The sequence below is a fragment of the Pezoporus occidentalis genome, unplaced genomic scaffold (genome assembly GCF_034315485.1).
Source record: "Pezoporus occidentalis ecotype Australia unplaced genomic scaffold, CSIRO_AGI_Poc_V1 ctg226, whole genome shotgun sequence".
NCBI classification, from domain to species: domain Eukaryota; kingdom Metazoa; phylum Chordata; class Aves; order Psittaciformes; family Psittacidae; genus Pezoporus; species Pezoporus occidentalis.
The window spans coordinates 1,746,334-1,869,083 of record NW_026914138.1 but is presented as its reverse complement, the minus strand read 5'-3'; the positions used below and the strand labels follow the sequence as shown (position 1 = coordinate 1,869,083).

The window sequence follows — 122,750 nt, the reverse complement described above, 5'->3', positions numbered from 1 at the left end:
GTCCTGCAGCAGCGAAGTCTTCCACATCAACCACAATTGGGAAGCAAGTTGGATGTAATCCTCGTTCCTAATCCTGCCCCTTGTGCAAATGAAGCTGATCTCTGGCCTTCAGCATTCCTGGGAGTCCTGGACGTTGTGAAACGGTGGATGATGGGATCCCGTTCCGAGGTTCGGAAGTCAGCTAATCGGGGACGTGTTTATTTACACGATTGATGGGAATCATCGCTTTGTGAGCAAAAAGTGAAGGGAAGCAAAGGCTTTGGGGCTTTCATCGTTTGCTGAGCGCAGCTGCTTCTTCTCAGCCTCCTGATGTAGGGAAGAGCTCCCAGACATGCCAAGGAGGAATGAACTCCAGTGCAGACACGCTGCCCTGGGCCATGCTCCACCTCTGCCGGGTCAGAGCGGCTCCCATCGCCACAGCCCTGCTCTGATTCCCTGCCGCATCCCTGTGGGAGCATCGCTGAGTGGAGATGCACAATGAGCAAGCTCTGCACCAGCCCTGCCCAGGCCTGGGGTGGGTGTCTGGGAGGTCCTGGTACCCCCTTGGGGCACCCCAACGCGGACACACCGAGCCCAGCCCCATGGATCCTGCCCTGCAGGTCTGGAGTGGTTCCATTGCAGGGCAGAATTCCCACAGAGAGGGGCTCCTCTGCACAGTAATGGGGAAATGCTGATGTCTGATGCCCACCCTCCAGGGAATCCCTCTTCAAAGCCCTCAGCACTGACTCCATAGGGAAATCACCCTCCTAAACATCACACAGGGTGGCTTTTAAGTGGAAATGAATGTTTTTTCACCATTAGATGGAGCAGATATAATCAAGCAGGGACCACAGCCGTTGTTAGCTTGTACCTGACAGGCAGGGATTACTCCATTGTGCTCTGCTGTGGTCTTCATTTCCTCTTGCTAAGAAGCTGATAACCTTTGCTTCCCCCATCCCAAATGTGTTTTCAGAGGAGCTGCTCACTCTATGGAGCTTGGGGACAAATAAATCCTAGGAGTGGCTGCTAGGCTAAAGAGGGAATATGCAGAAGGGTGACAGACTGTGCCTATGGCTGCCAGGGGTGTGGAAGAGGCACAACACCTCTTTCTGTTTGCCCTTAACCTTTGTCTTTATGCTCTTGAAGTGGAAACTGCACCGATTCCTATGGGAGGTCACTGGATGCATCCAGCAAGGGTGGATCTCGCCTATGGTCCTATGCTGAGCACGGCTTGGGAGAGCTGGGGCCCAGCTTGGGAGTGTCTGAGGCTTCCATGAGCCCCATGGTGTCAGCATTTGCAATTCCCTTCGCTGCTTCATTCACGTCACACCAGAGCCTGGTGCAAGGCATTGTCCTTCCTCCGCAATGGAACTGTTGATGGCCAAAAGGAATTCAATGCCAGTGGAGCCACATGGAAACATTAACCCTTAAACCTCGGCTTGGGGGGGGCACCGAGCAGTCAGAATGCCCTGGTTGGGGTGGCAGGGAGAGGTTACAGCTTCCCCTTTGGATGTCTATGCATGAGGACTGCGTGGCTCCGGGACACAGCTTCCAGATACGCTGCCCCACCAGTGTCCAGCACAGATTCCATGGTTGATGCAGGGTGATGGGATACCCCTGCCACAAGCAAGGAAGAAGAACCCAGGCTTGCCTTGTCTAGCAAAGCAGTTCTGGGTTGGGATTCCCACTCTTGGAAGTTGATTTCAGCCTTCCCCAGGGACAAGGGATGGATTGAGCATGGCTAAGAGCAGCGTGGCTGGTTTGGTTCCTTAGGCTGCAGGTCTCTCCTTCCATTTACAGAGGGAGAAGGTTTCTGATGGAAACAGGCAAAACTGGGTATACATGCTGGAGGCAGGAGCTGGATGAACTCATGGAAGGGTGATGAGCTGCCAAACAGCTTCCTGGTGGCCAGCAAGCATCCTCCATCACCCCGTGTCTCCCTGTTTTCCAGGCTGAGAGGCTGTAAGCAGTGGGGTGGTGCAGGAGCCCTTGTGTGGGCTCTCTGATCTGCAAGGGTTCAACATCCTCACATCCATCCGGTGCTGAGGTTGAGGATGTTGAACCATGCTACGGTTCAACGAGGAAGGGATAAACATAGGAATGATGTGTTCAGTTTATGCATTTAATAAGCGGTCTCCATGTCATTCTCTGGGCAAAAGAAGCAATTTTGCGACAATATATATTAAATATACATATATGTATGGTATAGATGTACATTTATACATATCTATTGTATTTATCATATATAGAATATATTATAAACAGTGTTGCCCCTGTCGCCAAAAACACGCTCCAAGGACACATCTGCACAGATGTGACACCGACACTGCTGGTATGCTTATGAAAGAGAGCTACAGGGGGAAAGAGGAACCAGGGGAAGTGAACCTGCCTATTGGGCTGCTGCTGACCTTGCCTCATCCTCCTGCCTGCCACCCTCTCCCACAGGAGCAGCCTGAACTAATTAACCCTCTCACACTCCATAATGAAGGCCAATAAACACCTAATGGCTTTGCTTGAACAACCAACCAGGCACAGGCCAGAGGAAGCCCCTGGTCCGGTGGTGCAGTGCTGGGGTGCACAGGGCTGGGGGGTCCCTGCTTCTCCCCTCTGCACCCTTGAGCCAGACCCCCTTGCTGCAGAGTGGGGTGCAGTGCTCAGTGCTGCAGCCCTGCGCTTGCTGCTCTTGCCTTGCCTGGCCATGGGTCACCTCCCTGCAGCCCAGCTCTGATGGGAACACACTCCAGAATCCTCTGCTTGAAACAGGGCACCAGATGGACTGCGTTTCCCTAACCTCTAGCTGGTTCCAATGTGCAAACAGTTAAGATCATGATGTTAACATTTTCTCGGATGCTTTTATGTGCATACGAAATACTCTCAAAGAATGTGCTTTTGAATGCAAGGTTTATCCAATTGCAGCTTTCCTGGAGTTTATAAAACCATACAAATATGTTTTCAGGGTGTCTGAGATGCTGCTGGCCTCCGTGTAGTAAACTCTGAAGCCCTTGCAATGGAATGTAACTGCTACTGCATCGGAGATGTCTCTGGAATTCTTATGATGAGGGAAATGCACTGATTCTTCAGTCCTGTGTCTGCTCACCTCTGAAAGCAGTTAATACGTGGCCCATGTCTGCACTAAAACCTCCTTTTGCTTTCTGCCAGGGGCTAAAGGCTTGGCTTCTGCAGACGTGAATGGATCTGAATCAAAGGCTAAAATCCAACTCAATAGCTCTTTAGTGGACTGAGTTGCTTCGCTTATCTCCCAGCAAGCATAAGACCAGAGCTCTCTTATCCCTCATGGCAACTTCAGCCTCTTGTAGATGGTGAGCATTTACTTCTTCCCTGGCTTAACTGAAAACCTGGATCAAGAAAAAGGAGGTAAATGGAATTCAGGGGTATTCCTTTAAAGACATCTACTGTTGTACTTTTGGAATAGAAAAGATGGGAATCTCCTAGGTCTGCTGTGTGAACATGAAGGCGAAGCATGGAAATGTTCACGCGTAACCTGTTTCCAGGAGATCCATGCGTTGCATTGCAGCATTTTATGATTCCATACATAAATAGTTCAGAATTAGAGGCTTATTCAAAGGTGGTGAATTCGAATAACATGGTTAAAATTACATGACAAGAGTACATGAAACCATAAAGGAAGGGAGTAAATTCCAAGGCCAAGTTGGACAGAGGCTTGGTGTGAGGTGTCCCTGCCCGTAGCAGGGGGTTGGAACCGGACCTTAAGGTCCTTTCCAACCCAAACCACTCTGTGACTCTGTGTTTCCATGCTCCCAGCAGCTTCCCCACCAATCACCTCGAGTGATTGGATTCCTCCTGCGCTGCTGGTGGGAATCCATTCCATCCTTTCCCCTATGCAAGGAGCCACTGAGCTTTGGGATGCGGTTTGTGCCCAAAGCCGCAAGAAGCCTGTTTGAGCAGTGGGATAAGCCCCTGGCTCCCACTGCTGAGCTCAGCTGCCAGGAAAGTTCCTCGGGAAGCAGCACAATCTTTGTTTGGCCATTAAAGCAGAGAAAGAGCCAGGGAATCTTAGGAAATGCTTGAAACGATTAGGTGATCTTAACTCTAAGGAGCTAAACAGATGCAAAGCAATTCTCCCCCCCGTCCCCCCCGCCCAGCCCCTCGTGTTGCTGTAGAATGTAATCTCATTTCTAAACACACAATTACAGCAAATAAAAAGCAAAGAAAAGAATAATTAATTTCTGCTTCCTCATGCAAATCCTCGCACCAATCATTTAGGGATCAGGGGCGCTTCAGCTTCTTGTGCAAATTCCAAACTGAAGGCCTGGCACAGGGGAAAAAAAAAAAAGAGGGAAAGAGCAAGTGAATGGATTTACTTTTCTAAGAACCAGAATTAACAAAGGTTCCATTTTGCATGGTTCTGCGCCTGGCCAGACAGCCCTTGCTGACAGGCTCTCAAAAAACATGTGTTGGGCTGTTGAAAAGGCCCCAGTGTTGACTGACAGACAATTGAAGTGACAAATTGTTCCATTGTACTTGGCAGGGAGAGCGCTGTATTAGATAATTAGGGCGAGGAGGGAAGCGGCAGGTCACAGGTCAGAAGACACGTCTGACCCTGCTTTCTGAAAGCCCTGAATGGAGCCCGCACCCGGGAACGCAGCGTGATGCTTCTCCTTCCTTTGCGATGATTAAGAGCTAACGAAGATGGAGCAGGGACCCATGGGATCCAGTGGTACCCAAAGCATCACTCAGCCATGCAGCGCACAGCGCTGGGCAGCCTTTGGCGTGGGTGAAGCGGTGAGGATCCCGTGGGAAGACACAAGCAAACAGTGGAAACGGGCTGAGGAACGTGCTCAGACCCACTCGCACCACACAACCCGGGAGCATCTCGGCAGGTCCGTGGTTTGAATTGGTAGCAAAACACACAACATCCAGTGCGGAATTCCATCCCAGGGCATGGACGCCTTCCTCATGGAGCCCGTGCGGCTCAGTCCGTGGGCATCAGCACGACCAAACTGCTGGGGTGTTTTTTTGCTGGCTGCAAATAGTACAGCTAATAATTATTGAAGCCTCTCTCCCACCATAGAAATGAAATATGGCATGGAATCACAGCACAGCTAGTCCATTGAGAGCGCTGCTCGGCTGAGTAATACCAATAATTCAAAACAGATGAGCCAAAGGCTCGAGCACTATAGACCCAGTATCCCGATGTGCCCTGACCCCAGGAACTCGCTGAAAGTTACCTTGAGACTCGCCAGAGCTCTTTGTAACTTCTGTGAGGGTTATTTATTGCAAAGTCATAAATATTTGCTATGGATTTTCTCCATCAATCGCCAGAATGAATGAGGTTAGAAGAAATTTATGTCCTCGGATTTTGGGCATGTGTTTCTCAGGCCGGGGAGGAAAAAGTGGGATCTCCATTGTGCAGAGGACAGGCTTTGGGCCCTGTTGCTAATGAATTCCCTTCCTCAAATGGTTTAACATGCACAGTACAGTTGAGCAGGGGGGAGCGAGGGATGAAATCTCTCTTAAAGTCCTCCATAAACTCATTTATGGGGGAAGGAAAAGACTTTTTCCCAGTTCTCCTGCCTGGATGACCTTCGAGCCCATTGAAAACCTGACACTGGGGAGCGGTGGTGCCCAGGAAAGAATCTACCTCAGTTCTCTGTGCTGACCTTTCATGGTCCCACATCACCCCATATCCGTGAGCATGGACTGGGATGGGGAATGGGCATTTTGCCTGCACCCTCATTTTAATCCCTGTGAGAGCAGGATCCTGCACCTCCTTTCCAACTGCTGTGAAGTGGTTGCATGGGACACGCTGGCAGCCTGTGTGTCTCTATGGTGATTCACACAGTCCCATGTCCGTCTGTCCAGCCACCCAACAGCTCCTGAAAAGGTTTGCATGAATGAGCTGATCTAGCTTTGTTTCTGCTCCCATGGCTTGCCCTTTACCCTCTGGCCTTTGCCCAGCTCCGTGGCCAGGGGAGCGAGCGTTTGGCCACAGATCACTGCACATCTGGCCAGATGCTCCCATAGACACAATGAGCTGGGGCAGGGGCAGCACCAGACACAGCCCCTTTCTCCTGCTGCCAAAAGACTTCAGTGTGGATCCATCACTGGCAAAATGGATACTGCTTCCCCCATATCCATCCTGCTTCTCTTCCATTGTGCCTGTGTGATGCAGCAAACAGAGGTCCGGCCAGCGCTGGCTGCCCCTGCACAGTGAGCCCTTGGGTAGACCTGGCAGCTCTCAGCTGGGGCAAGAGGATGCTGCGGGGCTCTGCAGGGCCCTGTGTGTGCTGCTAGGCTGAAGAAGTGTAGCCCCTTGGCTTGGCTTCATCTAGGAGCTTTCTCTTGCCTGCTGATGAGGCTCCTTCCTGGGTCTTGGTCTGTTGCAGTGCATCCAGTCACAGGATGCTTTCACATCCCTCCTACCCCTGAGCGATGCCTGGCACAGACCAGGTTAAGGAGCTGAGTGTCCTGCAAGCAGCCGACAGGCTGGAGAAGGTATTCCCAATTGCCTCCTCTTCTTCCACATGTATCCCTAGGAAGAAACAGCCTCCTCTTTCACTTCTTGCCCGTTGCAATGGGGGAGTCTGTCCCGTGCAGCTGATTGCAGTTTCCCTGCTCGCAGGTCATGGATGAGCTGGGAATGCCGGAGCCCGGTGTGGATTTCGTGGTGTAGCTGCATGTCTGTTAGCATCCAGATCACAGTGACAACACATGCAAATCCAGTGTGTGCTCAATGAGTCTGTGCTGGGTAATGTGGTAGTGGGAATGGTTGACAGAGGGAGCATGACACCAGGAGCTATTTGCTCAATCAATGATTTACCAGATGTGTACACTGTACTAAAGGCTTGTAAACATCCTTTAATGGCCAGCTGTAAATCCAGGCAGGAGCAGTGCCAGCTTCATCTCCATTGGACGTGCTTTAGGAACAGCAGCGAGAGGGCTCTGAATCACTGCGTTATGGGCTCTGTCAGCTCTGCAATTGTGTATGTAAATCAATGAACTGAAGTCCTTAAGCCAGAATTATGTGGATGTCAGGAAAGGTTTTATGATCAGCAGCTTTTCCTTCCCTGGCTTCCCTGCAGTTTCTTGTCTGCCACATCTCCAGAACATGGGCTTTCCATCCCAGTGCCCCAAGTGCATGCCTGTGTTTTCACTGACCAAGTTGGAAGTCTCTTTTGTTAACCGCTGAAGCAAAGCGTCATTAGCGAGAAGTGTGGAGCGTGCACAAAGAGGAACTTGCCAAATTGCTAATAAGCAGAAACTCCATCCATCTTAATGAGGCAGGGTTAAGAAAATAGCAACCTAGAAGACACACAATGGAGCCTTTCCAGGCTGTTTATTTATTCCTGTTAGGAAGAGGTTCAGACACTCCATCGCTGGTGCTGCTCGGAGACTCTCGCGTGGTTTCCGAACCGAAGGCTGCTTCTGCTCTTGCGAGTCGTTCATCGTGAACAAGTTAAGTAAAGAAGGGGATGGATGGTTCAAAGGAATGGTTGCAGGGAAGGTGAATATCTGGCCTCCAGACAGATGAAACGACACGCTGGTTCCAGGCCAAGCTTGTGCTGGGCAGCAGATGAAGCGCAGTGCTCGTGGTGGGAATGGGAACCGGTGCTGTGGGCTGGGGAGGGGATGCTGCGTGGTGCTTGTTATATAAAATCAGAGAATCCCAGCCTGGTTTGGGTTGAAGGGACCTTAGAGCTCATCCAGTTCCAGCCGCTTGCCATGGGCAGGGACACCTTCCACTAGAGCAGCTTGCTCCAAGCCCCATCCTTGAACCCTGCCAGGGATGGGGCATTCACCACTTCTTTGGGGAACCTGTGCCAGCACCTCAGCATCCTCACAGGGAAGAACTCCTTCCTTATATCCAACCTGGCCTTCCCCTCACTGAAGCAGGCACAGGTCCCTGTCTGCTCCATCACCATGGGCCTCATCTCGCTGTGATTTACGGCTCCCTGGGGACCGGCACCACTTCCCAGGTTTCCGTGGCAGCACGGAAGGGGTTTGCACCATTCCTAGGTGCCTCCACACCTGTGATCCCAGCCACATACTTCTTTTGTTGGCTAAGGAACGACTTGCAGCCCTATTTCACACGAGCAGCTCAGCTGCTGGCTATTTTACAGCGCTCGCTGTATGTTATTCAAACTTTATATACATTGCAGACCCTCTCAGCAGCCTGCACCTGGTCTGGGGCAAAGCTGAGCCTCAGAGAGAAGAATGTGCTGTAATGCAGCAAGTTATTACAGGATAAATATTTATAAGCCCCTGTAAATATTTGCCATCAGTTCCCTCCTGGGACGAGGGGGCAGACGGTCAGAGTTTCAGCAGTGCTGAAGGCATTAGCTGTCGTAGTTCTTTATGTGCTATCTCAGCTAGTAAAGCTTTTGTTGATTGTGCTGTTCTAGCATTTAATGGTGCTAATTTCACACTAGCAGGAGACAGCGGCTGCAATTGCTGCCTGCCTCGATCCTGGCCCTGCTTGATGGCAGCATCCTTTGCTTTGGGATCTAAAGCAAATACCCCCTTGGGAGCCCAGGAGCTGTCCTGCTGCAGGAGGAGGTGTGACAGCCCCATGGCGCTGGGGTGATAGAGGATGTCCCATGTGGGGAACGTGGCGGGTGGCTGCATCCCTTCCCTGGAGCAACGTGGGTACCACGAGCCCCGGCTGGTCTCATCTCCACCATCACTGCCGCCTCTGTTGGGGCTGGGATGGTGGGAAACCATAGCAGAAATGCCAGGGCAGGCAAGGCCATGACTCCTCCATGCCCTCAACCGCAGCAGTAAAACAATGGGCCCTGGGCCCTAGCGCTTGTGGATTGTTGCACGGGACTATTTGGGGGCTCCACTTTGCTGCTCATGCACGAAAGGCAGTCATTTGGCAAAAATCAGCTCAGTTAGCAGGCATTGTTCCTAAAGAGCCCGGAGCTGAATGGGCTCAGGGCTAATATATTCTATTATCCCACGCCTGCCTCTTTCCCGGGGTGGCACGGAAGGAAACGTGCATTCCAGGGCTGTGCGGGCAGGGCAGAGCAGGGAGGCCAGGAAGGGGTGGAAGGGCACGTCCACCCCAAGTGTCCCTTCGATGCCGAGTGCTCACTGATGGGGGATGTGGATATGGATGTGGATGCGATGTGAATGTAGTTAGATATGGATGTGGGTGTGGATGGATGTGGATGTGGATGTAGATATGGATATGGATGTGTATGAGAATGGATGTGGATGGACGTGGATGTGGATGTGATGTGGATATGCATAGATGTGGATGTGGATGTGATGTGAATGTGGATAGATATGGATGTGGGTGTGGATGGATGTGGACGTGGACATGGATGTGGATGTAGATATGGATATGGATGTGTATGAGAATGGATGTGGATGTGATGTGGATATGGATAGATGTGGATGTGGATGGACGTGGATGTGGATGTGATGTGGATATGCACAGATGTGGATGTGGATGTGATGTGGATGGATGTGGACATGGATGTGGATGTGGATGAGAATGGATGTGGATGGATGTGATGTGGATATGGATAGATGTGGATGTGGATGGATGTGGATGAGAATGGATGTGGATGTGATGTGGATATGGATAGATGTGGATGTGGATGGATGTGGATGAGAATGGATGTGGATGTGATGTGGATATGGATAGATGTGGATGTGGATGGATGTGGATGAGAATGGATGTGGATGTGATGTGGATATGGATAGATGTGGATGTGGATGGATGTGGATGAGAATGGATGTGGATGTGATGTGGATATGGATAGATGTGGATGTGGATGGATGTGGATGAGAATGGATGGGGATGTGATGTGGATATGGATAGATGTGGACGTGGATGTGGATGGATGTGGATGTGAATGGATGTGGATGTGATGTGGATGTGAATGGATGTGGATGTGATGTGGATGTGAATGGATGTGGATGTGATGTGGATGTGAATGGATGTGGATGTGATGTGGATGTGGATGGATGTGGATGAGAATGAATGTGGGTATGGATGTGGACATGGATGAGAACGGGTGTGGATGTGGATGGATGTGGAGAAGAGGGATCTTTGGTAGGGACAGAGTGCGTGGTCCAGCAGGTTGTGGGTGAACAATGGAGCCAGGAAGCAGTGCAGTTAATGGGACTGTTCAAAGGGGAGGGGAGCACTGGGGAGAGACAAAATGGGCACATTGCAAAGCCTCTCATTATTCCATAAGAACACGTTCACCCCTGTGGGAGCAGCAGCAATAAATGGCTGTAAAGCAAAGCGAAACGATGACATTAGAGACTATGCAGAGATTTCACAACCAGTGGCGACGTAACTGTGAATGGGAACGGCTGCACAGGCTTCCCTCTGAAAAGTTAATGCCCAGTTTGGAAGGGGTTTGTTGGAAGAGCAGCCCTTTCTGGGCAGCTGCTATTTAAGAGGCCTTGTACTGTGTATTAAGCAATTTAGTGGTCTAGACCAGAGCTGTTGGCTTTTTTCTGCCTTTTTTTCCCTTCTGCTTTTTTGGGTTTTTTTTGTGCTTTTTGGTTTTTTTTTTTGAAGAAAACCCATTTTCTGGGCAGTTGTATTCCAGTGGACAATTCCTTCCGGGATTCCCACCAAGGCTGCTGCTGGGGATGTGGTATCGGATACAGAAGAGAGAGGGGAGCCAGCAAAAGGCTCTTCCTGGGTTGAGTTCAAGAACTGTCCAGGCTCTGAGCGTGGATGGGTTTTGCAGCCAAACGCTGTCCTGTAGCCTTCCCACTTGGATCAGGAGCATTGGCCTGTGGCCTGGTGAGGGTACAGCCAGCCCAGGGTCAGTGCGGGGTGCTCCAGCATCACCCATCAGTGCAGTGCCCATGAGAAGGATGGTTTCCATGCTCCGTGTGGACTCAGCTGAGTCCCCATCCTACCTATGATGTCTCTATCACTGTCATGTTTCTATGGCACTACTCAGGCTGTAGTATGCTGCTGTCACACAGAGGATGCTGCTGTCACACAGAGGATACAGCTGTCACACAGAGGATGCTGCTGGGAGAACCAGAATCCTGACTGGTTTTATCACAGTGTTACTGCTGCCTTTGGAGAGCTCCCCAACTTCCCAATCAGTTTCCCAAGTCCCCATCCTATCTATGATGTTTCCATCACTATCATGTTTCTGTGCCTGCAGGGACGCTGCTGTGTTTTCTACATTCTCATGAGATGTCTCAGTGTTTCTAAACTGATTTGGGTAAAAGCATCTTCTAGGCTCTCAGAATTTCCCAAGGGACGAGAAGTCCATTCTGCAGCAGTTTCTTGGTGCTTTGCTCCCGTTTCTTGAGCCCAAGCAGCAGGAGAGGGTCTGCTCCATCCAGCTGCCTCTTAAGCTGCTGGCACCTATGTCGTAGGCTCCTCTGGTTTACTGCTGAATTCTCCACTTCATTAGCAGTGCTAACTGGCCTCTCTCTTCTGCTAGCCCACAGGTGAAAGTGGCTCTTTCATGCTTCCAGGCAGCAGAGCCTCTTCCATTTACCTCTCAACGAGGTGTAGTTCCTGTCTTAAACAACACGAGCTGTTGAAGCAAAAGGCAGCAAGAGTAACGGGAGCGTTGTATGAGTTCAGAGGAGGGAGCTCAGGGGAGCTCCAGGGACACGTGGGCAACCCGATGGCCAGATCTTGGGCACATGGGGACTGAGATGGCTCCTTCTGCCCCAGCTTGTGAGGAGGGCCACAGCGTGCCCAGCTCTTGGCTTTGGAGGGCAGCAAGGCACTGCAGGCCCTCGGGAGAGCAGCAGCCCATGCCTGCCCACTGCAGTGGGATGCGTGGCTGCACCTGTGGCCTGAGAAGCTGGCAGGAGCAGTCCCCCCATTGAGCTCTGGACCTGGGGCTGACAATGCTGCTCATCCACTCTACACATGCCCTTTTCTTGTACAAAGTGGTGAGGGACTGGCACTGCTGCTGCTGGGGAGCAGAGGATTCTTCTGTGGGACTAAAGGTGCTGCTGAGAAGCAGAGGATGCTGCTGGGGAGCAGAGGATGCTGCTGGGGAGCAGAGGATGCTGCTGGGGGACTAGAGGATGCTGCTGGGGGACTAGAGGTGCTGCTGAGAAGAGCAGAGGATGCTGCTGGGGAGCAGAGGATGCTGCTGGGGGACTAGAGGTGCTGCTGGGGAGCAGAGGATGCTGCTGTCACACAAAGGATGCTGCTGGGGAGCAGAGATTTCTGCTGGGAGACTAGAGGTGCTGCTGGGGGACTAGAGGTGCTGCTGGGGAGCAGAGGATGCTGCTGTCACACAAAGGATGCTGCTGGGGAGCAGAGATTTCTGCTGGGGGACTAGAGGTGCTGCTGAGGAGCAGAGGATGCTGCTGTCGCACAAAGGATGCTGCTGGGGATCAGAGATTTCTGCTGTAGGACTAGAGGTACTGCTGGGGAGCAGAGGATGCTGCTGTCGCACAAAGGATGCTGCTGGGGTGCAGAGATTTCTGCTGGGGGACTAGAGGTGCTGCTGAGGAGCAGAGGATGCCGCTGTGCGCACAGCGGCTGCTTTCACACAGCTCCCGCTGCCCCCGCAGGACCGGAGCCCTCTTTCCCAGGTGCGATTCCTCTTTAAGAAACAGACCAACTTCCCTCCTGGTTTGTCGTTGTTTTTTTTTTTTTTTCCCCAAATTCCACAGGTTTTGCTGGAATTCGTCCACAGGGAAATCCCTGCACGGCCCAGGCCAGCTCCTCGCGCACATCTGCAGCCTCGGAAAGCCCTGCAGCCCCGCCGCTCGCACACGGCACCTGCCGGTGAACCGGGACCCGCTGGAGGGGGGGGACGGGGGACGGGGAACGGGACCCGGGGCACGGAGCTCCCTGCCCGGGGGCGCTCGGCGCCGTCGGGGCCGGGAGGGGTGGGGCGGGGCCTTAGCGGTGCCGGCCGCTGATTGGCTCCTGAGGCCATTGATTGACACCCGCGGGAGAGCGCGCGGCGGGCGGCGCCGCTCTGATTGGCTGCCGGGGGCTCACAAACCCGCGGCGCGGCGCGGCGGGGCCAGACCGGGGCCGGGACCGGGACCGGGGCGGGAGCGGTGGCAGCGGAGGGGTTGGGGGGGCTCCGAACGGGTACGGGGAGGGAGGGAGGGAGGGGGGGGGGGTCCCGGGCAGGGCGCAGCGGAGGGGCCCCGGCAGCGGGCGGCGCCGTCGGGGTTTACCGTGGCGGCGATGGGCAGCGTGCGGGGCGCCGCGCTGCGGGCGCTGGTGTCGGTGGCCGCCGGGCTGGTGGCGTGCGGCGGGGGGAGCGAGTACGACTATGTCAGCTACCAGTCCGACCTGGGCCCCTACCCCGGCGGGCGGTTCTATGCCAAGCCCCACCAGTGCGTGGCCATCCCCGCGGACCTGCGGCTGTGCCACAGCGTGGGCTACGATAAGATGGTGCTGCCCAACCTGCTGGACCACGAGACCATGGCCGAGGTGAAGCATCAGGCGAGCAGCTGGGTGCCGCTGCTCAATAAGAACTGCCACATGGGCACCCAGGTCTTCCTCTGCTCCCTTTTTGCCCCCGTCTGCCTGGACCGGCCGGTGTACCCGTGCCGCTGGCTCTGCGAGGCCGTGCGTGACTCCTGCGAGCCCGTCATGCAGTTCTTTGGCTTCTTCTGGCCCGAGATGCTCAAGTGTGACCAGTTCCCCCAGGATGACGTCTGCATTGCCATGACAGCCCCCAATGCCACCGAGGTCTCCAGGCCCAAAGGTAAGGTGTGAGCGGGGCTGCAGCCCTGCTCCTGGTGCTTGTCTCTGGGTGGATGGGGCAAGTGCTGGTCCAGGAGGGGCTGTGCGGGACTAAAAGGGTCTTGGGGCAGGAGGAGACTCACTTGAACTCTGGTCCTGCAGCCCATGAGGAAGGAGGGCAGGATCCCTCTATCCCAGAGCCAGGCCCTGCGGCAGATGGTGCAGGGGCACGGGGGGTTTGTGGCTGCTCTGGTCCCCATGATGGACCAGGGCTCTGACCCTCCATCCTCAGGTGCTGCTCTGCCCTGGCAGTGGTTTCTCTCCCGAGCTGGACTCCTGCTGTTGTTGGCAGCACAAGGATGTGCGATGTGTCTCCCTTGCCCCAAAAACACTGCCTGACCAGGGTCAGTAGTGACAGTAACACCGGCACAGTGTTGAGCGATCCCTGCTTCCTGAGCAGCCCTGGGGCGAGAGAAGAAGGGGCTGGGGAAAGGGGACGTGGTTCTTGTTTGCTGCCATGTGCGTGGCAGGGCTGTTGAGTGCCAGCCTGCCTTGTTTGTGCGAGTTGCAATGAGTGCAGCTTGCTGCTCAAAACTCACAGTAACTGATTATCCCGGTGCCGCTCCGGCATTCCGCATCGGAGCGCTCAGGGAGGGATGTTTGCAGAGAGCGATGCTTCCCCGTGTCCGGAGCCCCATTGGAAGGGATGGGCATTCCTGGTTTCACTTGCAGGGGATGGAGGGGGGGACCCACTCATGGGGCTGAGCACCTCCTGTGGCTTCTGTGCTGTGTTTGGAGCTCATCTGGAGGGGAGGTGGCCCTTTGCAGTGACCACTTGTGTGCAGTTACCATCCCAGACAAAGGCTTCACGTTGGGCTGGGCTGGGAGCGCTCCCGCAGCCTGCAGGGGTTATCCTGCTCATCCCAGCGGGACTCATCCTTCAGAGTCATGGAACAGAAGGGGAGCAACCTGTTGTGTCTCGACAGGGGCATGTGGAGGCAAGGGGGTGAGATGCGTGTGCCCGTGCTGGGGCTGAGGTTTGGCTGCTCCCTTTGGATCCATCCTCTCCCCCCGGCGGCACCCACGCTGGCCTCCTTGCCATGGCTTGTGCTCGCTAACGCCATGGCTGGAGGAAGCTCTTTGTTTTCCAGGAAGGCTCTAAATTCATCTGTCCCGTGTGAACCTAGACCCTTGGTCAAGACCACAGCCGTGTCCTGTGCTGCGGGTGCAAAGGTCACTTCTATTCCCTAGGGCTTGCAGCCAAGCTGCTCCTTGGGCAGCCAGATCTGAGCTTGCTGAAGAGCTGCCCCCCTTCCAAGGTCCAAAACAGTGTCTGAGCTGTTTGCTGGTCGTTCATGTCTGCATTAATCACCCAAGACCTGGGAACAGGCTTCTAAATAAGCAGCATCTGCAAAGCTTTTCCTTGTGTGGTTTAACTTACTGATCACCTGTCTTGATGGCACCATTGAGGTGGGACGCTCAGGTGGGACCCCTTTGGTCTTGAGCACTGGGCTGTGTTTCCTGTTGATTCCAAGAGGGTCAGAACCCAGCAGTGTCCCCCCTTTTCTCTGGGCACTCGTAAGAACGAGCCCTTTCACTGTGTTTTCCCCCCCCATTAACACCTCGAAATTGGAATTTGTTCCTGCCTCTCAAAGAGCTGACCTGCAGAATTCCTTTCTCCTTAAGCACGAGGCGGTAAAGCCTGCAGGCCCGCAGGATGCATCAGGGGAGTTGCAGATTAATATAGTATTACACATTCCTTCCCCTGCCCCTGGAGTAAGCTGGCTCTAAAGCCAGGCAGTAGAAAACGGTCAGCAGGGAAGAAGCAGGCGAAGGCTGTGCTAGGAGTAGAGGTGTCACTGGCAGGAGGTGGCTGTGCTCCTGACCTTGGTGTGATGGGGTGTCCCATAGGAGGGAAGCGTTTCCCTTCCCCTTGGTGTGGGGCAGTGTCCCCGTGAGCCCTGCAGGCGCATCCCTGCCATGGCGAGCGCTGGGTACCATGGCAGCCCCCGGCCCAGCAGGGATGCAGCAGTGGGATGCGTGCGTGGCGGAGGCTGCTGCTGGGACATCCACAGGGAAGAGGTTTGTCCATGGGGAGCAGAGCTTTGGCAGGACGTGGCTGGCAGCCGTGTTTGTGGGAAGGGGAGGGATGCGCTGCCCTATGGGTGGCTGCTGGCCCTGCTGCAGCACGGTGGGATCCCGTGGTGCCAGAGCCCTCCTGAGGCTGCTGGAGCAAAGCCCGTGTTCCACCAGGGAACAATGACTCCGAGTTTCCAATTTATTCCCATTTCATTCCTTTGGTTGCCTGGAAAGCTCTTAGGGCGGGCGCAGCGCGTTGTCTGTCTGGCCCGTGTGGGCTCAGCCCCTGTCCTAATGCGCCCTTTGGCTGCTGAGGCACATGGAAGTGCTTTGCACAATGGGATGTGTGGGGATGAGCTGATGCTGGCAGGTACCTGTCTGTTCCTAAGGGTGGTCCCCAGCACGGTCCCTAACTCCTGGCACTGCAGCAGGCACTGTAGCATCCCCTCTCATCCAATGTGCAGCCTGGGAGGGAGGGGGAAGCATCCTGATGCTGATGTTAAAAATAGAGCGTTGGGGACGTCATCACATCCCCGAAGTCTGGCTCCTGCCTCTGTCTCTCTGGGTTGGGACGCGTGAACGTGACATTAGGGTCGTGGAAAAGGCATTTCCCCCGGAGACAGGCGGCTCTTAGGGATGGAGGCACCAGCTTTTGGGGCCTGCAGACACTGGGGCTATTGGAGGGCCGGTTGCTCTGCATGTGTGATTAATAAAGACGTGGTGCATGACCCCAGGAATTAGCATTTGGCACAGGACCCGTTGGGAGGGAGGCAAGAGGGGAAGAACAAGCCACAGAAAACAAATGTCTCGCCTGAAACCCCGGGGGGCAGCTGTGGCTGGGGAGGCTCTGCTCTGTAGGTGGCATGGGTCGTGGCTCGGCACCCTCCCTCTGGGAGAGCTCTCCGGTGTCTGGTCCAGCAGCGCTGTGGGTTCTGCTGGATGGGGTGAGCGCTCCGTCTGCACGCAGGGACCTGCAGATGTTTCAGCCCCAAGAATAACTCCCTTGTGTGGGAATGAGCCCTCGTCCTGCTGGACCAGGAGCAGCATCTCCCTGGCTCAGCCAACTCAGCCTCACAGATCCGTGCCTCTGGGTGGTCTCTGCTCCACTTGGAGATGGGAGCTTGGAAACGGATCTCAGTGTCTGGGTGATGTGATCCCAATGAAACCTCCTGGGCTGGAAACCATCATCCCAAGGGGATGATGTGGAGGCTCTGCTCCTCTGGAGCCATGGGGCTGTAGGGTGTAGCCGGGCTCAAAACACAAACAGGAAGATGTCTGCTCACGGGGTTGTGCTGGAGGCGCTTCTAAAGCAGGGCGTGAGAGCTGTGGGTCCATCACCAACCAGTGCTGCTCTATGGGCTTGCCATGTGGCAGTCCCCAGCACTAAGGGGGAGCCAATCCTGACCTCCCTGCCCGGCTCTGGGGCAGCCCCTCAGCACGAGGGCACCATCCTGCTGCCGGGCAGGGCTTGGGCACTGTGTGCCTGCTTGGCACAGTGCAAGGAGGGAGCGTGAGCGGGCTGTGGGCCATGCCCCATGGCGAGCGGCTGCCCTCAGCCGAGTGCCTGGCCCTCAACACCCCTCTCCTTGCCAGCCCTGCCCTCGCTCTTGGCACTGCCTGTGCCTGGCCATGGCGATGCTGGAAAGGGGCTGGCAGGAGGCTCTCCTGACCCTCAGCAGGGTGCTGCTCTATGGGGCTGGCACCCCACGGCAGGCTGGAGGGCAGCGGTATCGCAGCACGGTGCAGCCGGTCCCTTGAGCCAGCTCCTCACCACCTCTGCTCTCCTCTTGCCAGGAACGACCGTGTGTCCCCCTTGTGACAACGAGATGAAGTCGGAGGCCATCGTGGAGCATCTGTGTGCCAGCGAGTTCGGTAAGGAGGGATGCTGGGGGCACCGGAGGGATGCTGCGGCTGGGTGCTGGACCGCTGTGTCCCTGCTTGTTGGGACCAGCGATGTGGCCATGCCTGCAGGCAGCACTGTCCTTCCCCGAGGCCAGCGTGCCTCTAGATGTCAGTGTCGGCGCGCATCAGTGGCGGATGGGACAGGGCTGGACACGTCCAGGATGTGTCCGGCTCCTGCAGCCCAGTGCACCCAGGGATGGGGACAGTGGGGCCCGGTGCTTGTGCTCCTCCATCACCCACCTGCAGTGCTGAGCATCCCACCCTGTCCCAGTGTGGGGTCATGCGCTGATGCAGGGATGCTGTGGGGCGCCTGCTGCAAGCAGGGAACTGAGTGGTGTGGGTCTGGGGATGGGGCAGAAGCAGCAGTGCCTGTTCTTTGGTGGGCTCAGTGGGGTTTGTAACGTAACCCTGCTGCTATATGCTTGCAGGAGTGATGGGTAGCATGGGCTCTCATTCTGCTTGCTTGGAGGGGTAAAGCAGCTTCCTCCAGGCTGTTACGGCTCGGTTTCTCTTTATCCAATGTCAAACCTAGGTGTAAAACACCCTAAGCCACGCTTAAAGAACGCAGAGCTACTCGAAAGCTGTGTCTTAAGCGTGTTGTGAGAGTGAGTCAGACAGTTGTAGGTAAACAGAACTGCAGATAAAAGCAAAAGCATCGCAGGGACAATGGTTGGCTTTCTGAGATCAAACCCAGAATGAGCTGGTTTTGACATCCTTTCTGGGCTATGTAGCTTTCCCGGAAGGTTGTTAAAGGCATATTGAACAAGGTGTGCATTCCTTGGGGATTAGCACTTGGATATGCCCTGCGCCGGAGCGCGCTGTGCAGACCCAAACGTGCTCTGCGGGCCGGCGCGTTCCCCTCGCTGCTGGAAATGAAGTCTGCTCTCCTGCGGGTTTGGAATGCCGGGAGCCCCGAGTTCAGCCGGGGCTTTTCCTAACAGAGCAAAGCATCGACGGGAACACCCATGTAAGAGCTCCCAGGAATGTGCTGGGTGATGGATGCGTGAGCTCGGTGGCTGGGAATGGGGTTTGCTTTTCACCCCACCGTGGGGCTGAGCAGGAGATGGGGGGAACAGGAGCTGCCCCATTGCATCCCTGGGGAGAGACTGGAGGCAGCTCCGTGCTCCTGGATGGGGTCCCCAGCAGACCTGGGGTCCTCCGCTGCTGATGGGTCACTGCCGTACCTGGTGCCTCCCCACACAAGGAGCAAGCTGAGGTGGTGCCCCACTGTTGGGCAAGTGCAATACGAGTTCAACCCCATGCTTGGCATCAGCCTCTGCTGCTAAATACCCTCCTCGAGCTTCGGGCCAGTTACACAACAGGGAACAGGGGCCAAACCAGAGGAATTCATGGCCTCGGAGATGCTGAATTGCCCACAGAGCGTGTTGGTTATGGGGAAACATTGTGGTGACAGCATCCAGAGGATGGAAACGTTTCTTGGCAAGCAGTGGGCAGATATAGGGTTACCGGGTACCAGGAGCAGCAAATAGAGGGGAGAGCGCTTGCTCTGCCTTCACGATGGAAGACTTGGTTGTGGCTTGGATATGCTGTTGTCACCCGGCTCCTCCCTGCCACCAGACCTGCTCGCGTGGGTTTTCACTGATGGAGGTTTCATTGCATTCCTCCTTCTGTCACTGTGGTTTTCCTCCCATCCAGGAGGGTCCTGGGTGTGGGTAGAGCTGCCTCCAGATGTGCGCAGCTGGAGCAAGTGAGGAGATGTGCTGCAGGTCCCCTGTGAGGGAAGGCAGTGCAGGATGCTCCTGGGGATGCCCCAGCATTGACTTCAGGATGCAAAGCCCAGTGCGTGGCCCTCGGATCTTTGTTTAGTCGCTGTCATGGGGTGATTTCTCACTGAGAGCTGTTTATCTGGCACTAGAATAAACTGAGATTTCTCCTGCTCATCCTCCACCAAGGCAAACGCTGGCAGTTGACAGGTTACAGACCCTCACCAGAGCCAGACGTGTACAGTAAATGTTTAAACTAACGTGTGCTGCGCTGGTCCCTGCAGCGGTGTTATTGTGGGGTTGCACTTCTATCCCAGTTACAGATGGGACACGAGGAGCACTTTGTCCACCATGGGTCTACCAGGGTGAGAGGTGGCTGTGTAACAGCCCTGGGAGGGATGCTGGTCTGGAGGACAGCGAAGGAAGAAAGCATCCAGCTGTGAGCATAGGGAGACTGGGAGGAAAAGGGAGCAGGACAGAGCCTTGGATGAGCTGCTGGGGCAGCATCCTCACAGTAAAGAGCTTATCTCCAACCTGAACTCCCCCTGTTTCAGTCTGAACCCATCACCCCTTGTCCTATCTCTCCAGTCCCTGATGAAGAGCCCATCCCCAGCATCCTTGTAGCCCCCTTCAGACACTGGAAGGACCAGTTTGGGGGCACTGGGCTAACTGGAGCTGACCTTTTGGTGCAGCCCGGGGGGGATGCAGGCTGAAGATGCGATCGCCCTCCCATGCCCCGCATCCCCCAGCCTCCGTGTGCTGCAGCCAGGGCTTGTTCCTCCCTCCTTGTGCTGGGCTGGCCCTGGCTTCATTCCTCTCTCTGTTTCTCTTAGTGATGTTATTTATTGTTTCTGCCCTTTCTCTGGGGTCCGGGGGGGATCCTGCTCGAGGGCTCTCGCTGCACGGGGGACTGCAGTGCAATCAATACACGCTGTTTGTTTTTCCCCCTGACTGACAGCTCCTTGCCTGCAGCCTTCTCCCCTTACAGCCCTAATGTGTCTTCTGGCAGGTTTCCTCCTTCTGAGTGATTTCTAAAGGAAGGAGCAGCGAGGCTGAAGGAGCAGCAGAGCTTTCCCTTCTCTCGTCTTCCCTCCCCTGCCCCTGAGGTGCTGGAATGGGGCCCCTGCCTATGCAGGCAGGAGAGCAGCAGCAGGGATGATCCCAGGCTGCAGCGTGATAATGAAGAGGGGCTGGTGCCTGCAATGGCAATGAGTGGGGTGCCTCGGTACAGGGCATCCCTTGGGGGTGTGGAGTGCTGGGGTTGGGGTCGGCAGCACTCACCCAGTGTGCCCGGTTTGCCTGGGATTCCTCTTTCCCCACGCTGGGAAGCGGGAGCCGGAGGGAGGTTGATAGGAATTGTTCCAAGTGAGGAAACACGAGTTGTGCTTTGTCAGGCTGGACCCCAACCAAAGCTCTGCGGGGCCTTTGGTGCTGCTGTTGCCAAGAGTAATTTGAGTCCGAGCGAGCAAACACTTTCATACACACAGACTTGTATTAGCAGGGATAAAAAGGGACATTTTTATACCTCCAGTGCTCCCTGTTCTCTCTGCATTAGGGATAACAGAGCTCTGGTACCATCTCATAGGAGCTGTTTGTCACTGGGGCCCCGTTCCTGGCTTGGTCTAAGGGGGGGTGCATCCCTGCCAGCGGGAGCTGTGGCTGGTGATGGGGCAGCCACCCCTGGAATCAGAATCAACCAGATTGATAACAACCTTTAAGGTCATCACCTTCTCTTGTCCATCTGAACCCCTCAGGTCCCTCAGCCGTTCCCCATCACACTTGTGCTCCAGGCCCTGCACCAGCTCCATTGCCCCTCTCTGGCCCCGCTCCAGCACCTCAATGTCTTGCAGCTGGTATCCATGGCTGAGGATTGAATCTGTGCGAGCAAACGCATCCTGACCTCTCGGAGGCAATCCCTGCTCTTCTGCTCAGCACTGACCAGACCCGGTGTAGCCCAGGGCTGGGGCTCGCCAGGAGGAAGCTGTTTGCTTTGGCAGCTCCCTTGCATCCTGGAGCCAGGTCTGGATCCATCCTGCCTGAGCCTTCCCCACTGCTGGCTGCGGTGTTCCCAGGGCCGGGGGGATGCCAGGCGAGGCGCATGATGCTCCCCACGCCAAGCCCTTTGTGCCTTAGGGAGCCAAGGGGCTGCCTCCCGCTGCCGTGGTGGATGAGCTCCTGAGCTGGGTGTGCAGGGAATGAACGTGCCCTCGGGCTGATGGGCAGGAGGATGCCAGAGCTGCGGGTCCAGCCCTGCTGCACTGACTGTTGTGCCCATAAAGCTTGGGGAATGTGGCCTGAATAGCGGGGCCGGGAGCCAGGTCACTGGCAATGGGTGAGAGCTGAGCAGTGGTTATCATGCCCTTGTTCTGGCTTGTGTGACTGCTTAGTCCCCAGCAAAACCTGGTATTCCTTGAGCCAGGCTGACTTTTACCTGGGTGGTTGTGCAAACTCCCTCTGTTATCATAGCATCACAGAATGGTTTGGGTTGGGAAGGACATTATGGGCATCCCTGGCTTGTGCACAGGGAACAGCTCCTGCAGCATAGGGCCCTCTTTGTCCCCCATAGGCTGTGGTACTTGGAGCTGAGCGGTTTCTCCTTTGCCAGATTGTTTTCTTCCTTTAGTAGCAAGGATCTAAACTTGCAGTGATCAGAGCAGAGCAATTTGCAAACGAGCCAGTTTGGAAGGGTCCCTTATGAATGGTATTAAACCATTCCTCCTGCTCTGGCAACCGCTGTGCTTGGAGTCAGAAAGGAGAAAGAAATGGAGGTTCACATTGCAGGATGCTGCTGCTGCTGCTGCTGCCCAATGAATGTCACGGAGCTTAGAGCTGCCTGAAAACGACTTGCTTCATTTTCCAGCTCTGTTGCAAACTGATCTGGTTCAGTGTCTTTAGCTCCTTAAAGCTGGAGTCCTTTCCGCTCCTTAAACACCCTCAATTTGGGAAACAGATGCAGTGAAAGCTTCGCTCAGGTTTCCAGCCCTGGACTGTTTTCTTGTGCAGGAGCAGCACAACACGAGAGGGCTCTTGGCAAGCACAAGCAGGTGCTTTTGGCACACGGGCAGGTAAATCCCATTGCTCCATGGCCGAGGGCAGGAGGGTGATCCTGCTGCCTTAGGGCTGTCACTGTGCTGTCATTCCTGTCTGGAACGGTGAGCAGAGCTGCTGCCCAGAGAGCAATGTGCGTTCATTGCTCCCAGTTCCAGCAGAACAAGACTTCAAGGAACGATGCTGCAGGGACCAATCTCCCTGCCAGAGCCACAGGATGCCGCCCATTGTCTGCTGCACAGGCTCTGAGAGGCAGATGAGAGGGGACAGCAGACAATTCATCACCTCTCCGAGCGCTATTCATCCGCAGCTATGAAGTGAACTCCCGGATGATGGAAATATGTTAGTAATTTTTTGGCCACATGTGCTTCTCCCCAAACCCGAGGCAGAGCCAAATGGCGCAGAAGCGATGCTCTAATGCACAACACATTTTCATCGTTTCTCCCATGTACCCTGAATTCCTCTTCATGGTCATGGCTGAAGGAACAGCGGGATTTGAGTGGAATTAACTGGGGGAAAACGCTGAAACCCAAAGAGGAAAGTATTTTTCCATGGAGGATGTAGGTGGAAGGGGCAGGCACGTGGCTGCCTCCGCACTGCTCTTTGCTGGGGCTTCTCTGCTCCGGTGTGGAGATGTTTGCTGCTTGGAAACCTGTTCCACAGCCACCCAAGGGCTGGGAGTGACTGCACACAGATGCTTGAGAGGCCAGGTTGACCTTTTAAATGGCCCTTTCAAGAGTCTCCATGCGTAAAGAACAGGGAAATCACCTTGTTTACTCAGCTTTTTGCTAGCAAAGAGCATGTCCCTGCTTGAGCAAGTCTCCCTCTCAAATAAAAAGCCCTTGGCGTGCTCTGGGGAAGGGAAAGGGGAAGGGCCATCGGTGTTTTACCTGGCCATGGGGATGGCTCCATTTGTGGCCAGCAGGTCAAACCATCACTGGGAGAGGGAAGCAGGGGGATGCAGAGGCTTTGTGCCAGTCAACTGCTCAGGAGTCATTGGTTTTCCCCTTCTCTCTGGCTTCTTTTCCAGCTCTGAAGATGACCATAAAGGAAGTGAAGAAGGAGAACGGGGACAAGATGATCGTCCCGCGCAAGAGGAAGGCGCTGAAGCTGGGCCCCATCCGGAAGAAGAACCTGAAGAAGCTGGTGCTGTACCTGAAGAACGGGGCTGACTGTCCCTGCCATCAACTGGACAACCTCGGCCACTACTTCCTCATCATGGGCCGCCAGGTGAAGACCCAGTACCTGCTGACGGCCATCTACAAGTGGGACAAGAAGAACAAGGAGTTCAAGAAGTTCATGAAGAAGATGAAGTCTCCCGATTGCCCGACGTTTCCGTCTGTCTTCAAGTGATGGGCAATGGGGGAGCCGCTGCCTGGACCTGGCCGAGCCCTCCTGCTCCCTCCTTATGCTCCTTGGAGCTTCCCTTGCTGACCCCAGGCTCCCACCTCCGTGAGCGTGACGTGCACCAGGCGCGGTTCACGCCTGCAGCATCCAGCATCCCGCTGCTGTGCGGATGCGTCCGTTCGTTTAAGCAGCAGCTACCAGGTAAAGAGGGCAAGCAGAGCGGGGCCAGGTTATGTCAGGAGGTGACACGCTTGCAGAAAGGACCCTCGTGACTGTCTTTGTGGCTGCAGGACCGCCCTAAAGTAACTCCTGTTCGAACCGGAGCCTCCCGATTATCCTCACGATTAAAGTTAATAGTGGACAACCTGTTACGACCTCTGATAAAACCTCCTCGTAGCTAATTGTCCTCACTGTAAAAAAGCCCCATTGTAGTCTAAACCTGCTTAGTTTAAGCCTTAACCCTGGGGTCCTTGTGATGCCTTGATAGAGCTGGACTGGGGAGCCCCCCCCTCCGACGAGCATCTCTTGTGATGTGCCTGTGCTGGCCTCCGCACCCGGCCGAGCCTGGCACCGTGCTGATGGAGCTCAGCATCCCCACATCACCTTCCATGGCACGTGTGGCCAAGGAGAGCTCGTGTCACTCCCCGACTTCACCACTGATGCTTTCCTAGTTTCTTCAGGCTGCTGGCAAAACACCAGGTTGCAGAAGGAGCAGGGCTTGTCCCTATGGAGCGCCATGGGAAACGCATCATCTCCATCTTTACCTCTTTGCAGTTGCTGTGGGAGCTCTCAGTTTCCAGGTTTTTTATCTGTTTGATGTCTGACAGCTCGGCTTTGTGTCGTTCTGGGTTTGGGTTTTTTTCCCCCCCCCTAATCAAAATGTCATGTTAGCATGAGGTCAAAGAGTTTATGAAAGACAAGGAATATTGGATCCAAATGATTACATTTATCGACCAAGCTGAAATTCATTATTCTGTTAATTGGACCAGTTCTCTTTTCCATAGACCCCTCTTGCTCCACATTAATTTTACTGTCCTCCTTCCATTCACTGTTCTCATCAATCACAATTGCTCTTTAAGGGAACGAATCTCTTGCCATCTGAGATAGTCCTATTGTATTGCAGTTAAGTGAAATAACAAACCCTCATTTTGGAGGTTTCAACCCGCCCCACTCAAAGCTGGTGAATCAATTGTTCCTTAGCTGGGGCGTGCTGTTTGTTCCCCACGTGGGGATAGTCCCCATGTGGGAATAAACAGAGCCGTGGAGTCAATGATAGAAGGATTCCATGAAGGAGCCAAGTGTATTGCGGAGCTGTGTTTCACAGCGAGCAGAGATGGATTTAGGACGTGAGCTCTGTCGAAGGTCCCCTTAGGCCACCACTTGTAGTAGCGTTGTTTGATGCAAATTAATCATTGTAGATAACTTGCTTTATCAGTGAATTAAAGAAAGAAACCGTGGGCTTCCACATCACAGATTGATGAGGTGCAGTCATCACAGCTGAAGAGGAACTGGGTGTGAATGAGGGATGCTTAACCCTTCCCTTGTGCTGGGGCTGCTGGTGGGTGTCCTCTTGGCCACCTCTGGCAACCTGCTGTTGATTCACTGCGTTGAAAACACACACTTCAGCAGGAAGCAGCCAACCAAAGACCAAAGCACGTCCCATGCACGTGGAGCCCCTTCCAGCCTATGCCGAGCCTTGGATGCAGCAGTGGGTGAAGTGATGGTGCCGTGGCCTCTGGCACAGAGCATGGAAGGATTGGGTGGGAGTTTCTTAATGCCACTGGTGCTTTCCTCTGCACAAGCAGGTCAGAAGCAATCAGTTCCTTCAAATGCCCCTCTCGCCGTGTGTGTTTGCCTTTGAGAAACCAATTGGAGCTGCTGGGGAGGTTGGGATGTGGTATTCCAGACACAGGGATACCTGGAAAGTGATTTTACCGTTCTCTTGACAAATTGCTCCATAACTTGGCAACTGCATTGGGTCAACCAGGCATTGCTCCCCTTCCCTCCAGGCTCTTTTGGTACATAGAGGCTTATGGTATCAATAGGAGCACTAAAAGGAGAGTGTTTCATGTACCATTGTGGTGTAAGCCCTTCTGGTGCCTTTACAGTCTTTTGATGTACCTTTAAATAGTTCATTTAGAGAAGTGTGGCAGATGAGCAGGCAAAACCTGGTGGTTATTGAGTTCACAGGAGTCCATAAACCCCGTGGTGATGGACAGTGCTGTGGGTACCCTCCTGGTGCGCAGACAACGGGTGATGCTGCCAAAGCCCCTGAGCCAGAAACAGCATCCTGTGTATACCTGTGTGTCCATGCAGCTGAGACCTTCTGGACATGGGGAAGGGAAGATGCTTTCTGTTGTCTGAGCCTCCAGCTCCCCCGTGGTCCATCCTTGCTGTGGGAGCCAGGGCCAGGAGGTGTTTGCCATGCAGCATCGTGCCTCTGAAGAGGTCTGGGGGATGCGAGAGCCATGCAGGCATCTTGTGCAGGGCTGGGATCAAGGGGAGCCCCATGGCTCAGAGCTGTGTTACCATGGGGTAACACCGTGTTCTGCCACTGCTGTGGTGCAGGGTGCTTTGCTTTGGTTGCATCCCACAGGGAGGCAGGCGCTTGGGTGAGGTGATGGGGAGGGACTGACAGCGCAGGGGTGCTGGGGAGACCAATGTATGGGACATCAGCAGAGGCAGCAGGGGAACAGGCTCGTGTGGCCGTGGGCAGCATCCCTGCTCCCATAACATGGCCAGTCCCTACACATGCCCATTGGGAATAAAAGGGGTGAGGGGCTGGATGTGCTTGGCAGAGCTCTGCTCAGATTTAAGGGCTTTGCTTGCCTCATCTCTGTCAGAGATGTGAGACCAGCTCAAGGTGCATACAAACTATCTCTTGAAGGGCAAATACTCGAAATAGGATCGTGATGGAGCATGTGGAAGCTGGTAAGGAGCAGACATGAAGTGCCTCAGTGCAGGCACAAGCGTGTGAGCAGAGCAAGAAGATCTTGGTGTCCTGGGAACCTCTTGCACGAGCGCAACGCCTGCTGCATCAGAGCACTGCTTGCCTTTCTCACAGTGTATTTAGATGAAGAAATCTGTACTTGATTGCTCTACTTTGTTTTAAACTTGTGGTTGATATAAACACATTATGGCTTCTGTTTTCTCTCTCCTGTGATTGGAACAAGAAACCCCTCAATAAAATGCCTTTTTTTTCTTTGAGACTTGTTTTTATTGTTCTCTTCTCAGCATCGATTGCGTTACTCATCCCATGTGGTGCTGACATCCAGGGCCCCAGTGCATCGCCTCCTTGTGAGCATCTTCCCCCTGCTGCCTAGCAAGGGATGATGTAAAGGTTTAAGTATTAGTTCCACAATGTTGGAGATAGAAAGGTCTACTGACAAATTACTACTGCTTGATTACACCAGTTTATCTACATAGTTGTTCCCCACTCTCCCTGTTGTACACCAAGCAGCTGAAGCTCGTTTTCGCTTACACTGATGCAAAGATGGGAAAGCAGCAAAGACCCTGCAGCAGGCAGTACTGTCTGCAGGGATTGCCTTCCTCCCATCTCCGGGGTGCAAGGAGAGGAGCTGCCTGGATCACTGCCCTCTTTGGCCTGGCTTCAGCCCCCAGGTTATCTTCATCCAAGTCATTTACCCACCCACGTAGATGTGCCAAGTGATGAGTGGATGGCCAAGGGGTGGGAATGGCCCCAGGTGAGGTTTGATAACCAGCGGGCTCTTCCTGCAGTGCTTTTGGCCACAGACCCTGGCTGCAGCAGCATCCTCACTGCAGGTAAGGTCAGAGCTGCTGCTCCCAGCTCAGAGTTGGTGTCTGGGGTAGCTTGATGTTGGGGCGAAGGCTGGCTCTTTGCATTGTGCTTAGCTGCTGGGTGTTGTGTAGTTACTAACCAAAGCATCAGGCAGGGCTGAAGAGATGCAGGGAGCTCCTCCATGTATGTACTGGACTCTTCCAAGCTCGGTTCCTTTATGGGCTTTTAGTAGCACCTGTCTAGAGCAGGGAACTGGCAACTGATGTGTTTTGAGGCCATGTAAAAAGCAAGACTTGCAGTCAGCTGCTGCAGGTGGGTGCTTCTGCTGTCCTTGTGTTTGTTGGGTTACTCTCTGATGAGACGAGTCCATTGAAGCCTGCAATGTGGGCACTGTGACCTGTGGGGAATGCTCGTGCAGGGCTTTCTAGAAGCCCAAAAGCATCCGAGGCTGCTTGAATCAGCCCCGTGCTTAGAAGAAATGACTGATGTTTGTGCGCTTTGTGGCTGTGCTTTACATCCAAAACCAGTTCAAATACTGATGGTTACAACGAGTTCTAGTTTAGGTTGCCAGCACTTGCAGAAGTGCTCAGTCTCAGCTGAGAAGCTTTGTTCTTGCTGGGAGATGACCTCCAGTCTTGCCTCACTGGGGACAGTTGGATGTTCAGAGGGACAGGAAAGTGTCACCAGTGGGATGTGAAGCTCGGATTGAACAGAGCTGGATGTGCCCCCTGCTTTGTGAGGGTCTGCTCTATGGGGGCTGAACTTGACGTGTTTATTGTGCCCCCCCTCCCGTGTGTGTGAATGCTCACAGGGACGTTGTGGCTGCACAAAGCACCGTGTGTGCTCGGGTCCTGCTCAACTGCTGGGTGCACAGAAATGCCTGGAGTTAGGGGGGAGCTTCAGCCCTTTGCTCCTCTGCAGCTGAAGCCTCAATGCACTTTGGTTTAGGCTCCCATACTGGCAATGGGATGCTCGGGTGGTGGGACTCCTGGGTGAGGGTTGCAGCAGCTATTCTGGAGCAATAGGTTGCTGTCAGCCTGGGCTTGTCTGGGGCATGAATTGTGTATGGAATAAAGCATCATCCTTTTGCGACTCCATTTACCCTCCCACTAACGTTCATCTTGTTGGCTCCAGCATCCCTGCTGTTGAGTACTGCCTGTTAATAGGGTTCCTGGCCTCTAGGTTGTAGTTGGGTTATAAACAAGCGTAGTTTTCTTTCATGCTATGCTAAAGTCATCTCCCATCCCTCAATTAATGTCTACGTTGCTCTGCTTTGAGCCTTGCTGGGAAGAGAGTCGAGCAATGAGGGAGGGTTTCTTCTCCTGGGGTAGAGCAGGTACCAGCTTGGTGATGGGGAGCTCTATTCATCCTGGGCAGGGCAAGGGGGTGATGCATGTCTGGAAGGGAAAAGGCCTCCTGCATTTACCTGCTCCTCTGTCGGCCACACAAAGCAGAGACTGGGAGAGATGTACAGAGCATCAACAGGAGACAATGTCCTGAGGTGATGAACAGAGCAGGAGGTGGGAGAGAACAGGGTTCCTTTCCTTTCAGTCCATTGTGGAAAGGAGATCCAGCAAGAAGAGGTGGATGCAGTGAGGCTGGGGGGGGCACAAGGATGTGGGAAATGGCTCCCTGCTCCCTCTGCTCCTGACAGGTCATGGATGAGGGGCCCCTATCCCAACCCCAGCCACAACTGGGGCTGGAAACAGCAGGACCTGGGAGCTGGAACTGGCTTCTCATCTGCTCACCAGGCAGACATGCACCGTTCTGTGCGAGTTCCCTGTTTAATCGGCTCTTCGGCATGCAGGTAACCCAATCCTGCAGCAATAACAGGGAAAATACCCCAAACCAAAGCTCCTTCCTTTGGCTGGCAGATGGAGCTGCACTGATGCTGCCCTGCACGGGGTACAGTGGGGCAGGAGGGGCTGGGGTGGACAACAAGCTCCACGGCTCAAGGGGCTGCTATGTGAACAGAGCAGAGGAGGCCTCTTATGTTCTCCAGAGCCCCCCCCAACACCAGTAGCATCGCCTGTTTCAGTGCCTGCTCCTGCGTTCTCACTGCAGCAAGCTGGGTGACCCTTAGAAAGGACACGTGCACACGTGTAATTAAAGCCAACCTCCAGCCCAAGGCTAGAGCTCTGTTTGGAAACCCTTGTTCCCTGACGCAGAGGCTCTTTCTTCCCTTGCCAGCCAAGCAATACCCAGCCAAACCCTGTGCATGCCACAGTGGAGAAAGGCCTCCATTAGATCAATGCTAGAGGGGGGGGAAAGGTCTTCCAGCGTCTTTACAAGTGGTTTAAGACCTCTGTTTTGCAAAGGAAAACATTGATTTATCACTATTTCTTCCCCAGCTGATTCCATCCAAGCCTCTGAGCGTGCTACCCCTTGGCTAAGCTGCTCCCCTCTGACAGTCCATAGGTATCCAAGCTTGAATGTCCAATGGGATGAGCTGCGTGGTTCCTATGCCCTTGTGAGGCTTCTGGTCCATACCGCAGGCAGAGGACGATGTGTGGGATCCAGGGGCTCTGTAGCATCCCTAAGCCACATCCCGGAGAGCTGCGATGGAGCAACCTGTCAGGGTGGCCGGCGGCTCCGTGGGAGCTTCCCAGCCTCTGGAAAATGAGGGCTTTGTTTCAAGAGCTTCCCATCGGAGGCTGGAATCTCCTCTGGACCGGCAGCCTGCCACAAGAATGCTGCCTGCGTGGCGGGAGCGGGGTCTGCTGCCATGGGATGTGCCAGAGACCACAGCACTGGGCTTGGCCCGGCCCCGTCTCCTCTCCGGTGATGGATGTGGCTCTGCTCGCAGCCTGCCAGCATCCCTGGAGCGAGCGGTCCGGTCCCGCTTCCTGCAGCCTGGAAAGTCACTGCTGGCGGTAGCGTTTCCCCTTTGGAGGGGGTTGCTAAGCCACTGCTCTACAGAGGAGGAGCAGGAGGGAAGCCAGGATGCGGCTGGAAGGAGCCGTACCTGGGAGCAGGATAACGTTCCCTGCAATGTGGGTGAGCAGCGAAGCGGCCACGTTGGGATCCGCGTCCTGAGTGATGTGCCCTGGCGCGGTGCGGAGCTTTCCTCTGAGCTCTGGTGTACACATCCAAGCTGATAGGGTTTCATGTGGCACTTGCCAAAGCAGATATTGATAGGGCACCTTTGCCATAACACAGGGTGTTCCACACGGGTCATAGCAAAGAGGTGATAAACTGAGAGGTGGATGTGTTGCTCACAAGAGGGTGCTCCCCGCTCCGAATCCATCACCAGGAGCCCTCAATGTGAAGGCTCCTCAGTGCATTTACTGAGGCTGTTCTGCTTTCCCTTTGGCTGTGTTACGCTGTTGGCAGCCTCAGTTCAGTGCCTCCCTCTGACTTTCTCCAACCTCTTGAGTTATTCATGTGGCCGAGGTTATTTTACGTGGATAAATTAATTGTAGCCCCGGAGAGATGGGGCTGTTACTTGAAAAGGAATGAATGGAGCAGGGCGTTTCTCTTTGGCAGGCTCAGAGGCACCAGCCTCTTGTGTATGATACACAGAACCACAGCAAACCCCCCGAACAATGAGCTACAGCCCCCTTAGGTGAACGTGATACCTCAAAATATGGGTGATCACACCCAGCCCTGGTTATTGTACAGCGAGAGAAAAGAACTGATTTGGAGAAGGCTGAGTTTGTCTGTGGAAGCTCCAAGGTAATTTAATGTGTGGTCACATGTGGATATATGTGATATATGTGGATATATGTGATATATGTGGATATATGATATAGCCTCATGGGGCTGTGTTAGCCGTGCTGTCCTTGCCATAGACACCAGGCTGGGATGCGAGCATCCTGTTGCTGTTGGGTTTGAAGTTGTGCGTTAAATGGTCTTAATGAAACATTAGCATCAGGCTAAACGTTTCTAGAAGTCCCTCCCTTTGAACTGATGCTGTGGGAAAGCTGAGGCATAATGATGGGTGATGCTGCTTTAGTTATTAAATGCTGTGCTGCCCAGCTGAATTAGCGGAGCCCCAAAGAGCCTGCTCCAGAGGGGTTAAAGCTTCTTCCCCATTTCATCCTCTTTCACTCCTAAATGCTTATTGAGTAATCCTGGGAGACCCTTTTAAGCTTCCTGGGCTTAATGTTTGCTAAACACCCTGTCACTTCCCCTTCTATTGATGACTCCTGGGCTGCTGCACCACAGCCGGGAGGACGGGACAGCCTCCAGCCGCTCACCTGCATTCCCGGCCTTGGGAGAGAGGGATCATCCACTGGGACAGAACCAAGAGGGAGGCTTGGAGGAGCCAGACCGCCCCAGGATGAGCGGGGCTGGTGACTGAGGACCAAAGGGTGCACATTGGGGCCGTGCATCCCTCATCCGTGCAGGGTGCTCAGGGACCCCGCGAGCATCCTGCCTGCGTTGCACATGCGAACGCAGGCATCCTAAAGGCGATGGGGAGCTGATGCGAGGGCTCATCGGCTGGATCATCCCTCCTGCTTGGTGCATTACCTCCGTCTCCGGGCTCTCCTGGGGCTCCGGCAGTATTAGTTTCAGCAAATTCATTTTCCTTCACAAAAGCTTTTGGTTACTTTGGGATTCGGGGCTGTTTAGGCTCATTGTTTCCCTGAGCTGCCTTGTTTTGCTGTAATGCTTAGACGCCTGGGCTGCAGGAACTTAATCTCCCTTCTCCTCCAGCAGCCCTGCTCTGCTCAAATCTGTTCTCTGCTCTAGTGCAAATTGTTGATGGGAGATAGCAGCGGGTCTTTCTGCTTCTATTTAACGTGTCAGCAGAGAAAGACATCTGCTTGCAATTACAGGCACGGCCCCGCTGAAGGATTGGCGTGGTAGATGTTGTAAGATAATGGGAAATCTTTATCAATTCATAATTCCTGGTGTCGTGCAAAGGAACAGATTTCATTTAAAACGCGTGTGGGGTTTGTTTTTTCCGTTTTACAAGGTTATGGGACAAAGCAGGAGATGGATATCAAGGGAAAAATGCCCGGTGCCCTGCAAAGAGCCCCGGGTTTCCCATACAAAAGGCTCCTTCCAGCCTTTCCATGGTGCGCGGGGAGCTGGGTGGGAGCCTCCTGCCTGGGGCACGGGAAGGGGCAGCTCCCTGCCTTGGTCCCCTGTCTCCCCTCAAGGCTGCTCCTGGCAGGGTGTGCTGTCAGCACAGCTATTCTTGGCCTTCGGCAGCCCTCCGGGAGGCTGCTGTAATCTCCGCCGAGGTTCAGAGCCTCGGAGCATGTTCAACATCATTGAGGAAGCAGGGAAATGGTCGTAATAATAATGGTAATAATGGTACGTGGCCAGAGATGAGCAGGGACCGCATCCCCGGGCTCTGAGCTCGCTGTGCTCACTCCCCAGCAGCACCAACTCCTGCTCCGTACCCCTCTGCTTGGACCCGGCTCCCCATCTCTGGGGAGAGGCGAAGGGCGCATCTGACTGCAGAGACCATGGGTCCGTAAGAGAGGCCATAAAGTGCTGGCAGCTCATCTGGCTGATGTGGAGATGCTCTCCCCGTTCCCAGGGGGATCCAAAGCAAAGGAGCTCCAAAGTTGGAGCCTGACTGCGGACACCTTCGAGTGCCCTGAGCACTCAAACCCAGGCAAGAGCCTGGCATGGCCAGGGTTAAACTGGCTGCAATCTGTGCGCTGCAGAACTCGGTTGTGCCCATCTCCTGCTGCCCTGGGCTTTGTGTCCTCTGCTCTCCTGGCTGCAGAGCTGCAGCTTGGCCCCTTGGCTGAATTTGCATTGTGTTCCCATCACTCTGAAGGGCATCAGATGCTGTGTCTGCAAGTGTGGGCTCCCCTTGATGGCAGCTCATCACAGTGCTGGGGACAAGAGATGCCCTAAGGAAGGTACCAGGGATGGGGCAGGTTGGGGTTTTGGGGAGCTGGGTCTGGTTGAGCCTAGTGAGGGCTTGCTCTGGGGATGTGAGGTGCATCCTGGGTTCATGGCACTGCAGTGCACGTGTGATGCACGCGTGTGCTGTCTCTCAGCCCAGGGAAAGCCAGGGAAGCAGCAAGAAATTCAGAGAGACGAGACCCAAAGAAAGGCATGGAAAAGCCTGGGATAACTTCTGAAATGTCAGGAATTCCTGGGTGCTGCAGAAATGGCCAAATCATCACTGAAGGAGGCAGAAAATGCATGGCAGCGGATGCAGGCAGGGTGCAGGGCTGTGTGTGTTGCTGGGTGTGTGCTGGGGACTCAGATGCGTTTGCTCCTCACAGCCTGGTTTCGTTTTAAGCTCCCAGATGCTGGCCATGTCGCCACCAGTTCTCTTCACTGAAGCAAATTCAAAGCATCTCTTTTGTCTTTGAGTTCTCAGACACGAGACGTGGGGAAGTTCATTCCTGCACCGCTTCCAGCCCCTTCTGACCCCATATCCTTAAGTGGCTGTGAACCAGGTTGAAGCCCGGCCTTGCAGACAGCTTGGCTTGTGAATGGGGGCCTGGCTGTATTTGGGGATGCTGAGAAGTTCCCCCTGCTGTCCCTGTCCTCTGGCAGCACTGGGAACGGGGTGGGATGCTCTGCGTGGTGGCACTGGTGCACTGCTCCAGTGGGAATTCACCGCGTTATAGAGAAGGGAAACGTGCCGAGAGCTCTGGGCTTTGCATCTCCCTGCAGTGCTGGGATGCTGCTGGGACCCGGTGTGCCCGGGTCTGGCTGCTGCAGAGGGCAGAATCCTCCTTAATCGCTGCAGATTCGGGGCATGAGAAGCAGCTTCCACATCAGAGCATGAGCTGTGATTTTTGCTTAACTGGAGACTTCCTGAGCGGTTTGATGCTGATACCCCCAGCACAGCCCTGGATGGCTTTAGCTTCCTGCTGCTAAGCTGAAAAGTCCCTGACAAGCAGAGCAGGTTTAATGGGAATGGGGCTGTGAGCACCCTCCTGTGTGTGCAGTTGGCAGGGATTCCTTTGGAGCACCAAGCAGCCAGGTTTGGGCAGTGTTTTGGGGTTTATCATTTAGAAGACAGCAATATCACCCATTGGGTGATATGGGTTTGGGTTGGAAGGGACCTTAATCCAGCTCCACTCGACCAGGTTGCCTTGGCAGCCTGGAAGCAGACACAGACCGTTCCCTGCGGATCCCAGCCTCATGGAGGGGTTGGTGGGCAGCTCCTGGCTGATGGAGCTGGTTTGCTTTGGGAAGGCAGCAAAAGGGGGGGCTGAGTGGTTTGGGGTGCATTGTTTGGGGTGCAGGGCACCCTGAATGGGACAGCAGCCTCTGTCTCTCCATAGGGATGAGCACTGGCAGCGATGCCTACCCTAACCCTAACCCTAATGGCGCACGGTCCCCTGCTGATCCAGAGCAGTTGATTATAGAGGGGTGAGCTTGATTCCTTCCCCCTTGCCCTCAGTTTGAGTAGCTGACAGTTGTTACCAGCGTGAGGTACTAACCCTTGATGCTGAATGCATGCGCTGGGGCTCGTTAATCACTTCCAAATGCCCCGTCTAAAGGCTCGTATTGTTCCAGCATTCAGGCACTGATTTTTTGGGATCTCTGAAATAGGACTCTGCTCTCGCCCATGTGCTGGGGGAGCCGTTCCTTTCCGCTGGGCTTTACAAATATACATGTGGTTTAATTCAACAAGAGGGCTGGAGGGGATGTTTTTCCACCCCCTTTTTGCTAACCCCCATCTCTTTCTCTTTAGAGCTGGCTCTGCCAAACCACCCGGCCCTGTGCCAGCAGCAGTCCCCTGGATGATCCCAAATGCATTTTGGGGTTGAAAAGTGGGTTTCTGGGAAAACCCAGCCCTGTGACAGACATCAGGGTCCCCCCCTCAAGGGGTTGTTCATGCTCTGGGGTGCGGGTATACCAAAGGGAGACCAAAAGGGCCTTCAGACAGGGGTAGGGTTTCCAGCACCTTGGGTGAGCCCATGCTGCTGCTGTGCTGATGGGCAGAGACAAAGCTGATGCCCGAAAGGCCCAACTCAATGGCTTTGTGCTGTGGAAGCAGATGGAGAGGCTGCAGAGAAGCGGCAGTGCCTTCCTATGGACACCCACAGCTCCGCAGGCACGGGAAATCCACTGATACAGCAAAGGAATGGGATATTATGGGTCAGAAATGAAATGTGGGGAGGAATCCTGCCAGCCCTTATGGGACTTGGTTGTGTTGGGGCTTAGTGGTCCCAAGGAAACATCTATTTGTGCAACTAAACCCGCTGTTAAGTGCCCTAGCTTTGGTAGGACACTTGATCCCATCTCGGCGCTCCATAGGGTCTGGTGGCTATGGGAATTGCTTTAATTCCAGCCAGCAGGCAGAGGCTCCAAGCAGAGAATACCCCTGGATGGACACCGGAGCTTCACCACCACATCATGATGGAGCTGTGTGTGCGCGGCACAGCCGGGGCTGAGCCAGGTCTCCTGTGCCTCCATCCACAGCCCAAACCACAACCCCTTCTCTCTTCTGCTGCTGCTGGAAACCCGCTTGTGTCTGAAGCTCTTGGAAGCTCTGGAGCGTGTCTGAGGTGGTTATGTCCTGTGGGTTTGCTGCTATTATAAATAGATGTTGTAAGTGAACATGAAAGAATTTGTGCTGACCAAGGGTTGTTCTTATTAGAGGCGATGAATGAGGAGGGGCTGATTCCTGCCAGGCTCTGTGCCTTACATCATGTTGTCCTCCCATGGCCCTGATGGCCCGCAGCATCCCGAGCTCCCTGCGGATGCTGGGATGCTCCCTGCAAACCGGCTGCAGCAGGACCCTCTCCCTGCCTACCCTGAATCATCTGTGTTGTCAGAGCCTTAAATCCCCCAGGACTCAGATGGGAGCAGAGGCTTTAGGATTCTGGGCTGTCTTGTACATAACAACTGCACTGCACTGATGTGTGATTCATTGGCCATCAGCATCCCTGACCTGTTCACCAACAAAGGTATTCTAACAAGAATAAAACAAGATATGGGGAGCTTGGTTGGAGCCTTGTTCAGCAGCAACAGTCGGGATTTTATCCATGGGATTTCAAGCCAGCTGAAGGGTTAACATGAAAATCTTCCACATCCATTCCTGCGGGATGACCTCTGCAGGGCCCTCCCGGAGATGCAGCTATCTTTGTCTCCTAGAGCATGGAGACATCCTTATCCTGAGCCTGACAGTGTGCTGCTGTCTCAGCAGCTGGTTTTCATCACCATCACTATGTGGTACCTGCTCTTGCAAACGTGGCATCACAAGCTGCTGAGAGATGGGAGGTTCATGGTGTCCCTAAACGGGCTGGACAGGAGCTACTGCATGGGGGTCCCTGCTCATGGACCTATGGATCAGCCTTTTCCATGCCAGAAGCTTCTCGAGCAATGGTCACTTAATAACAGCCTCGAAATAAAGCAAAAGCATCCCCAGGAGAGGAAGGGAAGGACCAAGGCGGTGAAGTTCATGTTGGGAAAGAAGCAAAGCCCCAAGTCACAGCCCGTGTGCTCGGAGCCTCTCAGTGATAGAATCCAGACCACACTGGTTTGAGAGCACGAAAACACAGTGACAGGTTAAAACAAATACTGCAAGAAGGCTCTTGGATTGCTGAAGCTTTCTTCCCACTGACAAAAGCATCTTTTCTGGAGCCTTAGGCTGGACCAAGCACCTCTTCCCCTGCGCTGCAGGGTCTGCACGGGCTGTTTCCAAGCTGCATATGATGCTCTGAGTTGCATCATCTGAGCTCTGTCCCAGGGCTGCTTCTCTGGTCTTCCTGACAAGCAGCTCCATGCTAAAGATGGGTCGGTGGTGTCCATCACCAGCCAAACTTGGCTTTGTAGCTGCAGAGAGCAGCAAGGGAAGTGACTTTCCCACCCGCATGCCCGGGGGCTGTAGCTGGAAAGGGCTCTGCTGTCCAAGTGAAAGCTGGATGCAAGCTGAGGGCGAACAGATGGTTTCAAGATTGAGCCCATCATAAGAACAAGAAGCCAAACTGCTGATGGATGGGGCAGCGTTCGGCTCGGGCACGGAGCCAGATGTAATGTCCTTCCCGAACTGCAGGGCTGCTGATGCCCAAGAACACAAATGCTTGTTCAGGTCCGGAGGAGCCTGGCTGTACCCACAGCATGCCCTGGCTGCACCGTGTGCTGTGGCCTTGTGTTCCATCTCTGCTGCAGCCCTGTTTCACTGCGTATTTACATTGCAGTCAGCGGGTACCTGCTGGTGCTGGCCCATCTAAGGGTGGGTTTAGCTGCTCGCATATGGCACTGTGACTGTCTGCAGGCAGTTACTCTGTGGCTGCTGTGCTGCTGCATCAAGGCCCTGGCTTAGCCTGTGGCCTTTAGGAACGGGGAAACTGGCTCTGCTCTGATGAGCACCAGACGTTGCACTTGGGATATGCCATGCAGCGATGAATCCTTCGCGCGTCGCTGCAGAAAGGCTACTGTGAAGGCACAGAGGCAGCAGAGTGATTCCAAGGAGAGGAGAGTGATGGTTTAATTCAATGCAGAGCCTGGCTGTTCTCCCACTGCCCACATGCCAAAGCAATTAGCGGGCACAAGGCTGTTTTCAGCACGTCCCTGACTGTGGCAGAGCATGCGAGAGACACACGGCGTTGATGGGGAGGGAGGTGCCTGGACCATCCCCTTTGCAAGGAGATGTGATGGGATGCAGCAGGTTGTCATGGAAGCCTTGGGCTGAATTGGAGCTGTAGGGAAGCAGAGGTGAGCTGAACCTGGGTAGCAGAGAACAGAGAGCCCCTGTCCCTGGTGCATCGCCCCATCTCTGCTCTGCAGCGTGGCTATGGAGGTGCAGGACTCCCTCCTTTCCCATGCATCAGCCAGCAGCAGGGGATGCTCCTTGCCCTCTGCCCAGAGCCATCCCTCCTCTTGAGCAAAGAGCCTGATGCCACGGGACAACACAACCCCCGTGAGGCTTTTCATGTATAACTCAGTTTGTGAGTCCAATGCAGAGCTTTGTTTTGGAGGCTGTGCATGGCCTGGGGAGGGAATGCCCCTCACTGGCGTGGCTGTGGCCTGGAGGGGATAAGAGCAGGACCGGCAGAGATGGAGCCGTTTGCAGCCCTTCTCCCAACCTCGTTTCCCATTTCCCCACTTTCCCACTGGGCACATTAACATTCTCCCTTTGTGGGGTGAATGTGGAGAAGCCACATTTGCACTTGTCTGTGCAGATACCATATGGGCAAGCAGTTGATGTCTCAGCCTCTTTCCAAGGCGCGCTACTACAAGCGCTTAACTTCGCCCTTGCCCAGATGCGTGTGTGTTTTATGTGCTGCGCATAAAAAGGCAGAAATTGCACGGGGTGGAATGTGTTGGAATTGGCACTTTGGAAAACGCACACTCTGCTGGAATGTGCTAACATCCAGCTCGCACAGAAGGGCAATTAACTCTATTTATGTTCATGAGGCTGAGTCTAAAACCGGCTTCAGAAAGCAGCTCACTCACATTAAAGGGCTTTATAATCATTATGCTAAAGTATTTCTTTTGAAAACATTTTCAGTTTCTTCAACAGTTGGGATATTTATAAAATATGGCATCAATTACTACATATTTCTTTATTCACACTGATTATACAACCTATAATTATACTTAAGCCTCTTATTTGTATATCATGGCAGCATTAAGAGAAGCTCTGTGATTTGTCTGCGTGTTGCTCTTTCCAGATAGCAGAGGCCTGCAGTCTCTCCCCTGCTTTAGAGGAGGGACTGGGTTCTGTTGCCCAAACAGCAGCACTTCAGGTGCTCCCAGCATGAGCAGGCTGAGGCTGGCAACAGCTCGTGACAGGTACCATGGAGCTGTTTGGGCTCCAGGTGCTGTGTTTGCAGCCAGCTCCTCATTTACTCACAGGAGAACATTTCCCTGGAGCCCTTTTCCTCACTGGGCAACACTGAGTGTTGGAATAACTGGGATAACTCAGGTCTCTTATGGATGAAGGCAGCGGCTCCCATTGCCCTCAGTGCTGCAGGCTGGGATCTGCTCCCTTAAACCCACACAGGGATGCGAGGGACCAGGGATGCTAAAAGCGTCCTGGATGCTGAAGTGTTGCTGGTGATCGCTTTGGACCTCCTCGTTGTAAGGGGCTGTTGTAAAGGCCCTGCTGGAAGTGGGGAATCTGCCTGTGCCCTTTGGAAAGCTGCGTTACCCTGGGTTGAAGTCACTCGGCTCTGGTTGGCTTCTACTGGGGCTTCACTCAGGGTTGGAGTCTTGCTGCTCGTACATGATTCCCTCCTTGAAAACCTCTTATTACAGGAGAGACAGATCCCCATGGCTCCTCCTGAGCCGGAGCAGTGATTTCACAGTGCATCTCTGGTGTCGCAGTGACCCGCAGGGCCCTGGGGATGCGGTGGTTGAACTCAAAGGAACTCTCTGCAGTGGGAAACATGGGAAAATGCTGTTTCCCTGCACTCTGCGCTCTGGTGTTTCCTGGCAAGCATTCCCCACGTCTCCTTGCAGGCTTTTCTTTGTGTTCCTTCCCTTTTGGGCAGCATAAGGGGGCATGGAGCTGGTCTCTGTCCTCTGAATGCACAACAGAGTGAGCTGTAGTGACTGAGCTCGTGGTTTCCTTTGGCCAAGGGAACTGGGAGGAGAAAATGAACACTTTGAAAAGGGGAAGCAATTGGGTTTGGAGCATCTTTTGTGACAAAAGGAATGCTCTGGGCAGATCTCAGATCGATTCCGTGCAAAGCATAGGAGGCAGGTTGCTCTATTAGCATCAAAGGATGAGGCAAAGGGATGTCTGCTTGTCCTGCTCAGTCCTCACCAGCTTTTCCTGCATGGCACCATAGGGGTTAAGAGAGCAGAGCACTGATATTTCAGTGCATAAGGACGCTCCCTTGCAGTGGATGAGGCATGCACACAGCTTTCCTTGTTACGCTCCACAGCTGTGCAACAATAGACAATGGGGAGCCAGAAAAGAGCACAGGGAAAAGCTCCTGGGAGTTACTGGTGTGGCTGGGAGAGCGAAGCCCTCCTGTAACGGAGCGTGTTGTTCTCCTGGATATAAATCTGAACTGAAAGCCGAACGCCAGGCTTCCGAGGGCTTCCCAAAGCTGGACTGTGCATCATCAGTAACCGAACCAAATGTGTCCTGCACGGAATCCTGTTCATCACCTGTGTGCTGAGGTGTGGGAATCCCCACCCATAAAGCTTGGGATGACAAACTGACCTCCAGGTGATAAGATCAGGGTCAAGCAGCAGGGATGGAGAAGGAGGAGGAGGAACTGTGCTTTCCTCGGTAGAAGCAGTGGCTGGGGCTGTTCTTGGTGCTCTAAGCACATCCAGTGCGAAGCGGATGCAGCGATGCTGAGTGGGTTGGGACAGGATTATCTCACGTCTGAAAGCACAGGGCAGCATCACCCCTGGACCTTCGGTGGCAACTGTGCCCTTTATCCTGGATGCAAACAGGAGCTTGTGTCCAGCTCCGTTTGTGGAAGCCCCGTTCCTGTTCCCAGTTGGCAGCACAGGGACCATTCCCAGGTGGCAGTCTGGAATTCACACTGCCTTGGCAAGCCATAAGCTATTGTTTCTCTCCTCAGAGAAGGGCTCTGTGAGTCCCAGCACAGCACGGGCCGTGGCCTCTCTTGTTCTGTTCATGGCTCTGAAGTTCCGCATTGTTTCTGCTGACCTCTGTGCTCAAAACGCTTTCCCACCCTTGCGAAACCGGGGCTTGCCTTAGCAGATGTGCAAGGTCGAGAAGGTCCTGCAATGGGAGAACTGAAACCTGGCCTCTTGCTTTGCTTCACTGAGTCTCATAGCGGATATGCTCTTCCCTGTCTGCTCCTTCAGGCAGGATAACTTAGCTCCAGCCAGGCACCGAGGTCCTGCTCCTTGATAAGCATCTCTTAATACCTGAACTGTTTCCTCAGAGCAAAAGGAACTTAATGACAGGATACTTGTGTTGCTTCTGTGCAAATATCAGATTGCACTCCAGAAACCAGAGTCTCTGCAATTGCAAGGCGGAATTAAACGGGAGACAGACAGCAGCACGTAAAACATGAACGAGGCTCATTGTTTGCTGCAGACAGTGAAATGTCTTTGGTTCGGCCTCAGAAAATCACTGCTGCGTCTTCCCGAGCTGTGCAGAACTTGATCTGCTCCCGCTTTCCGCTTTGGGATGGAGTCCAGGATTAATTCCCTGCGGATCACCTTACTTTGTGGATAAGAGGAGCTCCTCCTGCAGTGTCTGGGCTGGGAGAAAACAGGCGGGAATGGTGCTGGGACACCGGGATGGGTTGGGACTGAGCAGGACCCTGGAACTCAGGATGCTCCCCCAGGCCTGGCAGGGGCTGGCTTCGCTATGATGGTGACGGGGCACCGGGATGGGTTGAACGGAGAAGCTGGGGCTGCCCCATCCCTGGCAGTGCTCAAGGCCAGCGCCGGGTGATGGGGAGGAGGTGATGGGGGGGGGGGGGGGGGTGGGCACCGGCCGCGGTGCTCAAAAACGGGTTTTTCTCCCCAAAAACGCCCTCGCGCGCCGCGGGGTGGCGCGTTCGGCTCGGAAACGCGCCTCGCGCAGGGGGCGTGTCCTGCCCCGCCTCCCCCCGTGTTCCTTCCCCCCCCCCCCCCCCCTTATTTTGGGGACCCAGCGCCAAGCGCAGCCCCGCATTGGGGGGGGGGGGATGTTCTCTCCTCCTCTCCTGCGGCGTTTCGGTTCTTATGGTTATTTCTGTGCTCTCTTTTCCTGTGGTTACCGGTAACTGCAGCCCCCGGGACCCCCTGGGCCGGCTCCTTGCGCATCCTCTGCCCCGGCTCGCCCCGATGCGAAGCGGTTCGTGCCGTGTCCGGATGCCGCGGAGGAGCCGGCTTCCGAGCCCTGCGCATCTCCTGTGCCGCAGTGCCAGGGGCAGCCGTCAGGAGCTGCCATTCCAGGTCCAATTAGGATGGTGCCTCTTGATGGCAGACCCAATCTGGACGCGCAAGCTGCTGCTTTATTCATTTCGCTAATTGCCTGCGGCTGCTGAAGCTTCTCAGACTTAAAAAACCACCCCGAAAATTCAGGAATTGCAGCGGTCTCAATGCTGGAGGGAACGGAGGGGAGAAGAGTTTTGATTTGTAATTTGTGGTCTAATAAAGTAGTTAGGAATGAGTAAAAAATAACGGGAGCCCTGCTGGTTTTATTGAGCGTGGAACAGAAAACCTGAGGGCCCGTGGGGAAAGGGGGATGCTGCAGCCAGGGCACGCAGTGCCCACAGCCTGGCATAGGATTGTGGAATGGTTTGGGTAGGAAGGGACCTTAAAGCTCATCCAGTTCCAATCCCTGCCACGGGCAGGGACACCTTCCACTAGAGCAGCTTGCTCCAAGCCCCTGTGTCCAACCTGGCCTTGAACACTGCCAGGGATGGGGCAGCCACAGCTGCTCCATTCAACCCATCCCAACGTCCCAGCACCCTCACAGGGAAGAGCTTCTGCCTAAGAGCTCATCTCAGTCTCCCCTCTGGCAGGTTAAAGCCATTCCCCTGGGCCTGTCCCTACATCCCTTGTCCATATCTCATCTCCAGCTTTCCTGTAGCCCCTTTAGGCACTGGAAGATGCTCTAAGGTCTCCCTGGAGCCTTCTCCAGGTCATGGCTTGGGTGTTTGCTGGGAGCCACGGGAAGGAGCTGCAGTCCGTGTGCTGCTTCATGGCTCAGCCTCCCCTAGAAGTATGAGCACGACTGGTGTCATGCTTGAGTCTGTGGCTTCTTTTCCCCACCAGTACAAAACCAGGCTGCGATGGGAGCCCTGTGCTTGCCTCTTCCTATGGCATGAGAGCAAATCACAGTTACGGCCAAGGCGACCGCAGTGCCATGGTACCACCCCACTGCAGCAGGGCTCTTTGGCACCATCTCCAGCACCTCCCCAAAGCCAGTCAGGATCAGACCATCAACCCTGTAAAGCCTGACACGTAGCTGGGGTAACGTGCCAGAGCATCCGTGCTCTTCCAGCATCCCCCAGGGCAGGCACCAGCACAGGCAGAAAACAGCTTGCCGTGTGGGTACAGCACGTTGAATTCAGACCCTGTGAAGAAGGGAGAGCAGCCCCAGCGACGTGTTGTGATTTGGATCCTTATTTTAGCTCCGTGTGTTGTTCCTCCTCGCCCCGTGTCTGCATCTCCTTAGTGGAGAACAGGCTCTCATAACCAAAACCATTAATTTATGGGGCCTGCAGCAGGGCTTAACGATAATTTAAATGAGGAACCGGAGTTGTGGCACGGTGGCACTGGAGGCAACGCTTTAATTAAAAAGGCAGTGATTTCCCTGTGACCTTTCATTGTAAAGGGGTTTAAGTGGCCTGCGGAGCTCCTTCCTCCCCATCAGCAGCTCCCCTCCCGTGGGTCCGGGCTCCTGCTCGCAGATGGCACCGTTACAGGGTCTGCATCTTGTTTTCCTCCAAGTTAAAGTGTCTTTGAAGCACGATTTTGCATCTAAGGCAGGATGCAATGAAAAGGCTTTAAAGAGCTGCTGACGCCTCATGGAAAACTGAACACATTCTGTTGAGAAACAATTCAGCTGGGCTGGCTTCTCTGCTGTTCCCTTTGCTCGGGTTTGATAGCAAGGGGCACTATAAATATACAGAGTTCTACATAGAAATGAGAAACCTTGGCAACCGAGGGGAAGGTTGGTGGTTTTCTCGTGTTCAAGGACTACGGGCAAGTGGGTGATTGGAGTTCATGGGCTGGCATTTCATCCTCACACCTATGGGCTGATGCTGCGGCCGTGAGGTGGGAGCTGGGAGGAGAGGGAGCCAGGTACCAGGGTGTTCTTTCCTCCTCGAGGTGTTTGTGAACCTCCAGAAATAGGGGTGGTTTCTGGGGCACTGACAGGGCTCGTGGTGGTGGAACAGGAGCAAAGCGATGCCTTGGAGCGGGAGGACTGGGGCTGCCATATGGTGATGGGCTCAGCCTCTGTCTATACACTGAGTCCTGCTCTTGGAAGTGGGCAGTGGGGGGAAGCCAGGCTTTGGCACCGGGACACTGTGCTCTCCCCCCCAAAACCTGCATCTTCTTCATGGTATCATAAAATGGGGACACTTGGACCACAGAAGAAGGGCTGGAACTGCTATCGGGTGTTGCAGGATGCGCTTTCCTATTAGGAGTGGGGTTTAAAGAGCCCTTCCACAGAAATCCTTGTGTGCACCATGAGCGAGTCGTGGGGAAGAGGAATGTTCGGACAAAGGGAACTGGGTTTGCAGCTTGGGTCTGCGTGAGGGCGCAGGGATGGGTCTCGCTGTGCCTGCTTAGTGCAAAATGCTCCTTTGCACTAGGCCAGAGCAAACAGCTACCTCGTAAAGAAGGCAAATGAGTTTAAAAGCAAGGCTTAGTGGGGATGCTGGCATGAAACAGGTCTTCTGCGTGCTCAGGAGTGGCGCTTTGAGGCGCTACGAATCACGGATCACATTTGCATGGAAATGCAGCTCTGTGATAGGATTCCTTATAGTAGCCGGCAGCAGCGAATGCGTTGCAGATGTGTCCTATTTAATATCAAGCAACACCTTTTCTTTCCTTGCCTTGCTGCACTCGTGACTTGCTATTCCTTGGGATTAATCAATGGGTGCGTTCTGCTGGAGCCACCCAGCGATGCGCGGGGTGAGCGGGCTCAGACATCTGCACACTATCATTCCTCCCTCACCAAGTGCTGGTGGTATAATTAGAGAAGTCATTAATCCTTGCTCAGCAGTGCTAGGGGCTATTTATAGTAAGGCAGGCAAACAGCACCCTGCATAGTGGGCTAGGCTGGGTGTGGAAATGACTCCTGGTGCCATTGGGTTGCATGGCTCAAATCAGAGCCATTTGCTTCCAGGGGGGAGATTCCCTTTCTGGCCATACACAAACCAAAGCAGAGCAAAGGGTCTGCTCTGACCAAGGTATCACCCACTGGGCTTGCCACGGGGGGGTCATTTGGACACCCCCCATAAGCTGTCACCATCCCATGTTCTGGGATCCCTGCCTGTGTCTGCAGGATGCTCTGCTATTGGGGACCAATGCAGAGCACAGGGATGGAGCAGGAATGAATCGTCTCAGCTCTCCTTTTCCTCAGTGTCCCTGGGGAAAGGCATTGAAACCAATCAAAGTGGCCCTTCTCATAAACCAGCAGTGAAAACCAGTACCTGCAGCCTGCTGTTAATGCTTCTGCCTTGGGACCAGGCTGGCTGTTTGCTGATGTGTGCTCACTCGTGGCTGTGGGGCTGTGGAGCCCTGATCACTGGTATAAATGGTGCCACACAGCAGCATCTTTAGCAACTGAGACACAGATGACAAAGTAAATGCTTGAGCCTGCCTGGGGAGGATAATGGGGTGAGTGTGTGGCTGCTTGTAAAGCACACACCAAGAGGGATAACCTGGTGGTAGAAGGTGATTCCCGTACCCAGGTTCTGCACAGGAGGCTCTGTGAGCAGTGCTCCTTGCTGCAGCGTGCTCCCTTCCAAACCGGGTTACCCCATCACCAGCTTTGAAGAGCAGCCCATATAGGGTAACAAGCTGCAGGGTAAATGGAAGCTATTTAAGCAATTAGCATCCAAGTTTAATGAGGATGACCAGCACAGGTCTGGAGAGGGGAAAAGGGAAAGGTTCCTGTGTGTGTCTGCAGCTGCTCTGCATCTCTCATCACCATGGGCTGTCCTGGCAGCCCATAAGAGCCCCTGGCCTGATTCCCCTCATCCCCATCTGCTGCTCGTGCCGCAGCAGGGAGCACACCTCTATGCCTGTGCTCAGGCTGGTACCTTGTGCCCAGCTTCCATCCGCTGTCTGCTCACGCCTGGTCTCTGCCATCAGGGGATTCAGGATGCTTTGGCAGGTAAGGGTTTGTTGCTCACCTCTCTTGCCACCCAGGGGCTCAGCTGTGTGTGTTCCGCTCCGTGTGTTGTCCCTGCCTAACTCCAGATACATTGCTCTCTGTGTCTCTAAGCCAGAGGGAAAACTGGGGCATTAGCAATGCTCAGTGAGCTGCAGGCCGAGCAAGGCTGTTGTGTGCAAGCTTCCAAGATGCAGCTCAGCCTGGGCTAAGGTCCATGTTTTCCCTGTGCTGGAGCCAACCTCCCTGCCAGGCTTTCCACTTGAGGGGGTCCATCCCAGCGCTTTGCCCTTGGTGCCACGGCTCCCTGTGCAAGGGCAGCTTTGGTGCTGGGGGGGGGGTAAGAGGGGATGGGAGGAACTCCAGACTTTGGGAAGCAGCCGATGAAGGATGGGCTGGAGGTGAAACAGCGCGTGAGGAGCCTGCAGACCTGGCGTGGAGATGGGGATGGCTGGGAAGCGCAGTGATGCAGGAATGGGTGCTGGGGTCAGCCGGGGTGGCATCGCTCCTGTTGTCGACTTAAACACTTCACTGGCTTCAGCCTAGTGAGGCACAAAGCTCGTCTGTGTGCTGGCAGCCGGCATCAGGGGAGCCACAGGGGAAATACGGCTCGGTCTGGGCTTCACTGCATCCTCCAGGCTTTGCCGGGAGGATTTGTATGGAATTCTTTCAGCCTCTGAGATTAATGGACCCAAACCTCCCCCTGCTTGGGGACGGGACTGAATTCCCTTGCCAAGAATCCCGGTGGGCTCCCCTTCAGTCTGGGATGCGCAGTGGGAAAAGACCTGTTGAAACGTGGGGACCACTGCCTTGTAACTGCAGGGAGTCCCCAGTGCTGGCTTTGGCTGGCAAAAACAGCTCCCGAGCTCTGCGCTGTGCCTATGGATGATAAAAGGTGACCTCGGAAATTGCATTTCCAAACGTTTCCCCCCCCCTCTGTGCAGGCTGGCGTTGTTCCCAGTGTTTCGGGCCGGGACTGCTTGGGGCTCTTTGTTTAAGCTCCCTGGGCACTGCAATTCTTATGCACGGAGGTGACGATGCTCTGCCGGAGTCTGGGATCCTGGAAGGCGGCTGCAGATCGGCCTTTTGTTATCCCCAGGATTCAAAACTGCGGTTGAGGATGAGCTGGGGAAGTCAAAGCCGCCTCTCCAGGGACATCCCAAGTGTTAACAGTGGGATGGAGGCAGGGTCAGCCACTGGTTCAGGCTGTTTCAAGCAGCGAGAGCTGGCAGAAGGGCCCACAGACCTCAGTGAGGAAGCATTTAGTGCTTTAACCACGCTCAGCAAACTTTGGTTTGCAATAACCCGCTGCTGCCTGCTCTGATTTCACTGCTGAATGTCAGGGAAGGAGAAGTCTAAAGGGCATCATGCATCAGAAGAGAACCTGAGCTGCGCTGTCTCAAAGGAGCAGGGACCGCCTGGGCACAAGGAGGGTTATTGCTGCTCTATGAGGCAGGGCTGGTTTGTGTTCTGCATCTAACCCGGTCTCTGCTCAATTGGAAATGGGATTTGGGGGAGCAGCAGACCTCGCTGCATTGCACAGTAGAGCATCATCTCTCCTCCCTCCGCTACCCACAAGCTGATGTGTGACGAGTGGTGGTTCGGGAAGGCTGGGGCTGACGCTGCCCTTCGCTGTCCATCCCGTGTCAATGGAATGGGATAGAAAGGAGGTTTTAAAGCGCAAAATGCAGCCACTTCCAGCACTCCCCGCTGTGTGTGACAAGGTGACCCCCACCTCCCTGCTCCTGGTCTGCTGTGCTCGGGCTGGTTTTGCAGTGTCCTCTGACACGCTCTGATGCACAGCACCGAGCTGGGAGCGCAGACAGGAGCCTGTGAGAAACCCAGTGCTAATTCCACTGTGCTTATCTCCCTTCTCACTTATCTCTGGTCGCATCATGCCACAGGTTGCGCTTCCATAATGCTGTGTTCTCCAAGTAATGCCGTGTTCTCCAAGGCAGCAAAACAACATGGAGCTGAGCCAAAATCTTGTTTATTTCTGGAGGTTTTAATGGTTATTCACTTATTTAATGAGCTGTGTAGTGCCTTTGAGAAGGAAGATGAAGGGGGTGAAGGCTTTATTCACACCTTAAGGTTGTAACTCTCCCTTCCCTGGGGCTTCTGGTCGTGTTTGTCTTTTCAGCCTGCATCAGCACTGCAAAGGCTGCTGCAGGGCTCCGGGTCACTGCACCAGCCTGGAAGCATGAAATGCCAAGTGTCCATTAGGAATGCTTTAGGCTCGGGGTAGGGGAGCATTGCAGGGGGGCTCGCAGCCTACACAACGCGCATGTGAACTCCTTCAACCCAGCCCAAGGTGTTGGGTCCTTCCCAGCTCGCTCATCTGTCTTGATCTCCTGTTTCCCAGCCTGTCCATAGCCTTTCCTGGGAGGAAACATCTCCAGTCTGTGCTCTGCTTTGTTCGAGGCTGCTGTAACCTCTCCTTCTTTGGAGAATAAGATGTTAAAGAGCCTTTGAAAATGATCAAACCCGTCAGCTTCACTACTGTGATTAATCAATCACAGCCGCTGCTTTACAGCTCCTTGTTTTGATGTGCTTTAGGTTGTTCCAAAGTTAGCCCAGCTCAGGGCCAGCAAACACATTCCTGAGCCCTGGCAGAGTGCTGGGATGGAGCGGGAGCTGATTCTTCACTGCTTTCTGCAGAAGAGAGTTCTGAGGGGGGGGTGTTTTGTATGAGGAGCCTCATGTGTGTACCCCAGGGCTGGCATGCGGGGCCCTGCTGCAGGGATGCTCCAAGGAGAGCCCTTGGGGAGCACTGGGAGCTTTGCAGCCCCGGTCCCTGCGTGTGGAGCAGCCCCCACGTGTGCTTGATGGGGAGAGGGTGCGTTCTGTAAAGGATTTATTAACTTGTAAGTTATTCCCTGCACTTCTTGTGCTGATGCTGCTGTTAAAAGGGAGCACAGGATGCTCCCGGGAATGCTATAATCCTAAAAAGAAAGCGAGGAAGAGATTTAAGAAATCTCTTATCCCCAGATGGCAACTGCACCATTGCAAACACTGCCTGATCTGCCCTTATTCGCACTGAAGCATCTGAAGCTCCAGGTGGCAGCTCCAAGAAGTTTGTGTCAATTCTGGAGGCTTAAATGCTCCCTGTCGGTTGTGGGGTCGGGTTTTATTACAGCTAAAGAGCCAAGCAGGATCATGCAGCATCGCAGCTCGGGTAGTTTGCTGTCGAACAGATTAAGCTAGGGATGGAGAAATTGCTGGTGAAGTCTTTTCTTTCTAGCGGTTGTGTGGTAGAGGCTGATTTAAAGCCCATTTCAGCACCGGGGTGATGCTCCAGACACTGGCAGTGCAAGCGCAGCCGCTGATGTGGCACAGCATCCCCAAAGCTGTCTGCAGAGTACATTGAAGAGAAGCAAATCAACCTGAACAGGCTCGCTCCTTAAAGGTCCTGCAGAGCCACCCCCTTGGAGACCTATAGCCTATGAGTGCCTGGAGACATCCCACCCAGGGGACAGGGCAGGTTTGCTATTGCTCTGCCATGGATGCAGCACACACTTTCCAATGAGGTGTGTTGCATAAGACAGAGCACTGTTATCTAGGTTATACCTAGAGAGCAGAGCCCTTTCATGAGGGAAGGGGGAGGCCTCTCATCCCTTTGCTTAGCCAGATGTTCAGAAGGGGAATGAAGGATGCTTGGCTTTACCTGGCTGTGGAAGTGAGGCCATAAAGGAGCCTTTCTGCATCTCAGTACCAGGGTGCAACCCCCTGTTGCCTTGAGCTGCAGAGACCTTTGAGGCCTCTCCCCTTCCCTGCAGAGACCCAGCACCCTCATTCCTGCTGGGAGAGCTATAGGAGCAGAGGGAGGCGGAGCAGCGCTGGATTAACTGCCTTTGTCCTTGTTTGCATATACATCGCAGCCTGGAAATGTCACCTCGAGCGCAGCCTCTCTGCTCCTTTACGTCCCCATTTCTTACCTAATGCGTAAGGTGAGGCTCCTGTGCTGGAAATGAGGCACCTGCCAGCTCAGCAGAGTTGAGGAAGAAACCCTCCATGGTCCCACGCTGGTCCTCACCCTCCTTAGTTGTTATAAGCAGAAAGGAGGGCAGGGAGATGACATTGCAGCTCAAGAGGGAAGGTGTGCATGGGGCTGTGCTCAGCTGCACCCTGGTTTTCAGCACTTTCAGCCTGAGCCCTGAAGTGCCTTTGCCTGGAGGATGCTGTGCACAAAAGACAGGCAAAGGCCACCCTCTTCCTAGGTTCAGCTGCTGCTGCACCTAGAATAGGGAGACTGGTTTGGTTTAAACTGGCTTTGCATTATAGACTCCAGGGTGCGTGTGCGTGGTGCTGTATGAGGGATTGCAGGGATCAGCATCCCCCTCATTTCCCCATCCCCTGTTCACTGCCCTCCCCTATTTTACCCCTGGCCTTGGGCTCTGTTTCTCTGACTTCTGCACCCCATCAGCGAGCAGGAGGCTGTGAGTATCCTTAGGCTGAAGATGAGCCTGTCCCATTCCCTTTGTTATCTGCTCTCCTTTGGCTGCTGCTTTGACCAAGCTGTCCCTGCCCTCATCCCCATATGGGAATCTTGCCTCCCGCTGTCCCTCAGCTCCATAAATCCAGGGTGTTAAATTAAGTGCGTCATCTGCAAAAGTATGGAAGTAAATGCGTTCCGTACCCTTCACAGCCTCTGCCCTGCAAATCAGATTAGCACACACAGCGAGGAGAATCCCTCCCGGGTGCTCTGATTTAGGGCTGTATCCAACACATCCGCCTTGTCCTGACCTGCCCAACACCCGGCTTGTCCCTGGCCGTGGCGTTCCGGGTCCTGGGGAAGCTCTTGCTGGTACCGGGAGCTGGATGCTGTGGGAGGCTGCTGGGACCAGAGCATCCTTGCAGCGCGCAGCGGAGCCAATCGCTGCTGCCAGGGGTGGAGCTGGAGCGGCCGCGGAGCATCGCCCAGCGCCTGCCCGGCGCAGTTGGCCCGGGCTGCGGGGAGAGCAGCGCCGCGTTCGCAGCTCCGGCGGGCGCCTGCCCGGCAGCATCGCTGGAGCCTCCCGCTGTCCTCGGAGCATCAGCCCGGCCAGCGGCACAAAGGTACCGGCCCGGCCCCGCCAGCCCGCGCCGTGCTTGGGGCTGTTGATGGGACTTGGAGGAAAGTTTAGCGGGGAATCAAGAGCTGGTTCCTAGCGGTGCTTGCGGGAGGGAGGTGGGAGGCGAGCCCCGCCGCTCGCTGGGATCCGCTGCCAGGCACGGAGCGGGTTTGGTAATGAAGAGCTGTGGGGATGCAGCGGTGAGCGGGGTCCAACCGGGGAGCTGGTGCCTGTCCCGCCTGTGCCACCCCGGGCGGGAGGCCGGGGGTGACCGGTGTGTGCTGGGTGAGGGGTCCAGCCCCGCGCTGGGCACCACGGCATCTTCCCGTGCTGAGCGCTGCATTCATCAACCGAGCCGGCCCCTTGGTGCAGGCAGCACCCTCTGTGCTGGGCAGTCAGTGGGAACACGGGTGCTTGTACTGAATGGATGCTGCACTGGTGTCCGCACAGTCCAGAGTGGGAGCAGGAGCTCGTGGGGCTGCGGGATGCGAGTGTGGGTGTCTGGGGATGCAGGAAAACAAGGCTGTTCTCTCTGTTGTTTGGGAAGTTTGGAGAACTTCCCATGTCGGTGTTCCTTGGGGAGCAAAAGCTGCTTCCCAGGTTGGTAGCTGAGCGCTGGGACTGCCGTCACTGGGGAAGCCCTGACCTGACTCACTGCAGCACCCATGGGTGCTGCCGGCCTGCATGCCTGCTCATCACCAGCCAAAGGGATTGGTTTGTGCATCCCTATGTTGCTACTACCACACGTGTTGCGCTGGAGTTGTCCATAGGTCTGAGAGCCCGAGCAGAAGCTGGTTCCTTATGCAGCATGAGCGAGCTGACTGCTGCTTTGGGCTGCATGGAAGATCTCTACTCACTGAGCCTTGAGCCATCTGAATTGCTGGGGATCTGTATCCATTGGACCTGAGCAGTGTCCCCTCAGTTACTTGTGTTAAACACGCTCTGAGCGCTGCCCTTTGGGCAGTCGCAGGCTCCTTTTGCCCTCCTCTGATGCTGACCTTAGCGGGCAGCACTGGGTGAAGAGCAAGCTTTGCAAAGCATTAAGAAGACACTTAAAACACCCAGGTTGCATTTTCCACATGAGCTTGTGCTGCTGGCTCTCACGTGAGCACGTGTAATCCATCTGCACCATGCAAACAACCGGCCCTGGAAGGCAAGAGGTGAGCCTGGGAGGGGGGACAACTCGGAACAGGGGATGCTGAGCACAAGGGCTTCAGCTTTTGGGCTCTTAGTATCCCACAGGAGAGGGACAGTGACCTGGAGCATCTCCTGCCCCTTCTCCTTGCCCTGTGCTGCAGGGTGGGGAATGGCAGGGACTCGATAAATAATAATCTTGTAAGAAGTATTTTGTTCAAGGTTCTAGACAGTGACTCATCTCCTGGAGCTGGGGGGGGGGGCAGCACAGAAGCTTTCTGCACCAAAAATGGGTCTTTCCCCTGATTTTATCAGGAGCCGGAAGGTGGGAATCCCATATTCCCCTCAGAGCAGTGTAGACCTGTCGATTACAAACCTCCTAATCCCAGTGTTCTGGTACCTCCTGCATCCCTCTCCCTGGGGAGCATCCTGGGGTGGGACTAGTCCAAAACTCGGGTTGGTTTCCACCCTTCCCAACTGATCTTATCTCATTGTTCTTAATCACTTCTGAGTCACTCCAAATAATGAATCCTTGCCTGTACGTAGTGGTTTGCATGGCATCTCTGTGTGTACCTGCCCAACTCACGTTGCTCGGCTCTGAGCTGCATTAACTTTCCTCCCGCATCCAGCCTTGCTCCCATGGGTTTTCCTGCCCTGCTCTGCCCTCTCCTGTGCTGGAAAGCCCGGAGGAGCTGCGGTGCTGCTATAGGGCACATATTCTACCCCTGCCAGTCTTCCCTCGCTGCTCACAGCATCACTGGCTTCTTGGGGAGGTGTTGTCCGTGCATGGAGAGGTTTTGCTGATGTTTGCCTGGATCTGGTTTATTTGCTGCTTCCAGTTTGCAGCAGAGTCAGTGCCTTGCTGAGTTTGGTACCTGGCTCTCAGCTTTCTCTGTCGGGGGGTTTTATGGCTCAGTGCATGGCACTGCATCGCCTCATTCCCTCCTCTTTATGCCTGGAGATTGACCTGGGAATGCTGATGGCTGGCCTGGTCCAGCTATGGATTTAGCATCCCTCCCTGCAAGGAGGTGGAGGGAGGAAAAATCCCCAGTTTAAGACCACCACCAAGCAGCCCTCATCCTCCCTGTCAAATGTAGGCATGAATGGAGAGGAGTTTTGGGAATTATCCTTTGCAAGAAGGAACTCCTGACCAAAAATCAGTCTCTCTTCAGCCCCCTGAGGCTCTAATCCAACCCTTTTCCATCACGAGGTGTTCTCCAGCCTGGGGGTGCTTATGGAAACCCCTTGGAAATGGCAAGAATGGGGCTCCTGGGGCTGGTGCTGGTTGATCCCCCTCAGACCCGAGTGTCCCATTTATCTGGGTTAAGCTCCCAAGGAAGGAGGTGTGACTTGAGCTCCAGAACCGGTTTGGGAGATTCGGAACTGGGCCAATTTCTAGGCCAAGACGGGGCCGTTGGTGTTCCCAAGGGTGGATTTGGGTACAGAAATGGATGAAGGTCAAGGCTTCCACCTCCCTCCCTTGCGTATTTATCTCCCTGACAGCTTCTGGGCAGGTAGCAGCACATCTGGAAGCTTTATTATTCCTTACAAGGTGTGAAAAACGCCCCTTGCTGAACAGTGCTGGGGTCGGGAGCGCAGATGCTGCAGGAAATGGTTTTCCTCCATCCACACCGTGCTACCTTCTCTGCACAAAGCCTTTGCTGCGGCTGCATCTCCTGAAGGCAGGTGTAACAGAGCCAGGCTTTGCCGTGCTGCCTTTGCATCCGTGACCTTCAGCAGCTCGTGCATGAGACCGGAGAGGCACTGGCTTAACGGGACCCTGCCTTTTTGCCCCTTCGTTTCGGTTCTCCTGCAGTCTCTTTGGCACTTTGTTGGCATCACACTTGGTGTCCCAAGCCTCCAGGGAAGGATGTGCCCAATGCTACTTTCCAGGCTTGCTGGGGTGGCCTGGCCACACACAGGTCATGGGGTGCCTCTATCTATCTATCTATCTATCTATCTATCTATCTATCTATCTATCTATCTATCTATCTAATCTACCTAATCTGTATCACCTATATCTACATCTCTATCACCTATATCTACATCTCTATCACCTTTATCTATATCTCTATCGCCTATATCTACCACCTATATCTATATCTCTATCACCTGTATCTACCACCTATATCTATATCTCTATCACCCATATCTAAATCTCTATCACCTTCATCTATTGCCTATATCTAAATCTCTATTGCCTATATCTAAATCTCTATCACCTATAGCTATATCTCTATCACTCATATCTAAATCTCTATTACCTTTATCTATCACCTATATCTAAATCTCTATCACCTATTTCTCTATCACCCATATCTATATCTACCACCTATATCTCTATCACCTCTATCTATAGGCAGATATATGGGTGAATTTAGAGTCGAGAAGCATTAAATACGTGGTTTTGTGGGCTGTGGCTTTTGTGGGAGCTGTGTATAGGAAAACCAAGCGTTTCCCAGGGTCACCCATGCTCTGCTGGTGCCTGCTCAGCCTTGCTCTTGCACAAGAGCATTTGGGTCTTTGTGTTTCTGGTCACCTTGCCGCAGAGGCAGGCAGTGATTTCTGTTCTCTCTTTGCACCTGGTTGTGCTGACAGCTCGGAGGTGTGAACACTGCTACCTTCTGCTCCTGCAGAGCAGGAGATGGTGTTTTGCAGGGTCCAGGATGGGGGGGAGCTGTGCCTTTTGCTGCTTCCTTTAAGAACAAGGAAGAAATAAAGTTGTGGCGAGACCAGATCTGGAGAAAGACCCAGAGTTCCAAAGCGCTCCCAGAGGATAGATCCCTAATTGCTCTCTAATTGCATTAGAGTTTAATTTGTTGTTGATTTTTACTGTAATGTTCCCATTTTTCTCGACAGTTTGCTTTGTTCCATTAACTAGAAGTGTCTGGAGATGAATATTCTCAATATCCAGACTCGCCCCTTGCACGATGCTTGATGGCTTTTGGGTCTTTAACATGGTGACGGGGGTCCACTGGTGCAGTGCTTGCCCCTTAAAGGTGTTGTCCCCATTGTGCAAGCCTCAATCTTGGGGGTTTCCCCATGGTTTTATGGGTCTGGTGGCACCGAGGCAAAGTTCCACCGGCCTGAGAGGGAGGTTGAGTCGGTGCCTAAGCCACATCAGCCCTTGGCATCTGTGGGATGAGAGGGAAATGGGAATGCAGGTGGTGGTTGCTGGCCTCCTCAAGGAGCTGAGCTCACCCCAGAACAGCTCAGGGGCAGCAGCCCTTCCAAAGGCTCCTTTAATCCATTTCTCCAGAGCACAGAAGGGGAGCAGGTCTGGAAATGCAACCGGGAAGCTCCAGAGGGGACTTTCGGGAGCTTGATTTGGAAAGTGATGGGGCAGAAGAGCATCGCTCCTCTTAATATAGTGCTGCTTTGGAATTTATTGTGTCTTGTTAAAGGGGAAATGAGGTAGAAGATGTAGCTAAGCTGGGACCTGCTTCTTGCCAATACATGATTGTGAGTGAAACAAATCCTTAAGGCAGGAGAGTATAAATAAACCTTTCCATGCTCTCAGCATCTGCACTTGGGGCCCTGGAGGTGTCGCCTGCCTCTCCTTTGGTCTCCTTGCTTCTGTGTCACATCCCTATTGCTCACGGGTGATGACACGGAGTGATCGAGGCCTCAGCGTGCCCGTGAGCTGGCTGTGATGGAGCTGGCTCTGGAAAAGGAATATCAATGCTGGGAGCTGCACCGTGAACTTAAAGCCGCTCCTAAATTTGATCTAGCCGCTTAAAAACAGTGGGTGGACTCGGTGGCAAAGTGAGACGCTGGTATTTAAAGCTGCCTTGAGGGATGGAACCACAGGGAAGGCACCCAGCAGCAAGCTGGGAATATTCAAAATTAGATGGAGAAAATAGGGAAAGCTGATGCTGGAGCTGCAACACCCAGAGTGCGTTGTCAGAAACCCCAGGAGCAGGATGGAACCGAGCACCAGCTGCTTTGGAAGGCAGAAATGAATCAGTTCAACCCCCCGTTGTAGGGGATGCTGAGCAAGCTGCTCTGGTATTTGGTGTATAACAGGCACACGTGAGCTTTGGTAGGAGAAGCAGAACCTTGCGTGGCCTCTGTGCATGGTGGGGTGGGTGCAGTGGGGCCAGCCTCAGCGCTGGGCTTTGCTCTGGTGTCTGTGTGTGCACACATGCCCCGCTGCATTGGGTGCTTGTTCCTATGGGCAGATCCAAGCTGAGCCCCATTTGCTCTCACCCGTTACTGTGCAGCCCGGACTGGTGTGTTCCTTGCCTCTCACCCCTCTGAGCTTCACAGAGCCTTGGCTTCAAGGGGCAGAGAACATCCCGGGCAAGGAATGACATTGCAGAGCAGGATGGAACCGGGTCCTCGGTGCCATCTACGGTTGTCTTCACTAATTCATGTTTACGGAGCTCTCCAGGAGGTTCATGGCCTCTTTCTGCAATGCAGCTGGTTCCTATCTCAGGCTTTTCCAAGCTACCAAGCTCTGTTATGGCTTCAGAGCGAGCTCTGTCACTGGTCACAGGCTGTTCCATACAGCGCTGATTGCACCGGGTGATGCTTTACTCTGGGAATCTGGTGTTTCCCCATGGATGCTTTCCTGTTTCTCAGCAATTCTCTACTGCCAGGTCTTGCCCTCTTTGCTTATGGTGGAATAGCTGAGACATCTCTTCAGTCTGCTGCTTCTTGGAGAAGCCTGCACCTTTCCAGAAGCTTGGGATCTATATGCGCATGAAACAAAGGTGTTTTCCTGCTCCTACCAAAGCACAGGGAGTTTCTGGCTTTGCAGAACATGTGACAAGTGGTTTTCAGCCTTATTTCCCCTCTAGCCAGAAAGGATGGCTGGTGGCCGTGACTGCAGGATAACTTACAGAGAACAGATGTTGTATCAAACACATCAGCTCGTTTTAATGCCTTTTTGGTGCTGCTTGGTACCACTGGGGGTGCCTAATAAATACTGCAGGAACAGGAGTCCCCAGGGCTGGAGACCTTTCCAAACCTTGGAGCTGGTCTCCGAAGGAGCTGCAGCACCACAGCGGCATTGCTGAACCATTGCTCACCGCTCCTCTGTTGGCAAGGGCAAGGATAGTGTTGTGTTTTGTTGTTGGTTTTCCAGAGGGGAGCTGAGGGAGGAGTTATTCCGAGTGTCTTGTTGAAATGCTCCCAAATACAAAGCAGGCCTGCCATGAAACTCAGAATTCCAGCATGCTTCTGCTCCACGGGGATGAGGGGGGATGTGTTCCTGCTGCTTAGAAGAGAACAAATGCAGACAAAAGAAGGGTTGTGGCTTTTCTTTTTTACATCAAGGATGGGCAAAGAAAAAGGCTGTAGGAAGGATGTCAGTGGTTTGTGTTTGCCTTAAGATAAAGCTCCTTGTTGGTTGCTGTTGCACACGCAGAGCTAATTGACAGATTACACGATAATATGAGGAAGTTTAATGGAATCTGCTGATACCCTTTAGAGGAGGTGGAATTTGGATGTGCAATTAAATGAGGCCGGGGGTTTAGCTGCTCCGTGCTAACCAGGGGACTTAGAAGGCATTTGCATTCCTGGTGTCTTGTTTCTAAATCATTCCATTGATTACAAAAGCTCTGCTAGAGCAGGGGAGCTGTAGCTGAAGGGAGCAGAGTCCATCAATCATCACAAACACGGAGGGTTCCTGGCCAGCCCTGCTTGGCTGCTTCGGGAAGAGCTGGGCTCCTATAAATCCTCCCTGGGTGGGACTGGATGAGGCAGCTCTGGCTGGTAAGTACTGGATGTGTCATGGGCAGATGACCTGGCCCAGAGAGGGGAGGTGTGAACTTGGGTGATGGTGAGGATAACCAGGAGCATCTCTGCTTCTGCTATTGCTGACTTTATTAACCTTTGCTGGGCAGGAAGCTTTTAGTGCTGCTGGGGAGCAATTCGGGGCTGGTGCTGTTAAGGCTGAAGCTGGTTTTAGTATGAGGTGCTTTAGCTTAGCTTCAGCTAGGCCAGCACACAGGCTTTTATGAAGCAATCCGGTGTTAAACTAATCCCCCATGGGTGATGGACAGATTTGTTCTCTGAAGGCTTCTTCTAAGCTCGTTGCCACCTTACATGGCTTTGCCTCTTGGGTTTCTGAGCTGAAGCTGATGGGGAGTGACAAGCCCTGATTATGCAAAGTACCAGAGGCTACGAGCTGCAGGCACGGGATTCGGCTTGACTCGCTTCCCGCTGTTTCCGACTCTATTAGGGAGCCACAGCAAAAAAGTAGGTCCTGCTTAGCCAAAAATAAACGTGGCGTCCTGATTGCGATGGCCGAGGGAGGCAGCGCGGCAGCCGCTCCCCTGCTCCCTGCCTGGCGCTGACCCCACGGCAGGCACCGGTGAGTGGGGTACCCGCAGCCCGGCAGCGCAGACCCCGCTCCGGGGATGCTCCGGCGCTATTTATGCATCTTCTTGGGAGAAACCACCGTTTCCATAGCAACCGCGAGCATCACATGGTGACCGCGGCTCTGCACATGCAACCGGGCGGGCGCCTCCGACGCCGTGCGGGGTCCCCCCGGGGGTGTGTGTGTGTGTGTGTGATCCTTTGGGATGCAGCTCGTGGCTGGGGCTCATCCCTGTGCCATAGGGGTGGGATGAAGGGTGGAGAGGGGAGCGATGGGAGGCGAGCACCGAAGGGAGCAGGTGCCAGGGCTCCGTGCTAGGCTGTGTGAGACCAGGCTTCCTCCCCAGGGTTGGGTTTGGCCAGGGCTTAGATGCGGGGAATCTATCTCTCCAAGGAGATGCCAGGAGCAGAGATGTCCCAGGCCAGGGCATCTCCTTGCAGCCCTCAGCATCGCAGTTTGTGTGAGTCCTTCCCCTCTGCCATGCAGCTACATCACCCCCTCCATCTCAGAGTGCAGCCGCTGCAGAGGGTCAGTTTGAACCCCTCATACAGCAGGTTTATGGGCTTCCACCCGCGCCGGAGTGAGCATCAGAGCCCCGTCCTTGAAGTGTGCAGGATGCAGAATTGATGCCCCGAGGCACGAGATGTGATTGCTCTTCGTTCAGTTCCTCCAAACTTTATTAAAGCAGTCACAATACATCAATCTCCTTTTCGAAAAGATATTGTTATTCAAGTCAGCCCGTTTGCAATTAAATCCTCATGTGGGGTGAATAATTAGAATGTTTCACGTGTGTAACTGCATACACACATTTATAGGGAAGGAACGGTGCTGCTCTCAAAATTGCAGTGTAGCTCCCTTTAAACTTGGCAGCATCCTTCCTTCATCACCCCCTGAGGCAATTCGTGGCACGGAGAGCTTGCTCTCTGCTGCAGGAACAACTCTTTCCTTTGCTTTCTAAATCTCTGCTCCTGTAATTTCCTCAGCTTGCCCTTTGTTCTCTCCTCAGACAGGCAGTAGGTCAAAAAGGCACTGGCTGGATTTTACTGCCACACACAAGCTCTGTCTCTGTCGTTCTCTTCAGTGCTGTGTTAGGGGATGCAGAGCATCCTGAGCACACCCAGAGCCTTGGTCTTGCTGCTTTTGGGCCTCAGGGCATCATCCGCCCCTCTTGGCTTCCCTCTGCCCAGGCGCTGTTTTTCCTGACGTAGTCCTCAGTTTGGGGTGGTTTTTCTTGCTTGGTTCTACTATTTATGAGCTGGTGACACTGGTGAGGAGGTGGGAACATCTGCAGCTTCCCGCCCCACTTGTGGATCCTAAGGGAATTCAGTCCCAGAGGGAATCATCTTTCCCTGCACAGTGTGGGAGCTGCGAGGCTCCTCCCAAAAGCATCCTCACTGAGAGGACACTGCTCTGAGTGCTGCCATCTCAGCACGAGCAAAGATGAAGAGCTAGACCCCAGCAAAGGATGTGGCTGCTCGTGCTGGGGGAGCCGGGTGTTTGGGGTGCTCCGGTTGAGACCCACCTGCGCTAAGGCTCCGTCTCCTCCGTGTTGCTCTCCACAGCCTCTCCTCTGTGTTTCGCCGCATGCAGCAGCCACGTGCGGGATCTCTCCTGCTCCCCGGCTCATGCCGCACACGATGTTGTTCTGATTTTCAAGGCTCCAATAAAGCGTGTCAAAAGGCATCAAAGGCTGAACGCAGAAGTGAAGCAAATCGACTCTGGAGGGGATTTCGAGGATGGACGGGGGTAGGGAAGGGGCAGATAAACCCCAAACCAATGAAGAATTGCATGGCGGAGGTGGCAGATGTGCAGCACAGCTGGAGGGACACAGAGCATCCTTGGTTTGGCAGGAGAAAAGGCAAACAGCACACACATCCTCCCAAGATGTGCTGGTAGAGAGCTCTTCATGGGCAGGGTCATCGCCTCGGGGAGGCTGCCCCATCCCTCCCCTTTTCCCCATGCTCTGCCCTGGGGCTGTTGTGGGCTCCAATGCCTGGAGCACGTCTGCTGCTGCTGCCATTGCCTTGAGAAAGAGCTGCACTCGTGGAACAGGCTCAGCCATCCGTCACAGGGCTGATAGTGCTGGGAAATAAGGCACTTCAAAAGGCAGCGCTTTGCATTTCTTCAGATGCCTGCTTGTAAGTGCAGCGACAGAGCTGCCGAAAGCACATTAATTATTAGCAAAGACTTCTCTTCTTTTTATTGCGAGACAAATTAAACACCAGAAGGAACCAGGAAGCGTTACAGGAGGTGCTCATCCATGGGTGAGCGACAGCAGCACAAACAACAAACACTTCATAACGTGCAAACCAGGATGTTTAATTTTTGCCTTGCTGTCTGCATTTGGCATCCCCAAGCTTGCTCAGTCACCCCCTTCTCTAGGGCTCCAACACGGAGGTTTCGGATGCTGTTAATTCTGGGAAGGCTGATTAAGGCTCTTGAGAGTAAATTGGCTGCGGGATCACAGTTTTATTCTTTACTCTCGACTGGAAGGAACTGAGTTGCAGAACCTGGTGCTTTATGGGATGGTGCTCCTTGTTCTGGGTTGTACAATAAGAAGGTGAACAGCAACGTCACAACAGGTAGGTGATGGAATGAACACCTTGGGTGAAGCTGGAGATGCCCAATTGCATGGATGAGCCAGGCCAAGCGCTGATGCAACCTAAGATCTCCAAGTCCTGTGGGTCTACAGGGCCCTGGTTGGGTAAGGCAGAGGTTGGGATGTGCGTCTGTGGCCGCGGCAGCTGAGTCTGCCTGTATCTTCCATCCACGTGCTTGAGGCATGCAGGGTAAAAGCTCAGACACCCATTCCCTGTGATCTCAGGTTTAGATCCTTCATTTGCTGCCTCTGCTGTATCCCCCCCCGATCCAAGTGCTGTGGGATCTGCAGGTGCGTGTGAGCCGAAGAGCTGCAACCCTTCTGACAACAGCCTGCATGGGAAAGGGACGGTCCCTACCCTGAAATGATGTGAAATCACCTGCAGCTTCTCAGGGTTTTCGTGGCTTTCTGCTGCTGGTTGAAACACAGAAATCGGTGACAGTGAACAAGGCTGAAAAGTGACAGAAAACACAGAACTTGGACTTGGAAAACCTCTTTCTCCTGCGTGTTTCTCGTGGCCTCCGGAACTTTTTGCTCCCAGCTGTGAATTTCCCGTTATTAAAAACCCTTCTTTTCCTATTCCCTGAGCTCATTGCTCAAAAGAAGGGGGGATGGACTTGATAACAGGGGGTATGCAACAGTAAAAATAGAAGCGGCTTGTGGAGGAGAGACTGCCAGAGAGGAGATTACAACAGCATCCATCAGAAACATGATAGGAAGAGTTTCCTAGCAGTGACTGCGGATCGTGCTGCGGCTCCTGATGTGAGTGAGGACCCCGAGGGCTGGTGCAACAGCAAAGAGCCGCTGCAACAAGCACCCATCAGCACCTACCTAAGGCCCTGAAGCAGTTCTGCTGCCCCAGCACTTATTGCAGGTCCATTTCCACCCTCTCCTTTGTGACAGGCACATGTTCAGCGTGTGCCAGTGTCCGGTGGGATTCAAAGCGTAGTCTTGAAAAGGAATTTGGCTTTGAGCATGTCTCTGATGTCAATATGTGGATTGCTGACCTCTAAAATTTAATGTAACTTAGCATCTTTCCAGCAGTTGCCAAAATCTGGAGTCAGCCCCATCAAATTGATTTTCATTAAGCTGTTGTAGTCACTGAAACTGCTCAGAAGAATCGTGGCCATATGGCACAAAGTATTTCAAATGAAGCCTCTCACGACTCAGTTTGCTGTTCCTGGCGATGCTGAGCTGACATGTGCAGAGGTTACTGATCTGAAGCACTGACAGGGGCCTCAGCACTGCAGTGCCAGTACAAGAGGCAATAATAAACCCTTCTGAAGGGAGACAAAGTGATCGGTGCTTGTGGTGGGGGCCTCACTGCGTGTCTCCCACCGAGGAGGAGACCAAGAATTGGGGATATTTAGACCTTGGTGGCCAGGGTGTGCATTGCACATTGAGTCTTCAACTCCCTGCAAGAAAAGCCCCTGAGGACATGCAGGGAACACATCCCTCCTTGCTCAGCATCTGTGGTTCTCCTTGAGCATCCCGGAGGTGCACGGTGCTTTAGAGCCCTGGATATGAACCCTCCGCTCCATTCCGCTTTTAGGCAGCGATGGGCTGTGCAGGGAGCATCAGCCAAAGGCTGGTCAGTTGTAGGGGCTGTTAGGCACTTGTAGGCAGGGAGAACCAGAGTGGAATGAAGAAATATATGTGGAATGAAGAATATATGAGAAATATATAACTGTTAGTTGCTTATGAACTCCCTTTATGACCCTTGTAGACAGAAGAAGTTTATAAATCACTGCACGTGTTGACCCACAAAAGGAGACAAAGGGGAGGGGGGGCAGAGAGATTTCTGGAGCGAGAGGAAGCGCTGTTTTTAGGTCATGTACCCACACAACAAAGATGTTTTCTTTCTCCCAGGCTCTGTGTCTAGAGTCTGCCTGTTCTGCACAGGGAAGCCCTTGCAGCTATGCACAGATGCCATGAGCCTGCGGTGGTTGCAGCATCTCTGGACCAACCCCTTTGTAAGGAGCAGAGAGGACTCTTGTGTTGTTCTCGTGTTGTAACAAGGTCTTGGCCAGAGAAATATCAACCCTGGACCCTTATCGTGCTCTTGTGTGTAGGGCCAGCCTAGGGGCAGTGGCAGTGAGAGCCTGCTTTAAAACACACAGCCTGGGGAGACCCATGCCCCTGCATTCGTTTCACTGCTTATTACCTCGGCATCCTTTCGATGTGCTGCTCTAGCGTGGTATCTGAGGAAGAATACAGAAAAGAAGGTATTTTAAGGAAGCAAAGGAACAGTCACCAAACGTAAAAGCTTTACTCAGAGCCAGCAGGCCGCCCCAGCTAAATTTAGTGTCATTCCTGAGCTGAGCTCTGGGAAATGAGGCTGTATAGGGCTCCCCAGCAGCAGAGACACAATTAGGAGGCTGCTGAGAAGGGGAAGAGGCTCCTGCTCTTCTATTGCATCTATGTGGGACAGGAAGAAGGCTGTTTTCTCTAGGCAATAGCTGGGATTGGAGTTTAAACTTGTTCTCAGGCTGTCGTGGTTTTAGTGGCAGCTTTGCAAGGGTGACTTGTAGGAATGGGTGCTGGTAGTGGGTTGCTTGTGTGGAGATCTCCCTTGCTAAGGTGAATCTATTATTTTTGTCAAGCCCTTCATAATGATTTTTTCCCGAAGCAGTTATTGTTACCAGAGCTTTCTAATTATTTTAAGTGGCTAAGCTTACATATGTTTGAATCCTCTCTACAGTTTAGCCTAATATATTCATGCAAAAGCATGAAGGAGGCTTTGCTTCCATTTATTCTGCTGTTCCCTAATCCCCATCCCTCGTTCCTCTGCCTTTCCATCACTGTTGAAAAGGAATACTTGCAAAGACAAGCAATGAAAGCCTCTGCCAGCATCCTGAGCCTGGCGAGGACACTTGGTTTCTGCTCCCCATTCAGCGAGCATCAGGGATGCTGGGGATGGAGAGCTTCTGTCCACCTGCAGGTCAGTACACGGGGATGCTCCTGTCATGTTAATGCATCACTTGAGGGTCTGCCGTTCCAGAGAGTCTTTTATGAGGCAACCTGAATAGCTCCATGTGAACCGTGCTGCATAACATTCACGTTGTCAGCACAATAACTGTGTTCACCTCTTGCGCTGCGTTACATCCTTGTGCAGTGACAATGGCATACAGAACCTAGCAGGCAATATTGAGGCTGGCAAATTCGACACCTGTATCAGAAGTCACTGCTTAGAGAAAAGACATGAAATCCTGTTCCTGGATAAGCCTGATTAGCTCCTGCTACTCTAAAGGGGGGACAAGACAATGCCTTTCATATGCACATAAGTTGGGGGCACAATAGACTTGGGAGTTGTTATCAGAGCATGTAGGGCTAAGCTAATACTGAGCAGCTTTTGATTCGCCCTGATTTTTGCAATGAGAGTTTGCACTGTGAGCATTGCAACTGCATGCAAACGAAGGTGATATTACCTGCCTCTGCCTTGCTTGCTGGCTTGAGGTTTGATGAGATTCTTTGGTTTGCCTTGCGTCAGTCTGCTGCATTAAATGAGCTTTCTTCAGCCAGCTTTATTTTGCCTTTGATGCAATTTTGCAACACTTCTTGTACTCTTGAAAGGGTCTTTTGGTGTCTTTGGAAGTTTCTTCACATAGTGTTTCTCTAGACAGAGTAAATGAAGATTAAACCCAGGCAGGTAGCAAGAGGAAACTAAGCCGGATCAGAGAGCAAGGGCATCAGCAGAGGAGAGCTGAGATTTGTGTCTTTTGTCTGGTAGACCATGAGCACCCAAATGAACCTCTTCCTGGAGCTGGGGCAGAGCTGGTCTCTCCCGGCTGGAGCCTCTGGGGGATCCAGCTGCTTGTTCCCATAAGATGTGCAGGGATTGTCAGGACTGAGACACCACAACACGTATGGGGTTTGGTGAAGCCGCTCCAGGTGGGCAGATGCGCACAGAGCACCTCATCCTCTGAGCCCGAGGGAAGGCCAGGGTGGCACTGGATGATCTTAAGGTCCTTTGCAACCCAAGCCATTCTATGATTCTATCTTGGCATTAGTCAGAAGGCATCAGCCTCTATTTTGATTGGCACTGGGGTGGTTTTGGTTTTAAATAACCTTTCTCTGCAGCTACTTCTCGTGTCTTCTGGCTCTGTTATGAGCCTCAACCTTCCTGATACACACCTTGGTTACCACTTCAGAGCTGGATACCTGCTATTTGCTTGCACGAGGAAGGTGTGGCAGGAACTGAAGTGTTCCTGTGGAGCAGTTCACTTGGGGAGCCGGCTCTGGAAGTGCAAGTATCAGTGCTGGGAGCTGCAGGGTATTTATACACAGGTATTTAAACAGCTGCCGGAGCCCAGTAAATCACACCAGCAATTTCCTCCGTGTCTGAATTGAGAAATACAGCAGAGCTTAAACCCACCTTCCTCCAGGTTGTAATGATGTCTGCGTTATCATCCCCTCTGTGTTGTGTAGCAAATGGTTAGGCGTGTTTCAAGCATTGAGTGTTGCATGCTATAGCAGGTTATGCACGGGGTGTTCCTAGGTATGAAAGCTAATGGAGAAGAGCAGCTGAGCCTCGCACACAAACCGGTTGCAGAGCAGTGCAGGAATCTAAGGGGGATGCTCTAAGGGATGCTCCCAGGTGGGGATGGGGCAGCACCGTGTGAGCACTGAATGCTTGGCACAGGCTGGTTGTGCATAACCCCGGGGACACCACTTTGTGGGTGGGGATGCCCCAGGGACATCAGGGTTTGCAGCCCTATAAAGTCGGTGACAAGAACGGCTCAGCTCCAGCGTTGCTCTGCCCGTGTCTCTGTAGGGACCCTCAGCAAACACATCCTGTTGTGCCTGCCTTGTGTCACTGATTCTGCTCCTTGTCTCTTCCCTCTGTCGTGAACAGATGAAATCGTCCGACATCGACCAGGAGTTATTCACTGAGAGCTACTGCAAAGTGTGCAGCGCCCAGCTAATATCCGAGTCCCAGCGCGTGGCCCATTACGAGGTAGGATGCTCTCTGGTACCTCTGTTGTATCTGTCCATAATCTCCATATAATCTCCAAGAATATCTCCATCGCTGCCTTTTCCAGCTGCCTCTTGTACCAGGTGGCATCAGCTACCACATTCCCAGCAAATCACTACACCAGCATTTGCATCTCCTCTCTGAAAACTCCACATTCAAACACTGTCTTCACCGGTGGCATCTTGCACCGTAAATGATGCTGCGTGGTTGTTTTCCTCCTAAATCTGCAGTTCGAATGTGACTGGAAGCAAGTTTGCAAGGCAATAGTGAGCAAGGGGAGCTCAGCAAAACCAGCTCGGGTTTTGATATTAAATGTGTGGCACTGTGCTTCACCGAGTAGGAATCACTGATTGTGCAGAGAATAGATTAGTATTTGTGAATGTCTTTAAGCACTTAAGAGGTAGGCAAGCAATAAATAATTAGGATATATCATTAGAGACGTGTTAGAACAGCAATTAGCAGCACTGCATAGCTTCAAAACAGAATTAAATAAATCCCTTTAAACAAGGGAGGGAATCACTGAGGGTTGTGAGAGGGAGCACACTGCCTGTCGTGTTCCTGCTCCATGGGCATGGGGAATGTGCACAGAGCCATTCTGCAGCAGCATGGGGTAAATCCTTGTTGTGGTGAGGGCCTGCCTGAGCATTAACCCAGCAGGAGAGCAAACACGTTCTCATTCATGCTCACATGAAGAAGAGGGTTGCAGGGTCAGTTTGGGTGCTGGTTGTGCACAGGGTTGGGTGCAATCAGCCACCTTTTGTGGGGTATTAATGGTGTGGGGAGCAGCGAACTGTCCCCTCTGGTGATGCTGTGCAGGGGATGGACCCATGTCGGGTCCAGTCCCTCCTGGAGGGCTCTGGGAGGGGGGGGCAGTGATGGATGTGGCAGTGATAGGGCTGAGGCTGTGGCTTAGCTGTGTTCTGCCCCAGCTGTTGGATACACGGAGCCTGTCGGTGTCTGCAGCCGCAATCTGTGCTAAGAGGGCTGGAAGATGGAGTTTCCCCAGACTTGTGCTCTGATTCGAGTGTTTAGCAATGGGAACACGGCAGAGACATTTGTCTCCCTGTGGCCAGTGTTGACATACAAGGCTTTTAATCACTGTACAGTACCCAGGGCTGCGGCGCTGCATTCATAAGCAATGCAAACAACAGCACACACTTAACTTGTAAGGCACTTTACGTGTCTGTTTGGGTGAATCTCTTCAGCCATCTCTCTGAAGCCCTCCTCTGGCTGCCCTCAGTGCGCAGCAGAGATCCCTGGCAGCGGCTGCAAGTCGAAGGCTGCAGTTTTAGGGACACCTTCCAGATCTGCGGATGCCAAGCCCTGGCTACAGGAGGCAGCGGCGCTGCCGCAGGAGCAGAGGCACCGCGCCGTGAGCGATGGGGGGCTCAGCCAATCTCTTTCCTTCCGTGCCTGTAACTGTAGGTACGAGCTGAATCATTAATTCATAGCAGATGCTTTGGGGCCGTGGCAAACAACACGGGTTTGTGGTGCGTGTTTGTCATCCCCTGTGAAATCCCAGCAGACGCCGTAGGCATTGGGCACAGTAATGTCATTACCCAGCGCTTCCAACGGGAAGGAGGGATGGAGACAGCGGATGCATGGGGAGAATAGGGAACGCCCTGGAGCATGAAGGTGCTGCTGGATGGAGCCTTTGAGGGGAAGCTTCCAAATCCATGTGCTTTGACTGCAAATGTGAATGGAAAACCACCCTGCAGCTCCCGGCTGCTTCCCGGTGCAAGGGACCTGAGCATGCAATTGGTAGTGAGTCACTTGTTGGGTGAACTCGGCCTCTTTTTCTAGCCAGACACCAGACAAGTGTGTGATTCCCCATGCACATTAATCATGGAAAACTCTTGGAGAATAATTTATGCAAATGATTCTTGCTCTGATGCTGTTCCATAAGGAATTTGGTCTGAGCATTTGGAAGGCTGTTCTCTCTGCCAGGCACTGTTCAGGAGGGGCTTCTCTTCCCTTGAGCAGATCAAGTCTGTGGTCAGAATATTCACTTTTATAACACCAGCATTCGCAACATGCCTGCTCTTGCACCAAACTGCGGTGCTGAATGTACCTGAGCTCCATCCTGCCAGCCCTTGCTGCAAGGCAGTGAGTTCATAGCAGGGATGTAAAATTCACTGTTTCTTCCTTATTCAAGAGTAGCTGGTCGTGATTTTCACACCTTTGTTTTTCTATCTTCTAAAAAGCAGTCAATGGTCAAAACTGGTTCTTTTTGTAGGGGAAATAACAACCCTGCTCACAGCCAGTGAAGGCCATACGGGGAGCCAGCAATCAGAAGCTCCTGGGCTGTGCTAACGCATCCTCCTCCATGGCATGTTGTGGTCAGCAGTGCCCTTGCCCTTCCTGAGCCAGAGCTCAGAGAAGGGGAATTGATCTCCTGCCTCTCCAGCAGAGCCGAGCAGGATCTGCAGCCTTTGTGCCAGGCACTGAGATCTTGGCTCCTTTGTGCATGCAGAATAAGACGTTTCTCTGTAAGAAAATAGAGGGAAACAGCGTATGAAAGGGGGGATGTTTCTATCTTGCCAAACAGGAATCGTCAGTTCCAATCACTGTCTCATCTCCTTCTCCAAATCATCAACCGATAACTCTTCTTTTCTTCTGCACTACTCTGCCAGGAATCAAACATCATTTGATGTCAGTCGCGCAGTATTAAGGGGTATCATTTCCAAGGGCAAGTGCAGTGGAAAATGACAAAGGAATCGGAATGTTTGCAGCATTCCTTTCCTTCCAGCTTGACGTACAGCAGAATAGTGCCCTTATTTTATGTGCTCTGCGCAACCTTATTTATGTGCTTTGTCTGTGCCTGCTGCACCCCTGCTCCCCTTTCCGTCCCTCTGGAGCTGCCAGGTGCTCTTCTCCTGCCCAGGATTCACCTTAGGGCAGAGCTGATCCAAGTACCTGGCTTTGGGATTGGCTCGTAATGAAGTTGCAGGTGGCCAAATGAGGAAAGGCCTTAATGAGCTCCCTGCATACTGTGATGCTGAGTGTCACAGGAGGCTGCTTTAGAGATAGCAGTTAGCTTCCACGCAGCGGTAAGTAAGAGATGAGGCTGATCTTAGTGCTTGTTGTCAATGCCCAAAAGATCATGTGTTTGAATATTTTAATTCTTAAAGCAAATGAATCTCTTAATTTGTCCCCTGAAGCATCAGAAAACTCCCTTCCCATTGCTGCTACTGGAATGAAGCATCTGAATATGGATTCCTGATAAAATCACTGCTAGGTAATAGCTCACTGTGCTGCCTAATGTGCCAAGCATTCCTCATGAACGCTGGCTTTCCTTCCCTCCCTTGGGAGGAACGAAGAGGAAACAGGATGCCTGATGAGATGAAGCATCGCAAAAAAGGGCAGAGTGATGCAGCAGTGATTGCTGCCTGCACCAGGCCAAAGGGTCCCTGTGTGCTGGAGGTATTTCAAGCCCCCTCCATTGCCCTTCCTCAGGACACTTGATCAGCACGATGCTGGGACCAGCCTTCTCCTGATGCTCTTCAATGGTCTACGTGGTACCTTCTGAGCTGGCACCAGGGATGGGGAGCATCTCGCAGCCGTTTTGCTCTGCTTTGGTAGCACGAGCTGCGTGTGTCTTTCGAGCACAACTTAGACATGAAGGGATTGATTTGGTTTTGTCTTTAGATGATGTCTGTGTGTGGGATAACCCAGAAGGCAGCACCTTCACAGAGCCCTACCTGGGGAGATGGGAGAGCCTGGCAAAAAGCTGGGTCTCGGAGCACGTGGCTCGTGCTGCATCTTGCATCCAGCTCCTGTGGCTTTTATCAACAGAGCATCCTTATTCAATTGCCATTCATCCCTTGGAGGTATTGCAGAGAAGTAATTGAGGCTGCTGCCCTGTGATCAGAAGCTCCTGCAGTTATGTGGCTGCTTCACCAGTTGCTGAATACACTCAGCAGCCCTCGGAAGAGTGTTGGATGGATTGGAGAGGGTCAGAGAGGGCACCAGTGACTTGGGAAGTGCCTCAGAGCTCGAGAAACGGCAGAAGAAAACTGGAATGTACTGCACTTGCTGCTATGCAATTGAAAATCTGCACCCCAGAGATGAGGTTTTCCTATTCTGCATTCCTGCATCTTGCCTTCCCCGGGAGCAGGAAGCCTCTCTGCTGCTGGGTGCTCTCTGGATCACCTGTATTTTAACTCTTCCTTCCAGCTCTGCCTTTGGGAGAGGTTGATTCAGTCAATTTGGCGCTGTGTAAATTAAAAAAGCCAAGCTTCCTCAGTCAGCTCTGGGTCCTCGTCTCTCTATACAAGTGTTCCAACCACTGGGAAGATGTTCCCATTTATTTTCAAGTTTCTCCTTGAAAATCCTGCAGGAAAATTACCAGATATGCAAAGCTGCTCTCGGATCCCACCCTGAGCTGCATATCCATCACCACATTTGCCTCCTTAAGCTGCTATAACGCTTTTCTCCATTGTAATCTCTGTTGCTTCAGGTGTTCAGGTGCTACTTGGCTTCTTCATTTATAACAAAGAAAAAGGCCAGGTGTGTAGGAAGAGAAGCCCAGAAGGTGTTGTGCACCTTGTGAGATGAGGGAATGATGCTCTGAGGCTTGCGGTGGAGCCTGAGTGGCAGGGGGAGGGCAAAGGAAAAGTGTATTCAGATGCAGAAGAACCAGGGGAGAGCACACATAGGGCTGTGCCCTTCTGCATAGCTCCAAGCCAAGAGCTTTCTGGAGTCTCTCACCCTGTGTCCAGAGGGAAGCGGGGGCTATCAACAGCTACATCAGTACTCCTTGTCCATGCAGGCCCGGAGCGTGCTCGGGTTAATGTGCTTCCAGTTGGGCTGCCCTTCCCTGGGAAGCTTGTCTGAGGGCCCCGTAAACGCTGTTTACTATTGGCACGTTAGCGCCCTAAGGATCACGATGTGTGTGCTCAGAAAGGCAATCCTGCGCCTGAAATATTAATGCAGTGGAAGAGCACGTCCTCTATTGAACAAAATAAATGCTGCGCTGGAAGGCAAGGAGCTGGAATATTCGGTGCATAGGATGCTGCAAGCGTTTCCAGGATGGAGGAGCGGAAAGGATGTGCTTCTGCTGGGAGTAAAGGCTACGCAGGGCTCCGGTGTGTCAGGCACCCTGCTGTAGCACCGAAGGGAATGCGGCATCTGCCAGCCCTGTGTTCTGCCGTGGCTGGCATTTACCTGCCAAGGTTTGGCTGCCTTTGGTGACAGTAACCAGTGAAGGCTTCAGAGGATGAAGGCAGAGGGGACACCGCTTCCCCGCGGTGCTGAGAATAGGCTTCACTGTGGTGTAGGTGTGTGATACAGTTTGTAGGGGCTGCTCAGGTTGTGCTGGTGTTTGGTACCTTGGCTTGAGGAGAAATAAATGAGGCTAAAAAAAGCCTTTTTTGTTTTTGGCTCAGTTGCAAAGGTGATGGAGGTGTTCTGGTTGTCGTATGTGCACGCAGACCCTCTGCAGATTGCCTTGGTATCCAGTTCATGTCCTGCTAACAGCAGCAATTAAAAGGCATTGAGGGGAATGCAGCGTATGAGATGTGGATGTGTTATAGGAAGACGCTCATGCTGCCTCATCCCTTTTCTGCACAGGCTCACCAGGGCAGCATTAGCTCCTTCAGGAAACCAGTGTAGATTAAATGGTACTTCACTAGGATCTGTGTTGCTACTCTGTTGTCAACACTAATGGCTAAACATCATTAGTTTTAATGTGCTCCCAGTGTCAAAATCTATTGCTAAATAGCAGCAAGAGCAGAGCAGATAAAGCCCTATGGTACAGCTCCATTGCACGGAATCTCTGTGCACAGTCCCATTTCTGGCTAAAAATAGCTGAAGTTCAAAGGTACTTTCAGAGCAGCGGTAAAACACAGCGGGGATGAGACCCTGGGGTAGCAGTAACGGGGAGGCACAGGGGATGTGACATTAAGCCTACATAGAATAAAGGCGATGAAGTGATGCTATTACCCAGGATGGGCCAAGCCGTTCCCGTTCCGCTCCCGGTGCACAGGAGGGCAATATCCCAGCTATTCCCTCTTGCTTCCTGTCAGCGTTTTCAACCTGCAGCCCGTGTTTGCATGTGGGTTCCAGGTGTTTGAAAGCAGAGTCTTTAGTGACGGTGTGTGTTGTGACAAAGCCGTCCCACGCGCCGTGCTCCCGGTGACTGGCGCTGACGTGTCTCAAAGTGATTTGTTTCAGACATACAAAGCTAGGATGGGAACAAGGGGCCGTGCTGCTGCTGCATGTGGAGGAGGCGTTGTGTTTGTGTTAACTCTTCTGCTTCCCGCTTGATAGCTCTGTCCCAGCAGCAAAGTTCATCCCCACCTCGGTGTTGGTACCCAAGAGCTGCGGAACCTCGCTGCAAGGGGTTGGCTTGCTTGTGCAAAGCCCATATGGGAGGTTCTCACCCTGCTTGCTCTGTTCCCTGCATCCCTTTTCCCTTGGGATGTTCACAGGGAGATGCACTGCCTTGGAACAATCAATGAATTCCAATAGAGAGGTAAATTCATGGTTGCATTGATCTCGGTGTAAGAGCCACCTGTATTAGAGATGAGAGGATGCTAAGTGAGATTCAGTGTGTCTGGGGAAGAGCAGAATCCCACAAACACCCGGTGCTGGGGGCATGCCCATAGGCACTGGGAATAGGGTACTGGGCCCTGCTGCTCCTGACACAGCCTGTGAAGAAGGTTATTTCCCTCTCTGCAGGGTACACAGCGGTGTGTAGGACAAGTGATGCTTTGAATACAGTCCAAACCAATATAGGAAGCGGTGAAGTTAAAGATCCCAGAGCTGAAATGGTGATTCCTGAGGCAGAAAATTCCTGCCTTGCTGTTCTGGAGCTGTGCAGGTATCTCATGCCTGGAGCTGCAGAGCTGAGCCTGGATCCGGGCTCGGATCCATCTGCATCAGCAGTTGTGAGTGGGCAGGGCTGTGTGTTATTCCAGCCCCAGTCCTACCTCACCTACATTTACCTGTGGTGCCATCTGTATGGGTACCAGTGCCATCCACCTGCTTTGCGATGGGGACTGTGCCAAGGGGACAAAACCAAAGGGGGCCTCTTATTTCCCTTGGACAAACATGGTTTAGAGAAACCCTTTTCTCAAGCACCTCCTGCACTGGCCGCCTGAGTCCCCTCCAGCTCTTTGGAGTTCGGTGTCAAGTGCAGAAGGAGGGTGGTGGATGAGAAAGGGTGCTCCTGAGCTCTCCAGGAGGAAGCACGTTTCATGTGGCCGCAGGAGCTAAGAGCTCGCACTGCAAAGGTGGGAATAGCAGATGGGATTCTTCTCTTGTGAAGGGGGCTGAAGCAACAGCGACATTTATCATTAATCCTGTTTATTGGAGCTTCTGAAGTCTTGATTTTTTTTTGCATTTTTCAAACTGCAATGCTCAAGATTTGATCTTGATCATTGGGGCCACACGGGACATCTCAGGATGCTGCCGGTGCCCTCGGTGAGGGAAGGGATCACAGAGAGACAATGATGTAGTGAACAGATCAGCAATAATTGCCTTTACAAGTGTGCAAACCGGATAAGCCTCTGTGTTGCTTTGAAGAGGGCAGACCGATGGGGTCGAAATCTCAGCTGTGTGCGATTGGGGATGAGGGGCACGTCTCCGGGTGCCCAGAAAAGGCAGGAGCAGGAGCAGACACCTCTTAAAAAATTAACTCACGGAGGAAAAAGGGGGAGCGGAGAGAAATGACCATAAATTATAAATGAGGCTTTGCAAACATCACAAAGGGAGGAGAAGGACATTGGCACCCAGCAGCGTCTGGAATAACAGACGGGAGCTTGTCTCCGCAGCGAGCAAGGGGGATCGCCACAATAGTGCGTGCTGCTCGTGTGGGTGGAAGAGGCAAAAGGAGAAGGCGTTTGCTGCAAATACTTCTGCCCTCTATTAAAACAAAAGCCGAGGATGTTATATCACAGAAGGAGGCATGAATTGGTGCCGTTCCAGCGGGAATTTGGGAGGTTTTTAGGCAGCGATTATGAAATCTGAAGTGTTGGGGTTTGAGGCGGCAGGGTCCGGTGATTTGCCTGTAATCGCTTGACAAGAGCTGGCGGCGGGTTCTGTGCCATCCGTGCTGATCCTCCGTGGGATGTGGGGAGTTTCTAGGAGGAAGGGGAGCGTGTGGAGCTGGAGCAGAGCCAGCTCCGGAGAGGGACTCGAGTCGTAGCTTCAGGAGGGGTGTGAGGTTCGTGTTCAGCACCAGGCTTAGAGAACCGGGTCTAAACCACACTAACTCTCTCTCTCTTGGTGAGATTACAAATAGGGCCAATAGAGATAATGAAGTTGGTGTAATCATGGGGCTGCATGTTTCATGGCAATTTAATTAAGAAGCTAAATACAAACCAGATCAACACAGTATACACTCAAAGGATTAAAACCCACCCCAGAATGTATTGCAAACGAAGAGAAACCACAGCCATTTGGGCTGCCATTCCAGTTCCTGTCCTCATCTCCCACCCATGCCTCTGCCTGCGCCCGGTGGGTCTCTGCTCTTTGACTGAAGAACAGGGCACAGAGGAGGGGGACAGCGAGGGTTAGGGCGGACCAGCTCAAAAGATGCTGGTGATAAAGGGCCCTATGGGGACTAGAGAACCTGCATCAGATGCAAGCACAGCGTGAGGAGAGCAGCAGCAGTGCTTGATTTGAAGCTGGCTGGAGGTAGAAGTCCCTCACAAGATGGTCGAGTGTTTCAGGCTGTCAGGTCAGCTTAAATCAGTGCTGCGAAGTGGGAGCACATCCTGGATGGGAGGCGGGGACGGAGCATCCCTGTCTGTGCTGCCCGACAAACCTACTGGGGACTTCTGGCCTTGTGAAGGGAGACGATCCCAACCTTCCCTGGGTAAATGCATGGAGAAGCTGTCAAGGAGCAAAACCTCCATGGTCAGGTTCGAGCGGGGCTGCTGCATCTGAGCCCAGCCTTGTCCATGGCTCCCAATGGTCCTGGCAGCTGCCGGCGCTGCCACAGAGACGGGATTGTCTCCTCTCGCCGCGCCAAGAGCACTGCGACGCTTGATTTATGCCAACCCAAATTGCATTTCACGGCTCTGCTTTGCCCTCTTGCTGCTTTAGGGTTGAATTGCCAGAACTGGGCTGCCTCCGCCACCATCCTCTGTGTTACGGTAGATTTAATAGGGATAGAAATGATCCATTTATTTACTTTTATTGATGAGACGTCTTACAGTAGCGCATGAGCTTCCAGTGCTGAAGTCTGTAGTTGCTATGTGAAAACAGGCTCTTTCTAAGCTTCCCTGCATAGAGAGGGTTGTTTAGAAAGCATGGAGTATTAAGGCAAACTTCTTGCCTTCTAAAGGGGCTGTTTCCAGACAATTCAAGTGAAAATGCCTGCGCTGTGGCACTCTCTAAAGCTACAGAAGAGATATTCACAGGCACAGAACTATCCTCTTAGTGCAAATTGTGTGGCTGTTGATGCACAGGCAGGTACATCCAAGGGCTGTGCTCTTGTTCCAGGCCGTGGATTTACAGATGGGTCAAGGTTTTGTCTTTGCTAAGGCTTGTCCATGCTGTAAGATGGATCCAAATGGGAGCTGGATGTGCCCTGCTCCCACTTTATCCCGGTTTCCTGTACATGGCTCTTCTGTTGGCTGGTTTTCCCCGTGTATCTGTGCTAACTCGGGGGCTGGTTGCTGATGGGGCTGTGCCACCCCTTCCTTGTGCCACTTGCCCTTCTCCTGCCTCTGAGCTGCAGGCTTTCACGTTGCTCTGCGGAGGGGAAGAGATAACCCGCAGGGCTGCTGCGAGCAGCGCGCCAGGAATCATCCCTGTGCTCTTGCCATGGTGTTAGGATGATAAATACACATGTAAATGTAGAAAATACCAGAGATAAAACGGGTGACAAATGGGCTGTGCTACCTCCGCTCCTCAAGAGGGAATGAGATGCTCACTCCACACTTGCAAAGGCCAGCGATGGTTTTAAGCTCTGCTTTTATAACCGTAGGATAATAAGGCTGCATAAGGAGCCGTGTAGTTTTAAATCATGGCACATGTAAGTTACTTCTTTACCTTGGTGTTCATAAATCCAATCAGGTGCATAAATAAAGGTGAGAGGTGTTTTACAGACGGCTGAAGCTTCACCGCCTTTTCCTGCTGACGTTGACATCGTTTACGGCCCAGCTGAGTGCCATGGAAAAGAACACTGCGCATTATTACAGCTCCAAATCTTGCTTCTCCATCTCCTCAGAAAAGCCCACAGAGTTTTTAGCCTCTGAATCCAGAGTGGGCATCGGGACATGCTGCATTAACTCACCCCAGGGAAGGATGGGTGAGGCTGGCTGCCTGCTCCAAGGGGTATCACAGGCAGGGAATGAAGCTGAAAAGCTCTGGCTGCATCTCTTTTAAGATGCATTTGACTCTCCTTCATCCACAGCTTGGTCTTTTAAGGTCTCCTCCATCCATAGCTTCTCCCATCCCTGCCCAAGGCTCCAGCCATCACCCACCTTCCTGCTCTCTCTGTGTGAAGCTGCATCACCCGAGCATCACTTTAGGCAGGAAGCAGGAGCTCCATCAACCTCCCAGGCTGACTCTGCACACCTATCCCTTGCCTTGCTGTTATCATCTACTTACACATCACTGCTAATGGCTGATAGCTGAAGCTTTGGGGTTTCCTGCTCTGACTGCATCAGGTCATGTTTACTAAAGTCAGGAAGACAAGGCAGGGAAAGGTGTTTGACATTGTTTATCTTGACTGGTTTTGCTCCATTAGAAGAAATTATTGCGTAGTCACATCTATGCAGACAAATATAGCTCTCTGCAAATTTAGCTCCCAGTTCACACCACAGGGGAAAAAAAATAATGTTCCAGAACATGCTAATGGTAATTTAATAGTTTATAATTGCAAATCTGTGATCTGAAATTATAATATTACAGGGCCATTGTGCTGTGAGGCAATCAGAAATGGAGATTCAGAGCAAACATTTGCATAAGAATAGCTGCTGTGCATGTCTGGGCTCTGGATGTGGGCATTGAGGAGGTGCAGTCTTTCCTCCCTCCTCACATCTACTGTTAAGAGCTGACTGTAACTTAGTGGTTTGAAGGTTCATGTCTGTGCCTCTGCAAGTGATGGGATTGCTTTGTCTGTCAGTGCTGGTGTGATCAGGACATCTCCATCACCCTTATCCATGGGTAAGCCCCATCTGTGCCTGAGGCAGCATGAAACCTGGTGTGTCCTTCATGGGAAGAGTCCTCTGTGCATCCCTCATCTCTTCCCGATCCCTCTGCAAGGTCCCTGACAACTTTCCTTTGGTATAAATACATCATCTGGAAGGGTTTTTACTGCTCAGCTTCCCTTAGGAATGCTTGAGAGAGGAGAAGGGGCTCTGGCTTGGGATCTACGTGGTCCTCACCCCTCTCTGCGCAGGAAAGCATTAGATTCCATAGTGCACAATTATCTGGTAATTTACTTGTGGAAGAAATTTCCTTCAAGTCTTTGGCACTGTCAGCTGGCTCATTTCCTACAGAGGGAGGTTTTATACCCCTTGTATATTCTGTTCTTCTGGAAGTGCAGGAACTGTGCACCTTGGTTTGTGTATGCGCATCTGGTCCCTCATGATGCCATCCTGTCTCTGCCCGAAGCTAAATAACCCCGATCTTTCCAGTCTCTCCCTCTATGGAAATGGCCTGATAACAAACGCTGCTCTTCTCCTGCTGCCTTTATTCCCACTGTATCTCCCAGGGGCTGCAGGCAGCGGGATGCAGCACAAAGGAGGATGGACCATTCCTCCTGCTAATGGCAGGTCTCAGAACCACTCCACAGCTCAGTTCAGCTCAATGGGGAGCCTCTGTGAGATGCAGATGTTCCTCACCTTGGCTTTTCTCCCCATTTTCTCCTCCCACGTTGAATGCATAGGTCAGGGGTGTGAAGTCTTGCTGCAGGTGGGTGTTGTATGCACAGCCACAGAGCCTCTTGCTCTTTGTAACTTGATTTTTCCCTTTTTCTTCTCTTTTCTTCTCTTTTCTTCTCCAGAGTCGGAAACACGCCAGCAAAGTTCGCCTCTATTACATGCTGCATCCCATAGATGGAGGCTGTCCAGCTAAAAAGCTCCGGTCAGAAAACGTGGGTATAATCAAAGTCCCTGTTTACCCAGCTGCTTTGTGAATCATTGACTTTGTGCTGCATCATTTTTTCTGTTACAGCCACAGGTACCCAGAGGTAACATTTAGATTAGCTGAAACGCTAAGTAACTGGAAAGGGGTTTTAATAAACCCTACAAGAAATATTATGTGCACCAGCAACAGTAATTGCAGTTTTAGTTACTCAGTTGTTCATAGAATCACGGCCTGGTTTGGGTTGGAAGGGACCAGTTCCAGCCAGGGACACCTTCCACTAGAGCAGGTTGCTCCAAGCCCCATCCAACCTGGTCTTGTTGTTGGGGTTTTCTGTTGTTTGGTTGTTGTTACTATGCTGGAGCAGAGGCAAGCCCCAGGGGCTTTGCATTGAGCTGATGCATTACAGGCATCAGCTCAATGTGCGCTTGAGTGGAGAGGGTCAGGAAGGAGAACAGGATTTGCTGGAGCAAATCCAGAGGAGGCCACGAGGATGCTCAAGGGCTGGAGCAGCTCCCGTATGGAGCCAGGCTGAGAACATTGGGGCTGGAGGAGAGAAGCTGCGTGGAGACCTCAGAGCAGCTTCCAGTGTGTGAAGGGGGCTACAAGGATGCTGGAGAGGGGCTCTGCATCAGGGACTGTAGGGATAGGACAAGGGGTGATGGGTTCAGACTGAAACAGGGGGAGTTCAGGTTGGAGATAAGGAAGAAGTTCTTTATGTGAGGGTGCTGAGGCACTGGAATGGGTTGCCCAGGGAAGCTGTGAATGCTCCATCCCTGGCAGTGTTCAAGGCCAGGTTGAACAGAGCCTTGGGTGACACGGTCTAGTGTGGGGCACCCCTGCCTGTGACAGGGGCTTGGAACTGGATGATCGCCAGGTCCTTTCTAACCCAAACCATTCTGTGATTCTACGATCTTTGGTTTGTCTCTCTTCTGCCTGATTTTCTCTGGGAGCTGATGGAAACGGACCCAAAAGGCCCCGTTACAAGGCTTGTGGTCAGTCTGCAGATACAGAAATTGGCAATTGGGTTCCTCGGTTGCGTTCAAATAAACAACTGAACGCAGGGAAATTGGACCAGCTCAGAGCCATTTGTCAGGCAATAAAAGGAGGCTAAATTTACAAGGGACTGATTCACAGTGAATTATTCATTCAGCTCTTTCCAATAGTCTGGGGTTGGTGAGCGCATTGTTGATGAGGTTCCCAGCAGATAGCATCCAAACCATTTCAGATGCACGGGAATGCGACTGTGGCTTAATGCTATCAACATTGAGGAAGATACCTTCTAATTAAAGGGAGAAGCATGCACGTTTTGCCAAGGGAATCTGAAAGCTCCTTCATGCAGTAATTAAAATTTTAGTGGAACTTTTATGTTGCACACAGGGTAATTTCAGCTGCAATCTACCCCTTAACAACAGAATCTCACAGTATTTTTATGGACTTATTAATTACAGGGTGTGAAAGGTGCGGTAGATGCGCACGTATAGACTTGGAACACGGTGCTCTAATGAGATTTATTACATCTAACAAGAAGCCACGGAGCTGCACGTCCACCTTAGCACAAGGATGTGGTGGACAGAGAACCAAAGAGCCCTCAAACGCATCAAAGCTGAACGACTCCATCTCCTTTGTGAAAGGCAACAGTGAGAAGCTGCTGCGGTTGTAAAATCAGTGCCAGAGGCTCAGAAACAGCATTTGCTGCCTGACCTTTCACTGAGGAAAAGGCTTGTTGCTGTTATTTGAGGACTATAAAAACACTCTTCATTCCCACAACACCCGTTATCCTTTCACAGTAAGGAGTAGGAGGCTTCTACAATTAGTCTTGCACTGGGTAACGACTCGGTTCTTGGGCTGTTCATTATGGGTTTGTTTGCTGGTGGGAGAAGGGAGAAACCTCACGTCTTTGGGGTGACCTTTGATTTTACATTTCCTCTTAGCATTTCAGCTGCAAATAAGCCCACAAGGTGCAGCCTATGTCAGGACCCAACTGAAATGAGGAGTCGTGTCCTCGAGTCCCAAGTGAATTGGTTTTAACCAGCCTTTTCTCGCTACCTTTAAAACCCAGAACCCCTAGTTACCACCAGGACAGACACAATGGATGTTTCTGATGTGCTGTGAAACATGGTTTTGGGGATGGGAGAAAAGCCTTCAAGTTTTTTCTAGCCCTGCTTGTACTAAAGGCGTTCAATGGCTTGAACCAGCATCATCTCTCTCTAAAAGGAAGGGGTTGGAATAGCAAGGATGGATTGTTTGGGGGAAGGGAGCAGGGTATTGGGTTGTGTCACTGAGGGTAATGCATGTGCTGCTGGAGGTGGTTAAGCCAAGAGCTGAGCCCCTCTTGGGCACACGTGGTGCTTTGGGAGGGTGAGCTTCAGTTCCCAATCAGAAGCAGGTTTTACAGCTTCGGGTGCAGAACTCGCTGCATGCTGCAGCTGAAACTGAGATGAGATGTCTGGGTTTAGGGCCAGCGTTCTCGCCATGTGTTTTGTACCCCATCAGAGGCCTCTGTCCCTGCTGCAGGGACCATAGGACACGTTTACCCTGTCAAACACAACGCTGGTTTAATTTATGGCTGGCTTGTCTTCAGAGAATGTAGGGTTCTCAGGGGCTCTGAGACACAGGGAGTGTTTCAGATTTAGATAACCATAAACCCGTACAGGCTCCAAAATGGAAGTGGTCTAAATTCCCTACCGAGTGCTACAGAAAATAGCTCTTTAACAGCACCACCACCTTCACAGCAGAAATTAACTCAAATTTAGCAGATACTTTGCAGGGCTGTGTTCCAGATTGGTGCGTTTCAAGGGTTTGGGTAATCTTTTCTCCTTGGTAAAACCTAGGAAATGAAGACGGCAGATTTGGGGAATCAAAAGCCTTACTTTTGTCGAGGATTGCTTAAGGAGCATCCAGCAAAGGACTGCAGCTGCCTGGTCCTGCGTGAGGATTATGCCTTTTAGCAGCTTGTTAACAGGCATTTGAATAGCTCAAGTTAATTCTGTTGGATGTATGAGACTTGCTTTGAAGTTTATGATATTACAAGAAGAAGCTCTATAAATCAGGGAGAGGGGGGAAGATGAGCACTGTCAGCATCGGGAAATAGGTGCTTGGTCTCTGGTGTGCCTCCTTGTGATCCAGATTGGAGCCATTTATCCCATCAGTGCTGCACCTCCACAAGGGTTAATGAGAAGGGGTCGTAAGCAGAAGATTGCCAAAACAAATGGTACCCCGTTGGCTGCTTTTATGCAGCATGGGGTTAGAGAGCTGCTTGTGTGGGCTTTATGGAAGCTAAATTGAGACGTTGGTGCCTATTTACTGCTGCTGCTTTAGACTGAGCTGGCGTGGGAGCAAGGGAAGAGTTGAGGGGAGCTGGATGAGAGCCACATGGGCGCAGAGCATCCCTGGGCAGCTCGGTTGTGGGTCGGCCGAGCCCTGTGCCCCAGCACAGACCTGCTGATGGATGTGATTTTACCAGCTGGCTGCACAATCCTGTCAGCACGGTGTCATTCAGCAGGTGACAAAAGACACGCGGATTGGGTTCCCCTGCCTCGTAAAACAGCCGCTGACAAATGAGAAGGCATAATTACCCTTCAGGATCCAGCATCCTGCTCTGCAGGGAGCTTGGGTGGTACAGGAGCCTTGGGTCAATGCTGAATCACACTCGAGCCCAAACATCTGCATCCTGCAGGCATTTGGGGTATGAAGAATGGCTGCTGTTGGTCTGCTGTGTTTCATACAGAGGTTGGGACTCTCAGAGTGAGAACTGGGGATGCCCCTGTCCTGCCAGCATGGCCAAATCCCCATCCAGGCTTCAAGACACCCACCCAGAGATTCGGATGGACTCGGGTGAGCTGCAAAGCAAACTGTGGATCATTGTGAACCCTGGGCTCTGCACAAGAGCTTTTGGAGGGTTTGAGGGGGTTTAGTGTCTTTTAATTCCATTTCTTAACTGCAGTCTATCTGGGACAGCAAGTTGTAAAGGGAAAAGTGCCACTGCAGAGCAGAGCTGGCAGAGGAAGGGCCCCTGGTGCATCCACGCCAAAGTGTATCAGCTTTTCAAACAAGGTCTGTTGGAGGCTCTTTCATATGTTACCACCGCGGTTGATCAATGAGTCTGGGAATTCTTTACTCTGCTCTTAACTTTCAAGTGACTTCCCTTTGAAGACGTAAAATATCTTGAGAGAAAGCTATTTAAAAGAAGTGCAAATTACACTCGGAACAGCACTAATCACCCCTTGAGATTTCTCCCTGAGGTTGAAGTTGATTTGCAGTTAACAACAGAAAAAGCCATGGAAATCGGGCCTTTTTCTAACTGGGCTTATTTTGGGAGAGAAAATGACCTCAAGTAGTGGGAGTTGAGGAGCTGGGCTCTTCCTTCTGTGTCTGAATCAGAGCACGACGTTTGTGAAAGCAAGATCGCGGCTCCTAAAGCAGTTAGTTTGCTGCTGTGACTGTACACAGCCGGTTGGAATATTTGCTTGCAAACAAAAGAGAGCCTACGGCTGTCTCCAGATGTCACTGAGGGAGTTTCGCTCTGCAGAGGGGCTGGATCTTACCCAGGGAATGAGAACTACCTGCCAGGAGCAGGTAATTTCCCTCCTTCAGGAAGGTCTTGCTCATTGTGCTCAGTGGCCAGCACAACGTATTGAGATCTCTGGAAAAGCAAACCCATCTCTCTGGCCCTAAACGTGATTCCCATTTCCTTTGTGGCACGGATTGAGTAATTAATTGTGACTAATGGTGTGAGCATCCTTCCCCCCCTGCTTTCTCGTTGTTTGCACCCTTGTGTACGTGGAAGCTGTTTGTTTGTAAGCTCTCGCTGGCAGCAGCAGGGATGTTTCGCTGACAGATGCTCAGCCCAGAGGCTGTCGATGGGCTCTCCTTGGCTGCTCAGCTCCTCCCTGCTGCCTGCATTCAGCCAAAACCCCCGTTGGAGCAGGGAGAAATCCCAGTGGATGCGTTTATGCTTGGGAAGTGGTGGTGGTGCTGGGAGGTGTTGAGATGCTCGGTGCCCTGGGTGAGACATGGGCCAGTGCTGGAAGGGGGTACAGGATGCTGGTGGGACAGGCAGCAACCCAGTTCCTGCTGCAGTGGGAACAGCTACAACCACTGCTCATGGGGTCTGCTTAGAGGGAAGGGTCTCAGCTCAGCCCTGCCGCTGGGCAGAGCAATGGTGGCTGTTTTCCTTACAAGAATAACCACAATGAAGGTTGGAGATGATGTCCTCATTGAATCGGGGTTTAACTGTACCGATACAGAAGCAATGATTTGTAGCTGTGAAGGATGGTCCTGACTTGTATCACTGCAGCAGCGAGGGCCTCTTGCTGGTACTCAAATACTGACTGGTGTCGTTTGTGACTTCTTAAAGGTTCCAGTCACCTCGTAGCTGACACCAAGGATCTCACAAGGGGGGTCCCCTTTGCACCAAGGTGTCTCATTGTGCAGATCCTCAAACAGGGCTATGGCTGCTTTGTGCAGCATCAGTTTCTGGGATGGGTTTTTTACTGTTGTGTGCGAAGTGCCTTGGACTTTAATGATTGTCTTTTTTGAGCTCAAAATGCATCTCTAGGAAAGGAGCAGAGCATAAATGTGGGCTTTAGGTGCTTTGGTCCTCTTTCATTTTGTGCAAACCCTGCAGCGAGTGTGTTTTCTTGTCTTTGGTGCATGCCACGAGGATGCTCTTGCCTTCAGGTTTGTTTTGTCAGCAGCTGGTAGTAAATGATTGCTGCGAGGGATGAACCTGGTTCCTCTGCAGGGGCCAGCAGACGGGCAGCCCAGGCTGGAACAGACACTTGGTAAGGGCTGGAGGCAGGCAGGATGCGATGGATTGAGCCTCATGGATGTGAGATGAGCTCCTGCACCTGGTGAGAGCAGAAGCACTGAGTCAAAGGCAGTGCTGGGGCCAGGCAGAAGCGAGTCCAGGGGAGATAAGGAAGGGAAACCCTTTGTAAACCACGGCCTTGGCATAACAACGTGGATTCCTCTCTCTTCTTTCTCCATGCTTGTGCTCGCTGGGTTTATGCACCTCTTTTTTGTCTGTGTGTTTGTCTCCACGCAGGGCAGTGACGGTGACTCGGTGGATAAGAACAAATGCTGCACGCTATGTAACATGTCCTTTACCTCGGCCGTGGTGGCTGAATCGCATTACCAGGGGAAAATCCATGCCAAAAGGTTAAAACTGCTGCTGGGTGAGCAACCAGCACTAAAGGGCACAGGTAGGTGCAGGGGGGTCCAGGGTGGGCTCGCTGTGCAGCATCAGCACGGCAGCACACGGGTAGCGGGTGATGACCGCGGGCAGAAGCAGCTCCTCCTTTGTGTCGCTGTCATAACAACCTCTAAGGATCACCGATGCTCATTACTTGTCTGCTTTGTTCACGTAGATGAGTGGTTCATCAGCCAGGGCTGGCCTTTGTGCGAGAGCCCTATCTCTGGCTCCATGCTCCTGGAACCTTTTGCTCGGTGGCAGACAATGTCTCCTCTGGGCACAAATAACTGAGCCTCACTTTAATTATCAGAAGTTATTCTGCAGCTCAGCTAAGATGTTTAATAAGCCTTTCGTGTTCCTGTACAGAACAGTGCCATTTGCTTTCACCTTAGAGGGAAATCTAGGCTTTAAAACCTGTTGGATTGATTGTCTTTTGATTCTTGCCCAGATGAGGATTCATGCTTTCCTCCACGGTGATTCCAGTAATGCAAACCTATTAACTTTCACATTTAAAAAGCCAAATGTTGGAATTGGGTAATTTAACCATCTTGTTGTTTGCTTAACCAGAAAGTCTCTGCAAACCACTCATACACACTGAAACGAAACTTCCCCAGTGGTTCTGGGGTTAGAGGATACTTGAACAAAGTGTTCTTTGTGCTGCCCAAGCAGGATAACTGGGCTGTGGTCCTGCAGACAGATATGCTCCAGTGTTACTACCAGTGGCACTTCCTTTAGAATCTATACCTTGTCCTGTAGCCTTTAGAACAGAGTATAGATTTAGCTTTGCATCCTTCCTAACATGAGTGCGCATACCCTAGATGTGATTAAATCACAGCAGTGCTCCGAACCCCATCCCTTGTGTACAGCCCTCCAGTGCAGGTGGTTTCCTCCTCCATCACAAAACCTGGGCTTTCTGCTTCAATCCAGACCAGTTTCTGAGCGTGCTGGATTTCAGGGAATAGTCCATGGACCTATTCCCATGTAAGTCAATGGTTCAGATTCAGCTACCAGCAGGGAAAGAGTCGCTGTTTCCTCCTGGTTGCAGGCAGGACCCCACGGGTCGGAGGGAGCTGGAGCAGTGCAGAGGCAGTCGGACAACCCATGGGCAGTGGTTCTCCATGTGGATTTAGTGTTTAAATCATCTGGATGAGCCTCACAAAGGCTCCAAGTGAGCTGCGCCGCGTGCTCCCGCAGTAATGGGCTCTTGAGCAGCGGCAATCACTAGGAAAGAGTAACTCAAGGACTCATCAGCTCTCCCAGACACTTGATCTGGAAGATGAAGCTGAGCTGCAGGAATGCATTAATAAGCACCTTCTGGCTCTTGAGTGCTTCTCGCAGATGTGCCCTTTGGACACTGCCTTTTTCTGGGCTTTGTTCAGAGTCGCCCAGTAGTTTTCCACAGGGATTTTGTCCCAGTCCTTCATGGCTGGCACTGGGGAGCTTCCAGTCTCTTGGACTGGCTCTGGTGCTCCTGAGTCCTGGACATGTGTCTGTGACAGCGGTGTGGCCAGGCTGTACAGGGTTTGAGTGGTTTCTGTGCTGCTTTCGATGGGAAAATTCATTATCCAGCCATTTTTCTTCCCTGGAATGCTACTCCAGAGGCTCTCATATATCGCCCTGATTGCTGGAAGGCCTGTTTAAGGTTTAGATGCCAGCTTTGAGACCTGGGTGATGGAGGTTGACGTGCTGGTGGTGGAGCGCTCGTTGCTCTGGCTGCTGTAGTTAAAGGGCTATTGGGTGCAGTTGTTCTGGAGCCCCTTTGCTGGTGCTGGAGCTGCAGGGCAGGGACATGGCACTTTGGGATGAGTCATGGTTTCTTCTGCCTTTGGTTTGCAGAAACGATATAGAAGTAGCATTAATCTGCTGAGAAACGAGCTGCTAACCTGCAGCAATCCGGAGATGCTGACAATCACTGATGTATTCCAGCCCCTCCTGATGTTCCAGGGACCTGAAAGCTGAGCCTGGTGACCAGTGGGTGCTGGTGGTGCAGGAGGCCGTGTAATGGGTTAGCACCTTCAAAAGGGATCAAGCTGCTGTTCTCATCATGACACCGTAATCCTTCAGGTGGTTGAATGGGTTGAATGTTTTATGTGGTGTTGCCCTGCACTCTTAAGAGTAAAATCTGTTTTAACTTTCATGTGTGATCAAAACAAGTGAGAAAAGCTCTCTACAAATATTAGAGCTCTCATCATCTTTTAATTAAAAAGAAAAAGGAAGCTGAAAATGTTTTCCCACCTCCCCGAGTGCTCTTGTTAGGGATGAGATTAAACGCAGTCAATCTGAAAAGGGATTTTAGTGGCAATAGGCAAGTAAATGGGTAGTAAGTGCCAGATTGCAATGCCTGATTTTCTGCCTTGCACAGAAAGGTATTCTGCCGCCTTGAACTGCTGCTTTGTGGGTTGGTGGGTCTGCGTGTAAAGGGAAGAGCAGGATTCCCTCTTGTCACCATGGAGGTTACATCAGGCCTAAATCCTGAGCATCCGGTGCTCTGCAGTGTATCTAAAGCAAGGCATCAGTGCACGTCCTACCCTGTGCAGCCCCGCTCCTACCAGGTAACCCAGATGCTCTTTCTGATCACTCTAAGCTGCCGCATCCTGTGAGGGTTTGGAGGTTCATGTGGATGAGTTCTGCCTCCAAACAGGCCCCTGCTTGGTATTCCGGGGTTTCTGTCTCAGCAGTCCCATAGAAAATCACATCTATTCACAGTGCCCTCATGGAGTTGCACCTTCCCTTTCAATTTTACCATCTTAATGAGATGCAGAGCTCTCATTTCTCTGCTGGTGCTTTCAGGAGAGGGAGAAGTGCCTGAACGATCAGGTTTGTTCACAATAGGAAAGGGATGTCTCATCACCACAGAGAAATATTTGTGATCTTCTCCGATGCTTCTGCTGCACAAGGTTGTAGCCCTCAGAGGCTGCACATCACTGCTGTCTCTAGTCATCTCCAACATCTTCTGTCAGCTTGCATCCAGTCATTGCTGTGAGTTATAACCCAAGGAATAGTGAGGGGGGGAAGAGCTGCTGCCTTCCCTGATGGAAGTGCGGGTACCTGCAGGCATCACATCAGGAAGGTGGGAACTGGTCCCTCCGCACTGGCTTTGGGAGCGAGGTGAGGAAGAAGGGGATGATTCTGCTGGCTGGAAAAGTCACCTTGGCTTTTCTGCCTCCTTGTCCTTTAGTTCCTAGTGTGGGGTTTGCGTTTCAGACGTGCTGACAGGGACAGGGTCAATGGGAGTGAGGATCCATCCAAGCCGCAGCTGGAATCCCCTCGGTCCCAGGTTTGTGTTCCAAAGAAAAGGGGATTTCTCCCGCACCCCGTGGCCGTGGCTCAGTCACGTTCTCATGCTCAGCCCCCGAGAGTGGCAATGCTAAAAGGCTGGGTGCCATTTACATGCAGCTATGAATAAAGAGCTTTGCATGCAAGAAATAAGTCAAACATTAGTTCATTGCCAGAGTGCTAAAGTGTTTCTAACTTTATATTTTGCTTCTTGCAGCAAAGTAAGACTTTCTCACTTCCCTCCCACAGCAAAAGGGAACGTAAGGCAGACTGTCATGAGCTATTTAGCATTTTGAGATGCTTTAAATAGTCAAACCAGCAGCTTTTCTGTTTGTGTTTTCGATGGAGAAACATTTTTAACGTTAGGTGGTTTGTGAGTGTTTATTATTCATTTTCGTGTCGCTGCTCAGGGAATGAGGATATTTTCTGTCCTGTCGTAGTTCTGTAGCACACATCAAAATGAGAACTTCACATCGGTGTAGACGTCAACTTCCAAATCCTCCCGAAGAGAAATAGATGGGAGGCACGGGATGTTTGCATCCGTTGCCAGGCTGGGTTCAGCGCACCTTAGCACTGCTCGTAGTTGTAAAGGGAGCCTGGGGAATGTGGCTTTACAGGACAACACTGATGTGAGTGCCAAGGGAAACCCAGCTGGGAGTGATGGGTGACACGGGGCTCTGCTGTGGGGCTGCAGCCTGGGGCTGGGCTCTGAGCACGGGGCCGCTGGTCCAGCAGATGCCTGAAGGATGCTCCGGTCGGATTTCTTTGGCAAGCGGGAGATATAACTCCTGTGGACACCACCAGCTTCGTCAGCTGCAGCCTCCCTGGTTCCCCTCCGGCAGCAGCTGAAGAGATGAACGAGGAGAAAGCTGACCAAAGGATCTGATAGATTTAACTTTATAGCCTGGGGCCTAGAGATGAGCAAGTCCAATACAACACATTGCTCCTGGGCTGCTGTAAGCGCTGGTTGTTTATAACGGTCCAGATGCCCTCATCCTCTCAGATCTTGGCAGTTGTCATCAAAAACAATAGAAGCTTATCATCCCCCTGAAAGTGATAAGGTTGGAAGTAATTTCATATGTAAGATAGGATTTCCTTGAGGGAAGTTAATCGATGGCCCTTCCCGAGCAGGTCAGCAGGAAGATTTATAACAATATTAATTATCTTGAGCAGTGAAGTCAATCACAGTGGGCTTCAGGCCTAATTATACATCTAAATACATCCCTTCTTTGCTCTCTGTTGCCGTTCCTGGTGTCAGGCACCGAGGTGGGTTCATCCCTTGCCAACCCAGCTCTCATCAGGGCTCAGCTGGAGCAACACGGGGCCTCCTGATCAAAGCAGAGTGAGGTCCTCATCACCACCTAAAACTGCCTTTTCTGGTATGCCAGAGGGAGGGGTTTGTTCATTATTTAGGTCGCAGACTGGAAAAGAAAAGGAAAACCACATAAAAGGGAATTCTTCAATCAGGTGTAATAATGAAGCTGTGTATTTTTGTATCTATCTGAACTTTCTTTCACTTGAACCTGTTTTCCTGCGTCTTACATTGTACAAAGCAGGAAAACTGGCAAACAAAGGGCAGCTCCATAAGTGTAAATCACCCATTTGTCTCTGAAATGGTGTTTGTGTTCCCAAATGGCCTCTTGAAGGGAAATGGGATTAAATCAAGGTCAGGGACTGCTGGTCAATCCACAACGTGAAGATATTGGAACGAGGGGACTGACTATTGAATCATTTCTTTTCCATCGGTGACAAATGACAATTCCTACAGCTTTCCCTGTTCTTTCGGAGAACAACTGGAAAAGAACCCCGAGATAGCGATAAACCTGTCTCTGTCTTCAGGAGTAGATGGCTTCGCACGATTTGTTTATTCTCTGCTGTCAGCAAGTAGCAGTTTGAGCAGGGTAAGTTTAGCAGGTTTAGTCACAACAGTGAGAAGATGTGTAACTGCGATGAGAGCACTCTGCTTTCCCAGCTCGGGCAATGCGGAGAGTTGGGGAGCAGCCCCGTGCTACCTTTCCATGCTGCTTGTCCGATGGGAAACGGTCCGTGTCTGAGCAGCATCACCCAGAACACCCAGTGGGCCCCTGCTGCTCGTTGTGCCTAATGTGGGCTCAGCCTCGGGGCGTGCTGACGCCTCACTTCTGAACATCTCCCTCCATAGGAACCACGCTGAACCCCCTGAAGCAGCCGCACACGGACAGTGCCCCGGTGGTGCCATCGCCACCGCAGCGGCGGGACTCGGACCGGTACTGCCAGCTCTGCGCAGCCTGGTTCAACAACCCCATGATGGCCCAGCAGCACTACGATGGCAAGAAGCACAAGAAGAACGCGGCCAGGGCTGACCTCCTGGAGCAGCTGGGGAAGACCCTGGACCTGGGCGAGTTGAGAGGTGAGGGCACCAGGGCGAGCTTCCCATGGGATGCGGTGATGGCAGCGATGCTTCTTTGCTTGTGCACCACCAGTTAAGTGATGCAGGGGAGAGCGTGATGTTCTTGCTGCTCCTCCTTTCCCTAAGATGAGAGTCTGCTGGTTTAGAAGCATCCTTCAAAATTTCCTTTGCCTCTTCCTAAAATAGTCCCTTCCATTAGCACTCGCTTGTGTCCTTGAGCAAGTGTGGACTATCCCTGGGAGCTAGAGGAGAACACGTTAGAGCGCTCAGCCCTGCAGGGAAATAGGGATGGGGCTGAATGTGCTGGAGGCAGAGCGCGCTCCCTTCATCTCTCTGATGGAGAGCGAGGCATTAGCTGTCTTCTGTGGTTTAATTAGTGCTTGTAAAGCACTGCGATGGCCCTGGGTCAGCAGCAGCAAAGAGGAACTGAGCATTTCCTATGGGTATGTTAAACACAGGCTTTCTGTGTTCCTGCTGAAGGCAGAGCAGACATCCATCTGTCCATCCATCCATGCATGCATCTGTCCATCCATCCATACATCCTTCCATGCATGCATCCATCCGCTCATCCATCCATGCATGCATCTGCCCATCCATGCATCCATCCCTCGGTGCCTGCTGATGAAGCCGTGCTGGTTTACCCAGGCTGGGGATGGGGCTCAGGCTGAGCGCTTATCTAGACCCATTGTTCACATGGAGGTGTGATTGCAGGAGGAGAGGTACGAGCCTCCTGCTGGAGGTTTTCTCTGTGGCCTTGATTATAATCCTGTGTGCACACAACGCATGGGAAGCAGGCAGAGGAGAAAGTGCAGGTTTGACTTTCAGCATCCCGCAGGAGAGGAGGTCTGCCTTGCCAGCACTGTGTTAACACTTGAAAATTACCTTCCTTTTTTTTTTTTACCTTGCTAAATGAAATAATTTCCCTGTAAATACTAATGGCTATGCAGCATATTGTGCGTTTCTTTTTCTGAAATAAACCCTGTAATGGTTATCCAGATCCTTCATGTGCTACCTAGTGTGACTCACAATGCCATAAATGATTCATGTGGCTGAGTCACTGCCCGCTGTCGAGAATATGCAGGGAAATAAAACCCAGGACAATACCATGGAAGTGCTTAGTACTTTGAACTGTGCCAAGCTCAAGAGTGGCTAAGCCTGTCATTAACAGTAAATAAATCAGTTGTGAAGTGTTTTATTCATTTAGCTTGTGCCTAAGGAGAGTCGGAATTGGAGGGCTTTGTGTACTCATCAGCCCCTGTTGGTTTTTAACCTCACTGGGAGTGTAGAGCACACCATTACAGATGTAAAGGCAGATCTGTGCAATAGCCAGCATAGGATGAGCTCTGCCTCTGTGCAAGAAAACAGCCTTACCTTGGCAGATGAAGTCATGTCTGGCTCCAAGAGAGATGCTGACAGTGGCTAAGTTCAGCGGTACCCAGGCTGGCAGTGACATCTTGTCCGAGCATCACTTCCTATGTCAGGTTACAGCCCCTCTCCCTGCCCTGTGCTTGTTTCCCTGCCTCGGTGTGCACTAGAACACAGACTCGTTCCATTTCCATGCTCTCCCCATCACAACTTAAATATTCATTCTATTTTGACTGCTGTGGGAGACAAACATTAGATGCATTGTGTGAGCCTGGAACGAGCCGTGTCATTTGCAGTACAACATTTCAGCAGCCTTTGATGCTCTGATAATGGCTACGATAAAATATTTATTGATAAATATGAATGTGTATTTGGAGAAACAAGGATAGAGATGTATTTTGGGATAACTGATATTTATAGGGAACAAAAGCATCGGTTCTTCTTGCCAAGTGCTCATCCTGCAATTTTGAAGTCTTATTTTCTTCTTGGAAATGAGAAAGAGAAGGAGAAAAACCAACCCTAAAGGGAGATAACACACTATCAGCACTGCTTCTGCAGCGAGTATTGAGTTGAAGCTGCGGTCCGTGTAGGTCCACGGTCCCATATGCTTTGGTGGAGCAGAGGGCACTTGGCAGGTTGGTTGCAGCGCACAACCATCTAGGGTCCAGCGCCATCTCTTTGAGCATCCTCATGAGCCTTCCCAGCCCTCCAGCAGAGCCGGTCCAGGATCCCTGCTCCAAGGAACACCGCTGTTCCTACTTGTTAGGAGAGCACATGGAGATGCCCTAAAAGAGCAGGAAGATCCAGCCCATCCTGGAGCAGGTCGTAAAGAGGCAAAAGCCAGTGCTGTGGTGCCAAACCTGAATCCTGGGCTCTGCCCCTGACAGCTTGTGCCTGTTCAGCAGCACGGAGCACAAGCGGCTCCGTCTGGCAGCTCCTGCCTTCCCGCAGCCTGCGCCTGGCATGAAGGGAATTGCATCCCTGCTCCATCAGGTCTTGGTTCGCTTCACATCTGGCATCACCCAGCGCTGAGGGTTCTGGTTCCTCCTCTGGTGCAGATGGGCTCTGCAGGGGCCTCACAGCAGAGCCCATCCGAGCTCATCCATAGGGAACTGAATTGATGCCGGGCACTGCGGATTGCTGGTGCGGAGCCAGAACCCACAGCAAAACACTCGCTCCCCCTCAAGGCTGGGGCAGTGACTGAAAGCTTCCTTCGTTCCATGGATTCAGTGTGCCCTATCCCATCCATTTGAACGAACCAAATGAGCAGCAGACACACACAGACCCGTCTTCATCCCATCCTTGCTTAGAACGGGCAGTAAGCAGGATGGGGATGGCTGCACAGGGATTTGTCACCTGAAGCCGTTGCAAATGCCATAGTTGCAGATGGTGTCTGGCAAAGTCAGCCAAAGTGCTGAGTTTCATTTTCCTTCTCGGCTCCTAATTTCTTTGTATGCCTTATAAATACTTTCCATTCTTTGCTGCCACTGTTGGTTAGTAAAAAGCGATTTAACAGGTACTGCCCTGGAATGTCTTTTAATGCACTTTATGCAGAATGACATTAATGACTCGACTTGTTAATATTTTATTTGATGGATATAGGAGCCCATTCAATTTTAAATGAACGCATGCCACGGTGCAGGGCGAGGAATGTCGATGTGTTGTGGGGATGCAATAAGAAACACGAAATGAGAGCACAGACGGCTCTGGTTGCAGCCACCAGCCTATTGCAGGCTGCCTGCTGTGCTAAGGCTTGACTCCAACCGCCTTCTGTTGGGTGCAGCCCTTGTCCTGCCTCAGGAATGGGGCTGCTCCGGGGCAGCGTGGCATTGGGAAGCACAGTGGTGTGGTTCCTGGTGCCTTTCCAACTTTGTTCCAGTCCGGGTGTTGTTTCCATCCACCTAAAATAGGGCTGTTGGCGTTGGCAGATGTGTGATTCTGCTGAGCACGAGGGAGTTCATGGAATCAGCCCATTCTATGGCAGCATTTTCCAGCCGTCAGGAAGAGCCGCTGCAGCGGAGCATCCTGGAGTCCCTCCCAGGCTGGCCATGGGAGGGGGGGACAGGAGTCCCCCTTCTTCATCACCATGAGCAGCCTTGACATGCTGGTGGGATAAAATCAGTGTCCCCGGTTAGGAACTGTAATCACTGATGGCGTTTCCACCTACACAGGTAATTAAGATTCAATAAGGCTGCTGTTAATGTGTGCTGTTAAATTAGCTGCTGAGCATTAGAACCTTATTACCTTAATTTAAAGTATTTCCAGTTTCTTACTTCCCCCGCCCCTTCCCATCTCTGCCCTGCAGTGGTTGCGGCACGGCCTGAGGGCTCACACTGCAGCATGGTGCTGCTGCACCACGCCAGCCATGCAAAGCCTTTCCCCTGCATCGTGGACAGAGGGTTTGACTAAAACCAGTCCTGCAGCACCAAGAATGAAGTCAGGAGAACATCCACGAGCATATTTGCAGTTCGGTTTTTGTTCCCTACCATACCAATACACATAAACCATGGGTGACTCTTCCAATACTTCTGCATTATCATTCGCTTGCTATTTTCAAGTGCTCATCCCAATATTTATGGCATATTTTGTCAAAGAAGCTGTTTCACTGTATGTTGGGCCAAGTTTCCTACATGAGAGGTAGACGAGGTGTTTGAGAAGTGGGGCTCTCAGTGCAGCTAGTGCCTGAAGCTCAGCAGAAAGCGATTTTGGGGGGAGTCCGTAGATACACTGCTACGTGTAGCTACATCCCCTGCAGTTAATTATGGTAAGCATAAACTGCTCAGGTTTGAGGATTGCCGTACATCACTTGTTCTAAGTGAATTGTTCTAGCAATTTCTGCAGAGAAATAGTCCTGTAGAAAGTCAAGAGAGACTATTACATGGTACATTAAAAGCGCTCCTGAGGAGCGGAGCAGCCCGTGCTGAGAATCCCCCCACCTCTGGTTATTTTTAAGCAGAGCCTTTCAATTAAGCTTGAAACGATCTGTTCACATCCTCATGGATGTGAATCAGTGCAAAGCCAAAACCTGACCGCAGGGGCTTTAAAGATGCAATTCCCTTATTTCCTAGGAGGACAGGATAGGGTTTGCTTTAGCATCGATGGTCGTGGTAATGCCGATGTGCGTGTGATGTCAGTGATGCTAATGCAGGAATGTTTGGGTGAAAACTTGTCTACAAAGGCGAAGTAGAACATTACTGTGCAAATTAAGGGCTAGGCAGGCACAGAGGAGGGGAGGGAGGAGTGCACCAGGGTGCTAAGAAGGAATACCTCAGAAATGGACCAAAATGTGCCTTTTTCAATCTAAACCGAGAGGAATCAAAGCTCGTCCCATCCATTCCAGCAGCCGGTGGGCAGCAGGCTGTCCTAGGGAACGGCTTTTTCTCCTTCACCTCTCATTCTGCTTGCTGCCTGCTGGATGTCTCAGAGGTGGGAAGTTTGATCTTAGCAGACTAAGCAGGGCACAGGCTGGGTTGGTTGGGCTGAGCTCCTCAGCTCGGATGTTTTGCAGTGAATGTACTCGGAGACTGGTTCTGTGACTTGGTTATAAACTGCTCTGCAGCTTCCCTTTGAGATGTGCATGAATCTCCTTAATTGCCTGGGTTTTTTTCCTTCCCTGCAATCTGTGCCCAGAGGCAGAGCAGCGCATTAAGAGGGAAAGGCTGTTCAGACCCGGCTCCTTCCCCATGGAGGGAGCTGTGGGTGTTGCTCTGTGGGGTTGTGACTTCTCTGATGGTCCTGCAGCTCTTGTGAGCCAGGTACAGGCCATAGTCCCCACTGCTGCTGCTCTGGAGGTGTTTCTGGGGGTTGGTTCAGTGCTGCTGATGCTGTTTGTCTCCTCTTTGCTAGCAGGAGATAAACCTTCTATGGGTATGACCTGTGCTTGTGCCCAGCGCAGTCACTGCCCTAGCTGCTCCTGCAGGAACCTGCTCAGCAGCTTAGATCTTGTCCCCTGCAATTTGCATCACAATACGATAAAAGGCGGCGTAGTTAACTTCGGAAATCACTTCTAACTGTGGCAATCAAACAATGAAACGGGAAGCAGCAGAGAGGCAGCCAAGAGATTTGGTGGGAGGTAAAAAAAAACCCAAATCAAACAAAACCCCACAACCAGCCTCAAACCCAAACCCAGCATCTCTCGTGTGAAACCACAGCTCTTATTTCTACTTCAGTGGTGCTCAGTTGGCCAGCAGCAAGAGCAGCGGCTGTATAAATAGTTGTTTGTTATTGTAGCTGCAAAGGGCTAAAATTAGCCAAGTGCAGGCTGCTTGCGGGCAGGGACTGAGACAGGTATCGCAGCCAAGAGTAAATCCATCAGGAATATGCTTCCAGCATCCAGGCCACCTCGTACCTGCACCAAGCTTCCAGCTTTTGATCTTCGCTGCCCAGGTGGATAAATCAGAGCGCGTCCCTTTGCAAGGGAAAATAAAGTTCCTAAGTTCTGTCTCCTAAATGGACTAATGAGGAATTGCTCTGAATTGTGATTGCCACGAAACCCCCGGAGGAATGAGCGGAGCCTCGTGTGCTCGATAGTGGGAGCGCAGGGATGCTCTGCGGGGATGCGCAGGAGGGGGATGCGGTGCTGCGGGCACCGCAGGCTCCAGGAGGGATTTGCCTTTGTACCCTGCTTGTCTGGTCTGTGCCTCTTTAAAATATCCCTTTAGGCTTCACTGGTGCTTGGATACCCTGGCCTGGGAGGGTAAATGGAGGGGTTACTGTTAAGGGAGCACAGTTAATGGCTCCGGGTTTTCTTTGCAGGCCTGAAGCGCAGCTACACGTGCAACATCTGCAGCGTCACCCTGAACTCCATAGAGCAGTACCACGCACACCTGAAGGGCTCCAAACATCAGACCAAGTGGGTACCTTCCTCCTTTTCCTGTCTGTCTCTGCCTGGATCAGTATGTAGAATAATGTGTTGCACACTGCATGGGGAGTATAATGGGATTTAGTGTTTCCAAGTGAAAATGTTTATGCTGTGATTTAGAGCAATTATGTGTTACCCGACTCTGAGATTGGAGGGAGTCTGCTCTGTCAATTAGTACAAATTATTAAAATGAAGTGATAAAGATACATGGCACCAGAGAGTAGATTAATGAACTAATCTCTCTTAATTCACTTACATGTGAGCTTTGGGAACTGTTTCAGGACTGCTCAGATTAGAAAAGGAATATAAAAGGTGTCATTAGTTACTGAAATACTTTAGGTGCCTTTAAGGACAGTCTGAAAGATGAGGCAGGATGATGAGAACCAGCAACAAGGACCTTCAGCAAGTTTCCTGCCTCTGTCTCCCTTCCTCTTATAGCACAGCTCTCTGATGGGGTATCCCTGCTCCATTGGGTTACCCAGTGCAAGATTCCCCCCATTGGGAAAGAGCTGACAGCTCTTCCCATCAGAAACCTGGAATGAGAGCTGCCTGGGCACAGGCTGCAATTTATCCCTCCCCTGCCAATCCGTCTGAGTTTGCATCATTATTGCTATTGGTGTTAGTGCGAAGGCTAGAGGAGTTCCTTTCAAACCAGAGCAGCCTGGACAGCAAATAGAGATGTGCAGGAAAGATGCACTGATGCTTTTCAGCGTCAGGAGGGAGCTGCACATCCTTCTTCTATCCCCACACCTTCTGCTGCTGTTGTTCAGGCTCCTGCAATTAGCAGCGTGTCATCTCCACGCTTAGACAGCTCTGCAGCCCCGTTCCTCCTTCATCTTGGGATGCATCAGGCCAGCTTGTGCAGGGAACACCAGCAAGCGCAGGGGCCTGCAGGCTTTCATCGGAAGGACCTTCCTCTTCTGCAAATTAATATTCTTATCAGTCCTTCTAAATTTAGTTGCTTATCATTTATTCATAATGACTTAAATCTGGTCCCGAGAGATTTTCATGGGCATTTGAGCACAAGAGGAAACAAAGTAATACATTCAAAAGAGAGTGTGCTACAAATGTAATAATGGAATGCCAATTAGAGGCATTCGTCTGACCAATTTCTATGGGGAATTGCTCTGATTATTCCATTTCCTCCATCCATTGTTCATTGTTACACAATTTTGTATGAGGCCAAGTATCTGAGCACAGGGCACATCTCTCCTCAGGCCTATAGGAAGTGCAGGAGCATGGGAGACAATAGACTGGCAGCTTGGGCTTGCGCACAACAAAAGCTCTTCCCACCCTGTAATTAGGATGTAACCAGATTTTACTCTCCTTGTTTAAAGCTGCTTTTGCAGCTTCATTGTCCTCTCGATGGGACTGAGGGGATGAGTTACCCCTATCTTTTATCCTGCATCAGGTCCAATGGGTCTGTAACAGCCGTGTGCGATGCTGAATGTGGCTGGACCCAGTGATGCAGCCATGGGGTCTCATGGCTAGAGTTCTTCTGTTTGCGATGATGCCCTCGTACATGGTGTTTGTAAGCTGCACAGGGTGCTTGTGGTAATAGCAAGCAGCAGAATTTGGGTAGGTAAAGCGGTTGATACAGCTCATGTTCCTAGCTACAAGAATCATCTATATCTCAGTGCATCCCCCATGCAGCCCTTCCACCTCCCCTGGTAAGCGTTTCACCCACTGGCTTGGGCTCTTCTCATTACTGCTGGTTAGTGTCAAGACTGTCCGATTCCTTGTAACTCGGTCTGAAACCAGTGCATTGCAGTTGCCAAGGCAACAAAACACTTTCTGTCAGTGTCATACTTCATCTAATTAACAAATTAAAAGCAGAAGAGGGGCTGGGGGATCAGTTTGTGAAGAGCAGGGATTTTGCTCTGGGCACAGGTTGGAGGGAAGATGGTCACAGGCTGGAAGCACCCAAAATCAGATGAGTCTCCTGAGAAGCTGCTTTAGGAGAGAAGGATGTTTATGAGGAATGAGTCAAGTTGTGGCTATTTATTATAGTCCTTGAGAGCTCTCCAGAGAGCAACTCATGGTTGGAGTAGCTTTAAATAACCCAGCACGCAGCAGCCCTTGAACTGCTGCTTAGCAGCCCGTGCCATCAGGGCCTCCACTGCTTCATGGCCACCAGTGGTGCTCCTGTAGCAGAGTTCAAGGCTGGGTACCCTGGAGCTGAGCTCTTCCCTTGCGTCTGGCGCATAGAGCTCAGTGCTTGCAGGGGTTTCAGGGCTTGCCTGGATGCTTCCAACTGGATTTGTTTGAGCAAAAGATTGGGAAAAGGCAGGGGGGAAAATGGAAGTGTCTTGGCTGGGATTTGGAATGAAAGATGCAGGAGGAGGTGGCTGATAGTGAGGTATTTCTCATCCCTCAGGCCAGTGAACATGCAAAGCAAGATAATATCTATGAGCTCCCATTTTTTTCTCACAGGGGGAGGTACTTTAAGCCGTATATTTGAAAATAAAGGGGAATGCATCCTTGGTTTTTATCCTAACACAGAGCCAGGAGCTGCGGGAGAGTTGGATATGGGGGAATCTCTCTGTTAAGGCATCACAAAGGGGCACACAGCCTGTTCATGTCAGGGGGCAGGCAGTGTTCATGGCAGTTCCGATGGGAACGTCTGCGCAGCCCCAGCTTGGGCACTGGGATAGGTTTGGAATAGGACTGGACTCTGGAATATCTGCGGGAGCACTAACCCTTTAATTAGGGATTTATGAACGTGTGGAGATGATCGAGCCATTGTTTGATTGCTTTCCATGCCAGTGAGCAGAGAAGCAGCAGGATGAGGAGCAAGGTGCAAGGCACCATCACTGGCTCCCTTTCAGTGGCATCTGGAATACCAGCTCATGGGGAAAGAGGGCACGTTATCTCTGAACACCAGGAGAGCATCACGTGCCAACCTTTTCCCTTACTGCTTCTGAAGTAAAGAAACTTCCCTCTTTCCTGGTTTATGTAAATGGCAAAGTTCCCAAATCAGCACTGACAGCGATTTGCAACACGCAACAGGGAGTTAAAACCCCACGTTGTCATAAAAGAAGCTGGGGGATATTGGAATTCTGGGGTCAAAGTGTGTGAATGCTAATTTAGGGCTTTGCGAAATCACTGCCCTCCTCTAACCAGCACATGCAGGCGTGGGATGGGGACCGGGTGCTCTGTTCATCGCTGCACCCGTGAGAGAAGAGCTGTGTCTGGGGAAGATGCCCCAGAGGCTCCGGATCCAGGTCTGAAGTAGCTCCTCAGGGGCTTGGGGATGAAAGGAACAGAGATGCTGTTGGCAGAGCACCAGAGCCCAGACCCACGTTTGATGTAAGTGCCATCTCTGGGCTATAATAATGTGTTGGGGAGTGAGAGTTGGGAGCAGTCCCCCACCCTCTTGGCTGTCAGCAATTGGAGGCTGAGCTCCAGCCCTAGTAATTAAGAGTCTGACTCTATGGGGATGATGATTCCCACCTCCATGCAGAGGAATTTTGTCTTCTCGCCTTTATTTTGTCTCTTTGATCAGCCAGACCTCTCTGCCATATCTAGAGCTCACAAATATATTCTGGGGTTTCATAACCACTCATTTACACATTCATAGATGCTAATACATGTCTAGGCTTCCCTTTCAAACTCTCGCTTTCTGATTAGTTTTAGGGTTTCTGCAGAGAAAGCGACCCAAGCCTGCAGCTATCATTGGGCTAAAATCAATTCAACCTACGACAGGAGTGCAGCATTCAGTCCAGGTGAATTCCTGGGGGTTGAGAGTGGTCCTTCCGAGTTTGGAGGGTGAGCTCTGAAGACCTTTCTGCACATCCCTTTACCTGCTGAAAGCCCAGAGTTGCTGAGGAGCAACCGACAGCGGGCTTGATGCCTGGGCAAGGCTTTTCTCTTTTGTTTTCTGATTGAGAGCACAGATGTCTCATTGGAATCACGTTTATTAACACAAGCTCTCAGCTAGTCAGAGAGCAGAGCTAATCACAACAGTGTGACTGTGGTACCCGGAGAAGTGTCCCCCTCCACTACGACTGCGATCCCATCGCGCTTTCAGCCTATTTTAGGTGGAGTAAACAAGTATTTACAGCCTGTGACAGCTCCTGGTTGTGGGATGTGATGAGGGATGTTTCCTGGGGGCTATTTCCTGGACTAGGGGAAGGCTTTGGTGCTTCCTGGGCTGACTTCTGTGTCAGATTTTGTTATTTCTTCATGTCAGATTGTGTTTCATTTCATTGCTTTGTGCTCTTTCTGTTTCCCCTGGACCTTTCCAGCCCCATCCTTGGTGGTGGGAGGTTGAGCTCCCTTCTGCACATCCTCAGCCTGACCCAATGCGCTCCTTGATGCAAGATTTCCAGTACATTCAGGAGGTGGTAGTCAGTATTTGAGTTGTACCCTGTGTTTTACAACCAAACCAAATGCCTTTTTTCTTCCCTTGATGAAGGCAACTCTTATATTGGTAGCAGCAACAAATTCTGTGTGCTTTCTGTAACCTATAGTGGCTGATGCCCGCAATGTAAAGAAGCCTTTAGAGAGATAATAACTCCAGAAGATGAATAGCTCTAAAAGGTATATGGAATTGAAAGGCGTTTTAATCTGTCATTATTTCAGTGCCAGAGAGCAGCTGAATAACTACATTGCTTATGAGGAGAGAGTGTGTAATACTTTCTCTCATGATAGGATTGAATTGTCTCTGTGCCCTTTTAATGTAAGTGAAAATAAAGGTATCTCTGAGACCTTCTGGTTTGATCATGGTTTGGAAGCCCCAGGATGGTTCGTGCATCTTTGTTTCATGGTGTTGGTATATGGATTGTTTTAATGTGAAGCACAAGCACTGGGCTGATGCCCAAAGTGTAACCCTGAGCTCGCCAATGCTGCTGTGGAGTAACTTGAGGACCTAAAGAAAGCCTTTTTTCAGCCTCTTACAGCAGTTTTCTTTCATAAAACACAAAACTGGCCTTAAACTCACCAACATGTTTTAGATACAAAGAGTTTCTGTGTGTTTTGTTTAGGATTGAAGTCTCCTTTTTGCTCACGTAAAATTGGCTTTAGCCATCTCTTCATCAGGGGCTGTAGAGGTAGGACAAGGGGTGATGGGTTCAAACTGAAACAGGGGAAGTTCAGGTTGGATATAGGGAAGTTCTTTACTGTGAGGATGATGAGGCACTGGCACAGGGTGCCCAGAGAAGTGGTAAATGCCCCATCCCTGGCAGCGTTCAAGGCCAGGTTGGACAGAGCCTTGGGTGACACGGTCTAGTGTGAGGTGTCCCTGCCCATAGCAGGGGTTGGAACTGGATGATCTCCAGCTCCTTCCCAACCCAAACCATTCCATTATTCTGTATTCCATGATCCATTACAAAGAAAGCTGCAGGTTTCCCTTAGGACCCATTCTCTTCGGGTCTGCCTTAGTGCTGGTTCCTCTGGAGCTCCAGTTGCTGGAAGAAGCGGGTGGGAGGTGGCACCATCTGATGGGAAGAGCAGCAGGATGGATGCTGCTGGGAAGGCTGGAAGCGCCCAGAGCCCAGCTCTGGACCACAGGGTGACTTGTGCTTCACTTGTGTCTTGCAGCCTGAAGAACCAGTAGTAGTTCATCAGTCGAGACGAGGCAAACCACCCAGGCTGCTTCTGCGAGGGGACCTGGTGAGCAGGGAGAGGCTCCTTTCTTGGACAATGATCCCGTGTGGATTTGGTTATTAACCCGTCACTAACCTTCGCTTGGGACAAACACATGGATAGTATTTTTTTGGTTAATTTTGTGGTGAGTTAAACTATTTCAATGGACTTTTTTAGCCTTTCAAGATAATATTTATTCAGCACAGAGCCTAGAGTATGATAACTCCCCTGTAAATACAGCACTTAATCATCACTCATCTTCAGAGACAGTGGAAACAAAATCTTTTACTTTTTCATATTTATTCTTAGGTTTCTCCCAAGGGTATAAAGCTATTCTATTACATTATCCATGATAGTGATGTAATCAGTCTTCGAGCAGAAATAAACATACTTTCTTCACCTTCTCCAGCATGGTTTGTGTCAACTCATAAAGAGCAGCAAAAAAAATCAATCCCGGGGATTGTAGAGTGGATGAATCCTTTTCCTTCCCTCTTTGACTTCAGCGAAACAAATGGTTCAGTGAGCAAAGAAAACTCAAATGAAAGCATGAAATCCTGTTCCTGCCAGTAGGTTTCCTACAGGCTGGATGGGAGCTGTTTGCTTCATCGCCCGTTGTTGATGCGACCCCAAAGCTCTGCTGCCTGCATCCCTGGATGCTGTGGAGCCTCCCGCCGAGCTCCAGCATCTCCCAGAGGGCTTGGACCAAAGGTTTCCCTGCATCAGAACCCCTGTACCCTGCATCTGTGCTGGTGCTGCAAGAGGTGAAGCATTTTTCAGGGTCAGGTCTGCAGGGAGCTGGAGGTGCTGGGGATGCTCCGGGTGCTGGGTGTCACTGGAACCCCTCCAGCAGGGTACCAGCACCCATGAAGGACCCCGTTTGATGGCTCTGCAGGCAGGGCCCATAGCAGGGAGCGATGCTCGGGGGTCCTTGCTCACAGAGAGGAAAAACTCAAAGGATTTAAAGGAGCAAAAGTGGACTGAGACCCAGCCCTAACTCCAAGAGGACCAGTGGTGTGCAGAGCCCTCAGCCTGCAGCAGCCTGGGGCTGCTCTGTAGGGAAGCTGTTTATTCCTCGCTGGCTTTGGGGGGAGCAGAAGCAAAAGCGACTCAATGCACTGGGAAGAGGGAGCTCACAAGGATTTTAGCTTTCCTACTGCAGTCAGCACAAAGAGACCTCACCTGCCGCAATGCAAAGAGCCGCAGCGACCGTGATCCAGTTTCACATGGGTACCACGAGTGATGCAAACCAAACCTCCCCGTGCCCTGGGGCACAAATGTGGTGAGTGAGCTTTGCATGCAGAGAACCTGTCTTGTGAATGCTGCTAGAGGTTAAGCACCTTGTCATTAAAGAGCTCTCTGTCTGGTGGGTTTGTGTATGTGTAGTAGCACAATTCTTTGAGACTCTGGCCATTTCCCTACTTCTGCATCTCTGAAATAACAGCCTTTGCCATTTCCTTTGTGCGTACACTGCTAGAGGCTGCGTCTTTGGAAGGGAGCAGTGATTTGTACGGATCCATCAGTTCATTTCCCAGCAGCTCCAGCAAGGTGCAAATCCACTTCTCCAGCATCTCAAGGAAGAGCTGTGACCTCCTGCTGCTGGCTGTGCATTGAGGAAGCATTTATGCCACAGCTCAGCATCATGGTCTGCAGGTCTGTGAGTTGTCTGCCAAGCGAACAAATGGGTACATGAGGAATCTGTGTCCTCCATCCGCTTTGCTGCACCTTAATAAACCTAAGCAGAGTGTGTTGCTCTGCATTTGGTGTTGAGCAACGCTGTGTGGTTCAGGTGAGAGATGTTTGGGCACGTCACTTGGAAAACTGCGGTTGTAATCCAAGTGTCATGGTGTATGTTCATGGAGTTATTACTATTATTGTACACTTGTATTATGGTGGTCCATAAGATTCCAAGCTCCATGGCAGGGGATGCTGTGGGTGCTGCCCAGCGACCTTGATCAGTCTCCCTTTGAGGGAAGCAGCACCCAAAGGGCTCGCAGAAGGAGGCACATTGCAGGTGAAACCAAGGCAGCCTCGCTGTAAAGCTGTGCTGAGCCATATCCTGGGTAAAGGGAATATTGCAAGTCATGAAGTCAGAAGGCAGCACACGCTACGAAGCTGTCCTGAAGCCAATGCTGATACCTGTAGGACTCCACCAGCAGAAGCAATTAGAAGCCCAATCTGAACAGATTTACTTTTAAATTACTTTTTCCAGATCTTAAGGAGAGAAGAGAAATAATTATCCTAAATAAGGAGGCAGATCAATAATAAATGTTGCTCCACAGATGCCCATGATACGTTGCTTGCCAGCAGTGAAGACTAAATAGACCCCTTCTGCTCTAAGAACAAATGAGACTCCTGTGATTTGGGTTTGGGTTTTTTTTTTTGCCATAACATATGAAATCTGTTGGCAAATCGACTTAATAGGCAATGTTCAGTGCTTTATCTTCATTTGGTGTTTAATCAAAGGGATGTGCTACATCTGGATAATAGCTGCCTGACAACAGAGCAACGCTATCGCATCTTCACGTCTGGGGAAATGAGGATGAATAGCATCATGTGTGTGGTTACAGAGGTTACAGATGGTGTGAGGGCAGGGCCCTAACGTGTGTGTTTGAGCTGTGAGCTCATGCTCACATAGGCAATACTCTTGGATTTGTGCGTGTGCCATTCCCCTTGCGCTCCTACACCCACAGCTTCCTCCTGCTGGAAGCTCACGGTAGAGGGTTATCCCTTGCACTGCGCTCCAGGTCTGTGCCCAGCAGCACCTCCGTTCTTCTGCCTTGCTAAGGGATGTAAGCAGAGAGAAGGAACCGAGTTGGAGGAGAGACCTTTGCTGTTCCACATCCCTGGAGCTGGGCTGGGCTGCGGGATGCGCTTGTGCCTTCAGTGGAGCGCAGGGAAGGGTCAGAGGCACTGCAGAGTAATTGTTTACTCTGCGGGGACAGTAAAAGACACTGACGAAGCTCAATATGATTAATCTGTGCTCTTGCATCGATGCCTTTCATGTGTGGAGGAGAATGGGTTGTTCACAGACGAGTAAGCATCTCCTTAGCTTTCATAGCTGTGGGGCTGTTCCACTTACTGTGTTTTGGGTAGCAGCATAAGATGCCAGCGTTCCTGAAGCTAAACTGCCTCTTTACAGAGACAGTGATTTATGGAACTGGAGCGCATCATTCATGCGAGTGCAGCCTCCTTCCCCCCCAAATCCTTCCTGCAGCCTCTGCTCCTTCCCCCAGGCTGGGATTTTACCAGGAGAGGGGAAAACCCCATCTACCTTGTGTGCTCAAGTAATCACTGCAAGCTAATTGCAGCAGATTAATGACAGCACCAACACTCTCTCTTCCCCATGGCAGGTGGGAGCCAGCTCTGATGCTGCTGCAGTGAGCTGGGCTGAGCTCAGCCTGTATGAGCCTGGCTGGCTTTGTTCTTACCTGGCTGGCTGGGCCTGGGGCTGGTGCTTTGCTTGGTCTAAGAGAACAACCAAAGGCAGAGGATCTGCCTCTGATTTAGGTAAATCAAGGTGTTTCTGCCACTCCGGTAGCTTTCAGTGGGTGGTTTCTCCAGTGCCACCTCAAAGCTGCGCATAGGCAAGAGCAGAGGGTCAGTGCCACATCCCACCAGCCCCAGTAAGCAAGAGGCATGAGCTCGAGGTGCCCCATCACATCCCCCTGCTCCATCCTGTTCCCATCTGGAGCAGCTGGAGCTGTGTGCTATTTGGTGCCAATATTGTCCTGGTCCAGTCAATTGGGCTTCAGTCCCTAAATCCTTCTGATCTCTTGCTTTCCCCAAGTTCATAAGGCTTCCAAACCAGGACATAAAAAGACAAATCTCTAAGTCAGTGATCCCTGCAGAAATGCCTCCAGATTGGATGCTCTCCTCTGATGTTGAGGCTAGTCCAGCACCCCGGGCTTAAACACTGTCTGCAGATAGATCAGAGCTCTTTGAGAACAGATGCAGCACAACCACCGCATCCCCCAATGTTACTTTAAATTGAGGAGTGAAAACGTTTGTATGTATATTCTGCGTTTTCCATGCAGAGCATCTGTATGTTATACAGGAGATCAGAGGCAAACTCTATAATATTCCTTCTCTGTATCATATCCTCATTTTCCCTGCACCTTTGTGCATCTCATGATGCTGCCAGTGATACTAAACACATCTCCAAGTGCGGCTGCCTTGTACTCTTGCCAGGACCTCACTTCATACCCTCCAACAGCAGGGTTGCAGACGGGGGTTTAGCTGCAGGATGGGGCAGAACAGGGGCAGCTGATGCTCAGCATCTCTCCAGGACGGTCTTGTCCACTTTCACCCCCTTTTTGACATGGTGACCATGGATGCCAAGCGTTAGAAGTAAAATGCATCGTCACCAGCACTGCGGGTACCACAGGATCTGCTTTAGGATCTGTCATTCTCTGCCTCTATCTTTATTTATCTCTGCCTTTATTTTTCTCTTAATAGCTCTGTGGATGCATTTACAACAAGGACTGTTTTAACAGGATTTTGTGCCTGTTGTGACACCTCCAAGACAGCCTGAACATCCCCTTTTTGCTGAGCATTTTTGACATGTCAAATGGTAAAAGGTTGGGCTCAGAACGAGCTCTGCGCACAGTCCCTAATCTGGGATCCAAGGGCACAGACAGTAAAGGACATTTGGAAGGGAGAACAAGGAGATAAGAGATATTATTTCCCCCATTCTCTGCCAGCAAAGCTGCTCACTGATGCTGACGAGGAGCAAAGGGAGAGCTCCAAGCTCCTGCAGCAGAAAACAAAGTCCCCCTGCTCCAACCTCTCATTGTGCTGCGAAGAGCAGAGCAGAAGATGGGGAAACCGCTGTCAATGCCTGGAGCATCCCTTTCGCTGTGCAAAGGGCCAGCAGCAGCCCGGAACAGGCACCCCTCGTGTAAATGCTGTGTAAATACCGAGTGACAGCGCTTTGGAAGAGGAAGCTCCCAGCCTGAGGGAGCAGGGAGGCAGCGCAAGAGTGAAGGGGATTCAATCACACCAGCTCCAGAAGAAAGGAAGCGCCTGGGAACCGTGCAGCTCCTGCAGCCCACCCACCGCTCCAAAGGGAGCAGGAATAAAGCCTGCAAGCATTCGCTGTATGGAAAAGTGGCTGGAGAAACTGAGCCCAAGCAAAGGTGTGGGATGGGTGTTTCGCTCCAGCCTTCCAATCCATTGATATAATCATAGCAGTTACCATGTAAATGGAAACAACTGAATGAGTCCAAATGTAGTGGTTGGCAACACTGGCTCTGTGTGAGCACGCAGTGGATGCTTGTGGAAAGCCTTTATTTCACCAGGCAGCCTAACTGAGCCTTAACCAATCCTTCAGGCATTCAGTTAGGCCCATATTTTGTGCTTTCCCTCGCTCCTGCAAACGAGGGCTATAGTTTTCCACAGCATAAAACCTCCTCTAAGTTCATGGGTTAAGAAATTGCTTCTATCAAAACCTGTGGTGCTTTGGCAGCTTGCCCCCCCCCAGCCTGTAACAACAGCAATAATGTTATGGGGAGAAGACAATAAAAGCTGGTTTGCACCTTGTCAGCCCACAGCAACAACCATCCAGGGTAACCTTGGCTTACTTTGATAGGATGCAGCAGCCCTCGGCTGCGTCCGAGCCAGGAGCCAGTGGTGGCTCTTCCATTGCAATTGGTCCAGCTCTGGCTCCATCCTGATTCCCACCCTGCATCTTGTAGGCGCTGGAAAAGGGATGGGGGAGGCAGAGCAGCCCCACATCAGCTCCAGCATCACCTCCCAATGGCAGAGCACAGCAGACCCTGTTGCTATCCATCCATCCACCCGTTCTGTGTGGTCTCCAGGCTCAGTGTAAGGGGGTTTTGATGGAAGAACGCTGCTCTGTGAAGAGAAATGAACACCGAGGGGTTGGAAGGGGGGTTTTCAAAGGTAGCTGATGGTCAGAAATAGATCAGAACGAGCCTTTCTCTCCAGAAAGGAAGAAATAGTGAAACAGGATCAGAACCTATTATATGAAATAGGTTCAGAACAGTGTCTTCTGTGAAGTCCCACTCCACGTACTTTTTAATGAGACTAACGCTGATCTCAACAGACAATGACCTCAATTCACTCACAACTCTGTGCTATTGATTCAATAGCTCCTCCTAATGAGGAAATTATTATCTTTGTTGGGGAATATGGTCTCAAACAGGGGCAAGGGCATTAACTAATGGAATAGCACCCTTGCTGGAGCCAGGGCTGGGATGGTGCAGCCAGGGCTGACTGGGGACCTCGGGTGGGCTCTGTGAGGATGCTGCCTTCATGTCTGGCCTTGCAGAGCACGGAAACGGAGCTGTTTGTGGCTCTGGGTGTTCTGGTTGAGGCTGCTGGGAGGGGGCTTTTGTTTTAATAGGTGCCATGTGGATTCTTCCTTGAACCTGCCCTTGAAAGCAGTGCGAGGCACCGACTGCTCAACCCCCTGCCTTCCGCTCTCCCTGCAGGTTTAAGCACCACACGCACCTTCAGAGAGGTCTGGCCTGAGTCCAGCTTAGATCATGCACCTCTAAATCACCGGGAGCGCTGTCTCCATCGCTTCCCCCACTGTGAGTCACTTCCTAATGTAGGTTTTCGGTTCATTAGCACGGCGATGCATTGACATGAACCTCAGCAAAAAGGCGATGCTAACTGAAACCAAACAACTCCCCCCGCTGCCCCGATCCCAAATCCTCAGGTTTGCTTTGCCTTGACTTGGGCCGAGGGAACTGCCAACATCCTGCAAAATTCCATCTGGATCCCATGTGGATTCGATGCAGCTCCTGCACCCATCAGTGTCAAGCTGTGTGTGCTGGTGCTGCGCTGACTCAGGATCCATCACCCAGAATGAGACCGAAAGGTGGCTGAGTGACCACTGTGTTCTGCTTCACCACTGATGGAATTAGATGGTGATTTGTGCTGTGTCACTCCACTGAGTCAAATAGGAAAAGGCACAGTAAAAGGCAGGATGCGTGTGCTTCCCTGGCTGCCAAGAGCTAAAGTAAAGCAACTCGTAGAGGAAACCAACATCACCCCTGAGCTAAAACCGTATGGAGCAGAGCTAAAAGGAGAGATGCTCTTTTCTAGTGATTTCACTCCGTGGGCAGCGAAGCAGGGCTGATAAGCAGGGCAGTATAAATCAGTGCAGTCTCTGGTACAGCCCAGCAAGCACTGATGTGACCTGGGAAGCTCCTTAAGACAACCTATTAAGATATTTGCACCAGAAAAGCAGACAAACCCTGCTTTACCCATGGGAAACAGCACTTTGGTAAAACTCATCTTGATTTTGAATGTCATCCTGAGCATTACATCTATGGCCATTTAGCAGTGAGTGCCTACAAGAAGGCTAAATCAGAGGCTTTCTGCTCTTGCGAGCAAAGTCTTGTTTCCTTCTGGCCTGTTTATTTCCTTCTCCCAACCCCCTGGCTTCAGCATTTCTTGGGTAGGAGCCACTGGTGTTTTCTAGGCATCAGCTCTGCAGGGGCATGGGATGTGCTCCAGCCCCACTGAGCTCACACAAACCCATCACTGGTCCCCAGATCAGCCCAGAGCCCTTCCCCATGTGCCGCAAGTGCCCAGAGGGATGTTAACATCCTTTGTGCTTGTGTAACCCTTCCCTTTGGAAGGATGATGGTGAGCAAAAGCATCCCAGCCTAGTCCAGGACAACAGCCCCACCATGAACCCCCCCCACTCAGCAATCACACAGGGAGCTGGTGGAGTCTTTGTCCTTGGAGATAACTTGGAAGCCCTCAAGGCCCTAAGTGGCCCTGCTTGAGCAGGGGTTGGACAAGTTGACTCCAGAGCTGGGGTGAGGGAGACCCCCTGCCCCCTGTGTGTGTGTGTGTGTGGTGTTTTGGTTTGTTTCAGAGGACACTACACCAATAAATCACTGCTTGATGCAAAGCTGCTGCCCAGAGGATCAGTGTCGTTTCACCCTTCGCACATCAGTTTTGGTACCGCTCTTGGAGAAGGGCAATGGCACGATCGAATGTACCGCAGCGAGCACAGCGCAAGGCGAGGACCAGCAGCATCGGATGCTGCCGTTTCTTCCCTGGACTCCAGAGTAAAGCCTCCAGAGCCGGGGCTGTGCAGCCACACAAGGATGGAGCCGGGTCCCTGCATCTCGCCTTGTGCTGCCCTAGAGCTCGGGGCAGGGAAGGCATCAGCTGGTGACTGTTGATGCCCATGGTGCTGGCTCAGCTGGGAGCAGGCTGCGGTGCAGACAGCCTGCTCCTCCTGCTAATGGAAATCACTGCGTGCATCTACAAACCCAGCTGCCTCCCGCTAGCTCCCGGTCAGACCTGCCCATGCTGTCACATTGCTCAGTGGGGCCAGAGGTGGTGGAGCAGAGGAACCAGGATCGGAGGTGAGTGAGGAGCCGGTGCCTGGGCGCTGCGATCGGGTTGTGGGACACAGGGTCCTTGTACCCATTGCTTTCTGGCTGTAATCACAACACTAGTGATGCTCATTGGAGCTCCCGTTGACTTTCACCCTCAGAACCACTTCTGTGTAATTTAGTGTTGTAGTTGTGATGATCTAAGGATATAGATCAAGCTTATAGTGAAATGTACTGATTAGTTATTCGAGTATCTGATACAGTTATGGACAAGCTTTAGGGGACAGAGATTCTTCTTTGGCTCTGAAATAAGAACAAGCTTCAAGCTGGATGCAGACTGGAAAAAGATTCAGCTTCAGTTCAATATAATTATGGCAACAAATTAGGTTGGAGGGAAAAAAAGGTAGGAAATGGTAAAATGCAGCAGTATAAACCTCCTATTATTTCAAATTTGGGAGCTTGGAGTAGTGTTACAACCACCACCTAATTTCACAGCATCTGAACTACGTTTATTGTTTGGCATTGTACAGAGATGGGGGCTGTCACTGACAGATGTGAGCTGCACAGGGTATGGTCTGTGGTTAGAGGGCTTGCACAATCCCCTCTGTTGCCATTCAGCATCGTGCGTTTTGTATGTGAGGACACCCAAGGCACTGATTTCTGTTCCGGGAACAGGGAGTTTGTGTCTGTACCATTTCCAAAGTGAGGACCATCACAGATGTGTATTTCAAAAGGAAATAAATAACCCAAAATCTGTGCCGTGCCGTTGGAGTTTTCTTGGTTTAAGGCTGATTTCAGCTGCATCTCTTTGCCCCCAGCCACACACTGCTCACCTTGGGAATGCTCTGGAGTGGTGGGATGCCTGTTTGGTTCACACACACACCTTATAGCCACCAGCCTTTCCCATTCCCACTGCTCCTCTGATGTTCCCTCTGTGCTCAGAGTGGGAACTCCACTTGTATCCCCTTGCTCTGCAGGGAATATGGATGGGGGAATGGGGAAAGACCCATGCTGTGAATGCTCCTCACCCCTGCAGCCAAAGCCAGGCTATTCCCTCTCACCAGCACAATGCTAGCAGAGGCCAAAAGAAAAGGAATTTGGGAAAGCACAGCAGTTTTCCAGCCCTGGTTCACCCACTAATGAGGGACACCCAGCCCAGGCTGCAGAACAACCTGTTACTGCCAAGAGCATCCTCATTTGAACCTGCTCACCCTGCTGGGGATTTAACATTCAGGCCTTGTCACTGGCTTCCTTTCACTGCTTTAATGAACCAGTCATCATTTGGAGGGCTTGGAGATGAAATCCATTATGAGGCTGGTGCTTCCTGCATGGGCTGCGTTCCGGAGGCATTGCTGGGGCATCATCCGTGCCAGGACCGTGACCCCAGCACCGCGCTCCCCCAATACATGAGCTCGGTGAGTCACTGTCTGGCAAGGACAGAGCCCATGGAGGCTTCCCACTGGGAGGAGAGACAGGGAAGCAGTGCTGGGAATAACAAGTGGAGCTCAGGAACTCATCCATCTCCCTCCCAGTGCTAAGGGTACCGTGGCAAACGCAGCGAGACAGCAGCCGTCTGCCCACCTTGCCTGCCTCGCTCTGCCAGCATCCTCAGGGTGTTCGTGGGGAGCAATAAAGGAACACTTGAAACTCAAACCCGATGACCCTTTTCTCTTTGCATAGCAACACCAGGCTGCTGCTGGACCCGGGAGGGTCATTTGGAAAGGCCTCAGAGAAATTTATGAGCTTTTTCTCTTGGAAGTTTTTCCACAGAGCAGCTCCGGAGCCATTCCCGTGTTGGCAGGCTTCAGCGGATGTGTTTTAAACAGTCAGCTGCTGTGCGATTTTAATACAAAGCACAAGGCTTCTGTTTAATTAAATGCATGGTTAAAGGATATATACGACTTGCAGATGCTCTGTGACTCCTCTGCACCTTTGCTCTCCTCACTCCATGAGCCACAGGCAGCCAGGGCTGCGGGGCTGCCCATCAGTGTGAGCTCACAGGCAGCCCATGCAGCACCAGCAGCATCCTTCGGGATGCGCTGGTCCCCAGAGGCAGGTCCCCATCCCTGGTACAGCATCCGTGAGGAGCCAGGCGCAGGCAGTGCCCGTTCACAGCACCCACATGCATCCTGCCCAGTGATGCACCAGCTTTTATGTGTGGTGGTGTTTGATCCCTTGCAATACCCACAGCTGGGGCTGTGCAGTGCAGATACAGTCTCCCAAGGCGCGTTATCACGCCCTCGCAGTGTTTGTGCTGGTGCAAGGCAAGGTGTGATGGATCTCAGCTCCCACATAAACCACTTGTTTTCAGGAATAGCTTTGACACTCGGAGCACAGAAGGGCCCAAGACTTATTGAGTCATTTGGCCTCTTTGGAAAGATTTATTCCAGTGACAGAATGCGGCTGAGGCATCTCCGTCTGTGTCACTGATGAGCCCCATTCCCTGGCACGGCGTTCCTGTGGGCTGGATGTGCTGTTATTTCTGATGCTGTATCAGACAGGCAGTCTGGGCCATTAAATCTCTGCTGGCTCTTCTCCCTTCAAGCTCTACCTCCTTTTTCTTGGCCAGGTATTTCCTCCTGCAGTTTCAATTGGACGTTGCATGTGCTTTTCACTTGCTGCCTTTCTCTTGTCCTCATAGGGCAGCAGTGGCCACACGTCAGGATCTGCTCCAAAGCCCACAGACAGGGCAGGTGGCTTTATAATGAAAGACTGTGGAAATTCAGCAGATTATTGCCAGTGCTTTCACATACACAACAGAGGGATGCCGGAGGTCACAGGGCCTGGAACTGCAGCACAGAACAGCACCATGCTGGGTGATGCTTTATGCCTGATCTGCTGCAGAACCCTTTAACTCATTGCTGTCCTTGCAGATTTACTGCTCCTGCTTCAATTTGCCATGCGTTGCCCAGGATGCCTTTTCTAGTGCAAATCAGTGCAGCAGAAAGAGTGCTTTTATGCTTCCTAGACATGAGCTTGAGTGACTCCTGTGAAGCAGATATTTGCCACGGGATGAATCCCGCGTGCCAGATGTGCTGACGTTCCCTTGTTGGGTGTGCTGGTGTTTATCCATGCCTCAACCCAAACCAGCAGACTCTGTACATACCGAGTATTTTCCTCTCCATCAGCTCACAACGTCAGTGCTCCTGCTTGTCCAGCAGAGATTGTCTGATCCGCAGCACAATCCCCGTGCTCTTGGCTGCTGTGCTCAGTTTTCCTTCTGCAGGCTGATGCCTGCGTGCTGCTCACAAGTGAAGCCAAGGCTCTGCTGGTTAGCAGGTCCCGAAGGAGGGGTTATCCCCACCTTTGAGCTCAGCTGGTCCCTGATGAACCAGGCTTGTTACCACCATTGCCCATAAAGCTCCTGGCCAGGCACCAGGGGCTTGATTTCCTTATAAGCCTGTTTGCCATCACTGCTATTGGCTGTATCAGCAGCGGTCCAGGGCTGGTTCACAGCATCTTCTGGGATGGATGCACTGTTTCTGTTAACACAGGCTGTCGAGCTGCCAGCAGCTGCCTTGGCACTGAGCTGGATGAGCTGGCATTGCCCTTTCAGGGCTTTATTCATAAGCCAGCAGCACATCACTTTGAGAGGCCTGAGATTAATTCTGCTCTTGGGACAAGTGGAGCTGTAAATAACCCCAGTGGTGACTCCCAGGGCTGTGTATTAAATCCCAGGTGCTGCAATATGGGCTGGAAGCACTGCCTGACCTGGACCTGAGCATTTAGGGCTGTGTGATGCTGCGGTGCAGCATGTACACGACCACAATATGCTGATGGAGCTGGAGATGAGACCAGATCATTGGCAAGATGCACCAGGGACCTGAGGGGAGAGAAGCCTGGAGGTTCTGGGCAGATACAGGCACAAGGGTTGTGACTGCACTCAAGCAGGTGAGACCTGGTGAGTAATAGAGATTCCTTTTTCTTACTGCTGTTTTTTCTTCTATTTCTAATGTCCACAATCAACTTGGATTCAGGATTTCTCAGCAATGTTCCCTATTCAGTTTACTTGCTGCACAGAAGTTGCAACCATTGGCTGTGTGCTTATTAGGACGGTTAGCAGAGGGTCAGGGCATCCTGTATCCTTCTGAACAAGGTGCTGGTCAGGGCACAAGGCAGTTCTGCATCAGGTGAGAGCGGGTGCAAGTGTTGGCATCCTTGTCTGGTAGCATCAGTGTGAGGGTGCTGGACTATAAAGCACATGTGAGGAAAGCTGGTCCTGGCTGCAGACAGGACATGGTGAGTGGTGGTGACGTGGTGCAGTGCGGATGGGACACTGGGGGATACAAAGAAGAAACCAAGAATGCCTGACCCCCCCAATCTGTGCTTCGGTTTCCTGCCCATGGAGGTGTTAGGGATGCTTGCCCAAGTACCTGAGCAGCCTTTGGCTTGTGTGTTAGATGTAAAGGCACTACAGTGATGCTCTCCATTCCCCAGCAAGGGCTTTCCTTGGGCTGCATGCTAATACCTTGTGAGAGTGCACCCATTTACACGACCACTGTCAGGTGCCCCAGAGTGGGCCGGTGTCATGGCAAAGAATGAGCCACACCAAGATGCAAGCCACCTCCACAGCACTTGCTTTAAACCCATGGGAGCTGTGTTGCATGTTGAACATTGCTGTAATGGTTGCAGTGGTGTTTATGCTCCCACCCAGCCAAAATCTCTGCCAGAAACGTTGTAAGTGGCAGCTCTGTGAAGCTGGTTTCTGCTTTCTCTAAGAGAGGAAAGCAGGGATTGCTGCAGTGGTTGTAGCGCAGCACCCTCACAATAAGGAACTCCTTCCTTATCTCCAGCCTGAACTTCCCCTGTTCCAGTTTGAACCCATCACCCCTTGTCCCATCACTGCAGTCCCTGATGAAGAGCTCATTAAGGAATAATTACCGAACGGCCAAAAATGCACATCTAAAGTGTGCCACTCGATCCCTGTATCCCTCTGTAACGTGTCTGAACATGCGTTTAGCAGGAAAACAAGCATCTTCAATGGCAAACGGGCAGGTTCCAGGTCCTCCCCCTGCAGCTGCTTTTTGTTGGCTCCTCCCGGCCTCATCCCTGCAATTAGAAGTGCTTTGAGGTGTCTTTAACGCTAGTAAATGATCGCGTTTGCTTGCAGGCGCTGTTTGCCAACGCACACCACCGGTTGCTCCACAGTAGCAGCGCTCTTGCCTGTGGCACAGTTCTTATCCCCGGTGTTTGGGTTTCTTACACCAATGCGTCCCCAGCAACATTTCCTGTGCCTGCAGCGCTTTACGAACCCACCATGGCTATGAGATTAGAACTGAAAGCTGCTGGTCGCGTTTCCATTTGAGACCCGCATTAAAGCTTATTACTTTCTGGGCATCCGAGTTTGCAAATGTACTGTCTAAAAGTTGCCCACGCAGCAGTTTCTGCAGCCTGGCTTGGGCTGTGCCCCTGCAATCCGTTAAAATCAATGCTCCCGTTCCCCCTTTCCCTTCCAAATGTGCTTATCCTGCTGTGCAGAAAGCCGCTGCCTTTTGGTGTGCTCTTATCAAGGCTGGTGCCTCCTTTACACACAAGTGGTCTTTACAGGAGCTGGGGAAGGGGAATATGTGTGTCTGAATGCTCAGTGCCACAGCAGGGACAAAGGGAGGATGACTTCAGAAGCTCTTATATTAATGGCAGCAAAAAAAGCCTGCACCAAGCCTGGGATCTGTTATCACATCCTGGGGGTGCCCGCTGTGCCCCATGCTCCCAGGCATCCAGGCAGAGCCCACTGGGGTGCTCCATCACTGGGTCCCCAATCCTTGGACCTGCTGCTCTGGCTCCAAGCATCAGCTCCGGCCCCAGAACTGCTTCCAAATGCCAGCTGCACTTGGAGAAGGAGCAAAGGACAAGGTCCGAGCTTGAGGAAGAGGAGGGTATTGTGCTAGGGAGGTGTAACAAGGCAAAGCAGTGAGAGATGGGAAGAGGGGGAGCTAACAGCAACGAACCACTTGTGGTGAAATGCAATAATACCACTTTGCAGTTATCTGCTGCCTTTCACCTCAGGCTCTCGGAGCTCCTTAGAAGCATCAGCTAATTAAACCTCCTGTGTTAATTAAGCACACTCTTCCTGATGAGAGCAGCTGCCTGCTCTCCAGAGCTCCCGAGGCCCTCATCCTGCTTTCTAACGGTGAGCAAAGCCAGGCTGGGAGGATGTGGCTGTGTCCGGGTGTGGTGATGCCTCCAGCTCCCCCCCGCCTCCCATCAGTGCTGGGATTTGTGATTGAAAGCCTGCTCAGCCTTTTTCTGTCTAGGTTTGGGATGCTATCTATTATTCACATGGCAAGAATGGGTGTCTTCCTCCTGGTTTCTTATGGAAATACCTCCTATTCATAGCTCTGCAGAAAGTGCATTATAATTCATCTGAAAGCGCAATCAGGACCTTTAATACTCCTGAGCTGCAGCGAGCAGACTCTATAAGTCAATGACTGAGGCATTGGGTGCAAGAGAGGGTGAGGTGTGCCTTCAATGGAAGGAGATGGGTTATGGTCTATGTGGAGCCTGTCTCTGAGGATGTTGAATGGGGAGCTAAGGGAGGAGCAGCCAGCGGGGATGGAGAAAGGGCTGTTTCCATGGGAGGTGCACACAGCAGTGGCAGTAATACATGGGGAAAGCGCTGATCAGCGACCACTCTAACCAGGCAAGGTGTTAGAGAGGAACGAGAGACAGCAGAGAGTGATGAGTCTTTGGTGGTTTATTCTATTGTAGAACCTTAAGGTAAAACCGAGTTGCAGATGCCTTGGGAAAGAGCAGGGTATTTATTCCCAGCTGGTATTCCTTCATTATTGGTCATGAAGGTGTGAATCCTGTAGCCTGGAGATAAAGTCCTTTCTCTGGACCAGCAGGGACCTGTGTCAGAGCAGCTCCCACCAGTGGAGTCACAGGGCAGAATTCGAGGGAAAGGGCTCTGAACTGGTCAGTCTGAATTCCCCAAGCTCAGGCTTTTCACCCTCATGTCTCAGTTTCAGGCCTGAGCTCTGCAATGAGCTGCAGGTTTCACCTCCAGTGATGGATCATTTTGAAAGGGCCAAATAACTCACGTTTGGCCTCTGGGATCGGCATGGGATGAAGCACATTCCCTCTTTAGGGTATTTTTGGCAATAACTCTTCTTCCTCTCCAAACCCAGCACTTTCCTCTTTAGGAGAATTTCTCATTTCCATTCTGCAAGTGCTGGCTTCTGCTTTACTTTCAATGGAAAGGCTGGAGGGCAAATGTAATTCAACTGTGACGCGTGAACTGTAACCTGTAACACGTTGAAGAGACCCCCAAGCCCCTTACACACATCCACAAATGCTTTCCAATCTGGACTCCATCAGCAAGGTTCAGTTCTTCATCTTCCCTCCTCGTCCTTTCACAGGGTGTTTGGTGGTGCTCAGCTCCGTGTGCACATGGAACTGCTTCCTCTTGCACTGAGGGTTATAGAGGTAAATGTGCTCTCACCACTTCTGCAAAGGGTTTATTCGCTGCTCGTGTAAGCTTAGAAGTTACCCTTTAGAATGACTTGCATTGTTTTTGAGATGGTAAAAGGATTTCAGTTAAAGCTGAGAGATTCCCCTCCTTGGGCAGCTCCGGCAGCTCCCATATTCATTGCCAAATCATTATAGTCATAGATTCGGAGGGTATTCACTGCTCTGTTGCTGGTAAACCCCAGCTACGAGGACCATTAACGTGGTCCCTTGTCCTGGGGTGAATTTGCTCCTGACTGGCAATGGAGTAATGCTCTGTGAGCAAAAAAGCAATGGAATGGTCTGCTTCAAGATAGGCTGGTTAGTCACTGCTTGTGCCTTCCTGCAATGGGGGCAGGCAGCTGGATGGAGGACCTGTCCTTATCACTAATAGTTAGAATCAATAGGACGAAGCGCATCATCCCTCTTCATTTTCTCATCATGTTGAAATCGATACCCTGAGCTCCTCCATTCTCACACACCTCCTGGATTTACACTGCATGGCGTGCTTCTCCCATGTAAGAAGGGGCTATGTGTCCGTGTTGCTGGTAGCATCATGGGCTTGGTAACCTTGGAGCAACTGCACCAGATTGCTCTGTAAGGGGGTCTGCACCCATTAGTGATTGATCCAACCAGCAGTGTGCTCTCCTGTGCTGACTCTGGCTGTTTGTCTCTATGGGAAGTAAGGATGCTCTGCCAGAATAATGTGGATTCCCATAGGAAAAGCGTGAAAGGGGGAGATGCACCTAAATAATTGAGGAATAAAAGCTCAGCAAGTGCTTTAAAGCACATCCATTCCAGTTACTGCATCAAACCCTTGCGCAGCACTATATATGAGGTGGAGTGGGGAAGTTTCTCATGGGACTCGGGAGAGGGACTAAAATGAGTGATCCTGCTTGCTTAGCATCTTTCTTGGCATATGGAGGCTCAGCAGCAGGGGTGAGCAGCATCTGGGCACACATAGAATGGAAAATACCAGTCAGCCTTTCCATAGCGCTGCCTGAGCCCTCTCTACCTTCTGTTTAACTGAATTTAGCCCCTTTATAGGTTACTAATGGGGCTAGTGTATTTGCTGAAGTCAATATACTTGAAACCAGGAAAACAAATTTGTCTGTGGTGCTCTTAAATGGAGAGGATCAAAACTGTTCATCACTTGATTCTGTCACTGGCATCAGCAGCAGGTTTCCCACTGCTTTAATTGCTCTTCAGTCACAACGCTTCTGCAGAGCGGGCTCTTGCATCCCTGTCTGTCTCCCATCACTGTCATCTGCTTGCAAATGAGTTTATCCCCTGGAGAGATGTCTCTGGGCTACGGACAAGGCACAAAACAGGGAGACAAGTGTCGTGCCCATCACTTGTCTTCCCCGCTTGTGCTTTGTGTGAGAGGAGGCCAGGACGTGCATTTCCAATGGGCATGTCCCAGCCTGGTCTCAGGAGGGTTTGCTCCTGATGGCTCCCAGAGCATCCTGCACATGGAGATGCAGTGCTGGCTGGTCAGGTTCTGACACCTTTAGACCAAGTTAATTGCCAATTCCTTGCAATTGCCCGCGTGAAAGGCTTAAGAATTGTACTCACTTGATAAGGGGTCGCTCGTAATACCTTGCTGCTTTCCCAGCTCTAATTATGCTTATCGGTCCATGCTGGTAAGGAGCATTGCGCACAAGGCGAAGGCTGGTGCGGTGCCCAGGGAGCAAATGGGAATCTCACTCTCTTAGGGATGAAGGGGCATCACGGTGACAGCCAGGTGATGGCACAGTCACATGCTGGGGATGCTTTCCAGGCTGTGCCCTTTCTGATGGGGGGGACCTGCCCATCAGCCCTGGTGCCTCCTTAATTGTGCAGGAGGAGCAGCCTCCCAGGCTTGTTACTGCTCCAAGCTAAATGTCAGCCCCTTGCATTAACACAGCCTTTTCCTAATTCCATTAAGTTATGAAAAGGTTTAAGGGCAACTTTCAAGAGCTTTTATAGCCATAAGATTCAAACCATCACCAGTATAACTGCTTCTGAGGGTGCCCAGGATGATCCCTCCTTTCTCCTGGGGCAGCCCTTAAGAAGCTATCTGGATGTATAGGTATAGCAGAGCTATGCTAATGCAGTCTGCGAGAGACTGGTGCAGGTGAAAGCACAACTGCAGGAGGTGATAAACCGCACCAGCCTATTAAGTACATTTATAAAGCGTGACTTGGCTACTCAACCAGCAGAAAACAAGGTACGAGGCAATACAGCCTGAAACAAACGCCCTATTGCCTTCCTGGGCACATCAGTGAAACAGTGCTGTTAATCGCCGATGTATGGGTTTTATCTCCTTGTAATATGCTGCTTTTTGCACGTTTCCCTAACGTTTATTAGGCATCCTTTCCGACTTAAAGTTCACAGCGTTCAAAAAGCCGTGTTTGAGTAGATGAGAAATAGCGCCAAATGCCACCAGGCTCCAGCTGTGGGGAAGCCTTCAGTCAGGAAGATAACATCCCTTCCATCCTGCTGGTCCAGGCTCCTCCTCCTGGATTTCACATCATTTCTTTAGTTACTGGCTTACTGAGATGAAAAGATTGCTTGCGTGTGTTGTCAGCTCCCATCTTAGAGCCCCAGTGCTCCATGGAGCTGCTAGAGAAGTAAATACCAAATAACAGGGGTATGAAAAAGATACCGTGCACTGAAACCCTTCCAAGGAAACTACTTCAGAGCTGAATGCTTTAAAAACTCACCTAGGAAACTGCCTAGGTAAATGTGTGGTAAATGCAATTGTCATCTAAAGTTGGGAGCATCCTTTCCTTTAAGATCTGAAAGAAAACCTTAAAGGTCTACATGGAGATCTGCATTTTAGCCTGCAAAGTAGTGGTATCAGAGATGTGATGTCTTCATTTAAGAGGCAGCATAGCTCCTCCTCTCATTTCTAAGTGACTTCCCACTGTGGGCTCCCAGTCTGTTGTTCACCATATATATTCACAGCACTTATCGTGCTGTCCTGAGCACAAAAAAGGGGTTGTTAGACATAAATGATTCCAGCACTGTGCATCACCTACTGAGCACATGGGATTACCAGCAGGGCTTGTGTCTGGTCTAAGTGGGAAAGGATTGCAGAAAAGATCTTAAACCAAAGCACCAGTTAGAGGCAAAGAGACGTTTGGAGTATTATCCTGTTATGCCTAATGCCAGGAAGATGCTCCTTTCCCAGTTAGGAGCACAGATCCCATCTGGATCCTGCTGGGGCTTCCCAAGCAAAGAGCCATGTGGCAGATCTATCCTAGAGCAGGAACTGGGGATTATTCCTTTCTAATCGTCAACCGGCATCTTGCTTCTTCATTGTTTATATGCAATTGATAGGGCTTAATGCTGCAAAGTTATTCTAAGTATGCCAGCACTGCGCTTTGTTTGCTGTGAAATGCTGCTTTCCACCTCGGGATAGCATCTGCGTAGTCAAGCTGGTGTTCAGCAAGTGCCTGACACATGCATGAAGGGAAACAAAACATTACTAACACCGTTTTGTCCGTACAGAAATGAGTTATGTGAATACTTATTGTTAACAAACCGCAGGTGTGTGAGGCAGGGAGAAGCAAATTATACCAGGAAGAGCTGTGTTCACTTGCATTCATTAAATGTCTCCAGCATCATTGTTATGGGGCTTGACCAGAATATAAATTGATGAATGAGCCGCTGCTCTAAATTCAGGTTTAAGCTGGAGCATGTACTGTACCTTTGTGATCATTGGGGTGGGTGCTTGCCCAGGAGCCCCAGCCCCTGTCAGCACAGTGTGTGCCGCTGTCTTGGAGCATCCCGATGCTCCCCTTCCGTGTGTACGCAGTTGTTCATAGCACAAACCTAAACCCGAATGTCTGCATGGGGCTGAAAGGACAACTTCTCTTGGATGGAGAAATCCCATCCCGGGTGGCTCCGCATCCACTGCGCTGAGCAGATTGAGCCCTCTGGATACCCCAAGCACCACTGATGCCAACGGGAGTGGTCCTTGTGATGGACCGTCCATCCCACAATGGCTCCTGAGGATGTGCTAATTCCTCACTTAAGCTCTGTGAATGCTAATGTGCCCTAATCAGCCTCTGTCACAGCAGTCGGGCTCAGCTCGGAGGCAAAGATAAAGCGCTAGTTTACGAGCTGCGCCTCAGGAGAACGGTTGTACTAAATTCAGTTATATTTTCTTGTCCCGATTAAATGCAAATCACCTCCCTAGTGCTGCAGATCTCGATTATAAACTTCCCTTGCAACCCCTTTTAGCCCGGCTGCGTTTTACTGCCTCCAAATCTGGGATTTATCCCTTGCTCTTACAAACCTCTCGCTGCTGTTTACGCGAGTAATAGCACCCTTAGAGGGCGAAGTACTAGATGCCAAAGATAACAGATTTAGGTTATCACTACCAAAGACTTTAGCAGCCTCAGCTGGTTATACATGCGGCTCTGCAGCCAGAGATAAGCTGGGAAAAGGAACCTGTTGAGACCCAAATGGTTTTCATGGGTTCGCTCCCTGTTTGCTTCGGCCAGGACACGGCACCTTGATGCAGAAGGGAGGAGCGGGAGTGCAAACCTCACCCACGTCGTCTTTTTCCCTGCCAAACTCTCGTCCCAGCCATCCCTGCCATGGTGAGCGCTGTGCAAACCACTCCAGCTAAGGCTGGCAGCCACAGGAAGGCATCGCATCCCAGATGATGCATGGGGTTTAAGTGGGTGGCTCTCTAAAAGTATTGAAGCTCTTTGCTGCTGGCATTAGGACTTTATACCCCTTCCAATTACCCTGCTAGCAGCGCGGTTCAAATAAGAAGCCGTCGAAGCCCTTAGCCGAAAGAATTCTCATTGAAAAAGGGGGCACCTCAGTACACGAGGCGATGCAGGGAGAATAAAATCGAGCCTGTACAGACTGGGCGATGCCTTATCACAGGGCTGCAGGCTGGAGCAGGAAATGGACTGAAATAAATCTCTGCAAGATAGAAAGAGTCACAGCGTGCGAGAGAAGAGCCTGGGCTCCTGCCAGGGCGCAGGGAGCAAACAAGTACCAGTTGGAAAGCGTTGTTTCATGGCTCCATCCGCAGCAGGGCA

General features: G+C 52.0%; 2 protein-coding genes across 5 annotated transcripts; both read left to right on the top strand.

Annotated features, from left to right (window-relative positions):
• The first annotated feature begins 13,070 nt into the window (after positions 1-13,070).
• Positions 13,071-24,296, top strand: SFRP1 (secreted frizzled related protein 1). The gene is made up of 3 exons (XM_062621052.1): positions 13,071-13,646; positions 17,498-17,575; positions 23,408-24,296. The coding sequence occupies exons 1-3, from the start codon at positions 13,121-13,123 to the stop codon at positions 23,728-23,730; spliced, it is 927 nt and encodes a 308-aa protein (XP_062477036.1). The 5' UTR covers positions 13,071-13,120; the 3' UTR covers positions 23,731-24,296.
• A 21,731-nt stretch (positions 24,297-46,027) lies between these two features.
• On the top strand, positions 46,028-102,337 carry ZMAT4 (zinc finger matrin-type 4). 4 transcript variants are annotated; one of them, XM_062621049.1, is made up of 7 exons: positions 46,028-46,142; positions 66,104-66,205; positions 78,186-78,275; positions 84,315-84,471; positions 89,899-90,126; positions 96,247-96,343; positions 101,894-102,337. In XM_062621049.1, exons 1-7 carry the CDS (start codon positions 46,047-46,049, stop codon positions 101,907-101,909), a joined length of 786 nt encoding a protein of 261 aa, XP_062477033.1. In that variant the 5' UTR covers positions 46,028-46,046; the 3' UTR covers positions 101,910-102,337. The 4 variants fall into 4 exon arrangements, with proteins under 4 accessions (XP_062477033.1, XP_062477032.1, XP_062477030.1 ...); XM_062621046.1 differs by lacking the exon at positions 46,028-46,142 and adding an exon at positions 51,038-51,194; XM_062621048.1 differs by lacking the exons at positions 46,028-46,142; positions 66,104-66,205 and adding an exon at positions 50,943-51,194.
• Positions 102,338-122,750: the final 20,413 nt, after the last annotated feature.

Coding starts and splice junctions, on each gene's coding strand:
- SFRP1 (XM_062621052.1), top strand. CDS start 13,121: ATGGGCAGCGTGCGGGGCGCCGCGCTGCGGGCGCTGGTGTCGGTGGCC. Junction 13,647..17,497: donor CGAGGTCTCCAGGCCCAAAG/GTAAGGTGTGAG, acceptor TCCTCTTGCCAG/GAACGACCGTGTGTCCCCCT. Junction 17,576..23,407: donor TCTGTGTGCCAGCGAGTTCG/GTAAGGAGGGAT, acceptor CTTCTTTTCCAG/CTCTGAAGATGACCATAAAG.
- ZMAT4 (XM_062621048.1), top strand. CDS start 50,958: ATGCTGTGGGAGGCTGCTGGGACCAGAGCATCCTTGCAGCGCGCAGCG. Junction 78,276..84,314: donor AAAAGCTCCGGTCAGAAAAC/GTGGGTATAATC, acceptor GTCTCCACGCAG/GGCAGTGACGGTGACTCGGT. Junction 90,127..96,246: donor GGACCTGGGCGAGTTGAGAG/GTGAGGGCACCA, acceptor TTTTCTTTGCAG/GCCTGAAGCGCAGCTACACG.